A 144,179-nucleotide genomic window follows, 5' to 3' on the forward strand; every position below is an offset into this window, starting at 1 on the left:
CAAGATTCATAATGGGAATATAAAATGTTGCCTTTGTTCTATAATCATATCCTCCACTTTCACTGAAATTGACAGACTGACATAATCCTGATCTAAACTTTGCTTAAAAACTAACAATGATTGACTGAGGGCTTCAATAAGCATTAACAGGTAGCATAACAGAGCACTATATCTGCCCTAGCAATAGAAGCAGATGTATAATATTTGACAGTTGTATGACCAGGTTAAGTGAAGGATAGTATAACATTTCTGATGAGAAAAAAGCAATTAAAATTAAACTTCTGAGAAAAATACACTTTGAAGCAAATATCCTCAAGAAAAATTATCAAGCAATCAGGTTATATTAAAGGGAATAATTTCAAGCCTAGAAATATGTCTCCTGCTAATGTTGTTTGCAATGTTTCCCACCTTTAATGTTTTGGTTCCCAGTGCTGGAGGTTTTGTGATTTTGAGTTGTTGATATACTGTTCTTTTACCAGGGAGCTCATAAAGGAAATTGATGCTTAGTTCTACTGTTTGCCCAAGATCTACAAATATTGTTTCTCTTCATACAAGCTCAGTACATAGATTATGCCCTTGTATTTATTACATTGCAATGCAAATTTGACCCAATGCTCTTGTGTACAAGGTGCTTGGCAACATTTCAATATTTTGGTTTCAGAAAATCTATCCTTTTACAAAGCTTGGTGTCATTTTGAAAGATTGATTGCACTACTTGTTTTGTATGTAAAAAGTGTTAATCATTTTGAAAATATTTAATGTTAGAATTGGAATACTTCATCAAAAATGAATGAGTTGATTACTTTCCAACATGTATTTGAGAAATTTCTCTGTTTAAAAAGTGAGTTTTCTTCTTGTTAATTAGTGGGAATGTACATGAATGGAAAAGCCCACTGTGGCCAATCAGACTAATCCCAAAAGAGTAATATTCCATTAAATCAGCCCCTTCAGAACTTCGAAAGTGTTGCACGAGTTGATTTTCCAGACTGTTGGATATTATTCCTCTTAATACCTCACATATTTTAATTCATTATTTTTAGATGTTACAAAGAAACATAATAAAGTTTCTAATGAACCAGTTGAGTTGGAGTATGGAAAACAGAGCCTCGTTGAGTTTAAGAGGAACACAAGAGCAGGACCCCAGTGAATTTAAAGTGAGTGATAGAACTGGAATCTTGTGTGTCTAAAGGGAGTCTGGGAGTGGGGCCTGAGTGAGTTTGCATGGGAATGACACCCGATTGTGCTTAATGGAAGCATGGAAAAGTGGTCCTTGTGTGCTTAAGGGCAATGTCGGAACAGGGTCCTGGTAATTGTGGGAATGGACCACTTGTGAATTTAAAGTGAGTGGGGCAATGGGGCCTAAAGTCACTGAGTATAGAGACCCAGTTAGCCAGATACTGAATTCTTGCGATATCAGGACAATGGAATAGTGGAATTTTCAGTTTTACTCTATTGTGAAAATTTGAGGTCTTATTTCTATGTCACTGTGAAAATTTGCCCAGATAAACGTAATTTTGCTGCTCTCACTGGAACCCCGAGGTGCCCTGATATGTACTACCCATTGTGTCCAGAGGTTAAATTGTAGATTTTTAAATTAATTTAAAAAAATTTAGACATACAGCATGGTAACAAGCCAATTTGGCCCACGAGTCTGTGTTGCTCATTTTACACCCCATTAACTTACTCCCCAGTATATTTTTGAATGGTGGGAGGAAACCTGAGCCCCCAGAGAAAAACCACACAGACACGGGGAAAACGTTCAAACTCCTTAGAGCCAGCACGGGATTCAAATCCCTATCACGATTGCTGGTGGACCAACCATGCCACCCTTAAATTGAATCTTTGTTTACATCTGAGCCTGAGATTGCTCCTGTTCATTATGAATATTGCGATAGTGTAGATTGTGTAGAGCAGGGGTGTCAAACTCAAATTCACGGAGGGCCAAAATTATAAACTTGGACTAAGTCGTGGGCCAAACTAAATATTTATTAAAAATTTTCAAAAACATCTGCATGTTTTCTCTTCTTTCAACATATGTAATGTTAAACTTTTTCTTATTAAAATAAATGTTTAATAATAGTTTTGGTTAAACTCTTTCCAGAAGAAGCATTAACAAATGAGAAATAAAATATTCAATAAATAATATTTCTCGATAGCTTTTAAGCTCCTTTTAAATGTATTTTTTTCACAAGCCAACAAGTCAAAAAAATAACAACTTGCTTCAATGACAAACAGATTTGTCTTTTAAAATGATGAACATATAGTTTGCCTCCCACCTGTCTTGAAAGGTCCTGTTTTCTGTCTTTAGTTTGGCCATTTTTCGTAAGGGGTTTATTACATGTGAGTTAGGCGACAGGTCGCAGGCGCTAATGAAAGTAAACAGAGGAGGTGGGGGCGATTAGCAGGCTGACGGGCCGGCGCCAACGCATTTGCAAAGCATTCTGGGATTTGTAGTATTAGCTGTGCATGCGCTATGCTGGCGCAGCAATACATATTTGATATGATCTTGTGGGCCAAATATAATTATATCACGGGCCAAATTTGAGTTTGACATGTGTGGTGTAGAGAGTGAATTTCCCCAGGGATTCTTCTGTCCATCTGATGTAATTTTAGTTGAATCATCACACTGCTCTCAAAAATTTCTGCAGTGTCAAGCACCAGTCTTCTAACTTTACCACTGCTCATCTGCTAAAATTAGGGCTGTGGAACATGAGAGCTTCTTGGCAAATATATTTTCTATTCTTCCACTGGGTTTTTAATACTTCAAAGTCATTTTTGAGTCCTGCTTTTTCCAGCTTCTCTCTTCACTTCAATGTGTAGATACTTTTCATATGGAAGATAATCAAATAAATTCAGGCCAGAATATGCAACCTTGGAAACGTTGTTATTCTTTTTGCTTCGGCTTTACTATGAGAGATCCTGTCTGATGTCCAGCTACCACAACAATCATCCATCTATGTCGACAGGCTCTCTCTCCTGAGCCATATCTTTCAGAAGAATATCATGGATTTTGTACTCCCACTGCTTATTATTTTGTCCTAATCTCATTGTTTTGCATTGGTACCTGTTAAGTGACATCTTCCATTTGTGTCTCAGGTCCCTAATCTATCCAGGTTCTTTTTATGTTTGGTCAGGTGATTGCATACTTGTTCAGTATCATCTGAAATCATTAAGATTTGGTGTCTGTTTGTATTTTCAAATTATTTATACATGCTGTGAATAGCACTGGCCCCAAAACCAATTCCCGTGGCATCCAAATTGCTGCCTTGTTAAATGTCAATGAAGTTATATTTGTATGTCTGATTTAATTCCTCCTCTACAACTAATTTTTGATTTCGTTCAGAGTTACACAGACTTGTGCTGTGGTCAGTTTCCTCTGTTGGGTATTTCTGAATATTGAGAGTTGTTTTTGTTCAGAAATTCATCCCCTGTTAGTAGAACTAAATGCTACATACTTGCGTCAGTGCATTGTACAAATTACCTGCAAAGAAAAGAATTCTGAAGAAAGAATAACATATATCGGATGTATTAAATGCTGTTGAATTTCCGGGCCACTGCTTTTGTTCGTCTCCAGCTCTCCATACTGTAATGTACTTAAGGATTCAGTGCAAAGCTTTGCAAAATTATAGTAACGATGTTTATTCCAGGATTTACAAAGAACATGCATTTAATTATCCCTCTAAAAGAGGAGGCTCAGCATTTAGCAAACAATTAGGCAATGGCAGGAAGAGGAACATAATAGGATTCTTAATATCAATATTTAGATCATATTAATACATTCCTGAAGCAGCCACATTCAATTGGAATGTCCATTGGTCATAAAATTCCAATTAGAGCTCAAGGTCAAAAATACTCTCCACCTAAAGGTTCTTCTGGGAAGCGATTTGCATTTGTAATGAAGAAGCCTATAGGTGAAATGAAATTATAACATAGAAAATCTGATTCAGTTTGCATTAGGGAGAAGCAGCATCATGCAATTGAACATCCCAATATGCAAGGGCTGCCTTGTGCTGTTGAGTAAGAGAGCTTTTCAATAAAGGAGAGAACAGCTGGGGGCAATCGACATGACATCAAATAAGCAAATAATGAATATCTTTGGTTGCACAGGAATTCATTAAACTACAAATCTGAGACAATGTGTCTCAAACTATTTCTTACAACAAACCTTAAGATGACTTTTGAATTTTCTCGTCATTCATCAGGTTATTAAATTCTATAAGTCATGCTCATCTGTTTTCATTGGACCATGTTTTTAATAATAATGAATGAAGAAATATTATCAACATTTATAGCTTGGTATGTTCTTGTACTGCAGGCAATAAAGCAACTAAGGATAATAAAACTGAAATCACAAAAGCAATTAAAGTAATCTTTAAACAAATATATTAATGTATTTGTGTAGGATTTTAATCATTAGAATGACCTTAACAACCATCTTTGCCTCTTTGTTTCTCTCTTCTCCTCTGGTTTAAGACTTGTCTCTGTGAATGAATGTTTGCTCGCCTTGCCGTAATATCTTTTGTTTTGGTTTCACATCAACATTCTACTGCCTTGTATGATCAGACAAAAACAAATTATAATTAACTGTTGCAAAAGTTGATACATTGATATAAACATCAATTATACATTAGTGCATCAGTTTATACAAAATATGTACTATTTAATACAAGGTTATTGGTTGAATCATTAAATGCTTTTTACATGTTATGTGTGTGAGAATAGGGAATATGTTCTCTTATTTTTGTCTGTGTGCCCGATATTTGCAGATGGTGGGAAACCAGGTGGATTAGAGCACACAAATATGAAGGAAACATCCTGAATTTTCTTCCATTCAGATGATAGGAGGAAATGGTGAATCTTACTTTACAGGTGTGAACTCTTGTCCGTCCAATTTTCTGACATCAGTTGCAGCTAGGTAATCCCTCCACCAGGATGCAGGCCACAGGAATCTACCATGGTTGATTCTGAGTTGTAAAGAGATGTATCAAATATTGGGCCAGATGGGAATGTTAGAATTAGCAATGCAAATACCTCTTACAACCACTTAGGTATTTGAATTTTAATCAAATGCAGGCTGCTCATTAAGATCCTAAACAGGAGCATGTCAAGCTGTGAATGGTTATTTTTCATAATTAAAAAAACCTCTGGTGCTGGGATTATTGATGGATTTGTTCAATATTAAAGTGCTAAAGATTTAGAAAATAAAATAATAGACAAATTAAAAAGATGATTTGGGGTGAAAATGTAATTCTACAATAAAATTCTATTCTTGGTGCTGAAATACCTTTTGTATTGTGTTAATGACATACCAATAACCATTCCCTGGGTATACTGTTCAAAGAACTGATTACCCTTTGCAGAGCCTAACCTCAGAAAGGCAAGAAATTTTAAAATAAAACCAAAGAAATTGCAAAGGCTGGAAATTATTAAACAAAAGCAGAACATTCACCTCATTTTACTCTTGTGAAAATAAAAGTCAACCCATTGTTTGTCAGGTCACAAGGAAAAAATATTCAAATGTTAAGGTGTGTTGAAGGAAAGAAAAGAGATGGAAGGAACCAGCAAATATTATTGCCAAAGGGAATGACACATTTTTAAGGGAAAGCTTGGGGGAGTTCTCAGTGGTGGTCTGGTCAATATTAATCCCTTGACCAAGATTACTGTAAATATTACACAGATTGTTGTCTACATCTGAAGCAATCACTTATGATTGAGGATGCTTTATTTCAGTCTAGTTTTATTAGTTCTTGTCTGACTAATAAGGACAACGTGGCAACTGCATACTCTTTTTCAGGGGTAGAAGTTGGTGGAGTACTGAAATTGTGTGCTCCTTCTTCCCCAGTCAAAGTGCTCTTGATTTATGGCCTCAAGTTTCTCAATACCATCCCAAATGCTCCTTCTCCACTGCCATTGGCCAGGGATAACTAGGCATCAGAATTTCAAAGATGCTCCTTGAAACCTAAGCCTGCCAACTCATTTTTTTTCCTCCTAACAGAGGAGGAATAACTAGGGATAACTAGGCATCAGAATTTCAAAGATGCTCCTTGAAACCTAAGCCTGCCAACTCATTTTTTTTCCTCCTAACAGAGCACTGATTTTTAAAAATTTAGATATACTGCATGGTAATAGGCCCTTTCAGCCCATGAGCCTGTTGCACCCTGTACGTTTTGAATGGTGGGAGGAAACTGGAGCATCCAGAGGAAACCCACACAGACATGGGGAGAACGTACAAACTCCTGACTGACAGTGTGGGATTCGAACCCCCATCCTGGTTGTTGGTGCTGTAGCAGCATTGTGCTAGCTGCACAAGGTAACCGCGCCGCCCAGTTGGTGGCTTGGAGTTGGGCATGCCCAACTTAATTGACTGAATGTAATTAGGGTCTCAATATTGGGGATATTAACATTTTCCTTAACTGACCAAAGCTTGAATTGATGCATTGAAGGCAGTGATGATCATCTTTTTTTGAGATTTGACTCCTTAACCATGGGATGAGGTTTACATTTCCCAAGGTCTCGTTGTGAACTTTGTCAAAAGTCTATATGGTGCACCAGGAAGAGATTGGAAGAAACCCTTTATCATGGGGATGTTGAGAATAAGGCCCATCCTCTAGTATGCTTCAGTGAAAGAATTGATGACAGCTTGGATCTGCATATGCAGATGCATGCAGTTCAGCTACTGTTTAGGAACAAGGTTTACGTGTCCTTGGTTCTAGAATGTTGTTGCTGTATGTTGACCAGCTTTACATTAGCTCTGAAGATTAGCTCCACTACCATGGAAAGTTTGTTGGAGGTGAGATGCAACATTGAAGCAAGATAGACTGAAAAGTATATTGGGATAAAAATGCAACTCGATATGACACAGGTCTTTACTGAAAATGTCTCTTTTGCAGACTCATGTGATAGTATCAGAGATTTATGCCAAGGATAAGATTGAAACAATTTTCTGACTGCAGCTGAATTCGATGAAATGTTTTATAGTTCTTTCTAATTGATGGAATCAAAGCATTTGGTGAGGTTTGGAAAGGCCACATACAATCACTGGAACTGCTTCCAGCATTTTTCTTGGAATTGTTATGCAGTGAAGGACATGTCATGTCACCGTGGATTTACTTGTTGGGGTGCTTTGCTATCAATATTTCAGCCTGCTGCTCTTCAGAATGCAGTAGTGGTACTGCTTTAAAATATTTCAGCGCCTTGATACATTTTGGCATTTGGGAAAGTTATAATGAAAATTCTTTCCTGGACAACTATGGAGTCTGGGTAAGAACTTATTTTGATGATGGTCATATCCTTCTTTTGCTTTTCATTCCTTTCATTTCAGGCATACCTTTTATACAAATGGCAGTATGGATTGGAAACTGATCCCAATAGGTCATTCCAACATGTGAGCTTGGGGAGATTGTTTGGCCACAGAGATAGGGAAGCATCACAGCTCATGTATACTCTCCGGTAGGGAGGTGGAGGTGGTGTGAGGGTGAGTAGAACGAACTGAAAAGGTACTCTGTATAACTTATTCATTTCATTAGCTTATTGTGTAAACCTGTTGTGCACTTAGACTGGAAAATCAATATATGAGACATTATAACTACCATTCTATTTCAATTTATAATTTCAATAACCTTTGAAAAATTGTCCTTTTCAATCTATACTTTTTTAAATAATGGGCATCATTCTTGTTTCTGATCAGTACCCTCCTACCATAACAACTCTTAAACTTTCCAGAGGAATTTACGCAGCGATGGATTAAGATCATGCATTGATGGAATATGCTTGCATTTAAAGAAAAGACTTTTCTCTCTATGCCATGTAATTCTTTGCTTTAAACTTGATGGCTCTGAAGGTCCAGAGCACTGATTCTTTAAACTGGTTCTAAAAGACATATCCTATGATTTTTATTCTTATCCCATGCACCTTGATCTTGTCACAATTTTTTCCATTGTCGACCCTTAATTTACCCCTTGGAATTCATCAGTGACTTGGTGCCCAAAAGTAATTTACTATATTGTTGTGTGAAATGTTGAGAGATTTTGACATCCTAGAGCAAATGGATGTGTAGTTATTTATTTTGTGTCAGTGATTTCCACTGGAGACATATGTATGTGAGCAGCAGATGAGGAACTGGTGAACGAGCCAGCTCACACTTGGATGATGAATGCCAGCAGCCGTGAAATTGCTGCTCAGCAAGTTCCAGGGCTTTGGCTGAGGGGAAGAGAAGAAAAATAAGCAATTAATGGTGCGCGGCACCTTTCACGTGGTTCTCAGATCTACCCACGAAGAGATCTTGTATGCTAAATGTATCTCTTAATTATACTTCAGAAAGCATTAATTAAGGAGTCGGTTTCAGAATAATTTGTAAAGCTTTTAGTCAAGTGTAGAGTTGGCTTGATATCAGAGTTGAAGTTAAGATTTAAGGATGTTATTTAAGAGTTTGGATTACCCTTTCAAATCCGTTCCTATCAGAGCCAGACTACTAGTGTATCAAGTTATTTAGCAGAACTAAAGATACTGCCTGCTGTACTCAACTGTCATCAACCTGCAGTTAACAAGGCTCAAAAACAAATGTAATTTCATTTGAAACATATTTTACTCAACATATACGTGACTCTCTTTGAAATACTTCAAACATAAAGGCTTGAGAGCAATGCTTTTAGAGCTCTATCGATAACCTTTGTATTTTGAATAGAAGTTTTATTTTCTCAGAATCACTCTTACCGTAGCAGTAAAAACACAATGCTGGAGAAACTCAGCAGGTTAAACATCGTTCTTTATATAGCAAAGATAAAGGTACATATCCAACATTTCAGGCTTGAGCCCTTCATCAAGGAATGAGCAAATGTTGTCAGGTACCTGAATAAAATGGTGGGGAGAGGGGCAAGGAAGGAGCACAGACCCATAGGCAAGAGGTAATAGGTGGATAATGGAGGGAGGGCACAACATTGAACAGGGTGTGATGCACTGTGGTGCAGCAAACAAGCACAAAACTCCAGAAGGTGGTACTACAGGCTTTGATCAGCTTAAAGTTGAACACCAAGTCTCTGTAGCCTCTGGTTCCATGTGCCTGACTGATTTAGGAAGGGGCTGGCTCGAGTCTTTATATGGGCTGGTGATTGACAGCCAGCATGGTGGAGCCAGCCTCCCAGTTTGCCTATCTGCAGATGCAGTGGTTGCCCCCTGCAGTAGGCTGGTCGGGGTGTGGCCAGTGTAGTGGTTGTATCACCACACGGGGAAGGGGGCTGTCTCTGTGAATGGAGAGGGAAGGGGGTGGAGAGCTGGAGGAAAGGAGACAGAGGGATAGGGGAGAATGAGGAGTGGTCTAGCAGAAATTGGAGAAGTCGATGTTAATGCTATTAATTTGGAGGGTGCCCAGACAGAATATTAGGTGTTGCTCCTCCAATTTGCAGGTGACTTTGGTTTGGCAGTGCGTAAGGCCAAGGATAGACATGTCAGCATGGGAAACTGAATCTACCTATGATGAGCTCATCACTTGGCTGCTAACTTCACCCCGAAGTCAAATTACCTTGGTCCATCTCCAGAGTTAATCCCTCCTTTCTTGATTTTTCTGATTCCATCTTGGTAGATAAACTTTACACACACAATTTTTTACAAACCTACCAATTCCTACAAATACCTTGATGACACACTTCTTCTTATCCAGCCCCCTGTAAGGATCCTATGCCTTTCTCTCAATTCCACCGTCTCCATCGAATCTGCTCCCAAGATTACGTCTTTCAGACTAGATCATCAGAGATATACTCCTTCAAAAAAAACATGGCTTCCCCTCTACCACCATCAACTCAGCCCTTCCCAGTATCTCCTCCATTTCCTGCACATACCCCCACCCCCCCCTCGTCCCTGGACATACAAAAAGGACTCACCTACTGCCACACTAGCCTCCACATCCAACATATTATCCTCCACAATTTCTGTCACCTACAACATGATCCCACCACCAGACCTATCTTCCCCTCCCCTCTCTGCCTTCCGCAGTGACCAGTCTCTCTGTGATTCCCTCATGCACTCATCCCTTCCTACTAAATTGCCACCACCGTGACCACAGGAAGTGACACATTTGCCCCACACCACTAATCGGAGCTCCAAACAGCCCTTTCAAGCAAAGCAACACTTCACTTGTGAATCTGTGGAGTCATCTACTGCTTCCAGTGCTCCCATGGTGGCCTTTTCTACATCAGAGAGGCTCAACACAGACTGAGAGATCGCTTTGCTGAGCACCTTCACTCTGTCTGTATCAATTACAGGGATCTCCAGGTGGCCAACCATTTCAATTCTGGGTCCCATTTCCACGCCAGCATGTCTGTCCACGCTCTGCCAAACCAAGGTCACCTGTAAATTGGAGGAGCAACACCTAATATTCCTTCTTGGCACTCTCCCACTAGATGGCATTAACATCGACTTCTCTGATTTCTGCCCGACCCCACTCTCCTTTCTACCTCTCTTCTCGATTCTGTTTCCTTTCCTTCAGAGCTCCCCCCTTCCCTCGCCATTCACAGAGCCATCTCCCTTCCCCCTGTTTTCTGTTGTGCCCTCCTTCTCTTATCCACCTATTACCTCATGCCTTTGGGCCAGTACTCCTCCCCTGCCCCTCCTCCTCACCATTTTATTCAGCCTCCTACCTACATTTTGCTCATAACTTGATGAAGGGCTCAAGCTCAAAATATTAGTTATGAATCTTTATTTTTGCTATATAAAGAATGCTGTTTGACCTACTGAGATCCTCCAGCCTTGGATTTTTTTACTTCAATCACTGCGTCTACAGTCTTTTGTGTTTTACTCATTAACCATACCACACCGTTCAACTTAATTCCTCCATAGACCAGTCTATGGCACTTTTGGAAGAATGGATGCATGTTTAACACTACCTCATCAGAGACTGCCAATCTCTTCTCTTTCTGGGCCAATTTCTTCAGAGTAGGCTAGAGTAAGGCACGATCCCACTAAGTAACAGAATTTGTGGTTGGGAAGCATCAATGGTGCACAATGAGAACAGCAGAAATGGGATAATGAATGTTGACATCCTGATGAAAGGAGATGGCAAGCTCACTCTCCGTGAAACCATTATTGCTCAAGTAGGGTCATGCATGTGGTAGTGCGCTGAAGGATGGCTTGCTCCAGCTCTCTTGAACGTGGACTAGTGATATCTATTGCACGGCAAACACTTGTGCTGCTACTGCAGATGTTGAACTCTGGTTTTAAAAAAAATGCTTCAGCAGTGTCTCTTGGGGGTGGGGGGTGGTACGGTGGATGAGGAAGGAATTGTCAACACTTTGGATAGAGACATATTGAATTTGGATGAGACTGGAAGAAGGACTGGTATAAAGAGAAAGAGAGGTGTGAGAAAGGGTAAGGGATGATGGGCAAAAGAGGCCAAGTAGTCGGGGGAGGGGAGGGGTTGAGTTGGGAGACAGTGGGACACAAAAGTCATAAGTGTGGGAATCTAGTAAGTAAGGGTGACAATGAGAACCATTGAGGGTGAGGCAAAGGACTGATGGAAAAAGATGGGTTGATGATCCGATGGACAAAGTGTATGGGTAGGTGGATGGATAAGGAAGGGAATGGGTTGAACCTGGATGATCTGGGTGCTGGAGGTGAGTGTGGGACAAATGGAAGGACTGGAGGTTGATCAGAAAGGCTGAGAGCGAGGACCAAGGTAACCTCGATGTGGTAAATGTAATGGGTTGAATATGACAAACAGTGCACAGGTGCTCACTAAATCAGTTGCCTCGTATGTGCTTACTTTGCTTATGTAGACAAGGCCACACCTGGAGTACCGAATGCAGTAGATGAAGTGGGAAGAGGTGCATGTGGTTCGATACACCAGTGGTCACCTCTTGCATACTTGAACTCCTTGTAAATCAGCATAGTTTGGGGCTGGATACATTGTGCCCCTTGACATTTGCTCCCAAGAAACACGGCTGATTCCAGGACAAACCATGCTCTGGAGTGGCACCTATTTACCTCCCCACACATTAAATTTCACCTCCATCAGTGCACAGGAGCTGCACCATTTACAAAGGGCACTGGAGCTACTTGCTCAGCCTACTCTGTCAGCATGCCTCAAACCCACAACCTCTTCTACCAAAATAGAAAAATCACCATCCTTCACTGTTCTGTCATCACCATGGTCACAATATCTTCTTCCTGCTACTTCAGATAGAAAAAGGTTCAGTGTCCAGAAGTTGGAGAACAGTTTTGAACAGCTTGTGAACCAACCACAATACCCTAACGATAAAATACTCCAGGACTGTTTTAAGATCTGCCTGCACTATTGAAACTTTAGTTTCTTTTGCAACTGTGAGTATTTATTTGTCTATTCTTTTATATTTATTATTTTGTCTCATGGTGCCTTGTGGTTATGCAATTTATGTATCTTGCTGCTAGTCAGAATTTCTATGCACCTTTACATTGTATGTGACAATTTGCTCTAATATCATATCTTCATCATTGATTCTAAATGATGTAAATACCTATGCAAAAGCATGGCGATTCTTCACCAACAAAATGGAGCAGAACAAAATGGCTCATCACTTGCTCAGAGGGCAATTGGAATAACAAAATGATGGCCTAACTGGCTACACCAGGATCTTGTGAATGAATTTTAAAAACTCAACACCTTCAAACTATTTTGACTGCAAACATTTTCCTTCAGCTTGCCTTCTAATCTCCTTCTCCAAGTTTTGATGGGGCTTAGGCTTTAATTTTCCTTTTATTCAGTAAATGAAACCAACATAGCCTTTGGTAATTTTTTCTGACCTTCTGAAGCAAAGTGTTCACATCCCAGCACTCTTGTGTTGTGTTTATTGTTCAAACAGCACTTGACACATATGATATCAAAATTTCAATGGTTAGTTGAGATTTAGAACTCAAAGCTGTCTGCATACAATAGATGCTTTCAAAATCTGTCACAACATGGTGTTCCAAGATATGCTCCTAGTTTTACTTAATATTAAGTCAATTGAATATATTATTACCAAAATAAGACACCCAAGTGAAAGATTCGTCAAGTTAGTCAGATCACTGTAATTGTGCAGGATTAATATTTCCAAACATTTGGGATAATAGTTTCATATTTCTTAAATTGCACTTTTCAGCACAGGAATTTGCAATAAATAAAACCGAAAGTAATAAAGAAATCTGCATGGAAATGGGACTTGCTGGTAGGATGTCTTGATATTAATGACATGGATCTATATACTAAGCAAACAAATGTGATCTCTGCATTGTCTGCAACAGGGTTCAAAATGTTTATGGTAGATACAACATTGAAAAAGATTGACAGTAGTACTCTGCTTCAGCAGGTACCAGTGTCCTGCTAATATCTTGGGTTAGCACAAAAACAAGCCCTTTAGCCAATTGTATTGGTGCTGACAGCCAAGCACCCATTCATTCTAATCCTATTTTACTCACCTCCTAATTCTCCACTGGATTCTATAACTCACCCACACACAAGACCAATTAACCTAACAACCCACTTGTCTTTTGGATGTGGGAATGAACTGAAACACCCCTGAGGAAACCCATGCAGTCACACAGACAGCACCCGAGATTAAAACCGAACCTGGGTTGTTGAAGCTATGAAGCAGTAGCTCTACTAGCATTTTTGTTTGCAATTCTCTTTTTCTTGGTTAATTGGTTAATTAAGCATGCCTCAATAATATTTACTAATCAACAGCCACAAGTTTAAATAAAAAGAAACAGTTTTTGCTATTTTGGTATCCCAGATTTTTCTGTTATCTTTTGTAGAACAAGTTTTATCCAATGCAATTAAAATCTTTTAATTTAATTAAAAATGCAATTACCCAGAATGCTGATGAAACACTTTTAATCTTCACTGATGGTTTGGGAAATGAATTGGTCTCATCTTTCAGAGACTAATAGCAATGATGTTGGTGAATTCAGTGAAATTAGTTAATAAACTTAACAATTCTGGCACTTGGGGAAATGCTTTCTGAATTCTGATACATGCATAATACTTTCCTCAAACTCAAGAGAATGTAGGAATTCTACAGCCTTATCCAATATTGCTTTACTGTATTAATATTGAACTGCATAAATTATGGGTACCTAATTTTCAATTTACAAATATTTATGCTGAAAGTAGCTAATATTATCATATTAAATATGTCATACCCACACTCCTGTTCAGCTCCGAATCATGGGTCCTTTACCGGCATCACCTACGGCTCCTAGAACGCTTCCACCAGCGTTGTCTCCGCTCCATCTCAACATTCATTGGAGCAACTTCATCTCCAACCTCGAAGTACTCGAGATGGCAGAGGCCGACAGCATCGAATCCACGCTGCTGAAGATCCAACTGTGCTGGGTAGGTCACGTCTCCAGAATGGAGGACCATTGCCTTCCCAAGATCGTGTTCTATGGCGAGCTCTCCACTGCCACCGAGACAGAGGTGCACCAAAGAAGAGGTACAAAGACTGCTTAAAGAAAGCTCTTGGTGCCTGCCACATTGACCATCGCCAGTGGGCTGATATCGCCTCAAACCGTGCATCTTGGCACCTCACAGTTCAGCAGGCAGCAACCTCCTTGAAGAAGACCGCAGAGCCCACCTCACTGTCAAAAGACAAAGGAGGAAAAATCCAACACCCAACCCCAACCAACCAATTTTCCCTTGCAACCGCTGCACCCATGTCTGCCTGTCCCGCATTGGACTTGTCAGCAACAAACGAGCCTGCAGCTGACGTGGACATTTACCCCCTCCATAAATCTTCGTCTGCAAAGCCAAGCCAAAGAAATATGAGCAAAATGAAATATCTGAAGCAAATGACTTTAGGCAAGTACAGGTCGAGTCTCCCTTATCTGAAATGCTTGGGACCAGAGGTTTTATGGTTACTGTTTTTTTTGGATTTTGGAACAATGGAATGAAGCTGCACAGTAGCATCAGCAGAAAACCTGTATCAGCGATCAAACAACGGCAGGCTTTTTGATATATCGCCACACGTGGGAAATTCACATTAAATAATGTTTAGTACTTACAGGTACACGATCCTTTATCCAGACATCTAAAATCCGGCAAGTGGGGACCGGCAGTCGGGGGAGGTGGCCAAGGGACTGGTGGTTGGCCGAAACTGCCGGGCAGTTGGTGGAGGCGGCCGAGGGACTGCAGTTGGGGGAGGCGGCCAAGGGACCACGGTTGGGGCAGACAGCCAGGTGGCCAAGGGACTAATGGCCAGGGGAGGCTGCCGGGCAGCTGAGGGACTGGCAGTCGGAAGAGATGTCAGGGGGCCGAGGGACCAGCAGTTGGGGGAGACAGCCGAGGGACTAGAAGGGTGTGGGGATGTATATAGCAGCACAATTCAGGTGGGCTTTCCGAAATCCAGAAAAATCCGAAATTCGGTACACACTGTCACCAAGGTTCTGGATAAAGGATCGTGTACCTGTACCAAAAAAACGATCTCTGCTTACTAAAGACCCTCCCATCACCTCCCCACCGCCGCCAACAGCGGACCTCAACACCTCCCCACTGCCGCCGCCACTGGTCCGCGACTACAGTCTCTGCTTCTGCATGGGAGCCCAAGGTGACTTCTTCAATGTTGACAGTATTGCACCCGATGTTGAGAATGGAGTTGCCATTGCCGAATCCGGCTGCAGCCGATGCTGAAGACTTGGACCCAGCTCCATTTGGCATCTTTCTGGCCAGAAGCAAAGATTTCACTTTTTCAAAAACTGTTAGGGGCCCAGCTCCATTTGGCATCTTTCTGGCTAGAAGCAAAGATTTCACTTTTTCAAAAACTGTTATTGTAATCAAAGTGGCGCCAACAGAGTGTCAGAGCCCAACATGGGCATGTCAGGTGTTTAATTTTTTTCCACTTGCAGCGTGATGTCAGTACTAAAAAAAATTTGCTTTTTTGATCTTTTCGGTTTTTGGGTTTCTGATAAGGGGTACTTGACCTGGACTGTATCTTGAAATTAGCAGCTGAGAATCCCTTTGGTGGCCACTCAGAGGCCTTCCTCTAAAATTTCTACTGATACTTACTGAAAAATGGGAGTATGAAATGACAGTGAGAAAAATCTATTATTTGGCCCCCATCTGGACCCCTTTCTGTTTCCACTGGAGGCCAGTTTGGAATCTAAATCTATGATGGACCTTTTTTTCCCTATTACCCCATTTTCATGTCCATTTCGGGCATTGAGAAAATGAAAATCACTTCCACGAAATATCCATTCTTTAATTTTCTTTATAGTTCCTCATTTTCAGCTGAATTATCAACAATTTCAATATTATAATCCACTTAGTATTATAAATATTATTGGAAACTAAGGCCAGATAATATTCATTATATTTTGTATCAATGCAATAAAATTAAGTAAGAATCCTGGACTTTTTCTGCAAGCTTATCACTTAACTAATGGTATGTCTATCAACTGTCAGTGTAATTAATTATTGATTATATGTTGGCTGATTGCACATTCATTTAAAATGTGTCAAGATCACATTGTAGAAGAATAATGAAAGTTAATAATTAAATATAAATTGGTTATTTTTGTTCTAATTTTAAATATATTAGATTTCAAAGCATTAAGTGGATTATCAACATTTTGTAAGTATATCAATATCACAATTCAGATATCAGTATGTTTGTATAACTATTTAACAATCAGAAATTAAACTAGCTATCATTTGCATAGAATTGAATTGGGTGTCTTGGAAACAATATTGAACAGATCATGATTGAACACAGCAACAATTACATGGTCAGCAATATTCCATAGACAGCAGTGAACTGAATAAGCAATTAATCAATGTTCAGTGATGTTTAGGGAGGAATGTTGGCACATGCACAAAGACACTTCTTCGTTCCTATTCAAGACATCTTTAAATGGTTGAAGAAGCCTTGAATATTGTATTTCCAGAACAAAAACGATAACAAAATGCATTTTCTTGTTCCAAAGCTGCTGCTTCAGCAGAAATCCCCTTACTATCTCTTTGTTATTACAAGGAGGGTTTCAATTGTGAACATCACTGAACGGACTATTCGTCAGACATTGTGGGGTAGATTTTCACCTCCCTTGACTTGTTGATACTGTAATTGGTGAAAACCTCTTCCCCCTTTACATAGTCTCTGCTTTACAGGCCACTGATTTGTCTTGAATGAACATGAGGGATATACGTAATCCATCCATAGTTAGACAATGAAGAAAAGATGTCATCCCCTATGCTCAGTGGAATTTAATGTAATCTCATCCAATATGAATGCAATTTTTCCATTGTTCATTAAAATTAGGATGGTAAAATTAGTTTTCATTTTTCTGTATGCTAAACATTTTTTTTCTAAGACTCCTGCACATCAGACCATTTTCTTAACATGGAGACATGTGATCTATTGCATGACTGCTATCTTTGGAACAATTCATTCACTAACTTGGAGGCAGGTAGCTGTAATCTGCAATGATATCCATCGGGATGTTCTTGGCCTTCAATTAGAATGTGCCATGACAGCACGGATATGTTTGGAATAACTGAAGGGTATCTTTGCACAACAAATCTGCTCTACAGTTGGAAACTGTTCACTCTACTTATAATGCTTGTGTTTATCATTGGGAACCTGCTGGAAAAAAATTCTGCACCAGGAAGGGGACGAGTCAGCATAAAGGAGGGAGATTGAAAACTTGGCTGAATGGTGCACTAACAACAACCTTGCACTCAATGTCAACAAAACTTCAGCCCTTCTCACCTGTGCCAAATAATTTTTCTGCTTAGTCCTACCTGTACCCGCTCCTTAGTCCTCTATACTTTTCCAACCCATGTCCCTGCGCAAAATTTTTCTTAAATATTAAAATTGAGCCTGCATTCACCACTTCAGCTGACAACACATTCCACACTCCCATCACTCTCTGTGTGAAGGTGTTCCCTCTCATGTTCCCACTAACCTTTTTCCCTTTCACCCTTAACCCATGTCCTCTGGTTTGTATCTCACCTACCCTATGGAAAAAAGCCTACCTCTATTTACTCTGCCTATCCCCCTCATAATTTTAAAAACCTCTATCAAATCTCCCCTCTTTCTACACTCCAGTGAATAAAGTCCTAGCCTGTTTAACCTTTCCCAGTAACTCAATTCCTGAAATCTGGAAAACATCCCAGTAAATCTTCACTGTAATTTTTCTATCTTATTGATATCTTTCCGGTAGTTAGGTATGTTACGGAGTCCAGAGGACTCCAAAAACCAACAGTATAGATATGCACCATAACACAGGGTCACTTAAACAAAAGTAGTTTTTAATTATATTTGAACGAGAAAACAGAATTGAACTTTAACTTATTACTTAACCTACCTAACTACTTAATTCCCCCCCCCACCCTAATACTAAGCGCAGGTGTGTGTAATGTATATTTAAGATTAGAAAAGTTCTTTGGATCACAATCTAATCTCACTGGTTTTAGGCAATTCTTGTGCTGTGCACAGAAGTTAGCATTAACGAAGTTCACCAGTCTTTGGTGCTTAACAGGCAAATGGTTACCACTCAGAAGGGTTCTTGTTGGTTTTCAGAGAGAGATTCCTTTTCCAGGTCATCCGCAACTGATTCCTCCTCAATCAGTCTTGCTGACAAAACTTGCCCCCTTCAGGGTTCTCCAGATGATCCTCTTTCTTTCAGGTCACCTTTCAGATCGCCCATCTTCTCCTTCGACCAGGCAGCTTTCCAAAGTTTGCCAGCTTGTCTCTCTGGAATTAATTTGTATGTCTCTCCTCTCTGTTTCACACCCTCCCTCTCTGAGGGCAAAACTCTTCTCCTTTCTGCCTGTAAAGATCACATGCTTTCCCAGGCAAGCTGCTGTCAATACTTTGTTATCTCCTGCAAAAAGCATTCTGCAAAGGTCCTGCAAATATCCTGTGTTTTAAAATGTGTGTCTGCAAGCTGCTCTAACAGTTCCTCCCAAACCACCTCTAAATACTTTCACAGGTGACAAAACTGCACACAATACTCCAAATTTGGCCTCACCAATGTCTTATACAACTTTACCATAATATCCCAACTCCTATACTCAATACTTTGATTTATGAAGGCCAGTATACCGAAAGCTCTCTTTACAACCCTATCTACCTATGATGCCATTTTCAGGAATTATATACCTGTATTCCCAGATCCCTCTGTTCTAACGCACTCCTCAGTGCTCTATCATTTATCATGTATGTAATTTCTTGGCTTGTCCTTCCAAAATGAAGCAGCCTACACTTGTCTGCATTAAATTCCATCTGCTATTTTTCAGCTCATTTTTCCAGCTGGTCCAGATCCTTCCTCGCTATCCACAATGCCTCCAATCTCAGTGTCATCCACAAACTTGCTGATTCAATTTACCACATTATCATCCAGGTCATTGATATAGATGACAAACAACAATGGTCCCAGCATTAATCCCTGAGGCACACCACTAGTCTCTGGCTTCTCCTGTCCAGCCATTGTCGAATCCAGTTCACTACTTCACTATGAATACTTAGCATCTGGACCTGCCTGACTAACCTCGATGTGGGACCTTGTCAAAGATCTTACTAAAGTCCACGTAGACAACATCCACAGCCTTTTCTTCGTCAACTTTCCTGGTAACCACCTGGAAAATGAGATCATTTAACCATCAATAAGTCCTCTTTGCTTTAAAGATAGATACCTTACTTTGGTAGGTCAAATTAATTATTTCTTCTGAAACAGAATATTCACTATTTAGAACTATTCCATTTCAATCCTCATACTTACATTATTGAAATCGGGTTTTGAGATGGCATGATTTGGTGAGTTTTCAGGTTTGTGAGTATTTTGATGGAGCATAAGCAATAGAGGAAAACACAGGGAATGTGTTCCCATTCCAGGAATAGCCTCCCATATGTTTAAAAAGAGGCAAACTGTACAGGTTCTTCAACACATCACACTTGAGTAATTCGATGCATCCAAATGTAGGGTAACTTAATGGCATAGCTAATTCCCTCAGAGCACCACTGAACTGGATTTGATCCTGACCACCTACACTGCCGTGTGGAGTTTGCATATTCTCCTTGTGGTGTCTGGGTTTCCTGCAACTGCATTAGTTCCTTTCCACAGCCCAAAGACATAAAGGTTGGTAGGTTAATGAGTCCCTGATTGAGTTTGTTGTTGAGGCATCTGATGGTGGAGGGGAAGCAGCTGTTCCTGCCTGAACCTGGTGGCGCAAGTCTTGTGGCACCTATACCTCTTTCCTGATGGTAGCAGCAATAACGGAGCATGTGCTGGGTGGTATGGGTCTTTGATGATAGCTGCTGCCTTCTGATGGCAGCATTCACTGTAGACTTGTTGCTGCGATAGGTTAACTGGAATGGATCCATGCCACTGCTCAGACAGGAGCCGAAATGTTCTAAACACTTCATTACTATTGATATGTGCTACTGGTCGATAGTTGTTAAGACAGGTTACTGCACTCTTCTTGGGCACTGGTATGATGGATGCCTGTTAGAAACAGATGGGTACCATGCCCTGCTGGAGTGAGATATTGAAGATATCCGTGAATACCTTGGTAAGTTGATCAGCATTGATCTTTAGTACTCAGCCAGGTCCTCCATCTTCAGATTCACTCTCCTGAAGGCTAACAAGGTAAGTATGCACATTTTGGCTCTTACATGTCTTGTATCCCTGTTATAGTTTGTCAAATACCACATTTGATTAAAAAGTTTGCTTTAAAACTTCTGTACACTACGCGTGGGGGAAAAATTCCGCCTAACACCATTTTGAGAAACAACCACTGCTTGGGTTCCAATTTTGGTCATAAGAAGGGGAGTACCTGTATGACTATTTACTTTGTCGTGATTTTATAAACCTCTATGTCCTCTCAGTCTCCTGTTCATGGTACATCACTATTATAATTATGTCATTGTAATTCAGCCTGAGTAACCTCTGAAGACTGGCCTACATGTCATTGATTGTTCATGCTTGTGCAATTTAACTTGAAAGCTAATGAAGTGATGTGGTCAGGCACTTGGCAGCAACATCTGTGGTAATATGCCACGTGCTGGGCTTTGGAAGATATTACTTTCCCCACAAGTTCTTTGTTCATATAACAAGAAGTTCCTACAATGCTGAGTTAGGAGCTAGCAGAGCAGGAGGTGGGTAACTGGTAATACACATGCCTAATTGCAACTATATTTGTGATATCTTTAATCCCCAAACTCATTCTCTGGCAGTTCAAAATTTCAAAGCCAATTTACTCTTCATCTTAATTTGTCTTCTCCTTTTCCATGCATTAAATTGTGCAAAAATCTGTAATTAGGTGATTATTAAAACAAATCCATTATTTTGAAATGTTTGTAAGCCATTTTATCTGTTGGATTTGTATTTTGTCCCGTGAGCTCCTGGTCCTAAAAATTCATCATCCTTCAAAAAATACGATCATAAACAACACATCAAAAACTCTTAATGACACACATTTCTTTTATGAACATTTTGAGATGTGCTACTTCTATCAGAATTTTAGCAGTTATGACATTAGGTATCAAAGAGTGCTAAAAGTCTGTTAACACTGAAGATGCCCATTCATTAAAGAAAAACGGTACTTGTCATGAAACACAACTATATAAAGGGACTAGTTACTGTGAGAAAAAAAATCAGTAAGAAGTATTTGATTTGTAGTCTTCCTTTGGGGGGCAGTTGATCGAGTAACAATATGCACTTCTTGTGAAGCTGCACAATTCTGACAATATTTAAACATAAAATTTATTAGTGAAAGCAAAGATGAAGTATAGCATGTAAAATGTGATGACCATTAGAAATAACCAAAGTGATGGCAGTTAAAAATAAAAATGTACAGTAATGTTATAACATCTCAAGATCATTCAAGTGATGAATGCATCTTTCAAAAAATCCTCTCCTATTAAATCAGATTACCCACTTTTCATTTCTTTTCACATTCCAGGACAATGGTGCTGATTTAGTTGTTAAGCTTGACTTGTCAACATGCCTGGCATATCTGAATTGGACAAACAGAAGGTATCTGGACTTCACTCAAGTAGCTGAAGGGTAAAACAAATCTGGGAGGCATGACCGATTGATTGCCCAATGGCAATGATCCAGAGGGGTTCATGTTCACAAAAGAAAGAGGTTTCAAAACTGGAGCCAGTGAGCACGCTGTGATCCAGACACACTCACTAACTTTGCTTGCATTTGGTCAAGGTCCAAAGGCACTATGACACCTGAAGAATTTGCAGTTCCAGGAACTGAAAGATAAAATAAATGAAAACACCAACATAATTAAAACTGGTATTTAAAATAAAGAAGAGGTTTGAAGGAGTTACAAACTGTTTTAAAGTAGGTTTTGAGTAAATGATTTGCTATAATTTGTGGGTTGAACGTATGGTTTGGCGTTAAATGTTTTTAATACCTTGTGGAAGATGATTAACCAGAAACATTGGTCCTGTGTTTTCATTTGAGAAAATGAAGTAATTATGTTACCTTACTTCATTACCAGGTAACTACAAAATACAAAATAGCAGGCTTTCCATACAAGTCTAAACTTTTTCCTTTCTGGCATACACATTTCCAGGAAGAGTGACTGCATTTTGATGGGAAATGATGGACATTTAAACTCAAGAATCAAGATTTTTTATTGTCATGTAATAAAACAGAAAATGTAATATTAGAAGAAATTTCCTTTAGTCTGCTGTAAGGCAGACAAAGAGTTGTCATTAGCGCATTGCCCAGTGCCCCTTACAACAAGAGCAAAAGAAGCAAAAGTGAATCCCTTCAGAGTCACTGAGCATCTGTGGATTTGCATCCTCTGCAGCCTAACAGACCCCTGATAGATTGTCGGCAAACTGTTGGCGTAGTGGTTAGTGCAATACGCCAGCAATCAGGGTTCAAAACCTGCACTGTCTGTAAGGAGTTTGTACTTTCTCCCTGTGTTGTGTGTGTTTTCCCCGGGTACTCCGGTTTTCTCCCACTGTTCAAAATGTACTGGGGGTGTTGGTTAGTTGGATGTAAATTGTACGGCACGGACTCAAGGGCTGAAATGCTGTAAATATAAAAATAAATCCAAGCCTGTGATAAAATCAGGAAGCCTTCAGTGCCCGCGGCCCTTTTTGACTCTCTCGAATCCGGGTTCCTGATACCTGGTTCCCTTGAGCCAGTCTCCAGCAGCCTGCAGCCTGTGTGGGTCTTTTGACCACAAGTCACCCACAGCCCATAGCCTGGGTTGGTCCTTCAGTCACTGAGCCCCTCACTGGTCTAATGCCATGATCTCATCCAGACACTCATATCTATTTAAGGCCTTATTTCTCCAGTCTTTATACTCCACAAGACTTTCCAAGAACCTGTACTGCAATGTCAAACTTGGGGGCATCATTCTTTGTTCGACATCGAGGAATGGGAAAAATTCAAAGTGAGCAAAATAAGTGCATTTAATGCAAAGGGTGACTTAACGAATGGGGCACATCAATATTTAGTAAAGTAATGAATTAGTGTTTGGTGCCTAGATATGAAGTAGAGTATAATTTTTCTCTTCTGTAATTTAGAAGATTAATTAAACCATTTGGATTGTTTGGTGGTGATGTTAAAGCCATCTTTGCTTAACGAGTTTCTGCCTCCACTAAAATAGTAGAGAGAGCAATTTCAAATGTATGCCTTAGGTCTTTTTAGGTGTTTAGTGACCTATGGCATAATTCCAGGGTTATATAGTCTAGGCTGGACCTTTATTTTCATTTTGTTTCCACAGTGTTCCTTATGAGCCTGTAAAAGTAATAGGCAATTATTGCACCAGTATCATCTACAGCTATATTTATTTAAATTAACTTTGTGAAAGAGCTGAGATAAGCGAACAGGATTACAGTTCATTTACCTTTAAAACTATCCAAAGAAATAGCCAAAAATTGTGCCTATGTCAATCAGAAAAGAATGCTAAAAAAATAAGATTGACCACTTTTACAGGAAGGGAAAGCTTCTTTGAAAAGATCTGTGATCACTATGATCCATTTCCAGGTTCCGATGGCGATGCATCTTCAAGTGAAGTGTCTTTGTTCTGGATACACACTACTGATAAGGAGCCTGACAGTATAATTTGCTGGGAACAGACATCGCTCCCAAAGGACCTAATCCAATTATTTCTACAATTAGTGAAAGTAGGATATTTAGTCTTGTGTCCACAAAACAAGCAGCCATTCTTTCAGCTGTAAAACAATGCATAAAGATGGGATTTGCAGAATTGAAAATTTTATGAGGTAAGGCATATTATGAAATTGCCATCCTACATTAAGTTAAAGTATTTCATTAGTTCTGAAACAGAAAGCTGGAAGAATTTCCTCCTAACAAACTAGAAAAAATAGCTTGAGGGGATATTCACAGATTTATAGGTATGAATTTAGTTGCAAATAATCATAGCAACTTGGAAATTAACCTGTCATCCATACTAAGGTCTAGTCAAGGTTCTGAACACAATTACTCCTTCAATTGAAAATGTGGTCCTTGTATATTGCACTAGCATTGTTTTCGGAGTTCTCTTCCAGTTAAATGATCTTGTTGCAGATTGAAACTCTACCCTCAGAATTTATGACCTAATGTTAAATTTTAAAAATATGCTTGCAGCCCAGAGAAAGAATGAAATAAACTTCCTCCACAACGCTCTCAGGCTGTTTGTTGGCCATTTCCTTATGTCTCCTGTTTGTCTGTCTGCTTCTGTGTGTGGCTCTGACACATTATTTCCCGTAGACCTGATTCTCTTCTCCTTTCTGGTTGCCTGCCAGTGCCATGACAAAGCCTGAACCCATCCGAGGGAGATCATTGTTCCATTTTCATGCAGCAGTCAAGCTATGGGCATTAAACCAGCATTCCAAGGCAGCTTGCCTGTTCGTGAGAACAGGTAAAAAGCAATCCCAGTGGAAGGTCTTTCGAACCCACAAACATTTAAAGCAACCTGCTTTTCTGCAGTATCTTCTAGCCCAGTCAAGATAACTGATTCGGCTGCATCATGTCATGACAAAGGTGCGGAGTATACAGATTTTTATTTGCAAAATAATCCTTATAATAAAAATGTATATGCAGAGCAAGGCTTTTTCACATTCACCTTTTCATATTTGTTTGTACATTCTGTTATAATTTTTTTTTAATTTGGAAATTCAGTACAGTAACAGCTCCTTCCACCCTACGAGCCCGAGCTGCCCAAATACACTCACGTGACCAATTCAATTACTAACCCCATACGTCTTTGGGACGTGGGAAGAAATCAACGCAGAGACGGGGAGAATGTACAAACAGTGCTGGATTCGAACCTGGGTCGCTGACACTGTAACAGCGTTGTGCTAACTATTACACTAAGCACACCTTGTACCATTGATTGTTTCAAGCACCATTGCTCCAAATGCGTCCCCACCCCTCTCCAAGGGGTTACACCCCCTTCTATAGTGAACAGTTCTCTCAGTTGTGACTCAGCATCACAAAGTGCAATGAATTCATGGGGCTTTAATTTGTTTCTTTCAAATAGGCTGGTGTTGGAAAGAGCTGCTGCTCTGTGACCCATTTCAAGGCCCATCTGATGACAAGAGTATACATGTAAACAAATGAAAATTGGCTACCGTCTCAGTCAGGCACACACTGAAAACCAACACAAATGTCCAATAGTCTCTGACCTTTTTTGCCCTAGACTGCTCTGCTTTATTTTAACATGCATAACATACCCCACATGTGCCTTTGCATTAAATGATCTGAGGAGATTTGAATGAATCCATACAATATAAATATAGTTCGGTTTAGTTAGACAATCTCCTCTATGTTTATCGAAAGCCCTCCAGCACAATAATGCCTTTCCAATCCCTCCTTAAAATTTGACATTAAATGTGTAGATTTTAACTCTTAGATAGAATATAGTTAACCATTGATATTTCATAGATTTTACAAGCTTTGCACAAGATCACTTGTATTGAGATGTATCAACATTCAGTGAGACTGTGGTGCTCTTTGTCTGGAATACTCTTGCCTCACTTACTTAATCAGAAATAGGGTTTTCATTCCACACCATACCAACGTGAAGAAAGACATAACATGAACAAGAAAATGTCATGTTTCCACTTTTGTAGAGATGGAGATGGTAAAAGCTGCTTTCAATGCTTTTTTTTTAAAGTAGTCATGCTGTCTGTAAAATAATATGTTCAGGACTAAAATAGCCATTGATTCAGCTTTGTGCTTTCCTCATTGAAAGCAAGGGAAAAGTAAATGATAAGCAATTCATTAGTGTCTTTTGGTAATCAATAAACACCTCATAGACAGTGTATCAGAAAAGCTTTGATTCTTTGCATTAAATGATCTGAGGAGATTTGAATGAATTTATACAATATAAATATAGTTCGGTATAGTTAGACAATCACTGGCAGGCGAGCTCTCCACTGGCCACCGAGACAGAGGTGCACCAAAGAAGAGGTACAAGGACTGCCTAAATAAATCTCTTGGTGCCTGCCACATTGAGCACCGTCAATGGGCTGGTATCGCCTCCAGCCGTGCATCTTGGCGCCTCACAGTTCGACGGGCAGCAACCTCCTTTGGAGAAGACCGCAGAGCCCACCTCACTGACAAAAGACAAAGGAGGAAAAACCCAACACCCAACCCCAACCAACCAATTTTCCCTTGCAGCCGCTGCAACCGTGTCTGGCTGTCCCGCATCGGACTTGTCAGCCACAAACGAGCCTGCAGCTGACGTGGACATTACCCCTCCATAAATCTTTGTCCACGAAGCCAAGCCAAAGAAAAGAAGAATAAAGATAAAGACTCTTACCAGGCAGGGATAGAGTGATACTTTGGGAGAGTGGCCCCAGCAGTGAGCGTCATTTCTTGGTGAAAAGAGACCTGGAAGTTCCATATGTCAGGCTTTATATCCCTCTGCTGGTCAGTGGGAACAGCCCAGGTGATTAACGGGGCCAGTGGTGACCTGTGAGATCTTTAAAAAAGGCCAATTACACGCTGATTGCTCAGCATGGGTGGTCTTGACCTTAATTGACTGATGTGGCGACTTCCAACCAGATTCCTGCTGGAAAGATCACATGATTCTCCACATTCCAAATTCTGACCAGATTCCAGCCGGAGAAGTCACGGGACCCTCCATAATCCACAGTACAAGGTGTTTCAGGGTTTTGTGTTGAGGCAGTGAGATGGCAACTGCTGTAGACCTGTTGCTGTGGAAGGCAAATTGGAATGGATCCATGTCAGCAGTCAGGCAGGAGCTAATATGCTTCAACACCAGCTTCTCAAAGCACTTCATCAGTGTGTGTGTGTGTGTGTGTGTGTGTGTGTGTGTGTGTGTGTGTGTGTGTGTGTGTGTGTGTGTGTGTGTGTGTGTGTGTGTGTGTGTGTGTGTGTGTGTGTGTGTGTGTGTGAGTGCCACTGATTGATAGTCTTTTAGGCAGGTTCCCACACTCTTCTTGGGCACGATTGAAACTTGTTTGAAGAAGGTAGATACCACGCTTTGTCTGAGATACTGCAGATATCTGTGAATACAATAGCCATTGGTCAGCACAAGTTTTCAGTACTCACCTTGGTACTCCATTCCGTCTGGATGGTTTCCTTGGATTCACTCGCCTGAAGGCAGTCTGCATGATATCCTCAGCTACTGACAGGAGATCATCAGGGGATGTGGTGGTGCATGGTGGTCAAATCGGGGAGCTCATCTGGAAGTGAAGCTTTACTGTCTCCTATTGCACCAGGTTTGGTTTTGTAGCAGGTTAGATCATTTAGGTCCTGCCACAGCTGCTGGGTACCCTTTGTTGTTTCCATTCTCATCCAGAATCTCCACTTTGCCTGGAGATTCAATATCTTAAATTTTTTAATGAATGGCCAGCAATTGGTCATGTTAAATGTCGATTTCATATATCGAGGATGGTTTTGTAACTTTCCTTGGGTTCTGTTTTTCCTTGATTCTTATCATTGCTCATGGTTTCTATTTCTGAAAAAAAAATCAATTGTTTATATCTTTGTGACCTCTCTCACTCAATATCTTGGTTATCATATTTTCTTTCAATTTTTTACCTATTAAACATAAACAATTCTGATATAAATGTTTTCTACTTTCAGTGAAAACAGCACAAGGCCTGAAGCTTCTTATTATTGGATCAGGTAAAGCAATTCTATAAAATTATTACCAGCAAAAGAGTAACTAAGGAGAGATTAGGTCCCCTAAAGGATCAGTGTGCGCAGCTACAGGAAATGGGCAAGGTCTTATATGAATATTTCTCATTTCTATTTACCATGGAGAAGGTAGTGAGAACTATGGGAAATAAGTGGCAATGTCATGGAAGATACCTACATTACAAAAGATAGGTGCTTAAAGTAAATGGTTATATGGTTATATGGTTAAAGTAGATTAAGGTGGATAAATCCCAAGGGTCAGATTTAGTGGATCACATAACATTGTGGGAAGCTGGGGAAGGAACTGCTGAATCCTAGTAGATATACTTGCATCAGCTTTAACAAGGAGCCTGAAGACAAGAGGGTGGCTAAGTTGTGTCTTTATTTAAGAAGGGTTGCAAGAATCAGCCAGGGGATACAGGCTGGTGCAGCTAATATCAGTATGGGAAAGTTACAGGAGGGGACTCCGAGGGATAGGACCTACCAGCATTTGTAAAGGCAAGAACTGATGAAGAATAATCAACGTGGCTTTATGCATGGGAAATCGTGTCACAAATTTGATTGATTTTTTAAAAACAGGGTGGTAGTTGTGGACTCTATGGATTTTAGCAAGACTTTTGAGAAAATTTCACATGGTTGCCTCCTCCAGAAGCTTAGATCACATGGCATCCAGGGTGAGCTAACAAAATAGATTCAAAATTGTCTTGGTGGAAGGAGTCAGAGGTGAAAGTTGAAGGCTGGTTTTTCAGATTGGAAGCCTGTGGCCACCATATGCCAAAGCATACAGCTTGTGCAGTGTTGTTCATTATCTATGAGCTGCCAGAGGAAGCTGTAGAGGCGGGTGTGTAGATCAGAAAGGTTAGGAGGTTTTCAGATGACGTGCTATTGTACTTGACAAACCATCTGAGTCTTTGCCCAAATTACAGGCCACCTGGAAGAATACAGTATAATCCCTGGATATAAAGTAAATTGGGGAAAAAATGAGATTATGCCCTTAACTAATTTGGACTATGAGAGAGATGAAAATAGAAAGTTCATGTCCTTTGAACAACTGAAGGATAAATACGATTTGCCTGATGGACCCTTTCACTATTTTCTCCAGTTAAGATCTTTCCTGAGGGAAAAATTGGACCCCACAGTGACCCTACCTGAAGGGAACGAATTGAAGGGTTACTTAGACTGGGAGGTGCTCCCAAATTTATATCCAAATTATACTTTGTACTTCAAAATAAAAGCCAAAACCCGGGCCTGCAAAGATCGAGGGAGAAGTAGGAGTTGGACTTGGGAATAGTAAGAGTGTTGGTCAGATTTATGCAGGGAGAGCACGACATCGGTGATCAATGCCAGATTAAGATTGGTACAATACAATTTCTTACACCAGTTGTATCTCACACCACAAGGATATCAGAAATGTGCTCCAGGTGTGGGTTAAAAATTGGTACTTTTATACACTCTACATAGACCTGCACGAAGGCAAAGCCGTTTCGGCTTGAATAATCCAATATATTAACTAGGATAACAGGAGCAGACTTCTTGCTGGGCCTGGACTTGTATTTATTGGGAAACTTGGTGGACGTGGGCAGAAAATTAACAAAATTCCAAATTAAATTTGTAGATATTGCCCAGCCAGTAGCAAAAAAAATGTATTGCAATCACCTGGAAGTCCAACCTCCCCCTGCTCATCACTTGATGGTCCACGGAGATGCACAACTGTGTGTCCATGAAGAAGATAACTTATAATTTAAGAAATAAATAAGACACTTTTGCTAAAATATGGCAAATTTATCAAGAGTATCAAGTGCCCAGTTATAATGATAGATCGAAAAATCTGACAAAACATGAAAGGATAACAGCAGTGAAGCACCTCAAAGAGTGGAAGTGGATTAGAAATATGGACGGTACGCTGAACTTTTCTTTCCTTTACTATTTTCCGTCTCTTTTTTTTTGTTATCTTTTGATATGGGGAGGGAGGAGGGAGGGGAATTGCAAGTAAATTGTTATTATATTTGAACCTCAGAAGTGAATTGAACTAAAAGAATGTGTAAATATGTTAAAAATGACTGTGTTTTCAAACATGATACTATGTTTTGAAAAACAGAAAAATAAAATTTTCAAAATAAAGAAAGGGTTACTGACCACACACGGGCAAATGTGACTGGGTCAGGTCCGCAACTTGCTTGGTGTGGACAAGTTGGGAAGAGTGACCTGTTTCTCTGTGTATAGCTCTACGACTCTGTGTTGAACTGAGTTGCCTTACTAATGAATTCCCCAAATTTAACATCAGCTCTTCATTTATTATTAAATATTCACAGGGTGTTTCCAAGTACCTGATTAGACATTGAAAATAGCTCTGCTTTGATCAGATATTTGAAATGAATGGTGAATACTTCCATCCACATCCTTATCCTATTTCTTCTGTAGTGAAGCTACTTTCTATCTATCTGGTAAAGACCAAGGCCCATCTGAATAATTGATCTTATCATAGCTCTGTGAAAGTGGCTACATGATTGAGCATCAGGAGCTTTGATTAAGTGAAACGAGTTAATCCTCATCTAGCTTTCACAGTCTGTTCTCCATTTGACCTGCTGAATGATCGGAAACATGGAAAACCTCACCAAAGCAGGAAATCCAATCGGAGAGACAGACCGTCTCAGAGTCAGTCCCAGAGCATTTTAACTAAAAGCTTCAGGTATTAGATCAACTCCAAGGTCTCAAGTTTAGTTGTCAGTACTGTTGGTTCAAACTTTTGTTCAGATCTATCTGTATTGTGCCACCATTGCTTTTAAAAGATCATTACATGAAAATAATGTGCAATATAATTTTACAAACATTATACAGTGTTGCATTCTGGAAAGACACAACATTTTTACTTGAAGAGATAGATTGTACTTCGTGATAACTTACAGAAACTGTATTATCATACTTAACAGAGGTGTTTGCAAATAGCACATCTCTGAAACAAGTCATACAAATTCAGGCCAAAATATTTGTTTTCTTGTTACTTGCACAATTTCAATGCAATGTGGTGTAGGGCATGAGCAATACAGGCCCCAACCACAAATGGGAATGAAAGGGATATTGTGGTCATACAACCATTATACTGGCTGCACTCCTACCAGCCTACTGCAGGGGTAACCACTGTACCTGCAGGTAGGCAACCTGCAAGGTTAGCCCCACCTGCCGATTGTCAATCAAGCAGGTCTCAAGTCTCAAGCCAACCCCTTCAGAGTACAGTCAGACACGTGGAGCTGGCAAAGAGTTTAAGCTAATTTAAAGCTTGTCGTACAGTCTGTGGACTTTGCGTCAGAATCATTCACACAGCAGTGCTCACAGATATTAAAAAAACCAAATGGAAATTAGCATGAAAAGAAAGGGAACATGCTGGATACACTCATAATGTCAGGCAGCAAAACATTAGTAGCTCAGGTTGATCACCTTTCATCACCTTTGAATTTAATTTATTTTTTTTTAATTTAGAGATCCAGCATGATAACAGGCCTTTCCATTCCACTATCCTGCACTGTCTAATACATCATGTGACCAATTAACCTACAAACCCTATACATCTTTAAAACATGGGAGGAAACTGGAGCACCCAGCAATGGATCTACAGAGAGTGCGGGTTGCTGGGACTGTTATCGTGTTGCTCTAATTGCAATGCTCACTGTACCATCCAAACATTTCAATGATGTTGCGAAAGCAACAAGGATTAGCGAGATCTCCGAGCATAATCATCCTCGGCTTCAGGATAGTTACCACTAAATTTTATTATCAACCTGAGACAAGATTACAGTTTAATGTCGAATCTGAAGGGCCATTCATCATGAGTGTCTTGATGTTGACATCTTTAGATGTCATGCTGCTTTTCTGAGGTACGGCTTGGGTCCACAGTCTTCTGATGCAGACTGATACATTGTTCTCCCAAAAGAGACACAGCTGATGATCTATTCGCTTGCTGATGTATTCGCATGAGATGTAAAGATAAGCAGAATATAAGCATGTAAATGGAAGCATAAGGTCACAAAGAATTATTATTAAATTAAACACAAAATGGATTTCAATATAAGCAAATGTAAATGTATTTCTTTGGATTAAAACATAATGCATTTTCTAAATGGTAAAAAGTTTGCAGCTGTGGAGGATACCTGGACTCCTGGGGTTAAACTAAAAAGAAATATTTCACAAGGTGCGTTTTATAATGGGATGATTTGTGACGAGTGTGACGAATGCTTTGCATTCTCTACAGCAAATGCAATTTGATTCCAAACACATTATTAATTTTAAATTGAGATTGATAGATTTTTGTTAAGAAAGTATATCGGCTACAGAATAATATTGATCGGTTGGTAAGATGGGCAGTGAAATGACAGATAGTATTTAATCCTGAAAGATGAAAGATGTTACATTTTGGGAGGATTAATAAGACGAGGGTATACACAATGAATGGTAGGACCATATGAAATACAAGGACACAGAAAGACCTTGGTGAAGATGGCCAAATGTTCCTAAAGGCAGCAGCGCAAATAGTTAAGGTTAACAAGGCTCACAGGATACTTGAAGACACTAAAAGACTACAGATACTAGAAGCTGTTCCAAAAAAGTAAACTGCTGGATAAACTCAGTTGGTTGAGCAGTATCTTTGAAGGCAAACAGATGGTGGATATTTCGGAAGGTAGCCAGAGGGAGGGATTAGGCAGAAGGTGGTTTGTGATGGCTGGAAACATACAAAAATATAATGGGAAAAAAAATGAGGTTGAAAGCAAAAATATATCAACAATTATTTGAATGATGGAGCAGACTCGATAGGCCAAATGGCCTAATTGTGCTCCAATCTTTGGTGATCTTATGGTGCCATTCATGACCCTGCATGTATACCCTCACCAACATCCAGGAAGTTAAACAGTCTTTGCAGGTGGGGCAGAGGTTCACATGCACCTTCTCCAATCTGGTCTATTGCAGCTGGTGTTGGCAATATGGCCTTCTTTATATTGCATAGAGCAGGCAATGTTTTGCACTGTACCTGTTCTATATCTACAACAGCCACCCCTTCCGGTTCCCTCGTGGACCTGCCCTTGGATTTCTCCACCATCACTGTGAGGCCAAATGCAAATCAGAACCATAGCACCTCGTATTGCTCTCGAATAGCTTACAACCAACTGGTATGAATGTTGAATTGCCCAATTACAGGGTCACTCTCCCTTTGTCTTTCCTATCCCTCAACATCTTATTACCAATATTTTGCTACACTTCCCTCTGAGTTCCAACATTCCATCAACCCCATACCTATCCACCTGACTTTCATTACCCTTGGCCCTTTGGCTCCCTTTTCCTATCCCCTCTGCCTCTTGGTTCTAGCTGACCATCATCCTTCCCTCTTCCATTTTCACCTACTGGTGAGGCTGCACCTGGAATAATGTGTGCAGTTCTCCATACTTGAGGAAGGATATACTGGCCTTGGAGGCAGTCCAGAAGAGGTTCACCAGGTTGATTCTGGAGATGAGGGGGTTGACTTATGAGGAGAGACTAAATCATCTGGGATTATACTCACTCAAATTTAGAAGAATGAGAGGAGATCTTGTAGAAACATATAAAACTATGAAAGGGATAGATAAGATAGAGGCAAGAAAATTGTTTTCACTGGTAAGTGAGACTATAACTAGGGGACACAGCCTCAAGATTCAGGAGAATAGATTTAAGACAGAGATAAGAAAAACTGTTTTTCCCCAGAGAGCAGTGAATCTGTGGAAATCTCTGCCTATGGAAACGGTTGTGGCTACTTCACTAAACATGTTTAAGGTTCAGTTAGAAAGATTTTTACATAAAGGAATTAAGGGATATGGGGAAAAGGCAGGTAGGTGGAGTTGAGTCAATGATCAGATCAGCCATGATCTTATTGAATGGCAGAGCAGACTCGACGGTCAGGATAGCCTACTACTGCTCCTGTTTCTTATGTTCTTATATGTTCTTATGCTGGGGCATAGAAGTGTGAGGATGTTATAGTGGATTTATAAAACATTAGTCAGGCCACAGCCAGAGTTCTGGGTATAGTTCTGACTGCCACACTGTAGGAAGGACATGATGGCACAAGAGAAGGTGCAGAGGAGATTTACCAGGATGTTGCTTGGAAAGATTGTTCAGCTACAAGGAAAGATTAGATAGGCCTGGGTGTATCGGTAGCAGAAGCCTGAATGATCTCTAAATGAATAAAGGACAAAAACACAATGAATTAAAGTAATAATACAGACCTGTGCATCAAAACACATGTCCTATCTCAAGGGAGGTTGGGACTGTGGTAAGTATCAGGAGCTCTGATGGGCAGGCAGCTGGGGCCTAGGGGTGAGTCCATGATCGAGATGTCAGGAGCTCTGATTGGCAGGTGGCTGGGGCCGAAGCATGAGCCCACGTTGGAGGTGCCAAGAGCTCCAGCCTGCGGGCAACTGGGGCCAAAGTGAGAAATTAGGGTCAACTTTTACATGAAATATATGGAAAATTCCAGACTTTCTGGCCAAAAATAGGGGGTCAGTTTTTTACATGGTATTGATATTTACGCAAGTATATATGGTTGTCAGCATATTAATGCATCTCAACATAGCCAGATGCAATGGGAACACACTTGAAGTTAGGGGGAAGTTATTCTTTCCTTTTTATATATATGTATAATTGGATTTTTTAAAATAAAAGTATATACTATTTAGAATATGAATTATGGATATGATTTACATTTTATATATGTTAGTGATATATGGAATATCTGTAACTGTCCACACTGTCTTAATGAATTGTATCCTTTTTGTAAAAGTTCTTTATTAAAATCAATAAAAATATTTTAAAAAGGAGTTACCTCTATCTTAATTGGAGCTAGTTAATAATTACCCCTAACATGAATCTCTCTTGTGGGGATTATTGAATCAATACATGGGTTCCATAATTCTGTGTCTTGTTACAAAATAAATTCCCTTCAATCCATGGAAATTCTCCCCATATATCCTGATGGGTGTCAATTTTAGTTTCAAACTGGGTTTTAAGGATTTGAAAGGATTCCTCTAAATGATGCCATTTCTTTTATTCAGGCATTCCCTGCTTTATCCCATACATTGAAGAAGGGCTAATGCCCAAAACATTGATAACATATCTTTATCTACTATGTGAGACTGGCTGAGATCCTTTACCATTTCTGTGTTTTTACTACAATCACAGCGTCACTTTCGTGTTCACTCTAACTGAGGCTTGCGGTTTTCCACTTCCCATAAGTGTAATCCCTTAATGTGGTGCAATAAACTCACAAGATGACATCTCTTACATAGCAATAGATTTACATAGTTGCATTACTGGTCTTCAATAACTATTCCTCTCAAAAGAAGTTTACATTATTGTGATTTTCTGTGAACTGGTTTTGGAAGAAGTCATGTATCCTTTCCTGAATGCTTTACAACCATTCATCATAATTATTGAAACAAATTTATTATAGAATGTTACATAAAATGTTATTCTTTTGTAACATATCATGAAACAAACAAAAAATGTGGCTTACTTTCACAATATCTGTGATATTATGTTATTAAATTTGCTAAGACATCTGTGCATATGGTGCCAAATTTGCAGTAATTAATTTATACTGATTCTCCTGAGAGCAGTTAGAGAATATGAACTGAAATTAAAGTTAGATTCATCTTAAGGCAAAATAACTAAATGACGTTGGCTCTGATGAAAGTAAAGAACAGTACTCCTGAGTACCCTCTTCCTTGCCTCTGAGATTGTGAACTCCTTGGTTTTGGAGTGGGGGTAGAGAAGGGTGGGTTAAAGTGTTTTCCATTAACCCTGGAGATTAGCTCCACTCCAGCAAGAGGTTTATTAGAAAGGAGGCCTAACAAAAAGTGTCAAAACCATGATGCAGTTTTTCTTGATGGTGGTCTGTCTTGAGATTGTTTCTGTTGAGGCCCATTTGCATAGGACCACAACTTTCATGCCATCTGGAAGAAAATGTAAGATGAAGATGTATTTTCACAATGTATTTTCTGTTCATTTCTTCTTGGTTCTTCATGATTAATGAGGTCAAAGATTCTCGTGAGATTGATAAAGCTCATGTATAACAACCGGTGATAATTCTTGCATTTTGGTTGGAGCTGTCAAACAGTGCAGATCATGTCCACTGTCCTTCACTGGAATCCACATGGCAACTTCTGTGGTAACAAACCTTTAGCCACAGTGAACAGGTGGTTAAAGTTAAAGTTAGAGGGTCCTAAAGTTAGAGGGTCAAAGATCCTTTGCTGCAGCAGCTGGCAGGAAGATGCCTCTGTTATTCTGGTCAGATATATCTCCTTTCTTGTAGATTATGGCATCTCTGAGGTCAGATGCATATACTCCTCTTCCCAAATCTGGGAGGTGCACTTGTGGATTTAATTTCCTCTCTTCCAAATTGTAGCTGCTTATACAGGATACCATCTTCACCCAAGGCATAGTTAATATTTAGTCGGGATATGGTCATTTCAACTTCTCGTTAGTCCGATGGGCCAGGACAAGTTTTGATATCTCCCTGCCAATACTTTGGAGCATTAAATACAGATCAGAGCTTTATTTTAATCTATCAAAATCATCATGAATGTTATCCACCTTTATTTATAGAAAACACTGAGCCTTGTGATTTGACCTTGTGAATTTATGCGCAACAATTCAGCTGTTCCATGACACGTCCTAAAATATTACAGCTCAGAATGCATCCAATCCTATTCAATTGTATAATAGGAATGGCTCTGGTAGTTATATCCTTTGTGAAGAAATGTCAATCTGACTGGTTCATACACTTTATATAAGATTGCAAATGCCTACAAGTGAATGAGGCATTAGAGAATACACAAATGACAATGTAGCTGTCTCATGATGAAGACTGAGAATGTCAAGGGGGGACTAGTCATATGATATTTATTGAGGGCATGCACTTACCTGTACCTGAATGTGTCCAGAATGTAGTGCCCTTATCACTCGCCGAATGGATTGCTCCACAGCGGGTCACAAATTCCTTGTGCTTAATGCTGTGTTAAGGAATACTCATTCCTTTAACTAGTGTGTCAGGTTGAACTGTTTGGAACTGTAACAGATCATTTCACATGTAACCCTATACTACAGGTGATACCACAGGATACATCCGAACAATGAAAAGCTTATCCTTCATCAATATAATATTCCAGGCTTTTTTCAGGATGGGAATTCATTCTTAATTCCAGTTAAGCATTCTGAATATAACAAGATTTTTAATCAAAGATAATCGATTATAACTACTTCACGGTGTAGAATGGCTTTAAATCTTATTGATTTGTGGTTGACTTGGCTTTTGCATGTATTAAAAAGTAAATCACCACCATTTTGAAAGTCCTCTTAGAAAGGGATGAATGATTATCTCTATGGGGCCATCTCTGCCTAAAATAGAATTCAGTGAAGGATTAAGTTACAGAGACATAGAATTAGAATGAGATTTTACCTGATGATTTGTTACAAAGGCACAATAAGGTATAATACTTAAAAAAAATATAATTTGAACATTGCACTATGTAGAATTAAAATTCACTGTTAGAGTTTATAACATTGAAACGATATTCAAGTGATTTGTTTTTTTTTGTGTGGCAGGTAATGAATTAAGGCTGTTTCCAAAATTTGATTTATACAGTACACAGTATAGGTGGTGATTTCTTTCACAAAAAAATGATCTTGAAAATCATTTTACTCTGGGGCCAGGGTAGTGTTGAATGAGAAATTATACACACACTGTTAGTTTAATTTTTTTCCAACAACTGAAAGAATGGAGAATGTCAGCATCTCTGTTCAGCACGTTTAATGCTTTCCTTATTTCAAAGGATTTTAGGATTGAGTTACCTTTACCTATTGCATTCTGAAGCAAAGAGCATTGCATGGTTCAATAGGAAAAGCCACAGGCTGAAGTCATCCGGACAATTTGAACTGAATTGTTGAGTGTGTTACCGTTCATGACAGCAAACAATAAGAAAAGTTGTAAAAATATCTTGGGGGGCTTCAACTTTGGGGATTGGAATGTCCTTCCCATTGAGAATTGCATATAGACAATTTCAGAGGGGAGGTTTGTATAAGCAGTAGCAGGCTTGAACAATAGCTCATTAGAGTTAAACTGGTTTGCCTGCGGGTGCTGTGATCATAGTGTGATACACAAAACTGGAGAAACTTAGTAAGTCGCACAACATCCATAGAAAGTAAAGGATAAATGATATTTTGGGCCAGAGCCCTTCTTCAAGGTATAAGCAAAAAGCAAGGTGGTGCAAACTGGTTGGGTGAGGTGAGGAGAGGAGAGGACAGAGGAAGAGACGGGAGGAGAAGTACAGGCTAACAAGTAAGCGGTCCTAGGTGGATATAGGTGGGAGGGTAGAAGAGAAAAAAGCTGAGAAGTGATCGGGGGAGGGTGTAGCTCTCTGAATGGAGAGGGAAGGGAAGTAATGGGAAGAGAAGAGCTGGAAGAAAGAAAACAGTGGGATAGAGAAATACAGGGACTCCAAGGAGGGCTTTAATGGAAACTGGAGAATTTGATCTTAATGCTGACTGGTTGGAGAGAGCCCAATCAGGATATTAAGTGTTGTCCCTCCAATTTGCAGGTCGCCACGATATGGCAGTTCACGAGGCCATGGATAGACATGGTGGTTTGGAAATGGTGTGTGGAATTAACATGATTGGGTGGCTAATTGTTATTGCAGTAGACAGAGTGAAGGTGTTCGATGAAACCATCTCCCAGATTGTGTCCAATTTCTCTGCTGTAGAGGAGGTCACAGAGGGAGCACCAGATGCAGTAGATGACCTCTGCAGATTCACAAGTGAAGTGTTGCTTTACTTGGAAGGACTGTGTAGGGACCCAAATTGTGGCAAGGGAGGAGGTGTGGGCACAAGAGTAATATTTCTTTCAATTACCAAGGAGGTAATTAGTGGGAAGGGATGAGGAAGTCCCAGAGGGAATGGTCCTAAAGAAAGTGGAGAGGGGAGGGGAGGGGAAGATGTAGGTGGCAAAATTGTGGAGGATAATATGTTGGATACAGAGGCTGGTGGGGTGGTACAAGTGGAATCTTATCCTTGTTGTGTCTTGGAGTGAAGGGAGATAGTGTGGGAAATAGAGGACATACGGGTAAGGGCTGAATTGATAGAAGTAGTAGGGAAGCCATATTCTTTGAAGAAGGATGACATATCAGTTGGTATGGAATGGAAACCCTCATCCTGGGAGCAGATGTGATGGAGGTGGGTACCCATAGTGGATTAATAGCTCTTCTGGGTAACTACTGCAGAGAGAGAGAGAGAGAGAGAGAGAAGAGAGAGTTAGGACTCAAAGCTGGATTGCTGTACAACAGATAGCAAGGAACAATTACCTGTTTGCTCATTGTCAGAACTTCAAATCTTTGATCCTGCACTTTGAAGGCAAATTGCAAAGGAGCATTTTTGACCTTGTTTTGTCCTTGTCAAACAAGTTGCTTCATTATTATGGGGAAACAACATGTAAATACCTAGTACTGTGTTAATGAAGTGGATTATTTGCTATGTTAAAACAAACCAGCTTAACAAATGACCTGGTTTCAATTTATCAGCCATTCTCTTAGCTCATCTTTGCAAAGATTATAGATTTATTAAGATGTTAGTAGATGGCATGCAGAACTTTGTAGCTGTATACCACTTGAGAAGATTACTTACAGTTTACAAAAAAAATGATGTATTTTGGAAAATATGGTGGCCTTATTTACAAATTGTGGGTTTGACTGTTTAATGGACTCTCTGAAGACTCATTTCTTGGTAACCTCCAATATTAGACCTTATGATATAAATTCCCTTGGCATTCTCTGGTCCTTCTTTTTCTATTTTCTTTTATTTTTTCTTTCTAGGGGTTTGGGGGAAGGGGAGGTGTGGGGGGGGGGGGGGTGTGGTGGCTTTATATGCCACAAGTATAAACTTTTGAAATAACTTTTGAATTAAATTTAATGTAATTCTTATTGAGGTTTAAAATTTGTACATAAAATATTACAAAAAAATGTTAGTGTAGAACATAAATATTCAGGTTAGACAATTTATTCTTTCTTTTAAAAATATTTTTATTGAGTTTAACATAATAATCCTATATGCATGTTCTTTTTTTCTGGGTATCCATCCCATAAGATGATGATGGTTCCTTTCAGTCATGTTGTGGGGTTTGATAGGATACCCCACTCCTCAGAAAGGAACAGCATGTGCATGAATGGATTTAGGTGAGTAGGGTTTTGCACAGGTCTAGATCCATCCCCTTGGCATCCCGTCCCAGATCCAGCAGCATGGTGAGGTCCCACTGTTTCCTTTCTTTTGCAGTGAATGGCCAGGCCAAGCTTTGATGCAAGGGATGCCCTTTCCGGGCTTCATGGCGTGTGTTTGCTAGATGGCCATTGACCCTACGAGAGGGTTTGTCTGCCCTTTGATGGGTCTTGTTTTTCATCCTGCATGATGTCTAGCCACCCTCCAAACCAGGTAAGCCTGGTGGGGGAGCTGGTTTAGACGCCGACCATCCAACCATGCGACAGGTAGTACTGGGTTACATGGTACCAGTAGCACTCAGACAATTGAACCATGTTCTACTAATATAACAAAGGAATATCATAGCAAATACATATCATATAATTAATATAAATACAATTTACAAGGAATTTCATCCATAATTGTTAATTGTGAAAATAATTATGAATATAAACTATTTGATTTACATTATACCAACCCTCATCATACCTTGGAATAATATCTAAGTAACTGTTATGATCTAGGACTATCATAATTAAACCACATATGAACAACCTATCTAAAAAAAACTAAAAGTAATACTAATCTAACTCCTTCTAATCAATGTTACTTAAATAGGACCAAAAAAACCCCGACAATGGATCAAGTAGCGACCCTCATAGGACAAAGAGAGCATCGCAGGAGCATCTAAATTACCTAAAAATGCCAATTGTGATAGTATACTATGAATGGGCCCCATAACTTTTCAAACTGAAACTTTCTATCTTTAATATTGTATCTAATTTTCTCTAAACTTAGATAGGACATTACATCATGTAACCATTGTGCATGAGTCATGTGAGAGTTCATCTTACCCTTTCATTAAAACTGCTCACCTGGCTATCAATGGGCAAAAAGCTAAAACTTTCTCTTGAGGTACCGACAAAAGTTTATCCAGTTGGTGGGAAAAACCAAACAAGGCAATTAAAGACACGGGTCTATTTTAACCCTGATAAAGGTTGAAGGTTGATAAAAATCTTTCTAATTTGAGACACTCCCAAAACAAATGAATCAATAAGGCTTCAAAAATTATATTATTAAGTAAAGGCATTTTCTTAAAGAAATGCCCCTCAAACTGCTTGCATGACTAACTTGTGTTATTGTACCAGAGGGAAGTCTGATTCATGAACTAGACAAAATGCATTCATTATATCCACAGGGTATTAGCTGTGATGAAGAGGTTTCCAGAGGAGGTAGCAAAGATTCATTTCTTTCATGCAATTTCAAGAAAGTGTTAAATAATTTCTTGAAAAATGAGGTAATATGACATGGAAGGTAAAACCAAATTATATTGGGGTGATAACTAATGGATCTGAGGCCTCCTGAGGTTTTCTGATTGCCTGTGAGGGTTGAAGGGGAATTTCTGCCAGATTACTTCAGAATTGACCGCAGGTCTCAGGTTCTCCCAGGAGGTGAAAGATAGCTATGGAAGGTGCATTGGATGAAATGAACCAAATTATTCAGTCAAGCATCTATTGAGCTGAGTTCATTTCTTATCCTGGATGCACAAACATATCAAATGAACTTGCCTGATAGTTTTCTCAATCCATTCTGATTATATGGATCATTCTTTCATTTTAATCTGATATAGTACTTAATAAATAATGCAATAGTTTATCAACTTGCCATCTCAGTGTGTGTTATTGCAGGTAAACAGTTAACACAGAAAATGTGTATTAGCCATTTCTACCATGGATGGCCAATCTACAATATCAAGGCCTTTATACAGAGAAAACCCACTTAATTGGCATGTGAACATTCCATCTTTAAAAGCAGCTCAGGTTGTTCACACTAACCCAAGAAATACCAGGCCAGTGCAACCTTTTACATAAGCAAGTTGGCATCCCAGAGCAAAAGAAGGTGGGACTGTAGCAGTGTCGGCATCCTGTGTGATGTATAACATAAACGACCTCATGGCTGCTAGTTCAAGTTTGAATCTCCTGCTGGTAAGTCGCATGCATTCAACATCATCAATGTATCACAGCTTTTGACTGCCTTGGTAACCCTTTTAGACAGAAGCTGTTGTGAAATGTATCAGACATGAGATGAAAATGACCCCTCATCCCACCTTCATTGCATTTATACTGGTAGGTGAAGCAGTTGAAAGGTAGTTAATTCCTGGCATTTAACAGCTGTGAAAAAGGGGCTTCAGTTTCACACATTGAATGGGGTAGGGGGACATCATATCATTAATAGAAACAATTCATGTTGAGGGACACAAATAAGGTATGGAGAATAATAAAACTGTGAGCTTTAGGAATGCTTGGCATTATAATAGGTGGAGAAATACAGACAAGTGAGAGGTGAGCATATTCTTGTGTTCAAAAAGGACTTAACAATTATGCAGAGAGTCTTTTTGGGGTATTGGAAAAGTCCTTAATTAGCTAACAAGGGATGATTAAAGAACCTGTTGACTGATCTTGAACTTAGAGGTGCTAGTCTTCAGAATTCTGTACCTTTTGCCTAAAGGTAGCAGCGAGAAGAAGTTGTGGCAAGGGTGATTGTGACCTTTTATTATCTTGGCTGGCTTCTTAAGGTAGTGCCTCCCATTGATGTATTCAGTGGATGGGAAGTCAGAGTCAGTGTGGACTTGGTGATGTTATTAACTTTCTGTTTTCCTGGTCAGTTAAATTCTCAAACCAGGCTGTGATGTAACTGGTTAGTATACCTTCTTCGGCGTACCTGAGGTGGTTTGATAAGAGTACCCAATGACATGCCAAATCTTTAGAAAGTCGAGGCATTGGTGTGCTTTCTTCATAGTTGCTTCGAGGTGCAGGCTTCTGGAACTTTTAACCACTCTACCTCTATCCCATCCATATGAAGAGATGTGTGATCCCTCAGATTCTCCTTCCTAAGGTTCACAATGAACTCCTTGGTTTTATTGATGTTGACAGCAAGATTGTTGTTCTGGCACCACCTGACCAGATTCTCGATCTTCCTACTGTATTCTTACTCATCATTTCCAGTAATTGGTTCAGCAACTGTGATGCATTTTGGTGATTGTAGAGCTCGTCAAAAGAACCAAAGACTTGTTGATCCGAACCAAGGCTTTTATTAGCAAAAGACAGGAGCTCTTCACAGGTGGCCGACCAGTCCGGAATGATACGACCTGGCTAGGGACACAACCCTTTAAGGCCCAGACAGTAGGCGTGGCTAAGCTCTCAGCCAATCGCTGTAAGCCCAGTCATTACACTCGAGATACTGTAACTATATACACTATATACATTGGTGATAGGTCTGGACTATCACATGCAGTATGGTTGCCTTCATTGATCAAATCACCAAGTTTAAAAGTTGGGAAGTTTTAGTGTAGCTGTATAAATCTTTGATTAGGCCACATTTCCAGAGTTTTGTGTAGTTCTGGTTTACATGCCATAGGTAGGGTGTAGATGCTTTGGAGAGAATGCGGAGAGATTCAACCAGGATGTGGCTTGGGTTGGAATGTATTAGGTTGCTTTCTGTGGAGTGTTGGATCCTGAGGGATGTCCTGATAGAAGTATGCACAATTATGTAGAATAGATAGGGTAGACAGGGTCTTTATCTCTGGATGGAAAGCAGATACAATAGGAACATTTAAAAGACATTTAGACAGGTGCATGAACAGGAAGGGAATAGAGGAATAATAAAGGTGAATGTAGAGAATCTTGCCCAGAGAAAGTGAATAGGTAACCAGAAGGCATGAGTTTAAGTGAAGGTGGGGGGTGGGGGGGGGGGCGCGGTGGGGGAGGAATTTAACTGGAACCTAAAGGCTAATAAGAGGATGGTGGGTATGAAATTGACTTCTTAGAGGAGGTTTTTGAAGTAGGCATAATTGTAATGAATTTTAAAAATTGGACCAATACATGGATAGGATGGGTTTAGCGAGATATGGGCCAAAGTTTGATTTACATCTTATCATAGATATTCTCTCTGTTCTACTCTTTCCATCATTGTTACTTAAAATACACTTGAGTTCTCACTCCACAGAAAGCAACCTAATACATTCCAACCCAAGCCACATCCTGATTGAATCTCTCTGCATTCTCTCCAAAGCATCTACACCCTACCTATGGCATGTAAACCAGAACTACACAAAAGATCCTTTGCCCAGAATGTTGAATTTGTGCCTCTCCAAATGATGCGGCCTGACCAGCTGAGTTCTAACAACATTTTCCATTTTTGTTTTGGATTTACAACACCTGAAATGTATTGCTCCAATTAATAACCTAAATGGATCTGTTTAATTGGCAAGACACATCAAGATAAATTTCCAGCCTTTCATCCTCGCTAGCATTTTCTGCGCTTCAAACAAATACAGTAGCATATTAAATACCAGCTTTGATTTGAGCTTAAACTCATAAAGTGCATTTTGATTCAGGGTAGGTGACTTTAAACTGATCTAAACTTTGTGATATGAGAGATAATTGAACCAAAATTCTTACTTGCTGCTGCCATACAGGTATGTAAGATACATAAAAAACAATACATCAAATTACCACAAAAAGAGATGATAAATATAATAGGAGAGATGAATAAATATTCACAATTGCAATTTTGATTTTAAAAAAATGCTATGTAACATTTTCTTCCATTCATCTATATAGGAAGTTTAGGAATTCTGAAGCTTAAGACTAGACATCAGCTTAAAATTTGAATAAATTGTTCATGCTCAATAATGGAACCTACGATGTTTGAATACTCTAATTTCTTTAAGTTATTTGTGAAACTCATCTTCCTAAAGTTCTCCTAAAATCCACATAGTTCATTGTTTCAAAGCTCCAATGCATATATTGCTTCTAATTATAGAGTCAAGGATAGCAAAGATTAAGTTACAAGGTTATAATCTAATTGAAAGGTTTAGATGATCTCACAAACCATGAAGGTGAAACTTCAGCAATTTATGAATGTCATTTGAACCTAAAGAGATTAAAACCTGAACTCACCCTCTGTTGCCTGTAATTTTGTGAAGGATTTTGATATGCTTTCATTGGAAATATTTATTTTTTTGCGGATAGACAACAGACTCGCCAAGGCAAATAGCGCCTTTGGAAGACTACACAAAAGAGTCTGGAAAAACAACCAACTGAAAAACCTCACAAAGATAAGCGTATACAGAGCCGTTGTCATACCCACACTCCTGTTCGGCTCCGAATCATGGGTCCTCTACCAGCACCACCTACGGCTCCTAGAACGCTTTCACCAGCGTTGTCTCCGCTCCATCCTCAACATCCATTGGAGCGCTCACACCCCTAACGTCGAGGTACTCGAGATAGCAGAGGTCGACAGCATCGAGTCCACGCTGCTGAAGATCCAGCTGCGCTGGATGGGTCACGTCTCCAGAATGGAGGATCATCGCCTTCCCAAGATCGTATTATATGGCGAGCTCTCCACTGGCCACCGTGACAGAGGTGCACCAAAGAAAAGGTACAAGGACTGCCTAAAGAAATCTCTTGGTGCCTGCCACATTGACCACCGCCAGTGGGCTGATAACGCCTCAAACCGTGCATCTTGGCGCCTCACAGTTTGGCGGGCAGCAGCCTCCTTTGAAGAAGACCGCAGAGCCCACCTCACTGACAAAAGGCAAAGGAGGAAAAACCCAACACCCAACCCCAACCAACCAATTTTCCCTTGCAACCGCTGCAATCGTGTCTGCCTGTCCCGCATCGGACTGGTCAGCCACAAACGAGCCTGCAGCTGACGTGGACTTTTTACCCCCTCCATAAATCTTCGTCCGCGAAGCCAAGCCAAAGAAAGAACAAAGATGTATTCAAGAAATAATGAACAGTTGATTAAGATAAAGTTTATTTTAGCTATATTATGATCTTTGATGGAGAAAATAGTATATTTACACTGGAGTGCATTTCATTTTTTCTCCTGTGTAATATATTGCCAATTAATTAAGCTGTGTTGCCCATTCAGAGCCAGCTCTTCAGCGCTTGACGTCCTGCTTTGCGGAAACTGCCAAAATGTTTGGCCTGGAAGTCAGCCTGAAGAAAACTGAGGTCCTCCATCAGCCAGCTCCCCACCATGATTACCAGCCCCCCCACATCTCCATCGGGCACACAAAACTCAAAACGGTCAACCAGTTTACCTATCTCGGCTGCACCATTTCATCAGATGCAAGGATCGACAATGAGATAGACAACAGACTCGCCAAGGCAAATAGCGCCTTTGGAAGACTACACAAAAGAGTCTGGAAAAACAACCAACTGAAAAACCTCACAAAGATAAGCGTATACAGAGCCGTTGTCATACCCACACTCCTGTTCGGCTCCGAATCATGGGTCCTCTACCGGCACCACCTACGGCTCCTAGAACGCTTCCACCAGCGTTGTCTCCGCTCCATCCTCAACATCCATTGGAGCGCTTACACCCCTAACGTCGAAGTACTCGAGATGGCAGAGGTCGACAGCATCGAGTCCACGCTACTGAAGATCCAGCTGCGCTGGATGGGTCACGTCTCCAGAATGGAGGACCATCGCCTTCCCAAGATCGTGTTATATGGCGAGCTCTCCACTGGCCACCGTGACAGAGGTGCACCAAAGAAAAGGTACAAGGACTGCCTAAAGAAATCTCTTGGTGCCTGCCACATTGACCACCGCCAGTGGGCTGATAACGCCTCAAACCGTGCATCTTGGCGCCTCACAGTTTGGCGGGCAGCAACCTCCTTTGAAGAAGACCGCAGAGCCCACCTCACTGACAAAAGGCAAAGGAGGAAAAACCCAACACCCAACCCCAACCAACCAATTTTCACCTGCAACCGCTGCAATCGTGTCTGCCTGTCCCGCATCGGATTTGTCAGCCACAAACGAGCCTGCAGCTGACGTGGACTTTTTACCCCCTCCATAAATCTTCGTCCGCGAAGCCAAGCCAAAGAAGAAGAAGAAAGAAGAATTAAGCTGTATATTTAATTGTTTGTTGGTTTTCGTGCAGTTGGATAATCATGTTGAGGAACTTTGGGGGACATCCGATGCGCTCTAGTATTTGTCAAAGCCCTTTCCTGCTCACAGCTTACAGCAATGAGCTCTCTGAACCCTTCTCCATTAACAATGGCATGAAGCAAGGCTGTGTTCTCGCACCAACCCTCTTTTCAATCTTCTTCAGCATGATGCTGAACCAAGCCATGAAAGACCCCAACAATGAAGACGCTGTTTACATCCGGTACCGCACGGATGGCAGTCTCTTCAATCTGAGGCGCCTGCAAGCTCACACCAAGACACAAGAGAAACTTGTCCGTGAACTGCTCTTTGCAGACGATGCCTCTTTAGTTGCCCATTCAGAGCCAGCTCTTCAGCGCTTGACGTCCTGCTTTGCGGAAACTGCCAAAATGTTTGGCCTGGAAGTCAGCCTGAAGAAAACTGAGGTCCTCCATCAGCCAGATCCCCACCATGACTACCAGCCCCCCCCACATCTCCATCGGGCACACAAAACTCAAAATGGTCAACCAGTTTACCTATCTCGGCTGCACCATTTCATCAGATGCAAGGATCGACAATGAGATAGACAACAGACTCGCCAAGGCAAATAGCGCCTTTGGAAGACTACACAAAAGAGTCTGGAAAAACAACCAACTGAAAAACCTCACAAAGATAAGCGTATACAGAGCCGTTGTCATACCCACACTCCTGTTCGGCTCCGAATCATGGGTCCTCTACCGGCATCACCTATGGCTCCTAGAACGCTTCCACCAGCATTGTCTCCGCTCCATCCTCAACATCCATTGGAGCGCTTTCATCCCTAACGTCGAAGTACTCGAGATGGCAGAGGTTGACAGCATCGAGTCCACGCTGCTGAAGATCCAGCTGCGCTGGATGGGTCACGTCTCCAGAATGGAGGACCATCGCCTTCCCAAGATCGTGTTATATGGCAAGCTCTCCACTGGCCACTGTGACAGAGGTGCACCAAAGAAAAGGTACAAGGACTGCCTAAAGAAATCTCTTGGTGCTTGCCACATTTACCACCGCCAGTGGGCTGATATCGCCTCAAACCGTGCATCTTGGCGCCTCACAGTTTGGCGGGCAGCAACCTCCTTTGAAGAAGACCGCAGAGCCCACCTCACTGACAAAAGGCAAAGGAGGAAAAACCCAACACCCAACCCCAACCAACCAATTTTCCCTTGCAACCGCTGCAATCGTGTCTGCCTGTCCCGCATCGGACTTGTCAGCCACAAACGAGCCTGCAGCTGACGTGGACTTTTACCCCCTCCATAAATCTTCGTCCGCGAAGCCAAGCCAAAGAAGAAGATATTTAATTGTTTAAACATGCTACTATCTTTGTGGCTTTCAGGTATTCACAAGCATTGGTCAGTGGTCATCTTTGAAAATTACTTTGGCAATACCCTAATATTTTTTTAGAAAGAATGTTTTAGTACTAAGATTAGTAATGTAACCAACAATGTAATAAAAATGTCGGCGCTGCTGAATCTGCTGTAACGGCAGCGCTGCCGCTGGTGCGTACGCGCAGGGAACAAGGAGCGGAGATACGGCACTCCCATGGGGTCTGACCACCCAATCAACTGCTATCAGCTCCACACAGGCTTTGAATGGTCTGTTAAAGGAACTGAAAGTAATTTTATTTAAAATCCCGCAAACATGGAGGCTGTCCCAAAGATGGAGGTGCCTCTGATCGGCAGCAGCCACAAGGGGTTGCACGCTTCAGGGGAGCAGAGACCTGGAGCAGGACCAAAAACAGGGAGATCATCCCCCATCTGAAAAGGAAAAGCAGAGGAAACAACCCACGGGATGGTGACCATGGCGTGGACCAGTGAGGGTGTACTGCAGCTGAAAGACTAATGCATGTAATGGGCTGCTGGCGACTCGAGGTGAGGAACCCACGGAGGCTGTGGGCTGCTGGAGACTGGCTCAAAACTGGATGAAGGGGAACCAGGTATTGGAACTGGGATGCGAGGGGGTGCCGAAGGTGCTGAAGGGTTTCTGACCATGTCAGAGGTTTGTATCCCAAGCTTGGGTCGCCAGTGGTTTGGACTGGACTCTGTGTGGCTGGGGGTTCCTCTCTTGCTTCTTTTTCTCTGACTGTAAGAGGCATTTCAAGCAATTTCTGCTGATGGCAAATCTGTCTGCCTTACAGCAGGCAAAAGCAATTTCATGTAATATGACACTCTTTTATTGCAATCAACTGAATCTTGAATTTTGAATCTTGAACAATACAGTTGGACAGGTTGAAACACAGCATACCAAACATTTATTGAATGCTCAACCAAGTGTCTTCACCGTACCTGAAATAGGAAAGAATTGCTGAAGTTTCCCTGTTAGACGGTGTCACATTTATTATCTTCAGAAATAAAGATGAAAGTTGAATCTTTGATTACTTTTTTTCCTACCTTAGCCCAGAACCCTGGTGACCCGGATTGGGTGGGGTGTGGGTTTTGAATCCTGCCCGTAATCTCCAGTGTGCTGGACAACACCCCACAACAAGCATTACCCGACCTATCAACTTGGGGGACAGGTAGTTCAGTGCTTGTGCTGCTGTTGGGTTATATTGTACTTGTCAGGACTCATGGGACGGTGGGGGGTGGGGGGGGGGGGCACCTAAACTCTTTCTTATTATTCCAGCATACTGGCCCCTAAGTCACTTGGTTTACATACGGCAGGAACACCATCTATTAAATAATCTGGGGCAGCATCATGGATAACAAAATAACTGTGTCCCCCTAACGTAATCCACACAGGCGCTAATTTGCTAACCAGCAGGCAACAGTTATTTATTATGTGAGTATGGAATATAAGGGCTATGATTGATTCATATAACTTGTCTTTGTGATATTTTATTATCCATGTAGTACTTTTCTTTCTTTGGCTTGGCTTCGCGGACGAAGATATATGGAGGGGTAAATGTCCACGTCAGCTGCAGCCTCGTTTGTGGCTGACAAGTCCGATGCGGGACAGGCAGACACGGTTGCAGTGGTTGCAAGGGAAAATTGGTTGGTTGGGGTTGGGTGTTGGGTTTTTCCTCCTTTGTCTTTTGTCAGTGATGTGGGCTCTGCGGTCTTCTTCAAAAGAGGTTGCTGCCCGCCGAACTGTGAGGCGCCAAGATGCACGGTTTGAGGCGATATCAGCCCACTGGCGGTGGTCAATGGGGCAGGCACCAAGAGATTTCTTTAGGCAGTCCTTGTACCTCTTCTTTGGTGCACCTCTGACACGATGGCCAGTGGAGGGCTCGCCATATAACACGATCTTGGGGAGGCGATGGTCCTCCACTCTGGAGACGTGACCTACCCAGCGCAGTTGGATCAACATTATACATCGTAGTGTAGTCATACTAGTCACTCAATCAAGGCACACGCCTCGCGGAAGTACCACATTCACCCAATCAGCAGCGGCGTCTCGGTCCCATCTATCAATTCGGGCTTTGACAGTCCCAATGCTACCTGTCAATTAATGCCAGTGTTTGTAAATCATGTATGAGTCTGAGGTCTGCTTTCTGCTTACCCCGGTTGGGGGGGGAGGGCGGAGGTGAATGATCGGGGGGGGGGGGGGGGCCTTAGTGGTTTAGCTTAGGGGCCTGGATGGTAATTAATTCATCACCGAATAGAGGGGAGCAGATGGACGATGTTTACTTGGATTTCCAGAAGGCCTTCAAAAAGTGCTGCATAAGAGACAAGATAGGGATACATAGAGTTGGGAATTATGTATTGGCATGTTTAGAGGATTGATTAACCAATAGAAAACAGAGAGTTGTGATACGAAGGTGTTTATCTGGTTGGCATTCAGAGGTAAGTGAGGTGCCACAGGGGCTGGTGCTGGGCCCACAACTGTTCACACTATGCCCAACAATCTGGAAGATGGGATGGAGTGTAGTGTATCTAAGTTTGTTGATAACACTAAATTGAGTGAAAAGCAAATTTTGCAGAGGATATGGAGAGTCTGCAGAGAGATATAGATAGGTTAACTGAGTGGGCAAAGGCTGGCAGATGGAGCACAGTGTTGGTAAATGTGAGGTTATCCAGTTTGGAACGAAAATGGAAAATCAGATAATTATTTAAATGGCGAGCAATTGTTGCAGGTTACCCTGCAGAAGAGCTTAGGAGTTCTTGTGCATGAATTGCAAAAGGTTGATTTGCAGGTGCACCAGGTCATCAAGAAGGCAAATGGAATATTGGTCTTCAGACTGGAAGTATCCCATTTAGGAGCAGGGAGGTTTTGCTGAAGCGTACAAGGTACTGGTGAAGTTGTATCTGGAGGATACAACTTCTTGAGGAAGGGTGCACTAGCTTTGGAGGTGGTGTAGAGGAGGATAACCAAGCTGATTTCACAGATGAAGGGGTTAACCTATGAGGAAAATTGAGTAATCAGGGGCTATACTAACTGGAATTTAGAAGAATGAGTGTGGATCTTATAAAAATGTTTGAAATTATGAAAGGCATAGATAAGATAGAAGTAGCTAAGTTGTTCCCATTGGTAGGGAGACTAGAACTTGGGGACATAGCCTCTAGAATCAGAGTACTAGATTTAGGATGGAGATGAGGAGGAACTGCTTTTCCCAGAGAGTGATGGATCTGTAGAATTCACTTCCCATTGAAGAAGTGGAGCCTACCTCAGTAGGTATATTTAAGACAGATTTTTACATAGTCGGGTAATTAAGGAATATGGGGAAATGGCAAGTAGGTGGATATGAGCTTATCATCAGAACAGCCGTGATCTCTTTGAATGGCGGAGCAGGCTGGATGGGCTGGATGGCCTACTCCTGCTCCTATTTCTTATGCTCATGTTCTTCTGAATAGAGAAGAGATGCAGGTCTTAAAAAGCCAAGATATTACACCAGTAATTGTTCCCATGTCTGGTAACACGTAGAGGCTGCTTATGGGGTATCTGGATTTCAGGTACAAGATAAGAATCTATTTAAGGACCTCACTCTACAATTGGGAAGTTGGTTATTTGGATCCAGATATTGCTCAATCCAACTATTAAATGGGAAATACCAAAAAAAGCTTGTACAGAAAGTTATTTTATCTAATTAATATCTTATTTGGACAAGTTACATTGAGAGACAGATCATTTACAATTTGCTTACACTTTTGTTGTTGCCATCATTATTCTAGGGGAAATAAATGGGAGGATTGGGGGTTGATGTTAGGAGATCTGTGATGAGACCAGTTGCTTTTCCCTAGATTATATTGTGAATATTTCTAGTAATTTCAAAGGAGGATGTTAAAGTAAATCGACCTGAGTGAAATATATCTATTATTTAGTAGCATTTTAAAATGGGTCTGCTGAGCTGAAAGCCCTGCAAAAGATCATAGTCACATTCCAGTACATCACAGGCAAGATTCTCCCTATCACTGAGAACTTCTACATGGTCTGCACCCAAGATGACGGTGCCTATTAATTGGCAGCAGCCACAAGGGGCTGAAGAACTCCGGGGAAGTGGAGGACTGCAGCAGGGCACCAGAGGATGGGACCCTTGCGGACAGTGAGCACAGCGACGAACCAGTGAGAGGTCTCTGTGCCTGAGGGACCAGTGCATGTGGTGGGCTGCTGGCAACCTGATGTGGACTGCTGGTGACTCGAGGCGAGGAACATGTGGAAACTGTGGGCTTCTGGAGACTGCTGTTGGGACACTCGTGACAGGTTGTGGACTGCTGGAGACTGGCTCAAAGTGGGTGGAGGGGGTACCAAGGTATCAGAACTGGGAGGTGAGGAGGTGGCGAGGGTGCTGGAAGGTCCTTGACCATGTCGGAAGTTCAGATCTGGAGCTCGGGTTACCAGTGATTTGGACTGGACTCTGTGTGGCTGCGGGGGCTGCGGAAGAGCTGTAGGTAAATCTACGGACACTTGGGGACTCTGGGGGTACTTTCTTTTGCTTCTTTCTCTGACTGTAAGTCTGTAAGAGGCACTTAGGCAATTCCTACTGGTGGAGAATTTGTCTGCCTTGCAGCAGGCAAGAAGAAATTTCATGTAATATGACTCTGTTTTATTACTATGACAATAAATTGAATCTTGAATCTTGGAACCCAAGACATGCTCTGTTCTCACTGCTGCCATGAGGAATGAAATGCTGCAAGTTTTGTACCTCCAGGTTCAGGAATAGCTGCTTCCCTTAACAACAGCAACTTATTTAAGGACTCTTACTTGCTCATTATTTTTACTGAATATTTATTTTCTGTATTTGCACAGTCAGTTAACATTTTTTTATTTTGTATGTACCGGTATTTCTTTTTTCTTTTTTTAAAATTTTTTTAAATTTTTCACACTATGAACCATACTGACCAAAATAAATACAGATATTTTTCTCTTGAATATACACAGTGTCATTTTCTCCCCTTTTTCCCCTCTCCCTTCCCTCCCTCCCTCACTCCCCCCTCCCTCACCCCCCCCCTATTCATTCAACGTTCAATCTATATGATACATTAAACCCGTTAAACAACGTCGTCACTTAATAAAAATAAACAAGAAATTTGTGTCTTCTACTTTTACATACTGAGTCAGTTCATTTCGTTGTCTTCTCCTTCTGTCATTTTAGGTGGTGAAGGTCTGTGGTAGGATTTCTCTATTGTGTTCCATGTACGGTTCCCATATTTGTTCGAATACTGTGATATTATTTCTTAAATTATATGGTTTTTTTTTCCATTGGAATACATTTATTCATTTCTATGTACCATTGCTGTATTCTCAGTTTATCTTCTAATTTCCAGGTTGACATAATACATTTTTTTGCTGCAGCTAAGGCTATCATAATAAATCTTTTTTGTGCTCCATCCAAATCGAGTCCAAGTTCTTTACTTCTTATCTTACTTAGAAGAAAGATCTCTAGATTTTTTTTGGTATGTTGCTTTTTGTGATTTGATTTAATACCTGATTTAGATCTTCCCAAAATTTTTCCACTTTTTCACATGCCCAAATTGCATGTAATGTTGTTCCCGTTTTCTTCTTACAACGAAAACATCTGTCTGATACTGTTGGGTCCCATTTATTTAACTTTTGGGGTGTGATGTATAGCCTGTGTAACCAATTATATTGTATCATGCGTAACCTCATGTTTATTGTATTTCTCATAGTTCCGGAGCATAGCTTTTCCAATTTTTCATTTTTTTATCTTTATGTTTAGATCTTTTTCCCACAAATACGTAATGCATATTTCTTTTTTCTTGAGAACAGTTTACCCACAGGAAAAAGACTCTTTGGGTTATATGTGATGTCATGTATGTTTTCTGACTATAAATTGGAACTTAGAACTTTAAAAGTACATACTCTCCGAAGAAGTGATATTTTCCACTGTATTGCCGATATTATTTAAAGTAAGATATATAGTAGGCTGGCAAGATTCATACGAAGCCTGTTCACCAAAATAGAAATTCATTGAAAACAGATTTAAAATTAATATATATTGTGCAAAAATTAACGGTCAATTTTATACAACTTTGAAAGTATAGTGAATATTGCCAATCCACTTGAAATGAAAATCAATTTCCAGTTAGCCTGTAGAAAATTCTATGTTAGGTCATTCTAGCAATATTAGTTACAACAGAAATGGCTCTGCAAGTCAGTCCTCATTCAGGATAATGCTAATCCCGTGTCATCTTTGTAAGGTCTCAGGAAATCTGCAATGTGTTCTGTGGCACTTCTGCTATATTCCTGAGCACGTATTTTAGAAGGAGACTGCATTACATTAATAAGTGTTCAGCTAGTTAAAAAAAGGGTGGGATTTAAACATTAGACAGACAACACCAAATTGTATTGTGTTGAGGTTTTTGTTTAACTAATCTAAATAGAGAGCAGTATCAGCCCCAGTACTACGAGAGTTGCCTTGTGATATTTGTTTTCAATTTTCTGATTGACTCCATTATACTTGAGACATTTTTCAAGCATTAATTTCACATTATTCACACCATAACAGGTAGCTTTAAGCCTAACTTGTACACTAGCTCTGCCCTGGGAAAACTAAACTCTCCTATTGTAAATCAGTCAGACCCACTGCTTCATGCAGCTTTATATCAGTTTAATTAACTTGAGTGTTAGAAATCACACCCTGATTTATAGTTTGCAAACTAATGGATAGTTTAAGAAAATCATTATCAGTGGCTCAACTATTGAGAAGTATTTTTAACTCCAGTGTTTTGTCAGCACCAAAAGCCTCCACATCTATGACAAGTTTGGGTACTTTTAATAGATGCCTTGTGTTGATCCATTGTTTAACAGACAAATTGCACATTATTCAGCAGATTTCAGATTGATTTGGTTATAGTGCAGACATAACGTCACATTCAGTACAATTCTGATGATCCAAAATGGTCGGGACTAGGTCCATTTCAGATAAACGATTTTTTTGCAGCAGTAAATCACTTGTATCAGTGTTTAAACAACAAGGTAAGGATTTTTAAGCTTAAAATGGTGTTTAATTTTCTCCAAAAAAAAAATTGCTGGCCACCGCCGATCACCAACGCTCCTCCATGGAGGGTCCCGCTCCTGTCCGGAAGCTTGAGGTCTGCTGCTGCCGGATTCAGGAGCCTGGGGATCCCGCTGCCGCCGGGACCCCGAGGTCTGCTGCTGCCGGCAATGGGAGCCCGAAGTCCACTGCAGCCAATGCTGGGAGCCTGAGGTCTGCAGCTGCCGGCACCGGGAGCCTGAGTCCGCTGCTGCCAGTGGCTGGAGCCCGATGTCCCTGGTCACTTCGGCTCCAAAAAAAAATTTGGATAAATGAGGAGTTCTGACTTGCTTTGGACAACTGAGGATTTTGGAGAATCCGATTTTGAATATTCTTTTTTTCTGCGGATGAAGCAGAATTACTACTTATTAGTAATGCAAAAAAAAAAACACTGCACAAAGTGTATACCTGTGAACAAATAAAGAACTGGAAACAGATAACAAATGTAAACAAATTGACTGTGCAAAACAGAGAGAACAAAAAAAAATTTACGTGAGCGTCCTTAAATGAGTTCCTGGTTGAGTCTGTTGTTGAGGAGTCTGATGATTGAGGGGTAGCAGCTGTTCCAATACCTGGTGGTTCGAGTCTTGTGGCACTTATACCTCTTTCCGGATGGCAGCAGTGAGAACAGAACGTGTGCTGGGTGTTGTGGTTCCTTGATGATTGCTGCTGCCTGTACTTGTTCTCGATAGTGGGGGGGGAGGGTTTTGCCTGTGATGTCCTGGGCTACCTTTTGCAGGGCTTTATGCTCAGGGGTATTGGTGTCCCCATTGTGATGCAGCCAGTCAGCACACTTTTCACCACACATCTGTAGAAATTTGCCAGTTTTTCCAATGTCATACCAAATCTCTGCAAATTCCAGAGTTAGAGGCGCTGACATGCTTTCTTCACAATACCAGGAAAGATCCTCTGAGATAATGACTTCCAAGAACCTAAATGTGCTCACTCTCTCCACCTCTGATCCCCCAATGATTGTATACCTCTGTCTTTCCCTTCCTGAAGTCAACAATCATCTCCTTCGTTTCCGTGACTCTGAGTGTGAGGTTGTTGTTGGTGCACCATTCAGCCAAGTTTTCAATCTCTCTCCTGTATACTGACTCATCACCTTTCTTTATACAGCCCACTATTGTAATATTGTTGGCAAATTTGTAGATGGTGTTATTATTGAACTGAGCCACACAGTCGTAGGTGTGAAGTGAGTAGAGCAGAGGCGAAGAACACAGCTCTGTGATTGTAGAGGAAATGTTCCTACCAATTCTCACTGTGGGCTGGAGGTGAGGAAATCCATGATCCAATTACACAGTGGGGTGTTGAATCCCAGATCTTGGAGTTTGCTGGTCAGTTTTGAGAGGACGATGGTGTTAAATGCTGAAATGTAGATGATAAAGAGCATCTCAGTGAATGCATTTTTACTGTCTAGGTGTTCCAGGAATTTGTGAAGAGCCAGTGAGATGACATCTGCTGTTGATCTGTTGGAAGAAGAGATGGAAATGGAGTTCCTGGAATCGTTATTGACAGAACCTTGCAAAATTAGGCATTTTCAAGATGTTTCACATTTTTTTGATATATCTGAAGTTTATAGAATTCAGTGTTGCAAAGAAACAAATATTTCTGAGTGATTCAGAATACTTCCATATATCAAATAAAGTAGTTTATATTAAAAGTATAAACTTTGAAGACAGCTTTAGAACTAAAAATCTTAAAACCTGGTTCCCTTGAGCCAATCTCCAGCAACCTGCAGCCTGTGTGGGTCCTTCAGCTGCTGAGCCCCTTGCTGGTCCACTGCCATGGGCACCTTACAATGGGGTCATCTCCTCTGCTTCTCCTCCTTAATGGGGTGTGGGTGTACTGTCCATTTCTGGTGTCCTGCGCCGGTCCACTGCTCCCCCGGAGTCTCGAACCCTCTTGGTACATTGCCCAGCCCAAGTGCCATCATCTTGGGCACAGACTCAGTGGTGTCAGAATTTATTTTAAGAAAACATTAGCTCCTTTAACTGGCCATTTAAAACCTGTATGGAGCCATTGGCATAAGGACCGGGTGGAAAGATCCTGCAGAACAGCACCTGTCTCCACTCCCCACTCTCCTAGGTCTGCACCAGTTGCAGCTCTGCTGTTACAGCAGGTCCAGAAACACTTGCATTTTGTTTCATCATCCATCCATCATGTAAGCTTTGATGGATATCTTGTGCAGTACTGGTCATTTTAAATTGTTAATACGGGTGGCACGGATGGCACAACGTCTTTACAGTGATAGCGATTGGTACCAAATTGAGGTTCGAATCCCCCACTGTCTGCAAGGAGTTTGTACGTTCTCCCCATATCTGCATGGGCTTTCTCTGGGGGCTCTGGTTTCCTTCCACTGTTCAAAAAACATACCTGGGGTGTAGGCTAATGGGGTGTAAACTGGGTGGCACAGACTCATGGGCCAAAATGGCCTGTTACAGTGCTTTATGTCTAAATTTTTTTTTTTAATTGCTCTCTGGTTAATGATGGCAAGGCTGCATCTATTGTATATCTTTCCTGGGAGTGAGAAAGCAATGGTTCCTCCTCTCTTTAACCTTTGTGACTTCTTCTTGCATAACCTTCATATTTTTCTGCAGTGATTAGAATTTGTAAGTTAGCTCTTGTCAAATGTTGTGCCGTGCCAGTAATGGACGGTGCGCCTTTTCACCACCTGTAGTCCTGGGGGAATAATCCCTGCCCACTTTGCCGTGTCAGTGGGTTCAGGCATCATCCTTCCCCTCCCCTGTGCCACCTGAAGCTGCTCAGTCATCTTGCCTTGTCTCCTTATGTAGTGCTGCCAAGGTGTTCTGAATTCTGAAGGAGGTGCTCCAAAAACTCAAATGTTTTCATTGTCATGGTGGGATGGTGCAGAGGGCAATTTGACATCCTTTGTCTGCTGAACTTGCTAGGGTTTCACAGCCTTTGATGCTCCGAAGGCAAGGTTCTAATCAGGGTGGGGTGAGTTCCTCACTTGGCATGCTGCTCGTGCGCTAATTTCCTTTTTTTTTGTTTTCTCATTACCGGCTGCACAAGAAGGTTTGAAATTGGATCCTTATGGGATGGAGGGTATCTCAAATGGATGCTATTCCAGTTGTTCTCTACTTTCTGCACTGAGCGTGTGCAAATGGAAAAAGCTAACCTCTGTTAGATTTGATTGAACAGCAACCATTCAGAGCTATAATCAATCTGGGAGAGGGCTTCTGCTTGTATTGTTATAGAAAGGGTGCCAACAGAGAAAATTCGAAACTCTGTGGGCTTTGCGGCGACAATGCTCCCGTAATGCTCTGAGGTAGGGAAATCATGGCCAGTTATGCATCTGTGGCCAATACAAAAACCAGCACCCTCAGTTTCTTTAAACAGTCTATCAGATTTTTGACCCTCCCCTTGGTCCACTAATCATAGACAGATCCAGCACCACGAAAGGATGGTCTGCAATTTTTTTTGCAATAGGATTACTGTGAATATCTATCTTGCATTTATTGTCTTTTTAATTAAAGTAAGTCAATGATTATAATTTTTTTTTACAAGTACTAAAGGGACAATCCTCTTCCCCCTACTTTGTACATAATGTCTAGGACCCTCACAAATTTTACATCTATTTGGAATCCTGCATTCAAATAATCAGTTGAAGGAATCTTCCACTCTGGACTTTTTATTTTACTCCAATATTAATCCAATTCCTCTCATGCCACAGCTGTCAAAGGGTTAAAATGAAAAGTAAACTGGGAACACAATTCAATCCAGGGTCCATTCCCAAGGGTACCTGCTGTTACTCCAGTTCACTGCTATTGCTGGCCTTCAGCTGGCCTCATTGTTACTATGGCTCAATTCCAGAAGGAGATGCAAGAAACAAATAATAATGATATATTTTATTAAATTTGACCAGGCCTTGGAATATCAGCCTCAACAGAATTTCTTCGTCTTATGCTACCACAATTTTAAGTGGAATTCTGATGGAAATACTGCAAATTCTTTTCTTGTGTATTTTAAATTAAATTTAAATTTCTGAGAGACACTATCTTGGAGGACTGTTCCAGGACCCAGCATACTAATGTCATCGTGAAGAAAGAGTGCTCATGCTTCCTCAGGTCTTTGTGGAGGTTCGGTCTGATATTGAAAACCATGGCAAACTTCTACAGATGTGTAGTCCAAAATGTGGTGATTGGCTGCATCACTGCCTAGTATGAGGGCACCAATACCTCCTAGTGGAAAGCCCTGCAATAAGTAGTGTTCACAGCCCAGTATGTCACAGTCAAACTCTCTCCACCTTTGAGAAAATCTCCATGGAACACTGAGGTTGGAGAGCAACAGCAATCATCAAGGATCCACACCATCTAGGACATGCTCTATTATCACTGTTGCCATCAGAAAAGAGGTGTAGGTGCCAAGACTCACACCACCAAATTCAGAAACATTTGCTACCCCTCTACCATCGGTCTCTTAAACCACAAACTCAACCAGAGACTCATTTAATAACTCTTACTTGGCACATTATTTATTTCAGAATATTTATATTTTTCTGTGTTGCACAGTCAGTTTGTTTACATTTCTTTCTTTATTTACATTTTTCTGTTGTACACATTTTTTCTTGAGTACTGCTTTTTTGCACTTCCAATAAGTAGAACTTATGCTTGACCTGCAGCAACAAGAATCTCAGGGTTATATGTGATGACATGAATGTTTTCTAACAGTAAATTTGAACTTTTTAATGATTGGTATGGTAACTGGATGGAGTTTCACATTTCTTCCAGAGAAAATTGGCTTCGGGAACATGATCACCCTCCTGACCTTGATCCCTGCTTCCTAATCAGATCTTTGCCCTGCAGAGTTTGAGATATTGTAATCAGTAGATTGCTATCCACTGACCACAATGTCTCAGTCCTGACCATGGTCTCCCTCTCCCAACCATAATTCCCTTTGCTTCCAACGATATATTCACCAGCTGAGATCCACCCCAGCTACTCGCTGCCAATTGTGTCAGCTTGTTGACAATGTCATAAATTATCTCTGCAGCAGTTCCTGCCCTCTTGTCTAATCTCCCATTTCCATCCCCTCTCACATATTTAATACCTATGTGTGCTGATTTATAACAAACTGTAACAAATACATTAGAATAAAAACAGAAATATAACTGCATCCAGAGAAAAATAGTGAACCGAGACAATAAAATGAATCAATCAATGACTGAGCAGAACAGAAAAATAGACATTGTTACCAAGCTGAGAGAACTACCATGACCTGGCTAAAAGCTTTAAAAAGATGTCACAAGCCTCGAGTAGCTGATGGCTGAGTAAAGGTCATGACATGAACAAACAAAAGGTTACAGCCAGCTTTCCAAGTGCAATTCGAGGTATGGTGACAAGTTGACGTGTTAAAGGTGGTGCATGAGGTTCAGTTTTCAGGCGATAAGAGTTGAAACTCCAGCCTGCCCATACTCCTTCTCTTGGTAACAGATGACTGGTCACTCTGTGACCCTGGTGTGATTCAATGGGATGCAATGTGCTCCGTCGCATTTCAATGAAGTGAGGGTACCAAACTAATTTGTGCTCCAAGGTTCACCACCCTGAGATTTTTATTTGTTCCCATTGATTTACGTCTCCTGCGTATTACTGCCACTGAGTGTCACTGCCTTCAAGTATCGCTGCCTTGCAGTATCACTGCCCCTGAGTATTACTGCCCCTGAATATCACTGACCCTGTGTATCACTGCCCTTGCATTATCACTGTCCCTGAGTATCACTGCCCTTGCATTATCACTGCCCCTGAGAATCACTGCCCCTGAGAATCACTGCCCCTGAGAATCACTGCCCCTGAGTATCACTGCCCCCAAATATCACTGGCCCCTGAGTATCACTGCCCCCTGAGTATCACTGGCTCCTGAGTATCACTGCCCCCGAGTATCACTGCCCCCATGTATTACTGCCCCCCAAATATCACTGCTCCTGAGTATCACTTCACCTGAATCTCACTGTCCCTGAGCGTCACTGCCCCCAAGTATCACTGGCCCCTGAGTATCACTGCCCCCGAGTATCACTGTCCCCTGAGTATCACTGCCCCAAGGAAAGGAACTGCTCGTACTAACCATGCGAGACTCTCATCCGTAAATCTCTCTCTCGAGACATTCTATTGCTCCTGTGTTTTGTCAGGTTAAACGGGCGAGTGCAGCAGTATACACACACGCAGTACTTGGTCTGCAACTGTTCAGGCCAAGGTACCTACAGCACAAGTGAGACCTAACTTGTTCTTTTTTAATCGTCTCTGAGATTATGTTTTTCACTTTATGCACAGAGATATTCCGCTTTGGATCGGGCCCTGTCAGTAGCTGTGAGGGTGACAAACGTACTGAACTGTTATGGATCCAAATGCTCCAAGTTAGCGTCTGATAACATTAGCTTCCTTAGGCATTCAGCAGTTCATTGTGAACTAAACAGTTCTTTCAGACATTCTTCGGAGTCGTACAGAACTTCATGGATGCAGAAATGGATGGTGAGAGAGTAGAGAGTTAGTGAATCAGGTGACAGGAAGGGCAGAAATAGATCAAAATCTTCTCATTGGAATCCCATAAGTGTAGATGCCACTGATATAATCCACACAGCTATAAAGGCCATGACTGATAGCTCCATCAAGTTCATGAAAAAGAAGGGATTTCATACCCTCAATGTCTAGATAGTGAGTGATGTGAGCCACTTCATTATGCTCGTCAGTGCAGGCTATCTGGGGAATAGGCCTGATGTATTTATTCACGGACAATCCAGGATATCTGTATTGCACAGCCCTACCCATGTGACAGTGACTGATAGAGGGCCAAGGCCATTCTTTTGGAAGACAGGTGGAGCCCCAATACAGTTTCAATGAGGCCTTTGGCATTACTGAGGCTCTGTCAGCGTGAACAGTGTAATTCTCAGGAGCTGTTTCTGTGTTTGATCAAAGGAAGCCCTCCACAGACTGGTCTCTGCAGAAAGAGGTGAGGAGGGGAAAGTGTGACTGGCGGTGGGATCCTGTGGCAACTGGTAGGGTGAAAGGTGAGGTCCGCGGGATACGCAGGAGACTGCTGCTTCTTGAATGTGAAGCTAATCTGATGCAGGAGCATCAATGGGAGTAAAAAAAAAAGGTCAATGTTTTGAGCTGAAAATCTTTATCGAGACTGGGAATGTGGGGAAGAGAAATTTGAATAGTGGAGAAGATGAGAGGGGTTGGACAGGGACCTGTGTGGGATTGGTGAACCAGGTAGATGTGAAACATGATGGTCAGAGGTTTTGCTTTCATCTTAAGAAACTGCATCGTGTGATTAACTTAGCAAAGTGACATGTAGCTTAGTTTACAGTGCCAAAATAACTGAACAAGTCTAAGTGAGTTTACATTATATCCCACACTGCAATTACATGAAGAATCTAATATATCACACGCCATAATCTATTCATAATGGATGAATTGAATAGATGAAATAATTCCATTTTCTTGCCAGTTCTGCATCAAAACCCTCTTGGTGCATACCCTTTTCAATGCAATGGAGGTATTTTGTAGCAATTTCTGCCCAGTTACAGAAAAAATAATGCCATGCTCTAATCTGGCTCACTGGGATCAAATGTCACCAGAACAATTCAGTGGCTATTGATGAAAAGAGGGAATGAGAGACCAGCTATGATTAAAAAAATATTAGAGTCGTTGACAGAGCAATGTCAGTCAAGAAAAGCAACAAAACTCTGTGGAGTGATGCATAGGTTAAGAAAAGGAACACATCTGTTTTCCCAGTAATCATTAACACTTTTGAATTTGCTTCTACTCTTATAGGTCTGTCACCAAACTCTGCATTATCCCTCTTCAGAAATAATCTTCTTGTTAGATCCTTGTGAAAAGGTAAAACAGAGTTAGGTCATGCCTCTAAAGAGTGAGTAATTCAACAGGGTGGAAGCAATAGGAACTAATTTACATGGAAGCTGAATGAAGGGGCGTAAGAGGTTGAACTTATCTAGATGCTAAAAGAATTGTTGAGATAAGAATGCCTGTTCTTAATGAGACAAGATAATGGTAGATACTGTTTCGATTTACCCTAAAGACTCCAGATTAACACAAATCTCTGAGTGTCTTTATTACTGCCAAGAGTTTGAGGGGCTTGCAACAGAGGGTGGAAATGCTAAGCAGTCTGGAACCATCTGTCACCCCCCATGGAGGTGAAAATATGCATGATTGAGTGACACCTGCTCGTCAAGTGCAGCCTGCTGGGAAATTGTTTCTTGATTCACAGAGCCTCGAACCATATTACCCACATGTGAATCAGATGCATGGAGCACTCTTAAACCATTCTTATCTCAAATATTCAAAAAGTAGAACGATTGCTAGTTGTTGGTGCACTTACAGCCATAACAATATTTGGTAACTATCTTGAAAATTGCTGCTATTCATGTGCAAAGAATCCCTACAATGAAAGGGGCAGAAATAATGACTCAACACAAGGCAACACAAACAGGCTGGTTCCATATGTGTATACTGTTTATTTCTTTACTTTCATTCCTTCTATTAAATTAGTTAAGCATTGGGCATTTCGCCATGGATCTGAGATGCATGGATTTACATATTCTATCTATTTCAGTACTTTTTTTTCCCAATGCCATACATTAATATTTAAACTTTTGCAACTTGAATATATTCAACATAATGCAGAGTGAATGTCTTTTATTGGTTAACATGATATTTGTATCATGATTAATTTAAATAAGACTTGTAAGTTCATACATTTTTGTTATCCAGAGTTTTGCATTAAGTTTATATTCTGCCATTGATTGTAAATAAACAAAAGAAATAGCGTGAGGGTCCAGACTGAGGAGCTTGGCTAAACCACACATTAATTATTCTCAATGCACTGTGGTATGATTGCTGTTTTGTTTTGAATCATTCAACCAATCCTTTTGGGTCTTTAATTCATGAAAATAAGAAATTTAAAACCCAATAATTTATATCTGAAAAGTGTTATTGTGAGAATAAAACATATAGTGGGCACATTTTCTCAGTAACTTTTCACAATTCATCACATAAGAATTTCAGACAAAAATAAATCCTTTCCTTTTTGCTCTAACCTTTGTGCGGAGAAAATCAATAAATAATTAGCATTTTCTAATCAATACTTAATGTCACGGTGTATGATCTACATTCCAGCTATGGCACTCTGTTGTCAGGAAAAACATGACAAAGACTAACAAGCCAGCAAGACTCAAGTGCCAGGGGGTTTGTCCCTGGTTTGGAACTTAGGTTACAGAGTCCACTCTAGCTAAATAACCTGCAGCTGGCTATCTGAGGATGGGAGGATAGGCAAGGGAGCATGGCCATGAATTTTAATGAAAAGCAGAAACAAATGAGTCAGAGATGCACGCAATTAGTGGGATGGTGTGTCTAAATGAGGGACATGATCAGCTCTTGACTCTCAGCATGGTACGAGTCCATTCTCCAAAGACCTTAATGAGAGAGATGCATTGTACCAGTTCAGTGCTTAGAACAGAGTGATGCCACAATAGGGGAAAAGGAACTGGTTAAACAAACACTTGTGATCCAAATAATTTTCCAAATATCTGCAAAGAATTGCAATTCTCCAAGGTGCTCACCATCATTTTTTTTGTTTTATACAGTGCAGATAATAACTTGTGTCTAGTTGGTTGTTACAATAAAGAAAATATGCTTCATAACCTGACTACTTGATGAAACCTTTATGTCTCATTCCAAATTTCATTTATCTTGTATATTGAAATACAATTTATAATTTTTTTGCCAACAGCAAGATTATATCTTATTAATGCAAATATTATGCAGCCATTAATAACAAATGGATACATCAAATATCTACTAAATAATCACAGTTATCTCAAATATTGGCTGTGATAACCTGCAATTAATGTTTTCAACTTTAATAATGCATGTTCTATATAAATAGAGAAGGTTAGGCATCCAGTGTAACAAAATGATATGATAAGAGTTTTCAAGGAAAAAGAAACAAACTGGATCAATCACATTCTATTTGTTCTGTATATTGAATATTTTATTTGTGGATTGATCAGAACCTAAGCCCAGTTATGCCAATTGATGTTGATGCATCATGTGGAACAAGATATTGTTGGGAGATATTAATATACTTGCAATGTTCTGATGAAGGTACAACCTTGAGATTAAGGTTTAAGTAGTTAGTTAGGGCTGCATTTGTTTGCCAGATAAGGTCTTAGACCAACACCTGCATATTGTGCCCCAGCATCTTGGTTATTCTGTCAGGTCAGGCACAGGTCAGTCACAGTAACAAAGAAATATACTGACTTAGAAACACAAGCAGAGCTTTGTTTCCTAGGCTGCATTTTTTTAAAGGTTGGCAGAGTGTGGCCAGAAATGGCAGCTATCTCCTAGCATTAAAAGGATGGAAAGTAATCTTCAAACACCCTCAGCAGGTGCAGTAGACTGCCTGAGTGCTTTTAAAGTGTAGCTTCACACTGAGCTGGAGTTATACTGTCTCTATTTCCAACTCACATTGCTCACTTTAATGAGCACCAGAGGTTGCCAGCTCATCTGGCTATCCTGCCACTTTCAACTTGCACAGACATGTCAGTGGAATATAACTACACCTTTGGAACTTCCAGAGTTCAGAGAATCGATCACAGTCTGGGACATTCTCACACATGGTCTATCTGTTCTACATTAGACCATTTTACTGCTTCCAAGTGTCTTAAGGAAGGCACTTTGTTCACATATGATGGTGTTCTCTGTCTATATGAGCTCATCAGTTAAATAGAAAAATTATTAATATACATTTCCATTATGGATAATGCATTCACCATATGAATAAGTTTCATAATTGGAAAAAGGGCATCCCTACCAAATAATATATTACCTCATTTTACAGCAAAGTTGCATAAACAATATTATCAAATCTTGAGTGATCATTAATCTACATTTAAAAAAAGGTTCTTGTTCCTCATTTGTTTATTTCTCTCTTTAATATATTTTCCATAATTCTTTTCCACAAATATTGTTTTTCATCAACATCCATTTACACTTGAGGGCCTCAAATGACCCCAGACTATTAATGTTTTATAAGTGACCCAGTAACAGAAAATAGGTCAGTAAGCTTCAGATCTAAATCGGGTGCCTTTAGAAACAAAAAAAATAAATAATTATGAGCACTTTAGGGACGGTGATAAAAGGCAAGATCATATTGAAATGGCACTGATTGGAAGTAATTATAAAGACCTCTTATTTTCTAGGGATCGCTAATTGTATCAGAACCCAGTTGCTTCTGGGTTTTTTTTTTGTGTTTGCAGATTTCCAAATGGAGGGAGCCCACCTGCTTCTTTCAAGACAAGCCAGTGACAGGAAATTCCTGCTTTTCCAGTTCAGCCAGAACTTGATGTAGCGATGGATCCTAGTTTACCTCGTGAAATCAGAGCAACGTGGCTCCAGATGGAAATGAACTTCTTATTTATTGTAAAAATACCAAATTGCTAGATACTCAGTGGGTCTTGTAGCCTCCATACGAGGTAAAGCTTATATAATCAACCTGCTCAAAACAATGGTTATATAGTATTACCTCCTATGGATACTGCAAGACCTGCTGAGTTCCTCCAGCATTTTGGGGATTTTACTACTATTACACAGTGTCTACAGACTTTTGTGCTTCACTCCTTCTTGGTTATTGTGTTACTTTTGACATCTGTGATTGACTTTCCATTTGGGCAGAAATGTGTAAAGTAATTTAAAATTGTCACCTTTAGCTGGAGAAGCATGTGTCCCTGATTATGGGGGTGAGTGAGATTTTGAAAGTCCATTATGTTATCATGCTTAATTTTTTGATGAAAATTGATAGGGTGTTCCTTGTCCTTTCTGCACACACTCCTCTCCCCTTCCCTGTCCATGCAACATGCAAGAGGGATCTTAATTTTTAAATTTTATTTTAAATTTAGGCTTGCAGTACGGTAACAGGCCTTTCTGGCCCACGAGCCCATGCATTCCAAATACCCCAATTGATCTACAATCCCTGTATGTTTTTAAGGATAGATGGAAACTGAAGCACACAGAAAAAATTTGCGCGAACTCGGGTAAAACATATAAACTTCTTACAGACAGCGCTGGATTCAAACCAGATTGTTGGCACTGTTAACACCATTGCAAGAACTGTGACACTAAATGTGCCACCACATCGAAGTCTAAAATTTACTCCCAACCACACACCCAGACCCCAATAAAACTCATGTTATCTGCAATTCAAGCAACCAACAAAAAAATGGTAGAAAATAAACAGGTAAAAAATATGGAAGTTTAAAATTCCGTGCAATACGCGATCTCAAGCAACTGAAAAATTCACTTATCTAACATCTACCAATCCCCACAGGTGCCGGATACCAGGAGTTTTACTGTAGTTGTCTGCGTGATGCCAGCAGATGCCAAAACACACCTTTAATGGTATATGTGTTTGTTTCTTGAATAGAAACAGCATCGAAGTACTCGAGATGGCAGAGGTCGACAGCATCGAGTCCACGCTGCTGAAGATCCAGCTACGCTGGATGGGTCACGTCTCCAGAATGGAGGACCATCGCCTTCCCAAGATCGTGTTATATGGCGAGCTCTCCACTGGCCACCGTGACAGAGGTGCACCAAAGAAAAGGTACAAGGATTGCCTAAAGAAATCTCTTGGTGCCTGCCACATTGACCACCGCCAGTGGGCTGATAACGCCTCAAACCGTGCATCTTGGCGCCTCACAGTTTGGCGGGCAGCAACCTCCTTTGAAGAAGACCGCAGAGCCCACCTCACTGACAAAAGGCAAAGGAGGAAAAACCCAACACCCAACCCCAACCAACCAATTTTCCCCTGCAACCGCTGCAACCGTGTCTGCCTGTCCCGCATCGGACTTGTCAGCCACAAACGAGCCTGCAGCTGACGTGGACTTTTTACCCCCTCCATAAATCTTCGTCCGCGAAGCCAAGCCAAAGAAGAAAGAAGAAGAAACAGGCATTCTTTTGTAGAGCCTGATAACAGAATGGTAGAGCTTGGATTTTCAAAATCTGTACATGTGTGCAGCTTTGTCTAATTTAAAATTACATACATTAAGATTGCCTAATCGTTTGTTTTTTTGAATAAAGTATTATTTTTTTCTAACAGGCAGTAGCATTGGTTTGATTGATGAATGCTAGCACACACAAGTACTGGGTCTAAAATTGAAAATAAATCCCATTTTATTATTAGAAACAAATCTAGCGAGCAGAAAGCATATGTTATGCTTTGGACCCCACGCTGCTTGTCAGAGAGATCGGGTCTCACACTAATCAGCAACTTCAAACAATACCCAGTAACCACCTGGGACAAAGACTTTACCATTAGTCCTGACTTAAAGCCCTCTGATGTCAGCAGACAGCCCAGAGGCACTGGCCAACAAATTGTCACAAAGGAGGAAGAGAGCAGCAACAATCAATGACTTTCACATTAAATCTCAAATTTTTTTTTCAAACTCTGCTGCAGGATGAGCTCATCTTTTAGTGTCTAATCAGAAGGTTTCATTCAATATTTGAGGATGTTAAAAAGTTTCATGCCTGACTTACTTGGGATATTTGTAAGATAAAACACACAGGAGATGGAAAGTCTTATATTACTTCAATTCTTTCTTTAGGGCTGATGAAAACCTCTTGCAATGCTAATGCATGATCTTGTCTGGGACATTGCTGCTTGACCAATGGAAGCATATTGATTCTTGTTGGTGGGTGAAACTATATTTGCAATGCTTATTATTATTGACGTGAAATATAAAGAGGGATTTTGCAAGGTTTTGCCAATTATGGAGCAATAATGGCCAAAGCTAATGACATCATTTTAATTATTCCTTGATTTAGACATTGTAAAATGTACCACATATTAAAGAACAATGAATGAAAGTGTTTGCTGAATCCACTCACCCTTTTATAAAGGTTATGAATATGCTAACATGTCATACTGGTGTTGTTTTACAGTGGCTTGCCTATTTGCGTATTTAAAGCCATTTCATTTAAGTGCTGAGTGTTCATCTTTGTTCTAACTGGCAAAGATGTTTTATTATAACAGTAGAATTAAGAACTATAAATTTTAAAGAAGGCTTGTAATTCTTTGTGCTCAAGTCATCAATTTTCCATCCAGTTAAGAAAATGCTTTTTAATGTTATGATTAATTATTGATCAAAGTGGCCCACATTGAATTCACATGTTTATTGACTTAAAGGGCACATAAAGTTTCTTGTAATAGAGTCTGTATCTCTCCAAGCAGCAGTAGCATTCAGGTCACTATTATCGAGGCAAGAGTGAAATTTCAGAATGTATGTATGAGTCAAAATTATCTATATAAGTCCATCATAGCAAATTTGCATTGAGAGACATCTTTTTTTTGTAATATTATAACAGTTTAATACATCTTTTTTGATTGAATACTTGCCTTATGTTCCCACGGTATTGCACTTTTTAACCATTAAACTTTTATTTTAAACATATCTGGGAATAACTAGGACAAGACTTTGGAATGGGGAGTCTCAGAAGAATGTGTTGGCAAATTCCAAGAATGGAAGTACTGTTTAGCCATGTGATCTTCAATAACCTACAGAGCATAATACAAGCTCTTTCATAATGGTGTTGGGTTTGGGTGGAGACTTAATAACATGTAGGAATTTGGGTAAAGTTTGGAGCATGTGGCTCAAACATACAGTTTTGAGGAGGCAGGAGGAGATTTAACTAAATGGAGAGAGTTTAGAGAGTGTGAAATACCCAAGACTGGTGCCAGACTATTTTGTGCCCCAGCCCGAGCTGAGCACAGGGAGAGGGGTGCTGATCGAGCTGAGCTGGGGGGAGATGTGGGAGCTGACCGGGCTGAGCCGGGTCGGGGGGAGGGGGAGGGTTTCTGACTGGGTTGAGTGGTGGATGACGTTTGACATGTGCCATACCACTTCCTCCCTCCGCCTTACCAGACTAACGTGCGTGCTTATAGCGTGTGAGTCAGAACCACATCATTCATGACGCAGAGGGGCCGGAGCTGTTGGAATCTCTCTTCAACAGTGTCCCTCTGAGGTCTGTGCCCCAAGCGGCTGCCTAGTTGGCCTAATGATAGCCCAGGCCCTTGAAATACCTACCATAAATATGAAGGGACAGAAACAGAAATGCAAAATGGAAGCTGCAGGCAAGACTTCAGAGGGGGATGACACAATATCAAAGAGGGATGATGTAAGGGAACAATAGAAAATGAGCCTCTGGAACGCAGCAAGTGTTAGGTGAAGGGATCCAATCCAACCTGCAACTGATACAGCTCAGGATGAGTTGGAATTGTATAGCATGGCGAAAAGTGAACTGGAGAAACTGAGTGCGAGGCATGGAGATCCAGGAAGGAATAGAGATTATAATACTAATGATTAACTGGGTATAAGGCTTTGAAGCTCAGTTCAGTATAGATTCACATGGCCCTGCAATCTGTTGTAATCAGTTCCTGTATTAGTGAATGGTTAAGGAAGGAGATGGAAATTGTTACTGCAATGGAGAAATGAAAGATAATCAGGAAGGTTATTTTTGCCATTGCTGAGCTGTAGAAAGCTGCTGCCCATGCTCCATTGAATGTCAGACAGACTGTACAAGATCTGTAGTACAATTGCAGAAAGGTTGTCATAACGTGGTTAAATTCCAATGTGTTTGTAAGAGCCACAATGGGTTCTGCAGAAGTAATGAGGGTTTAAGAGCAGGTTTTAAAATAATTATTCTAAAATTAAATAGATTTTGTAAATGTAGATGTTTTACAGGGAGAGTGCTGTGTATAAATATTCTTTGTCAGGCTTTAATTAATAGGAGCAGTGCTTTTATTTGTGATCGTGTGCTGAGATTGATTTGAAAGCATTGTGTCACATCTCTCCCAAACACTTTTAGTTAATCAAGTTCATAAAACATTCATAATCCATGGCAATAGCTACAGCTATTATTTTGATCCGCAGACTTGCTACTTAATTGAATGATAACACTTAGCAAATGCCTAAATGTTGTTGATGTGAGCAACAAAGGCATTGAGAAGTAGCTAACATCTTAGTATTTTAATCAGTTGTTGGGATTCTGGTGGATTCAAATAAACTAATTTGAAATTGATTTAGTCAAATCAAACTCTGGGATTTTCCCTCCCTCTTCAGGAGAAACTTCCAAATTTCTATGTAGCAAAATGGTCTCTTAAAGTTGCAACATTTTCTCTGATGGAGGAGTCCATAACAAAGAGAGGTGACTAAAGTATAGCAGGCTCTTCAGGTCAGAGCAGTAGAAGGCTGTATTCCTCCACAGATAACTCACAGTTTTAACCATGAAGAACGCTTGGCTCACTGGCAGCCATCCAATGACAACTCCAGGATGGGAATGAATGGCTTTGCAGATGGGGACATGGGATTAGAAAAGTAAACATAAGGGAAATGGATCCCTCTCTAGGTTACATCCAAAAAAAATGTTGCTATGCTTGAAATGCATCTGAAATTCACTATAAACACATGTGGTATTGTCTATAGTCTTATCCTGTTTGAAATGCATCATGCATACATTACAATGTTATGTGAACCCTAGCTGTGAGATTGGATTTCAAGCAATTTACTACTCAGCTCCTTGTGTTTACCTTAGATCATGTGGCACCTGCCTTAGTTATACAAGAGAGCTGCTTGCAAGAAATTAACCTATTATTTTAGAGAAGGTAGATGGTGCTTCAGTCCTGGTTGTGCATGGCTCAGTATTAGTCATTCAGCTCTCAGGGGAATATAGTAGGCAGATCATGCTGGATTTCTTCAAGCTACCATTGCATTAAATATTACATGAAGTATAATTAACCCATTGTTGGCTTTCAAGTCTTTCCATTCTCCAGAGCCACAGTAATGGGACATGCTTTATTCTGTTGTTTAAATTCATAAATGATGGACAACAGGGATTACTAGTTTATGAAAAATAAATAATTGAGCGATGCCAGGTCACATAATTCACAAGTGCCGTTGGCAAGAGCAAGTTACATCCTTGATTGGTACCAACTGTTTCATATTTCATAAAACATTGATCACATTTATATTCTTTGCTTTTGTGTTTTTGCCTCTTTCTGCAAAGTATCCTTAGCATTTAAGAAATGAAAGAGAGTTGTAATCTTAATATTAGAAACATTACATAGGTATTTTTGCTGACAGGAGATCGACTATTTGATATGTGGTGGTTTGTGATGAAACTCACTTCATCAAAACTGCAGAAGAATTTTAAATAGTGCTTGCAGACATGTGTCTGATCCATTATGCAGCCTCCTACATATTCAATAGTTTATACATTCAACTTTCAGCTAACAGAATAACATTCTTCTGTTGAATGATTGTTTATTTATTTTTTGCTAAGTGTGACCTTAAATGATCTTGTAATGTATATTTTAGCTGGTGAAGATTTCAGTATTGTGAAGGGTAAGAAAAGCTCAACTTCCTGGTTTTATGAGTTAAGGATGTATTCATTTGTTGAATGCTGAACTTAAACATTCTGCAAAAACGAGCTCCAATCATAAAATGGAGGGAAACAAAAAAGTCTCCAGATGTTGTGATTGTGGTAAAAACACCGAAACGCTGGAGGAACTCAGCCAGTCTCGTAGTGTCCATAGAAGGTAAAGATGTATAACGGATGTTTTAGGACTGAGCCCTTCTTCAAGGTAAGAGTGAAAAGCAGGCAGGCGCCTGAATTAAAAGGCTGGCGAGAAGGAAAGAAAGATCAGGGGGATGAGCACAAACCAACAGACAAAGGGAGATAATTGGACATTGATAGGAGGCCAGGAGAGGAAAGTTAAGAATTGACCAGGGGAAGGGGTGGCTCTGTGAATGCAGAGCTGGAGAAAATGAGACACAGCTAGAGGAAAAGTGAAATAGGGATAGAAGGATGATAGAAGCCAGATCAATAGCACTGTGATTAGCTCTAGGCCTCACAAGGGAAGAGTGAAGTCAGGCAGAGCAAATAGTCATAGGAGACTCCATAGTCAGGAGAACATGTAGGAGATTCTGTCGCCACAAAAGAAGCTCCAAGATAGTGTTTGCCTCCAGGGTGCTCGAGTCCAGGATGTCTCTGAGCAGAATATTCATAAGGGGGAGACCCTAGTAATGATCTTCCAAGAATCGATAGATTCTGGCATGGTTCCATAGGACTGGAAAATTGCAAAGCTCACTCTGCTAATTAAAAGGGGAGGAGGCAGCAGAAAGGAAATGATAGACCTGTTGGAGTTGGTTGTCAAGGATGTGTTTACAGAGTACCTGGAGGTACATTGCAAGATAGGCCAAATTCACCATGATTTCCTTAAAGGATAATCTTGCCTGACTTACCTACTGCACTTTTTTGAGGAAAGCACAAACAGGATAGATAAAGGACATGCAGTGGACGTTGTATATTTGGAATTTCAAAAGGCCTTTGACAAGGTGCTGCACATGAGACTCCTTCACAAAATAAGAATGCATGGAATTACAGAAAAGATGCTAGCATGGGCAGAGCATTGGCTGATCACCAGGAAGCAGAGAGTAGGAATAAAGGGATCCTATTCTGGTTGGCTGCCGGTTACCAGTGGTGTACCGCAGGGGTCTGTGTTTGGGCCACTTGTTTTTATGTTGTATGTTAATTATTTGGATTGCAGAATAAATGGCTTTGTGGCTAAGTTTTCAGATGATGCAAAGATGGACGGGGGGATAAGTAGTGAAGAAGAAACGGAGAGGCAGCAGAGAGACTTAGGTACATTAGGAGAATAGTCAAAGAAGTGGCAAATTAAGTACAATGTTGGAACCTGTACGGTCATGCACTTTGGTAGAAGGAATAAAAGGCCAGACTATTATTTGGATGGGGAGAAAATTCAGAATGTCCAAATGGACTTGGGAGTCCTTGTGCAGGATACCCTAAAAGTTAAAAGTAGAGTCGGTGGTGATGAATGAGAATGCAATGTTAGCATCGATATCTAGAAGAATAGGATAAGAGAGCAGAGATGTGATGTTGAGGCTTTTGTAACTCTCTGGTGAAACCTCACATGGAGTTTTGGGCTCCTTATTTCAGGAAGGAAGTGCTGGCATTGAGAGAGTTCAGAGATGATTTGCAGGAATGATTCCTGGAATGAAGTGATTAGCATATGAGGAACGTTTGACGCCTCTTTGACTGTACTCCTTGGTGTTCAGAAGAATGAGGGGATACCTCATGGAAGAATTTTGAATGCTGAAGGGCCTGGACAGAGGAGATGGAGCAAATTTGTTTCCCCTAGTAGAGGAGTCAAGGACAAGGGGGCACAACTTCAGGATGGAAGGATGTTCATTTAAAACAGAGATGCAGAGGAATTTCTTTAGGTGGAGAATGGTGAACCTCTGGAATTTACTGCCATGGGTAACTGTGGAGGCCGGGCTGTTGGGTGTATTTAAGTCAGAGATTGATAGGTATATGAACAGACAGAGTATGAAAAGTTATGGAAAGAAGGCAGGGAAGTGGGCTGACTGGGAGAATGGATGAGCTCATGATGTAATGGCAGAGTGGAATCGACAGGCCAAATAGCCTGCCTTCACCAATATCTTATGGTCATATGGCCTTATGGTGGGGTGGTGCTAATGGAAACTGGAGAAGTCGACGTGAATGCCATCCTGTTGGAAAGGGTCCAGATGGAATAAGAGGTGTGGTTCCTCCAATTTGTGGGTGGTCTCAGTCTCTCAGTGCATGAGACCATGGATGGACGTATTGGTATGGGAATGGGGTGGGGAATTGAAGTGGGTCATTACTGGGAAACCCCACTATAGTGGCGGACAGAATTGAGGTGAAGAGCTCAGGCCCAAGACATCAGTTATATATCTTTACCTCCTATGGCCACTGTGAGACCTGCTGAGTTCTTCCATTGTTTCTGTGTTTTTACTCCAATCATAAAATCATTATTTGTCTTTTAATGAGATTGGGTTTAAAACTCTTGATGTTCAACAATATTCTTAAATAGTACATTTCATTCAAAACTAAGATTGGGAAATTGGGTATCATTATTCCTTTTACCATTATTATAGGCTACTGTTAATAGATCCACCAATTAAACCACATTTTGAAAAATCAAACCGCATTGCTCTCATTTCAGTAATTTTACTGGTGAGGACAACTTTTGTTGAAGAGGAATATCAATCTTTTCAGAGCTACTCTCCAGGGTCCCAAGGTCTGCTCCTTTTCTCTCAATCCACCTAAGCCTTGTCACTCATTTTCTTTGCCCTTGAAGTGAGTATCTAAATCTTCCTGCTGTGGATTTCATCAACTTTCTCGAGAGAGTAATGCTCAGAGTTTCTAGAATAACCTGTTCTTGGTTGGTTCCCAAGGCACCAAAGAACAGGACTGAACCCAACCCAAATGCAAAGTTCATGTCCATGAGAAAGAATTTCTGGAGGAGCTCAGCTCTCCTCAGGCACCATCCACGGGTAGAAATTGTCAGTGAATGTTTTGATTCAGTGGCTTTCATCAGGACTAGAATAATGAATAAGATAAAAATGTGATAGACAAATATAAAGGGGAAAAGAAGCTGGGGTGGGTCCAAACATGATATAGTATTAGAGCAGAACATATAAGAGAGAGGTAGAGGGAGAGACCACCAGTGGAAAATAAAGATCAGGAGTAAGTAAAGAGCTCATGAAAAATTGAACCAGATTGGGGGGGGGTTGCACAAAATTAGAAAAGTTTCTTCACACACTGTCTGATCTCTCCCTCAGCATCTTTCCCCCCTTCCTACATATATTTCACCTTTTTATCTTTCCCTTCATCTTAATCTCGATAAAGGGTCCCAACCCAAAAGTTGACTGACTATTTCTACCCATGGATGCTATCTGTCCTGCTGAGTGCCTCCAGCAGTTCTTTGTTTGCATGAGATTCCAGTGTCTGCAGCTTTTGTGTTTCTCCATATACTGTAGCAGATGGTGGGAGTGATTGTAGTTAGTTTTATGTGTAAGAGAAGATCACAGACTGAACAAGTGATTTGCACAGCTTGATGATTCCCCCTAATTGTTGTGGCTCAGGATGGGAAGTGGGGGGTGGGGGGGTGAGAAGAGAAGGAATGTGGAAATGAGTTAATACACAAAAGTTAATCCACAAAAGTGGATAAACTTGGTAGTTTCAAGTTCAAGTTCAAATTTAGATTTCATACAAGCATCACATGCAATCCTGACAATCTTTTTTCCAGTGAGGCAGGCAGTTAATGATAGCATAAACTGTCCTCAAGAGAAAGATGTGTAAACAAAAGAGAGAAATGTAAACAAAGAAAGAAATGCAAGCAAACACTGCAATACAGAAAAATAATGAATAAAATAAGAGTCCTTAAATGAGTCTCTGATTCAGTCGGTTGTTTAGGAATGATGGTGGAAGGGTAGTAACTCTTCCTAAACTTGGTGGCACCTGCACTTCTTTTCTGATGGCAGCAGCAAGAACAGAGATGTCCTTGGTGGTATGGATCCTTGATTATTGCTGGAGCTCTCTGATGGCAATGTTCCATGTAGATTTTCTCGATGGTGGGGAAAATTTGGCCTGTGATGTAGTGGGCTGTGTCCATTATCCTTTGTGGGGCTTTCTGCTCAGAGGTATTGGTGCCCCTATGACAGGCCAGGATGCAGCCAGTCAGCATACTTTCCACTACACATCTGTAGATGTTGGCCAAGGTTACCTATGTCTTACTGAACCTCTGCAAACTCCTAAGAAAGTAGAGGTGTTGAAGTGCTTTCTTCACAATGGCTTCAGTATGTGGAGTCCACGAAAGGTCCTCTGAGATAGCGACTCCCAGGAATTTAAATATGCTCACCCTCTCCACCGCTGATTCCCCAGTGATCGCTGGGTCATCCCCCTGTGTTTTTCCTCTTCCTAAAGTCTACAATCAGCTCCTTGGTTATATTGATGTTGAGTGCGAGGTTGTTGATGGTGCACCATTCAGCCAAGTTTCCAGCCTCCCTCCTGTATGCTGATTCATTGTCCTTTTTTCAGCCCATTACCTCACTGACAAAAGGCAAAGGAGGAAAAACCCAACACCCAACCCCAACCAACCAATTTTCCCCTGCAACCGCTGCAACCGTGTCTGCCTGTCCCGCATCGGACTTGTCAGCCACAAACGAGCCTGCAGCTGACGTGGACATTTACCCCCTCCATGAATCTTCGTCCGCGAAGCCAAGCCAAAGAGAAAGAGACATCATTAGCAAAGATGTAAATAATGTTGTTGTTGTACTGAGTCATGCAGTCAAACGTGTAAAGCGAATAGAGCAGGGGTCAAAGTACACAGCCCTGTGGTGCTCCGGTGCTGATGGAGATTGTGAAGGAGGTACTTCCTCTATGGCCGCAGGAGGCGCCACACTTGTGCCCATGCCTCCTCCCTCACCACCATTTGGGGTCCCAAACAGTCCTTCCAAGTGCAGCAACACTTCACCTGTGTATCCACAGGAGTCATCTACTACATCCAGTATTCCTGTGGTGACCTTCTCTACATCAGAGAGATGGGGCACAGACTGGGAAATGGCTTTCCAACCCCTTCGCTATGTCTGCATCAGTGACAGGGATCTCCCAGTGGCCAACCATTTCAATTCTGCATCCCACTCCCGACTGACATGTTTATCCATGACCTCATGTACTGTCAAACCAAGACCACCTGTAAATTAGAGCAGCAACACCTAATTTTCCATCTTGGCATGCTGTAACATTGACCTCCAGTTTCTACTAGATCATTCCCAGTTCTTCCTCTTTTCCCCATCCCTCTGTCTTCTTTCCTCCTGCTCTCTACCCCTTCCCTCTCCATTCATAGAGCTTTCTCCCCATCTCCCCCCTTTCACTGTTGTGCCCTCCCCGTCCTTATCCACCCATTACCTTCTCCCTGTGAGACTGACTATGCTCTTCCCCCTGCTCTTCCACGCCCCCCACCCCCACCCCCCTCTGTTTTTTTTGGGGGGGCACTGTTATATGTGGATTGTGGCCTCTGTGTCTGGAAGATGGTGGACTGCAGGTGGTCATATGACCTCCCTGTTTGAAACTTACTTGGAGATTCCATCACCTGGCAATGAAGGTTGGACTTCAACCACCCATTAGGGCACATCTTACCATTGGCTCCATCTAAATGACTCCATGTCATAATTGGCCAGAAGGTCGTCTCAGATCAGGTATAAAACATCGATGCATGCCACATTTCTCTCTCTTTGTCTCTTGGTCCACGTCCCAGATGTCATTCCATGCCAGGTTGCTACTATGGACATTGGTGCAGGAGTTGGGTGTGCGTTCTACTTAAATTGAAACTACACTTAAGTTGAGATGTAGTACTACGATAGACCTGTGCTTGCAGAGAGCAGAAACCCTGTTGATACAGGGAATTGGGACTGTATTTGAAAGCCCCTGTCTGTGAAGTGTGTATGCGTGCGGGAGCATGTAGAAGATAGGTGGCCACTGGTATCAAGCTTAAACCTGGGTCTGATGTGAATGTCTGCATAGTTGTTGAGTAATTAAGTATCATTTGACATATTCCCCTGTTTGTCTCCCATGTGTGTAATTAAGTTACCTTTGATTGCAACACTTTTGTCCAGACTCGTCTCTCTGTGAACCCACCGAACCTGATACTCTTCTAAACACAGAGGCTCCTGCTTACATTTTGCTTATATCTTGATGAAGGGCTCAAGTCCAAAATGTTGGTTATGTTATCTTTGCTATATAAAGTACTCTGTTTGACTTGCTGGGTTTCTCCAGCATTGTATTTTTACCCATATGCGGGAGTAGGATTATGTTTTCTTCCCTGTTGTCAGGCTTACTCCTGTTGACTGATAGGAGATAAGAATGATATTGCCAGAAGTTACACACCTTGGACTCTCTTGCTCCCCTTCAAGCTATTGCGCTGGAATCTTTTACATTTACCTGAGTGCAGCTAGACTTGTGGTTTAATATCCCATGACAAATACAGCTGTGGTCCACACACCTTGTGTGCTCCATTGTGTGGAACATTTGAGCTCACGTCCTTAAAGGTGAGATTGGAACCCATAACCTTCATACTGAAAGATGTCACCAATGGTGCCATTCATTGCAACTTAAAATAAAAATCCATCTCTTTAAGGCTCAATGTGCACAAACATTTGCTTTACAGCTCCTGTGAAAGGATAGCACATGTCCATTTTAAAAAATAAGAAATCGTTCAAATTTACTCTGCATTTTGGGTGGATGGGGATGAGTGGCTTTCATTTCACAAATTGCCACCAGCATGGTAATGTGATGTTCATATGTCCCGATGCAGCATAAATGAGGTCTTGAAAGATTCACTGGGGTACATTCCGACCTGTGTCAGTGGTTGAGAGTAGATTACAGACTGATATTTTATATTTCAGAATTCCCAGATCACTCAGACAGTAACAATAGGAAAACTCAAAATCATAAAGCCCATGAATTTCCAATCATTAGTTTCATGAGATTAGAGGCAGCACATTTAGTGTCATGGTTAACGCAATGTTATTACAGCACCAGCCCCTGGGTTCGATCCCGCCGCTCTCTGTTAGGTATTTGTACTTTCTCCCGAGCTTATATGGGCCTCCTCTGGGTGTCACGGTTTCCTCCCATGTTCCAAAGGATGTACAGGGTTGGAAGGCTTTATGGTCACGTGAATGAATTTAGCCAGCACAGGTTCATGGGTCAGAAGGGCCTGTTACTGTGCTGTGTCTCTAAATTAAGTAAAATACATTAATATATAGCTGGCAAGTCATAAAGTCAAGTCCAGGATAATATTCTTCAAGTTTGAGTTGGCTGTAAGGTTCACTGGCTAATCCAGAAAGGAAATCCAGCCATGGGACGAAATGTTTGTTTATGATCCACAGTACATTCCTCCCCCTCTACTTAATTTATTCAGCCTTGGTTCCATGATCTTCTGTTCCATTTTTCCTCTGTTGTTTATCAGTCTTTCATTAAAATATGTCTGCACGTTCTGTTTATGAACCAAGTAATTTTCAATGAGCAGCATGTGTGCTGTGGTGTAGTGATTGGGAAGGGGTGGAGTTGCAAAGACTCTACTCAAGTACAAACTTCATTAGTTGAATTTGGAAGAGAAGAACAAGCTCTGATTCAGCATCATTTAAACAGGACAGGAAAATGCACGGAGCAGGACAGGTTCTATCAGTTGCTCTATCAACTTTAATATCTTTAATGGTCAGGGTAGTTTGTGGAAAGGACGAGACCATGTTGTAAGAAGTGAAGGTTGGTAGGATATGAGTATCCTGTGAGGGTTTGGCAAAGATTAACTTTGGAAACCTTTTCTAGATCCTTGCAGAAATAATTCTGTTTATCTTATTTACTTTTTATATGTATCTATTTGCCATAGAACAGATCAGTACTTGTTAAAACTAGCTCCAGCCTTCAACAGCAATAAAGATCCTAATTCCATCACGGGATCCTGATCGGCATATAAAAGGGACCATATCTGAGACAGAAACCATTTTAGATGAAGGCTGAAGTCCATTTTTAAAATAAATATAAACAAAAAATACTGGAAACAGTCAGAATTCCAGAATTCGCAATATTTTGCTTTATGCCTTCTTTTAATTCATCGAGCCTTTGAGATGACCAAACCCATTTTGTGGCAGATACGGCCCTAATAGCACCAAGTAAGGTGGTGGGAAGTGATAGTGCCATTTCGAAGTGCACAGCCTTGAAGATGAATTGACATTGTGGTGAATGTGAATTGATACAAATGATTGATTACCTAATATTTCACTGAACAGATAGATTAAAATTTATTTCCAAAAACATTATTTTTTGGACATTTTGAAACAACTTTATCCATCTTTGAAACATTGGTGAAATTAGTGCTACTGGTAAGATGAATTTTCTTTTCCACCAATAAAGTTATCATTGTAATGGAAAGCACTTTGCCCATTTAAATAAGAATTCTGAACCTTCAACAAACATTAGCAATAAAGCTAAACTCTGCAAGGTGAAGTGGCTGGGAATATTGAGGAAGGCAGGTGACAATATCCATAGAAAAAGTCATGGAGGGTCATAGACCTTAGTGTGAAATTCTTTTCATATCTAGAAAATAGGCAGTAACAGCTGAGTAGAGATTTGTAGAATTTATATTTCCCATCAAAGAAACATCCAAACAATAAAGATAACCATTCATCATGTTATCATGATCTATGTGCTACTGAAATGTGAATTTATCTATATCTCATTTGGCTGGTCAATGTAGTGAATCATCCAAAATCATTCAATATTGATGAGTGAATGCAAGGAGAAACAAAATTCCAAGATCCTTACAAATTCCATGTAATTTTCTGATACAGGTGATTTAATTTAATGCTGCGCCAGTGGCCTGGGTTCAAATCCGGAACTGTCTGTAAAGAGTTTATGCATTCTCCCCGTGTCTGTGTGTGTTTCCTCTGGGTGCTCCGTTTTCCTCCCACCATTCCAAGCATACGGGGGATGGAAATTAATTGGGGTATTTGGGCGGCACAGGCTCAGGGGCCGGTTAAGGCCTGTTACTGTGCTGTATTTTTAAATCTTAAAAATGAATATGAATTTAAATTTAGAGTGGAAATACCATGCTAATGAAGAATGTTATGCACATGTAATTTTTTAACATGCCTATTGTGTTTATTGGTACCAATATCAAGTGCAGGGTTGTTTAATGTATGCAATGGGAAGTGAGCTAGGAAAGTTTTATCATTGCATTCTGCTTCTACAATTTAAGGCAAGCATCCAAAAGAAAATTCAGACAGTTTCAAGAAACGACGAATGTAGATGTGGCGGTCATCCATACTTTCAAGGTCATTTAAACCTACAACAAAATACTCTTTTGATTCTTCAATAATTATCACAACATTCAAGATTCATTTTGTTCTTCGGTGAATTTTCCTGCAACCATAAAGACCTTTCTGTTGTCAGGTTTACTCCTTTTTTTTTCAGGCCAGGTTTAATCGACACCTCTTACACTCTGGTGCTATGGTATAATCTCATCAAAGTGATCACCCTTTTCTTATTTCTAAGGTCTCCCCAATGGCCCACTGGACATTCCCCTGAGGATAACCTCTCCCTGATCAATAGTGCTCTCTCTCCTCTCTTACTTACCTCCAATTATGCATGCCAGAATATTTTCTGCCATTTTAGTATAAAAAAGGGTCATTATTAGGGTAACCGTCCTGTGGCATCCTGCTTCATATGCAGGACTTGTAACAAATTTCAGGGTCCAGAAGATGTACATTTACATTCGCCCTCTTGATGTGTGAGGGAGAAGGTCTAAATTGCAACAAATCATACTTGCTTGTTACATGAAGGAGCGGCTGGTCCTTTCTTTGTAAACTTATCCAACTGTGCAAATTAGTTGTTGTGGATGAGCTGATGGATGTGGGAAATATAAACCCAAGCATACACCCTCATTTATCTGGTTTGTCAGCATCTGTCCAACAAATATCTCCCATCTACTCCTAGCAGTCATACTTGAAAGACTAGCGGGTCCATTTAATCTCATGCTTTCTGATTTGCTGATATTGCTTCAGAATTATAGCATTTGCTCTTTTTTTCACTGTTTATGCATTATGGAAATTAATACCTGCGCTGGATCTTCTTCGGTTTGTGGTTTAATATGACTATGAAGATGGAAAGCTATAGGCTGAAAATTCAGCTGCTTTCATCGATAATAAAATATCATAAAATATCATAAAATCACCCAGCAGCAGTGGTATTTGCATTTTGAACCAATCTATATAATTTGACCTATTTATTCATTTTATTATTGGAACTTACTTGTAAATGCTTCCATTATTTTCAGGCAGTGAAAACTAAATTTATTGGCCTGATCTTTATATTGTTTAAACAAATGGATTTTAGTTCATTTATATTGTGTGGCCATTCCCTTCCCAATTCAGTGCACCCATGTGATACATTTGAGTAGCCAAATTTACTCACATCCTTTGTGTCCTTCATATTTTTTCCAATTCCCATAGTCTGGCTAACATGTTAGTGGATTTCAGCTGCTGTTAATTTGAACCTCTGCTTTGAATTCTAATGCTTCTGAGTTCATTATTTGTAATTTTGAAAAACCAGTCTTTGTAGTGGGATGAAAGCCCTATCTTAATAATGCATGAATGTATCTTTTTGAAAAAAAATGCATTCACTTAGTCAATTCTGGGCTGTAGAATATTGTTCTACAATCAAACGTACAGAAATACAATGAGCTAACAATAATGTATTTAATGACTGTACTCTGGATGAACAATACAACTCTAAATTGCAGCAGAGCATATAAAGAACTAGGTAGAATTACTATCTATAACAAGCCATCCATTGGCTGGTGTTACATCCTTGGAGCAAAAGGATAAAAGACTGCGCCAAACAACAAAGCCCAAAAGACTTTCAGAACAGGCAGCAAACCAGCTAAAATAAATAATGGAGACTGGCCATTTTGTGACCACTGCCAGAATGTAAAAGGAACATTTTAAATTAGATCCCAGAGAGCCTTGAAGATGTCAGGATTCTGTGGCCTCATAAGACAGCAAATTTTATTTATAAGATGTGAAATTTCTTTCCCGAATCCATTTAATTTCAAGAATACAAATTGCCTTTATTCAGCGAAAAGTCAAGAGATTTTTCTAAAAAAAAGTACCCTAAGCTAGACAAATACTGACAGCATTTCCACTGAACATTTAGCCTTTGGTTATGGCTTGTTGAATACATTTTACTTTATTGCTCTGCACTGATCTGAGCCTTGGGCTCAGCACGTAGCTTTTGGAGATTGAGAAATACTTACAGACTTTGACCATGAGAATCTCCATTAAAAAATAACGTGAGCACTTCATTTGAACCAAAGAATAAAGATTATTGCTTCCAAAAGTGTGGAGAGGTGTAATATCTCATTCAGGTTATACCTGGATTGCCAACAGAATTATTTTCTAAGAATATGAAAAACTGTGTTAGTCCATTCTCCATTGGATGGGCCTAGATTCTTTCCTGTCCAAAATATGAACAAACATTGAATATACATGATGCTCCAAAAATGCGATGATGTACCATCAAAAGGCTGAGTAGTGGAACAATCAGGCTTTTAATAGCTAAAGACCGGAACACTATTGAACAACCATCCACCTCCTGGACTGATCCGAGCAAAAGTAAATGGGTGGCATGCAAGGGGCTATAGGTAGGATCACTCTTGGGAGGTGTGTCGAGTCGATAGCAGCCCTCAGGAATGAGGTTGGAAACTCCAGTTCAGAGGTTTCTGATGATGCAGACTTCACCATGCATGGTGGGGAAGATGCGCCACCTCCATTATTAATGCTGGGCTTCGATGTGCCCTTGAATCCACGGCCTCAGGGTTCTGAGTACTATTCTGAATGCTCCTTCTCCACATTGAGCTGCCAGCCCAGCTAGTCAAGGAGTTGGTTAGGTAGACACATATTTTTGATGGATCTTGAGAACATCCTTGAACACTTTTCCTCCAGCCATCCGCTGATACCTTGATGTGACAAATACTGCCTGTCCTAGGGAATTGGAGATTCTCGTGGCTTGGGAGGAAATTTAGATATATTCTATTTACCAGACCAGGTATATTATATATATTCACCAATTTAATTTATGCCTGTTAATGGCCTGAATCATCCATCCTTTCAAAATAGTTATCTATGCTGCAGACAATTGAAAACAAAATGGTCTGATATATTCAAGGGGCTAAGTATCTGAGGCGCAGTCATCCAGGCATCTGGTAGAACCAACTAACTTTGACAGGAAGCTATAGCAAGCCCTGAAGAATGACAGATCACAACAACTTGCCAGATAGAGGCTTGCCAATGTCCACACTGACTGCAGGCTTCAAGGTGGCTTCAGCGTGACAGCCACCAGATCCAGACAGGACACCAATGACTTGTCTAGTGGACACAAGGACCAACAAAGATATGTCCGCACTATTGTTTCGGCACATCTGTATTTTTGCGCTCATTGCAAGTGTGAACATTTATCTATCCCTATTATACTTATTATTTTTCCTGTGTGGTAATTTAATTTACACTTAATTTTTGTTACTTCTGTAGCTGCAGCAAGCAGGAATTTAAATGCATCTGTACATAATGTTTATGTGCATGCCAATAAACTATCATTCTCCTTCTCACTGGCTCCCTTGGCTAACACCTAATTTAGATAATCTGTTCATTTATGCTCTTGTTGATGTGAGAATCAACTATACAAAATGTATCTGTCATGCTACCTTAAGTATTGACTACATATGAAGAATACTTAAATGGTTATAAAACATTTTACTTTGTTCTGAAAACTGAACTATATAAATGCAAGTTTTTACATTCAATTAGTGAATTCACAGAATCAACTTTAACTTCAAGCTTGGTCATGCTGCCATGGCGATGGATGGGTGAATGTTTGCTTGTGTGTGTATATGAATATTCATAAAATTCATAAAAAGTGTACTTTATTTGGCTTGATTACTTCAGAACCATTAACTTGGACCTACAACAGCTGTAGAAAAATTCAAATGTCAGCTCCACAGTGATCCCTATTTCCACTGAATTGAATGGCAATTGGATATAAACAGAATCACAACTGATGGCAGTTCAAGGTAGCAGCTGGAGACATCCTGCAGCAATCATGTTTAAGGAATATTGAAGATAAATAAACTGCTTTGAAATTGTGACTCACCTATAAAGAGAACATCTTTATAATTGTATATGCAGGGCCCATAGGTGGTATGTACTATCAGAGTGGAGGCAGGGAAGGACATCTGTTCACCCCAAGTTACTGCACTTTGACCCGCTGGCCTTCAAGTTGAAGCAGACTCAGAGATGACGCAGTGTCTGTTTTCCTGAGTTGCTGTGTGCATTAGAAAATAAACAGGTAGAGCTATGAACATTATTGAAGGACATTACTTTTAATTAAACTGCAGTATTTACATATAAAAACGTCAAGAGTTACATCAAATGATGCAAACTTGTTCTTAAAGATATCATAACTGGACAATGTTGCCTCCCCATGAAAAAAATAAACATGTCTAATCAATTCAATCATTTACACATATAACTTAAGCAAAATGAATTTATTTCAATTAATTTTTAAGTTAACTAATTATAATGCTACGATCTTCTGGTCTCTGTGCAGTTGATTTCTTTCAAACAGAAACTCCAGCCACTAGTAAATCTAGGGGATCATTTGGTCAAGGAGGTCATTTGGTCTTGCACCATGATCTGCAACTGTTGCCCCAACCTAACTGGATTCATGACTTTGAATATATTGTATTACAGGCTCTGAATCACTTGTTCATGTTCTGGCCATGAAATATTGGGCTGACATTAACAAGTCCATGCTTAAGGGGATCATGAGAGTTTTAGAATCATCCAAGTTAGCATGAAAGTCCTCTCGTTCATCCCATAGTCCTGTAGATAGCTAGAGCATTGTAGATATGAAGCTCCTTCCCACAACTTTACCAGACTCAACTTACCGTATATTTTGGTGTATAAGTCAAACCAGTATATAACTAAACACCCCCCCCCCCACCCCTTTATCAGCCTTATTTTAAGGGTTTTATGGTATATCCAGAAAATAAGATGACACCAATTTTCTGGCTCCCTAGTTGCCCCGTTGATCGGCGTACAAGTCAACCCCGAAAGCCCACAATGCCTGAGATGGGTCACTGACCAGCATATACATCGACTCCCATGGATCACGTGGATTGAACTGCTGGGCGTTGGCTGGAGGTGATTGCTATCATGGAAGGTCCATCGATACAACGCAGCACGTGACAAAAATGTGAAGTGAGGTTTAAGTTGAAAGTGTTAGAAATGGCCTAGACTATTTGATGGGCATCATAAGTTGGTAAGAGATTGGAGGAAGAGACTTTAGAAACATTCCAAAAAGGCAATGCTCTTTGAGAAAAGCAATCACTTGTTGGCCAGAGTTGGAAAATCACATTGCAGAATGGGTACATGAACAGAGGCAAGATTGCTACATAATCACCCGAAATAAAATAAGAATATTGGCACTGCAGTGGGCACCCAGACTTCAGTGATTATTTTGAGGTTACGGTTGGCTGGTGCAATCGTTTCATGAACAGGAAAAATCTGGTATTACAACAAAAAACAAAAATTGCACAGTAACTACTAAAAGATCTTGATCATAAAGTGATAAGTTTTCACCAGGTTAATCTTAAAATGCAAAATTAAACCGAAAATGAAATTCCATGCAGGTACTTTTGTACATTTTCATGAAAAAGGATGGAAGGATGAAAACGGTGTAAAACTATGGATAGACAATATGTGGAACAGACAGTTTACGCGAAGAATGGAGTTTGCTGATCTGGGATATGTTTTGTAGCCACTTAACTGAGAGCACTAAAAGTAGATTAGCACTACATAATAATTACATTGCGATTATCCCAGGTAATTTGATGTCTATATTGCAACCTCTCGATGTCTGCTAGAACAAGTCATCTAAAGACCAAGTGCGGGAGAAATGGTACACATGGATGTCAAGTGCGGAAAAGTCATTTTCAAAAGGTAGGGCAATGTATGCTGCATCACTTGATATCTATGTAACTTCATGCTCAAGGCATGGGACAAAATTAAAGTAGAGGCTGTGACAAAATAATTTAAAAAGTGCAGCATCTCTTGTGCAATTGATAGCACGGAAGATGATTTATTGTGGGACACTGATGACGAAGCTGAAACCCCCTCATCAGATACAGACTGGGTCCCATATGACAACTGTTTAAACAGTGAGAGTATGGATGTGTTTGCTGCCGTCTTTGCTTCAGAGTGATTTTGAAAGGTCCAAATGTACTGTTGTTTTCAGTAAATGAGAGCAATTTTGAAGGGTGGAAATTGTTTTGTTGTTTTCAATAAAAATCTCAATGAAAATCTGTCACAGTCACTTTTTTTCCCGGTGTTTCAAGGGTAGACTTGTATGCCAGATCAACGAGGATTGGATTTTGAGCTGAATTTAGCGTCTCAGAAGTATATCCAGCATAGAAGTCGACCCCCATTTTTTGAGAGATTTTTTTGGGTTTCACGACTCTACTTGTACACCAAAACATATGGTATATATTAAATTTTAATTTAAACATGCAGCATGGTAACAGGCCCTTCCGGCCCATGAGCCCCTGCTGCCCAATTACACTCAATTGACCTACAACCCCCGTACATTTTGAAGGGTGAGAGGACAGGTAAAACTTACAAATTCCTCACAGACAGTGCCAGATTCGAACCTGGGTCGCTAGCGCTGTAACATCGTTGCGCTAACTGATACGCTGACTGTGCACTTTATGCTGAGCTTATTAATTCTCATCTTAGTCGTGGACATATGTAGGACACAGGTGTTTTCCTGAAATGTATATGAACTGGTTATTTCATGTTATTGGCAGATTATCCCTCTGAACTGCATTTTACCAACATTTGTGAATAGATCTGTAGCTCTAAAATCATTGTCACTTTTGCAAATACCCTTAAATTATTTTATCATTCCTCATCATTCAGTCCCGCTATCCCACAGCTGTTCTAGTAGGCCTCTTCTGGATACTTGCAATAGCTTCACTCTCCAACCATTTTCCAAAAGACAACATCAACGATTTATCAAATGACAGAGATACCTCATTATGTTGTATTGGTATTGACCTTGTGTTAGAAACAATAACAACACATCTCTATACCATCATCTGGATTTGTTCTATAAAAATAACAAACCATCTTTGATCCAAACTGCCTTTGAAGAGTTTTCAAACTGCAAGTTGCAAAATCCACTAAGCTGTTCCTTGGAGCATGCTGAAGTACGAAGTGGCCTTTTCACTGTGTGAAACATTCATATTTTAAGTTAGTTCAACAAAAAAAGAAAGTGATAAAATGGGATTTTACCTTTTAACAACAGCACGGTTTAATGCCTGATATTAACAATTAATGCAACACTAAATGAATGATATTTAATACAAGAGGCAACATAAATCACAGTAATTGCAGTATAATTGGATTGATAGATGAAATGTTTCTGTTCTGGAAGAAGAAACAATCAATGGAAGCAACCATGGAATACAGAATGTCATTCTAACATCTATCAAGGATTAGAAGCTCAGAAATGATAACCTCCGTAACATAAAACAATTTATGAATTATTCTATAGTCGAAGTAACAGAGCAATGAGTCTGACATTGTTATATTTTCTGTTCTATAAGAAAGCACTGAAGCTCAGAGGTTAAGCAGGGTGTGCATTATTTATTTATTTTCTAATTTTTCAGAGATTTGGACACCCCTGTGAATTGTATTTTCCTCGTGCCTTTTGTGAAATGCTTTGGATTAGAATTCCTGAACTTCTTTTATGTTCTCTAGGTCTGATAGGGTTATTTTTATTGAGCTGTATCTCGCACCCTATCACTTTAACTGTAAATATCAAATCAGAATATATGTAATTGTGCCTCCCTTCTAACTTAATCACAACTCCTGGGCAACAAGTCCATAGTTCGATGAGTTTGGCTCAGAATGCATCTTTACAAAAAAGATGCAGCCTTAATACTGGTTCATGTTTTTTTTGTTTCAACCTGCCTTCTTTCAGGGGCCTATTGACATCGCAAGCAAACCTAAAATGAGACTTTCTACAGCTTCATCCAATGATAAGAGCACAAAAAAAATAAAAGTCAACAAACAAGATGAGAACTTCTGGAAAGTTGTGATGTCAGTTCAACTACATGGTTTTGCATGCCACTTTAATGTGTTTATCTTCTGGAGGGAGAATGAAGTCAGCCAACAACATGTTAACAGAGTCTGACCATTAAAATTGACGTAGCCTTCCATTGTTTCACTAAGAGCTATCTACGTTTTGGGATTTTCCCCTGTTAAAATTAAAAAGTCCTCTCTGGAAGCAAACTCCTTAACCCTGTATGCCACTGAGAGTTAGGTTACAGAGTAAGAAGGGAGGAATAGACAAATCCTTGAGGGACTCCTAACCTGCTAATTGGAAAAGGAGACCATTACAGGATAAACACTGTCTGTGGTTAAACAGATATGAGTTAAAAGGTTTAAAAGGAATGGAAAGATTCTCAAAATTAATGGGACACAATAAGGCCTTTCATTTTATTTGTTTAAAATGTTAATTTAGAGATACAGCATGCTAACAGGCCCTTCCGGCTAACGAGCCATGCAGCCCAAATGCACCAAATAACCTACAAACCCCATACATTTTTAGAGGGTGAGAGGAAACCGGAGCCCCTGGAGGAAACCAACACAGACACAGGGAAAGGCTAAAAACATCTTGCAGACAGCACCGGATGCGAATCTGGGCCGCAGTGCTATAACAATGTCGAGCTAATCGCCACACGAACTGTGCTGCAAAATGATGATCCATATTGTTCTTTCAAGTCAAAATTGGATTTATTTTAATTTCAATTCCCAGGTTTTGGTTAACATCCGTGTAGGTTAGTTCTTTATTAATGGTCATTCAGGTGGTTCTTAAAAGCATAGGTTTCTGCCCCCCAGCACACTTTCAGGCAGTGAATTCAAGATCCCCATTAGTTATCAAGTGAAAAATAAAATATCCTCAACTCCTACTAATGTTTAGTTGAAAAGGCAAATGAGGCTACAAACAGAAGACTAGAACATAGAACAATACAACACAGGATACGCCCTTCAGCCCTTGTTGTTGTGCCAATCCATATATCCCTTCCTTAAAATATACTAAACCTCCCTACCCCATTACCCTCTATTTTTCTTTCATCCATGTGTCTGTCTAGAGTCTCTTAATGCCCCCAATGTTTCAGCTTTCACCACCATCCCTGGCAATGCAGTCCAGGAACCCACAATGCTCTGTGTAAAAAAACTTACCCCTGATGTCCCTCCATGAACTTTGTACATATGCCCTGTGGTGTTTGCTGATCTTGCCACAGGAAACCCTATCTATGCCTCTCATAATCTTGTAGACCTCTATCAAGTCTCCTCTCATCCTTCTATTCTACAAAGAGAAAAGTCCCAGTTCTGCTAACCTTGCCTCATAAGATTTGTTTTTCAATCCAGAAACTATCCTGGTAAATCTCTGCACCCTCTCCATAGCTTCCATATCCTTCCTATAATGAGGTGACCAGAACTGAAAACAATACTCTGTGTGGTCTTACCAAAAAATTGTGGAGTTGCATCTTGACCTCTCTACTCCTGAACTCAATCCCCCTATTAATGAATTCCAGTTTCCCATAGGCTTTTCTAACTATCCTATCAACCTGAGTGGCGATCTTGAGGGATGTATGGATTTGAACCTGAAAGTCCCTCTGTTCCTCCACACTCTAAAGTTACTGACAATTAACCTTGTACTCAGCCTTCTAGTTTGTCCTTCCAAAATGCATCACGTCACACTCAGCTGGATTGAAATCCATCTGCCATTTTTCAGCCCAACACTGCTTCCCGTTTATATCCTCTGGTAACCTTCAACAACCTCCATCCACAACTCATCCAACTTTCATGTCATCCACAAACTTACTGACCCATCTATCCACCTCTTCATCCAGGTCATTTATAAAAATTCACAAAGAGTAGGGGTCCCAGAATATATCCCTGCGGCACTCCTCTAATCACTGACCTCCGGGCAGAATACTTTCCTTCCTTTATTACTCTTTGCTTTCTTCCTACAAGCCAATTTTTTTATCCATACAGCTAATTTTCGACTGATCCCACTGCATCATGACTTTCTGAATGAGTCTCTCATGGCGTACCTTGTCAAATGCCTTGCTAATATCCACGTAGACCACATCAGTAGTGGGCAAAATGATGGAATCCATTATTAAGGATGTAATAACGGAGCATATGACTAGCAGAGAAGGGATCGGACAGAGTCAACATGGATTTACAAAAGGTAAATTGTGCTTGACAAATCTATTGGAATTCTTTGAGATCGTGACAGGTAAAATAGATGGGGGAGAACCAGTGGTTGTGGTGTACCTGGATTTCCAAAAGGCCTTCAATAAGGTTCCACATAAATGACTGGCATGCAAAATCAAGGCTCATGGGATTGGGGGCAAGGTATTGATATGGATTGAGAACTGGCTGGCAGATAGAGAGTTGAGATAAACGGCTCATTTTCTGAGTGGCAGGTGGTAACCAGTGGGGTGCCACAGGGATCTGTACTGGGACCCCAGCTGTTCACAATTTACATTAATGATTTAGATGAGGGGATTGGATGTAATATCTCCAAATTTGCAGACGACACTAAGCTAGGAAGGGTTGTGTGAACTGAAGAGGGGGTCAGGAAGCTCCAGTGTGATTTGGATAAATTGGGGGACTGGGCAGATACATGGCAAATGCACTACAATGTGGATAAATATGAGGTTATCCACTTTGGTAATACAAACTGGAGGGCAAACTACTATTTGAATGCAATAGATTGGGAGATGGGGAAGTGCAGAGAGATCTAGGGGTTCTTGTGCACCAGTCACTGAAGGCGAGCATGTAGGTACAGTAGGCGGTTAAAAAGGCAAATGGTATGTTGGCCATATCAAGAGGATTTGAGTATAGGAATAAGGATACCTTACTGCAGTTGTACAGAGCCTTGGTGAGACCACACCTGGAGTATTGTGTGGAGTTTTGGTCGCCTTATCTGAGGAAGGATGTTCTTGCAATGGAGGGAGTGCAAAGGCCAGCACACAGGCCTGTTCAATTTCGACCTCACTGTGATCAAGATCCTTTTCTCTTGTGAATACTGATGCAAGGAATTCATTTAGGACTCCCCAACCTCCTTTATCCTTTAGCAGCCCCACCTTCATTCTCGTCATCCTTTTGTTCTTCACATATGCATAGAACGCCTTGGGGTTCTCCTTAATCCTACATGCCAAGGCCTTCTTGTGCCACCTTCGAGATCTTCTTTCTTAAGCTCCTTCCTGGCTACCAAATACTTTTCATGAGCCCTTCCTGTTTCCTGCTTCCTATATCTAATATATACTTCCTTCTTCTTCTTGACTTGCTGCCTGACCTGTTTCATCAGCCACAGTTCCCTTTTCCTACCTTCTTTTCCTGTTAGATTGGATGAATCTTGTGTGATTCAGGATGAAGGACAGGTTCAATATTTCCAAAGTTGCTTGGATTTTTGCATTATCTTGGAAAAAGCCTCGTAAGAGGAATCCCAAAAGATTGTAATGTAAATTCCAAAAGATCATGTTACTGCCAATAAATTCTCAAAGCTACAAAGGAACCAACAGCAGGATCCCCACACATTCTCTCCCTTCAATACTCATTTTTTTAAAAAACTGGAATAATCTTTACATTATAGGCCAAATTTTAGGAACATCATTACTTGAAATAATAAGAAACCAGGAGACATAATGTCTAAACATTACAAGCCAGTGAAAATATTAGAGACGTATTAGTTTAAATAAGATCCCAAATAGAATTATATCAAGCTCATGAGTTACCAGGTAATTAATGAATTCTCTCACCATCTGCACACAATCCAAGAGAAACACGAAAGTTATTAGATGCCACATAGAAATGCTTGATAAACTCGGCTGGTCTCACAGCAACCATAGGAGGTAAAGATATATAACCGACCTTTAGGGTCTCAGCCCTTCTTCGGGCCTACCTTGAAAAAGAGCCCAGATCTGAAGCATTGGTAATATGGAGCCTTCTATGGAGCTACAAGATCTGCTGAGTTCCTCCAGCATTTCTGCTGTTCTGAACACAATCTAAGGGCCCTGCAAACAGGGGGAAGCCAAACAACAGCGGTGAAGCTGGTTTCTCATGCTGAGAGAGATGGCGGAATTTACTCTGGAGGTGTAATGGTTCATTTGGGGTCTTAGTAATTCACCTATGCCTCTGGGAGGAGGAAGTCCCTATCTCCCCAAAACATGCATTGCCAACCCCCTTTCTTGCACTTCTGGCTCTGATTGTGCCAAAGACCCTTAAAACATAGAGAAACAGCATCCCCCCTGCAGAGAGTACTGGGAGGAGGGAATGAAAAGCTGGACTCCCTCAACAAATTAAAATCCAGGTTGGCCTTCTTGCTTCTGCAGTTTTTAATGAGGCCTTGGAGGACAAATCTCGTCCAGACAGATTCAAAATGTCCATCATTTCCATCAGGGATCTTGAATTATGTAGAGGCTAAGTTCAGTTTTCCTTATTAGAGCTGTTTACTTATGTATTTATTGAATAAGCTCAATCCTCTGAGTTAGCAGCTTGTGGTTTCAAGTTCCCCTCCAGAGACATGAACACTGGATCCAGACCAGCACTCTATTGGAGCACACAGGGTCGGCCGTACCAGAGCACACGTCATGTGTCAGGAGACATTAAAGTAAGGTCCTGTTTTTCTTCTCAAATAGATACAAAAGTTCCCAGTATTTCAGAGAAGAGCACACAGTTATCCCAAGGGCAAACATTTATCCTTCAGTTGACAACCAGCTGTTTGTATAGAGTTTGCCATGTGCAAATTGGCTGCTTTGTTTCCTACCTTACAACAGGAAGCACATTTTAAAAGTAGTTTGTTGTTGTAGAGACTCCCTGATGATGTGAAATTCAAATCTTTCTTTCTCTTTTAAACAGGCTTGCACCCTGTTTTGAGCCTTCAAGTACTTTGCTGTTCTCAGAGATTTACCAGACTGAGGCCTGCTTAGTACATGGGTGGGGATCACCTTCCACTTGTGTGAAAAAGAGAAATGCCTAATAATGAATCACATGTTGCCAGATCTAAGGTACCACGATGGCCACTGTTGTCTCAGGATTGAGTGAATCAGTTTCAGGTCACTTATCTTTGTATTTTAATTTGAAAATGTCACATCCAATGAGGATGGTATTTCATAAATTGTAAGTGCTGGATAGAGATAACATGAAGATGTTTCCAGCAATGGGAGGGTCCAGGACCGGAGAGCCCAGCCTCAGAATAAAAGAACAGAGAAGAGGAGAAGAGCCTTCAGTCAGAGAGTGGTGAATCTGTGGTGTGCATTGCCACAGATGGTTGCGGAGGCCAAGTCATTGTGTGGATTTAAAGTGGAGGTTTAAAGGTTTTCAATGAGTAAAGGTGTCAAAGGTTACAGAGAGAGGTAAGAAAACGTGGTTGAAAGGTAAAATACGTCAGCAGACTTGCTGGACTAAATGGGCTAAATCTGCTCCTATGTCTTTTGGTCATAGGGTCTAAAAATTCATTTATTTGTTATAGCTACAAAATATTTACATATTCAATTGTTGCCCAACAGTCCTGAGGTAAAACAAATAACAAGACACTTAAGTAAAACAACAAAAGACTGCAATGCTGGAATCTGGAACAAAAACAAAGTGTTGGAGGAGCCCAATGGTGCAGGCAGCATCATCAATGGAGGGAAAGGGACCTTAATAATCTTTCCAGGTGGAAAATCTCCTGATATGGTGTGCGAGTAACAACCTGAGTCACAATGTGGACAATATGAAGGAGATGACTGTGGACACTAGGAAGATCAAGAACGACCATCCTCCACTGCGCATCAACAACTCTGTAGCAGAGAGAAAGGGAAAGCACCAAGTTCCTTGGAGTTCACTTAACTAGAGACCTATCGTGGACACTCAACATCTCCTTGCTTGTCAGGAAGGCACAACAGTGACTGCACTTCCTGAGAAGACTGAAGCGGGCAAGGCTACCAGCTACCATTATCCCAGCTTTCCACAGGAACTCTATCGAGAGTGTCCTACTGGACCACAAAAGTGGCAGAGAGGATCAATGGAGACTTCCTCCCCCTCCCCTCCCCATCCCCTCCCCATCCCCTCATCGACATGATCTACCGGGATCATTGTCTGAAGAGGGTGTGCAAAATCGTTGATGCGCACAACATCTTTTAGCTGCTCCCATCGGGAAAGAAATACAGGGGTATCTCTAGCGCCACCAGGCTGAGGACCAGTTTCTTCCCACGGGCAGTGAGAATGCTGAACAACCAAAGAAACTGCTCATACTAACTATCCGAGACTCATTTGTACAAAATCATATTTTTTTATTTATTTATGTGTATATATGAATACCTGTCCTGCACATACTGTAAATTGTTTGTCTGTATGTGTGTGTTACATCTGACTGTATGTCTGGGCGTTTTGCACCAAGGACCAGAGAACGATGTTTTATCGGGTTGTACTTGTACAATCAGATGACAATAAACTTTACTTTGCTGCACACCTGCTCAATGGATCAGGAGCTCCCAGATACATGCAATTTTAATTCCTCATTCCCCTACTGACCTGTCTATCCTTAGCCTACTCTATTGCCAGGGTAAGGGAAAATCCAAACTGGAGGAACAACACCTCATATTCCACCTGGAGAGTCTGCAACCCATTGGCAGTACATTGAATTCTCCGATTTCAAGTCACTGCACACCCACAATTCTTTATGATCCATCTAGAATGTCCCTTCTTTCTGAACCCTCTCCAGCCCTTGTTACTCAGATTTGCTTTCCTCCCTTATTGGGTTCCATCTGCTCATTACTCACACACTTGCCCCGTTGGTTTCCCGATCGTCTCCCACTTCTGTTTCTATCTGCTCATTTTCCTCCCTCATCTGGTTCCATTCATCACCTTCTTTTCATTTTGGATTTAATTATCTTCAGTCCTTCATTGTCTCCACATTACCTCCCAATCTCTATCACTATCTCCCTCATTTTGCTCCATCTGCCCCTCAATCCATTCTCACCTGGATCTGCCTTTAGCTCACCAGGCACTGCCTCTCCCCTGCCCCTCACCTTTGTAAACTGGCGATCTCCCCTTTACATGCTCAGTCTTGATGCAGGATCTTGACCTCCCCTTTCCTCCAATGGATGCCGCCTGTCCCACTGGGTTCCTCCAGCAGGTTGTTTTTTTTTTGCACTTAACTTCAATATATCAATTGATGTGCCATTGGTTTTGGGTAGGCTCCATGAATATCTGAGAAATGGTGAAAGAAAATTTCAGTTCAAATGTTGTTCATGTGTCCTTGGGTGCAGGTTCTTGCACACTGAAACTGGATCTCATTTTATCAGCATTTTCTTTTCCTTATACAGTCCTTTGGGCTTGAAGATGATGCACTTCTCTTAGGTTGTGTGTGTACTGAGGTGGCCAATGAGGACCTGTCCATAGATGAAGTAGCTGGTGGCTGACAGGATGGGTATGTAGGCCACTTGTTCCAAGGTCAAAGTTCATATTTATTGTCAAAGTACATCACTTACAACACTGAGATTCTTTTTACTTGCAGACCAGGCAGAATTTCTACTTATAGGTAGAAAAGATAGATATATAAAAGAGAGAAATGCAAATAAAGAAACAAATGTAAACTGACTGTGCAATACAGAAAAAAAACATTAGATACTAAATCATGTGAAAAGTAAGAGCCCTTAAATGAGTCTCTGATTGACTTTGTTGTTTAGGACTAGTAGCAACTGTTCCTGAACCTGGTGCAAATCTTGTGACACTTATACCTCTTTTCTGATGGCAGTAGGGAGAACAATGCATGTCCTGGGTGGTGTGGATCCTTGATGATTGCTGCTGCTTTCAGATGGCAGTGTTCCATGCTGATTTTCATTTAAGCAGGTTACCACACTCTGCTTGGGCACGGGTACGACTAAGGCCTGTTTGAAATGGTTGGGTAGCCCACCTTGTTGGAATGAAATGTTGAAGATATTTGTGAATACATTGGCAAGTTGCTCAGCAGAAATTTTCAGTACTCGGCCTGGTACTCAATCTGGACTGGATGCTTTCCTTGGTTTCTTTCTCCTGAAGGCAGCCCGTACGTCATCCTCGAATGCTGCCAGTAGAAAATCATCATGAGATCTGGAGATGCACAGTGGTTTCTCCTTGTTCTGCTGGTTCAAACAGGCATAGAGGCATTGAGTTCATCTAGGAGTGAAGCTTTGCAGACTCTTATTGCACCAGATTTGTTTTGCAGCAGGTTATGTCATTAAGGTCCTACCACAGGTATCAGATATCTTTTGTTGTTTTCATTCTCGTCCGGAATCTCCACTTCAATTGGGGGATGGCTTTTATGGGTCATAATTGCTCCTTGTATAGTGTTCTGGATCTCCGGACTTAAATGTCTGTGATCTGGCTCTCAGCAGGTTCCAGACAGATTTCATTGTTCATCCAGGGCTATTGGTTGGAGAAAAGACTGAATGATTTGATGGGGACACACTTGTCTACAACTGTTTTGATAGAGTCTGTGATAGTCCTAGTGCAATCATTCAGATCCTCAGCTGAGTTCTTGACACACCCAATCCACTGACTTGAGGCAGTCCTGTAACTGTTCTTCAGACTCCCGCGACCATCTTCTGGCTGTCCTGATTTCTCGAGCCCCTCTTTTTAGGCTCTGTCTGTATGAAGGCAGAAGGAGTACAGCCAGGTGATCAGATTTGCCAAAATACGGTTTTGTGAAAGAATGGTCGGCCTTCTTTATCTTGGTGTAATAGGTGCTGCAACCTTTGGTTTAGCAGGTTACGTGCTGGTGATAATTGGGCAGGGTTTTCTTGAGAAAGGCCTAGTTAAGGTCACCGACTATGATTTTTATTGCTTCAGGGTGGGCCATCTCATGCTTACTGACCACATCATGCAGCTCTGCAAGTTCCTGTTTGCAATCAGCATCGGGAGGGATAGAAACTCCTTGTGAGTTTGCATTCCTTTTGTTGCTTACAGATGGTTTTTACATTCTCCTGATGCATAGACTCATGGTTCTCAATGCTATTGCGAATGCTCCTTCTCCAGTTTGACCAGTCGTGGCCCAGAAGTTAGTGGAAATTATGCCTTTCTTCAAGGAGGCTTTGAGTCCATCCTTACACATGTAAAATGCAGTGAACTAGCTTGTGTTCATGTTTGTTTTGCTTCACTGGCAGGTACCATCCTAAACATTGAAGGTCACTAAAGATCTGTCCATGATGCCAGTAAATAGTTAATACATGCTTTAATCATTGGGAGTTATCAAGTGATGATGGGACTCTGATTACTGGGAAAGCACAATGAAAATCCCCAGCAATGAATAGGTTCAAGGTAGCTTACTACTTACCTTCTCAAAGACAATAGGCACTTTTAAGCTGCAGCACCTGGGTAGCCTTTCTGGGACCCAAATGCGATTAGTGAGGCATAGGTGCTTCCAGCATCTTTTAAGCTGCAGGCGGATCGACCCATAAAATCTCCAGCCTGGCAATTTAAGGGGGATCCCGCTCCTGCGATAACGTGTTGGAAGTACTGCTAGAAGTGACGAACCGAAGTCCAAATGGCGAATGGTAATGGGAATGATCGTCAGATGCTGGCTAAGCAACTCTGCTGGGCTGCAGTACAGCAGGCAACTGTTGTGACCACCACTGTCAGGCAAATGCTGCAGTTGTTGGAGGAGGAGCAGGATGCGCACTTGTGCATTTGTGGACTGTGCATTTCAGAAGATGCCACCTGGTGATGTCCACATGCAAGAGCTGATGTCACCGGAACAACCGGGTTGGTCATTTTTGTTTTCAAGCTGCCAGTGGACATGATCTAGTTAGGTTTAACTGGGTTCCCTGACTACCTCTGAGGTAGGTCAGTGACCCAGTTAGATTTAGACCACGCTGACTGGCTCGGACCCTTTCAAGCTGCTGCGTGAGTGGGGCACTAACTGGGCAATTTGTTAACCCCATTTTACGTGGCAGCTTGAAAGGGCCTAGTGAAGGGTGTGTGATAATTGCCTACAGGCTGTAAATATTTTTTTTTCAAATGAAGTGCAGGCTTATGGGCACGGTGCCAAAAAGTACATTTTTAAAATTTTTAAAAAATTTTTCACACTATGAACCATATTGACCAAAATACACATAAACATTTCCCTCATAAAAAAAAAATACAATTTAAAGCAATTTGTTCCAAGCTGATATAATCTATCTTGTAGTAATTGTGAGTTACATAATGTCATACTTAACTTTAATACATTTTTAGAATTTTAATTCTGAGATATTACCATTCTCCAGCCTACAAGTGATTTCTGGGCTTGCTTATTTGATTATTATTCTTACACACAGTATCAGATGACATCATGTTTCTGATTTTGGATCATTGACTTGGTGGAAAGTGCAGACAATGCACAAAGTTGGGATTGGACTCAGCTGGGATGCCAGCCGTGTTTAAGTGACCTTTGACCACGCTTGACTGAGCTCACAGGTGTGGAGCAGCATTCAGAAAGGGTTAATAACCAGTTCCTGTGAAACTGAACTGAGCAAGTGGCAGGACATCCACGAGAAGAATGGAGAATCTTTGAAGAAATATCTTTAAGTATCTATGTATGACATTATTAAAATGTCAGGAATGAGAAGAGTTGTGCCATTCCATGAAGCTTGGTGTTCTGGTACCCTTACTGCTATCACAGCACCCACTGAGTGTTTAACAGCACAGCAGTTTCACATGTACTACCCTGTCTGGCAGACCATTCCAAACATTTATCATAAATATAAGTTATAGCTCTCAAGAGTACAGGGTTAGTGAGATTTAGTTGATTTATTCATAGAGGGAGTTGTCAGCTTCCATCATTTCTGAGATACTTTGCTCAATAGACCAAAATTCAATGTGTTGTTATGTCATTCATTATAACAGCAGCATGCAAAATTGACAAGACTCTGTTTCTCATTCAGTTAACTAGAAATGCAAAGCCTGTCCTGAATGGTTTCAAATAACTTTATTAGAGATTATGAAGTTAATACTTCAATAAACACATGTCACAAAATGTCTGAAAATAGAATTGAAATGAGTTTTGCTTCCACTAGGTGAATGATGTTGATTGGGTTGAGTTCACAAGCGAACCAAAAACTCATCTGAGACACAGCAGTACTGTTAAATCTTTGGAGAAAAGTCAACGCTTGATTGAATCGAACATTTGAATAATGACTGTACATCCTCAGGAAATACTGTATGTCTCTTCGCTTTTAATTCAAAATTCTCTCATTTGGCTAACAGAAATTGCAGACCAAATGGACTAATCGATAGTACTGTTTGTTGAATTGGATCAAAACTGAGGTTTTGTTTAAGGTAAATTCCAATAGGTCAATTTATTTTGAGGAGAGAAATATTTGAATTTGTTCTGACAAAGGCAGTAAAACCTGATTTGCCACTTATGCTAATTCTATGCTTTTCGAACATGAGCAGATTTCATTACTCAAGGTCCTCTCTGGCAGATAGACCTTTCCAAACAAGCTGACTTAAATTGGCTCTCAAAAGATTAGTGCTTCAAAGTCCTTATACAGCAGACTAAAGTCCAGTGTCTTTGTCTCAAAAAAAAGAGGTGTGCCCACTTATAGCCAAAAATACAACTGGCAAATCTATACCTAATGCAAGCAAGGATTTTAAAAAAATCTATCTTGTTCTCAAATAACATGCTGCATAAAAAAAAAATTCAAAAGCAACTGATTCAAAGCAGTAAAAATAGACACAAAGCAAAAGCCATTGAAAAACTCATTTTTGGTACCACAATTCAGCTTCTACAGAATATTATTAGCCAATATATTCAGCACAGAGCATGAACAGGAAACACCATATTGATAACAAGCATAGATTTCCAGTTTCTCATCTGAAAGATACTCCAAAAATCTATTCTCAGCAGATGAAGGCACTCAACACAAAGTGCTGTCCTTATCAGTTCACTCCAAATCCATATAATACATCAAATTATTTTGTTCCTGAAACCACAGGTCTAATAATATTCAACTATATATCTCCGATAGTTCATGGTTCATAATGTCAATTCATGTGTGAATATTTTTAGTGTGAGTTTTCATGACCACAGAATTGGGAAGTCTAATAACATATGATGCTCTGAGGCAACTGATCATGTTGTCAATCCTTGCTGAAAATCAGACTTCAGTTATACAGTTAATGCCATATGCCAAACTTTAACTAGAATTCAGCATTTAGACATGCGCGCACGCACACACACACACACACACACACACACACACACACACACACACACACACACACACACACACACACACACACACACACACACACACACACACACACACACACACACACAATGGAACAACACAGTGGTGTTGAAGAGCACCACAGTAGCAGAGGTGGTAGGCCTACAGACTCATTTTCAATCCTGACCATGTGGTGGCCATGTTAATTGTTCCTGGTGTGTTATCAATGGGAAAGTTGATGGGTATGTGAGAAGAATAACAATCGGATTAGTATAAATGGGTGGACGGTGGGTTTGGTGGGTCTCCTTCTGTGCTGAGCGACTCCAATCAGTCTACAATGCACAGACTTTGGTTACTTAAAGAGATTGTCAGTTAATTGCAGGTCAATGAGTGATTAATTTTGATGAAATGTTGGATAGTTGAAGCTTTGTGATGATTCCAGACCTGGTTATAATTTGTGATCTACCAATAGACAGCGTGATGAAATAGAATTCGTCTCTATTTCAAAGCTTCAGTGAAAATCCAATGTATGGATGCTTTCGTTATATAACATAACATAACATAACAATTTACAGCACGGAAACAGGCCATTAGGCCCTTCTAGTCCGCACCGAACCAAACACCCCTCTCTAGTCCCACCTCCCTGCACAATGCCCATAACCCTCCATCTTCTTCTCATCCATATACCTGTCCAACCTTTTCTTAAATAATACAATTGACTCCGCCGCCACTATTTCTCCCGGAAGATCATTCCACACAGCTACCACTCTCTGAGTAAAGAAGTTCCCCCTCATGTTACCTCTAAACTTCTGCCCCTTAATTCTTAACTCATGTCCTCTTGTTTTAAACCTTCCTCCTCTTAACGGAAATAGTCTATCCACATCCATTCTGTCTATCCCTTTCATAATCTTAAATACTTCTATCAAATCCCCTCTCAACCTTCTACGCTCCAAAGAATAAAGACCTAATCTGTCCAATCTCTCCCTATACTCTAGATGCTTAAACCCAGGTAACATTCTGGTAAATCTTCTCTGGACTCTCTGCACTCTGTTTATATTCACTAAGAACTGCAACATCAGAAGGAGAATGAGGAGATGGTGCACAGAGCAAGGCAACTTTTTCATTAAGTATGTCCCAGCAGGGGGCCCAATCAACAGACGAGTCAGACTTGGCTGATGGCACTGACCCAGCTGCTCCGGATGACTCGGGGGCAGTCACCCCTCCGCCTGACATGTGCTCCACCTCTCGACTGTCTCACCCTGTGGTGAGCTCCACACTCTTGGCTCGACCCCAATCAGATTCAGAATCATAGGCACACTCCTTCCTCTTGTCTGTGTGACCATCAGAGCACAGCTGAGCTCTGTTCCTGGGCTGGGTGATACTCCTGTCCAGTCCTGGATCAGCATGGCTCTTGGGTGTCAGCAGCTTCCTGGGAGCTTGGGGTCACTGCTGGAACACACAGAAAGTCCGGCAGCTGCAGTGTTGTGGCAATGCAGGGAAGGATTCTCATTCATTGGTGGGTGGGCGGCACCCAAATGTTTGTTTATGTATGTGATAATAAAGGAACCTTGAATCTTAAAAAAAAAGTATGTCCCAGCAGAAATATGTCCCATGCTGCTCTCCCAAATACAGCTGCACAGTCCAAAATGGTTAATGGTTTCCCCAGGCTGGGAAAGGGAACATCAGCAAAATTTTAAATTTTGTATCGCTCTATTGCAAGAGGCAATTCAGGCCAGAGCAGACAATTCATCTCATTCTCCCTCAGGAGTATGAACACACATTGAAAAGGAGAGAGAAAATATCTCCCTTTAGGTTGACTCATGTCACATGGAGGACCATATGGGAACTGTATGATGCGCTTCAACTGGAAAGGCTTACACTTCCTCAGTGATCAGGTGGTGCATGGCCATGCATGGTTGCAGATGGTGCATGGCCATGCATGGTTGCAGATGGTGCATGGCCATGCAAGGCTGTAGCTGGTGCTAATCCCTCACAATCTGGACTCTGTGGTGACTATGCAGTCATTACTGCGTGCTGGCTGAAATCATGTTGGAGAGTAAGGAACCGGCACAGACTAAACTGGATAGAATTGATGCAGGTTAATCAGACCCTGCTTCTCCAATTTAACCCTCCCCCTAATTTTTTTCCATGGTGACATCAATTAGAGAGAGATTGTTGTGGTCACTTCTGCGACAATCAGTACTAATGAAAATAAAAAGGCATTTTCTGTAATGATGAGTGAAGACATAATACACTGGCCAAGATATTAGCCTGTGAAGTTTGCAAAATTGCACTGCACAAGACCCCAGCATCTGCAAACTTCCTTGATTACCTTCATTCAGCTGCTCCACTGCGGTCTCTTCAAGGGATGCCTACCTGAAGAGGTTCTCCTCTCTTCGAAGGGAGATCTGTGCGAGCCTTTCTCACTGCTCCTCCTTTGATACCCCAACTGCTCTTCAGCTCTATGACCATGTGATCTTCCACACTCGAGATCCACCTGCTAGCCTATGCTCCTTCCCCCTCCCCCTCCCCCCACCCCCCACATATTCGTCTGACTGATTTTTGGCACTCATGAAGAAGGGCTCAGGCCCAAGGCATGACTGCTGTTTGCTTTTTATGGACACTGCATATTTCTTCAGCACTTTTGTGTCGCGTACTAGTCCCCAGCATCTGCAGATTTCTTGTTTACTTCCATGTGACAAAATCCCCTCCCGTAAGTGACATAATCGTGCCCTTGTCCCAATTGATCTTATATCCGGAAACATCCCCATAATCTTCCAAAGTAGAGCACAGTTTGGATGGGTTTATTGGGTCCGTTAAACACATCAGTATATCCTCGGAAAATAAGATGATCTTATATTATTCCTGGCCTACTTGAAACATCTTAATGTCTGGAACTTGATGAATGGCCTCAGCCAATGGCTCCATCGCCAGTATGAACAGAGCTGGAGATAGTAGGCATCGCTGTCTACTTGATCTTGTTACTGGGAAGGCTGAAGAAATTTGCCTTTTACTCACAACTTTCGCCTTGGGCGCATGGTATAGCGCCCTTATCCAATTAATAAAAGTTGGCCCTAATCCTAATTTTTCAGCACTTTAAATAAAAAGTTCCACTTTTCTTTTCAGCATTGAGCACCACGTTTCTCATTTGCTGGTTTGCGGCAGATGTATTATAGTAGTCTGCCAACATTATCTGCTGCCTGCTTTTTTTTTAACAAAGCCCATGATCTTTATTGATTATTTCTGGCAAATACTTCATCAATCTATTTGCCAGGGCTTTGGCTATTATCTTACAGTTCATGTTTAATAGTGAGATAGGACTATAAGAAGACGGCTTTAATGGGTCCTTATCTTTTTTCAAGATCATTGCTGTTGGAAAAGATTCCTGATCTATCACCTCCATATAAAGATTTGAATTCCTTGTAGAACTCAGGTGGAACCCTATCCTTCCCCAGAAACCTGTTGGTTTGCAGCAAATTCAATGCACTCTTCTGTGAAGCGACAGCCTAAACTTTCCTGCCCTCCCAGATCCAAGTTCGACAACTCACCAATTTTATCTGACCTCCCTACCAATTCTGATTTATATAAACCTTCATAGAATTTCTGGAAGGTGTCATTGATTTCCTTTGGTTTGTAAGAGATCCTGCCATCCCCCATTTGTATTGCATTGATCATTCTTGAGGCCTGTTCTGTTCTCAACTGCCATGCCAGGACCTTGTGGGCCCTTTTCCCTGAATCATAATATTTTTGCTTAGACCATAATAAGGTCTTTTCGATGCTGTACATTTTAAGCATGTTATATTTCAGCTTCTTGTTTGTTAAAACCCTATACTGATCTTCTGAGTCCAATTTTTGGAAGTTCTTTTCTAACCCAGTGATTTCTTATTCCAATCCAACGTCCCTCTTTTATTCTTTCTTTATTGTTTTAGTATATCCAGTTATTTTACCCATCAAATATGTTTTGCGGGCATCCCATAAAAGGAATTTATCTGGAGCGGAGGTACAGTTGGCCTCACTACAAAACTCCGGCTTACTTAGCAGCAATGCATTAAGACGCCACGCTTATCCAGCATCCCAATCTTGACTACTAAAGGTGAATGATCTGAGAGAAGTCTCGTCGTATACTCAGCCTCCATGATCCTACCATCTATATGGGCTGAAACCAGGAAAAAAATTATTCTAGAGTAGGAATCATGTTGCCTTGAGTAGAAGGAATAGTCCCTCTCCCTCGGATACTTCCGCCTCCACATGTCTATCAAATTCAGCTCTTTCATACCATCAACAGCAGCACGTCCCGCCTTTGTTTTTGCTATTTTATTTGTTGAATTGTCCAAAATAGGGTCCAAAGAAAAGTTAAAATATCAACCCAATTAGAATATTCTCTTTTCCTTCCACCAATCTCAGGAAAATGTCCTGCATAAATTTTTCATTGCCCATATTGGGGGCTTATAAATTCATTAGGGTTCAGGATTCTGAGCATATTTGACAGTGCACCACTATAAATCTACCTGTTTTATCTGTAATCACATCCTGCACTCTCACTGGAACACTTTTCCCAATCAGAATTGTCACCCCCACCCCCCCTTGCCTTCGAACTGAATGAGAAGGATAATACCTGGCCCACCCATCCACTTTTTTTAAACTTTTGGTCCTCTTGTTCCATTAAATGGGTTTCTTGGAGAAAGGCCAGGTCCAGTCCATTTTCTGAATGTGTGCAAAGACTCTTTTGATTTTTACGTTCAGACCATTAACGTAGAAGCTTGCAAATTTTATACTTTTAGCCATTGGCCCAGGGGTTGTCGTAGTTATATTTATTTTGTACTTCTACCACCCTGAGTCCCCTCCTCATCCAGCCCTTTACCATCCGCCATCCACCCCTGACCACTTGAATCATGCCAGATCCTGGGAAAAAAAAGTCAAAAACTAAAATAACTAATCAAAAGAGATGAAAAAGAAAAACATATACACAAACTAAGGTAACACATTTAGTTAATCCCAAACAATTTTCCCAATGTGGTCCTAACTCTTCTTTTTACCCCCTACCCCCTTTGGCAAATCAGTAATAAATTTCCTTTCCCATCCCCTCCCTCCTGCCCCATCCCCCCAATGGTACCACTTTCAGTGTGGCTGGGTGTCTCAACACACATTTGTACCCCTTTTGCTTTATCAGCCTTTTGCTCAAACACCTTCCTGGCCTTCAAAAGTGCTGCACTAATATCCGGGTAAAAGAAAGCCTTATTCGCCTCTATTTCCATGGGACACCCTCTTTTATTTTGCACCAACGGTTGCCCACAATATTTTTTGCCTGTCCTGATAACATAATAGTTTCACCAGGACAGAGCATGGTTTCTGCCCAGGTTCTGGTCTTGGGAGGAAGGATCTATGTGCCCTCTCTGTTTCTACCCTTTCCCCTAATGTGCCTTTGCCCAGCACCTCAGGAATCCAGCTCTGAAAAAATATCACTGGGTTTTGTCCTTCACTCCCCTCCTTTTAGCCCCACTATTTTAACGTTATTTTTCCTGCTACAATTTTTGAGGGCATCCTCCATACACGGTCCCTCTCCTTCATCAGTGTGTCTAATTTATTCCCCATACTATGTATGGTATCTTCATTTATCCCCCCTCTTTCTTCTACTTCTGACATCCTTCCCATCAGTCTGAGAGGGTACCCTGCATTTTGCCTAATTTTCCTCCCATGTCCTGAGCCCTTTTGTCCATTGTCTCTGAGAGTCTGTCCTCCATGAGACCCAATGCCTCCATCACATCTCGTAGGGAGAGCTCCGAGCCCCCCTGCATGCTTTGCCTTGATAAGGGTTTTTAAGCCTCGTGGCCCCACAGAACCTTCCTCCATCGCTGTCTGGGTCCTCCTCACAGCTCCTGGACCTGTTACTCCCACTGCTGGCACTCGCCACCTCCTCCGATCCATCACTGGACTAGCCACTGCAGCTCGTTCCCATGCCTGACCCGATGCTACCTGTTTCTTCACAGCCTGCCACACCGCGTGGTATGGCACTGGACCTGCTGCTGGAACCGAGGTTTGTCACGTCATTCACCCCGATGTTGGAGCCGATGTCGATTCGTCTCAAGTTTTTAGATTTTTGGCCCAGTCTGCTCTCCACGCTTCCTGGCTTCTCCGTCCCACGACCACTACAGACGTCAGCTTCACCGTGGGCATCACGAGGATGTCCGACCTGGCGTTCTCGCTGTGGAAGGTGGGTTCCAAGCTTCTCCCTCTCCCCAAGGGCTCCTGTAGGGCTTTCAGCTGCTACTTGCCGGTTTGCAGCACTGTCTTCTCTTGGGTTCCATCTTCTTTGCTCGGTGGGCTGCTTCGACTCCTTCATTGGGCCTCGAAGCGGCCCCGCCATTTTCCTCACCATGAGGCACCTCAAGCCGGGTCTCTTGTTTCAGTACAAATTCCTTCATGTTTTTAATTGAAAGTTTGCCTTGTGTAATCCATGTGGCACCAGGTTTGTGGTCCACTGAAGTTACCAATAGCAGGCCCACAAACAAATTGCCACAAACTGTCTGACTGAAATGCCTTTAAAGATGTCAGCTGGCTTCAAGCCATCTTTTCCCAGGAAATTAAAAAAAAATGAGTATAATTGAACTCTGTGCAGAACCTACAGTGAAACCTCGTTAGAACGTGATTCGTTAATCCGCGGAATCGCTTATAGCACAGGTGTCTGTGGACCCTAAACATTGATTTAAGGATGCCAGGCTAACAGTGGCCACAAACAGTAGCCACAAACTCAAAAATGGACTCTTATGAGTCATTTGCAAGATGTGTATGTTAATACAGGTATGTGGAGTTTAAAGGTCTTATTATAGGGTTTGAGTCACAGTTTTCTATTTTTCTGCTTCCTAAATCATGACGTATATGCATCTGTTCTGCGACTTGGCCGTAACGCGGTATGAAATCTTGGACCCCAACTACCATGTTCTAACGAGGTTTTACTGTATTTTAATATCCATATTACCATCAGCCCTTCTCCGCACTAGCCCTGAAAGGTATGAGTGGTGTAACAAACCATAGAAAGGACCAACATAAATAACGCCACAGGGGAAAACACTCAAAGGACTGCTAAATCGAGAAAGTCGAGTTGTAACTCAGAAAATCCTGACCAGAAATGTTGACTGATCATTTCTACCCATGGATACTGCCCGATCCACTGAGTTCCTGAAACAGCTCATTGCTTGCTCGAGATTGCAGCATTGGCAGATTTTGTACTTCTCTACTGCTTACTCTCACCTTGTTGATAATCATGGAAACACAACTCTCACAAGAAGCTAATGACATTTAAATCTCACTGGCATTTGAATGTCATGCGGGATCAAAGAAAGATGAACACAGGCTTCTAACCGCATCCTGCAAACAATCTCTGCATCAATAACAGGATGATAAAGCCTACGACAAATCAATCTCCCAGCATTACACTGTCCTTCTAGTTCCATGGTGAGCTGACTGGAGAATGTTTCCTTCGTGTGGAGGTATTGCATGGCGTGACAATGTTTTGAAGAACTCCACTGCTGTCCTGGCATATTACAACTCTCTAACCAGTCAGCTGTAAGCCAGGCATGCTCCTCAGCAGCAGGAGTTTGAGGAGTGAGGATAACCTTTCTTAAAAATTTGTCATTGTTCCAATTTCATTGCAGTTCAGGGAGCAACAATTAGATTTTTCAGTTCTTTGCCACAGATGCAACCAGGAACACAGATGAAGTCGCATCCAAAGTAATCAACTTCCAATTTCCATATTTATCAATCGCCAAAAAATGTTTGCCAAATTATATAACTCATTAATCTTCAGTTCCTGGAGTTGTTAAGCACATTCTTCACCAAGAGCTAAAGACCATGGTTTAATTTTGCGTTTATTTGACACATTTCATCTCACACAGTGAGAAGGGCTCTTCTGCATGTAGATGAACAGTCTAATAGTTTAACAAATTTGTCACGCATACAATTGTATAAAGTAATAAAACAGAGAATAGAATAATAATGAGAAAAGATTCATTGTACTAAGCTTGGGCACCATGACAACATTGTTTTGGGGTTCATTTAGGGGCCTGAGGACTATGGGGAAGAAATTGTTTTGAAGTCTGATGGGGTGAGAGTTTGCCTGGGGTGCGAGGGTCCTTCAGTACATTGGCTGCATTTCCTCTGCAGCAGATGTCAGTGACGTCCATGAATGAATGGGAGGGAGGCTTGTGTAATGTTCTGAGGATCTTCTTTCATCCTTGAGCAGAGCTTCTCCATATGACTCTGTGATATATCCAGCACTGACGTGCTTCCTTCATGATGCCATTGTGTGTTGGGTCCAGGAAAGATCTTCTGAAATAGTGATTCCCAAGAACTTAAATTTGCTCTGTCTCCACCTCTAATTTCCCCCATTGATCACTGGATTGCATATCTCTGGTTGTCCCTTCCTGAAGGTAACAATCAGCTCCTTGATTTTGGTGGCATTGAGTGCAAAGTTAATGAATTTGTAGATGGCGTTGTTATTGACTATATTGAGCCATATAGTCGTAGTAGGTGAGTGTGAGTTGGAGGGGAGGGGAAGGGCGAAAAATGTCTCCCGCTTTATTCTGGTTGATTATCAACTTTGAAGCATCAACATTTATGATACCTATAAATTGACCAGCATTAAGAAAATTCACCAGATGCACAGATATTATTTGAATTATGTAGCTATAATTGGTATGAGTAGTTTTCTTTATCAGTAAGAGCATTGTGATTCAGTAATATGATTCAGCATTCTTATTTTTTAAAGCTGCTCTTCTCAAAAACATGCAAATACATTGGAGGAACATAAACCTCATGCATCTCATTGATACCTATAATTATATCTTCATTTGATTTGAAACAGCAGACTCTCCTCCAGGTGTAATGGCAGCAGATCCCGGTCCAGTGGGAGCTCTATCCTGTTGAAAATCCATCTACTGATTAGACTAAATTACCTTTAGCATTTCATCACTGACACATCATTCCTGTGGAAACTGACATATGGATTATGGTCATGCATCACAGCTTGAAGTACTGTCAAAGGTTCTTCATTCAGATAATCTATTTTGCCATGTTTAGTATTTATGTCTGACATGAGATTTCAGATTTATTGTCAGAGTACATACATGACATCACATACAACCCTGAGATTCTTTCTTTTCCTGTGGGACCGGCAGAATTGCCACTAATCGGCAGAACAGAAAAAACTGTACATGATGTACATATATAAACACATAAACAACCAGCTGGCATTAGCATTGACTTCTCTTGTTTCTGTTAGCAAACACCCCCCCCGCCCCATCCACCCCATCTCTTTTTTTCCCTATTCCTATGTTTCCTTTTCTCTACCTCTTTCTCTCAGCCTCTCTCTCTTCTTTCCCTGTCTCCTTTCCTCCAGCTCTAAATTCACAGAGTCATCTCCCTCCCTGACCAATTCTCACTTTCCTCTCCTGTCTGCCAATCCATGTTCCATTATCAGCCTTTGCCTGTTGGCCTGTGCTCCTCCCCCTGCCCTTTCTTCCCTTCTTCCCCAGCCATTTTATTCAGGCTCCGGCCTGGCTTTTTGCTTACACCTTGATGAAGGCCTCAGGTCCAAAATGTTGGTTGTATATCTTTACTACCAATGGACACTGCAAGACCTGCTAAGTTCCTCCGGCACCATTGTAGTTGACTACAATCACAGCATCTGCAGACTTTTTATGTCTCACTCCAGGTTTAATATCAACAGAGATCGGTTGAACAAACTTAGATTTTCTTGAGAGTGTCGAAGTCGACAAAATTATGGAGTAGCACTGATAGTGTAGATTGGCAAAACCTTTACCCCAGGACAGTAATATCAGATGCTAGAGGGTATAGGTCTAAGGTGAGATGTGGAAAGTTTAAAGGAGATGTGTGAGGCAGATTTTATAACACAGAAAGTGGTGATTTGGAAGTGCAGCTGTGTTGCGTGGGATGGGGTTTCGAAGCACGTGCAATTTTGACAGTTAACCAAACTTACAGGGGAATTGGAGGTATATGGATCATGTGCAGGCAGATGGGATTAGTTTAGTTTGGCATCATGTTCAGCACATAATGGGCTGAAGGGCTTCTTTCTTCTACATTTATGTTCTACGTTCTATTTGAACTGCCACCACAAGGTCTTCATTATCCACTTGAGCATGCTTCATCCTGAAAACAGCACAATTCTCTTTCAATGGTGCACTAAAGCGTCAGCCTTGATATGGTCCTTAAGTGTCAGAGGCAGCTTGAATCCACAATCTTTGGATACATGAGCAATAATGGAGGAGAGTCCAAAAGTTTAAACAGGCAGCTTTCAGCTTTCTTTGCTTTGATATAATGAACAGCTTTAGTGAACTAATATTCTACTGTTCATTGATGTATGCAAGTAAAAGACATCTACAAATTTATTCCTTGTTCTGCCTCGCAAAATAGGTTTGCTTTATACCTCGGCTTTAAATGGCCCCTTTAGAGCTTTCCCACCATGATTATTGTCAGCTTGAGAAATATGTTTAGTCAAAGTCACAGAAAAAGATCAGACAGTGAGCTTAAAAGACACCAATCTGTGGTACCAGTGTTATGTTTGAGCAGCGTACACGCAATGACCTTCATATCAGGAAGTTGATGTAAATGCCTCACAAATATTCTCCTACATATTTCAAACACAAAGATCTTTGTTCAATAGTTTTGTGATATCAGAAGCTATCATGGCAGACTCAAAATCATTACAAACTTGAGTCAGAGCAGTATCACAGGTCATATAAGGAATCATGAGGTTGTACTTCTGGAAAACTTGATTGGTTCGTCAGGTACTTTAGATGTATGATTACAAGTTCATCCATTCATGCATGAAATTACACATAAGTGGTGTGCATATTAATTAATCAAATGCCTATAACATTCTTAAATTATCTGAGGATCTCTAATAAATATTTTTGGACATGACCTGTCTTTTTTCTTCTTGGCTTGGCTTCGCGGACGAAGATTTATGGAGGGGGTAAATGTCCACGTCAGCTGCAGGCTCGTTTGTGGCTGACAAGTCCGATGCGGGACAGGCAGACACGTTTGCAGCGGTTGCAGGGGAAAATTTGTTGGTTGGGGTTGGGTGTTGGGTTTTTCCTCCTTTGTCTTTTGTCAGTGAGGTGGGCTCTGCGGTCTTCTTCAAAGGAGGTTGCTGCCCGCCGAACTGTGAGGCGCCAAGATGCACGGTTTGAGGCGAGATCAGCCCACTGGCGGTGGTCAATGTGGCAGGCACCAAGAGATTTCTTTAGGCATTCCTTGTACCTCTTCTTTGGTGCACCTCTGACATGATGGCCAGTGGAGAGCTCGCCATAGAACACGATCTTGGGAAGGCGATGGTCCTCCATTCTGGAGACGTGACCTACCCAGTGCAGCTGGATCTTCAACAGCGTGGATTCGATGCTGTCGACCTCTGCCATCTCGAGTACTTCGATGTTAGGGATGAAGTCGCTCCAATGAATGTTGAGGATGGAGCGGAGACAACGCTAGTGGTAGCGTTCTAGGAGCCGTAGGTGATGCTGGTAGAGGACCTATGATTCGGAGCCGAACAGGAGTGTGGGTATGACAACGGTTCTGTACACGCTGATCTTTGTGTTTTTCAGTTGGTTGTTTTTCCAGACTCTTTTGTGTAGTCTTCCAAAAGTGCTATTTGCCTTGGCGAGTCTGTACAAAATGTTTAAATGTTGCTGCCAGAACAAAATAAAGGCCAATGATGGACGTTGCCACCTATGAGTGAATGACTCAGCTGTATTAGAAGAAGAGTGGACTCACAGTTAAATGCAAATGTCCCAAAGTCCCCCTCTGAGTTGAATGTCATGAAATGAGTGTCTTTGTATGGTAGAGACAAATCAGCATGGCTAGCGTAGCAGTAAGTGCATCACTGTTTCAGTGCCAGTGATCCTGGATCGAATCTGTTGCTGTCTGTAAGGAGTTTGTACGTTCTCCCCATGTCTGGGTGGATTTCCTCTGGGTGCTTGTTTCCTCCCACCCTTCAAAACCTATGGGGTTGTAGGTTAATTGGGTGGCATGGGGTCGTGGGCTGGAAGGGCCTATTATATGATGCTGTATATATGTCTTAATTTACTTATCACAGAAAGTTAAGTCTTGTCATTACAAAAATTAATACCTTTATTGCACTGAGATAAGTTATTAATTCCAATTAGCCTCTAATATTGCAAATTAACTGTCACAAGTGGTCCAGTTCCCTCAATTTTATTTTTTTTTATTACCAATGGGAAAAAGAGCTTTATTTTTAATTTGATTTCTGTCTCTTTTTTTTAAATCACTTTTCCTTACTTTTTATAGATCTTTGCACTTAATTTGATTGATTATTTCTCAATCTGTCAATCTGACGGTTGAGTGGCTTTCCTGGAGCCCTAGAGCTCGAGAAGCCCTTGCTACTGTGATCAACTCCCACTCTCAGCAGTTTTGTGGGCAAAAATGCTTTAATCTGAAAGTGCCGACACCATTACGTGCCCTGAGCCTATTTGCTATATTCCTTCTTATACACTGATTATGTCTTACAGAAAAGTCTTGAGCTCTCTGCGTGGATCCTTCTTCAGAAGTAAAGGTTTTGAATTAAGGCTGTGCAGAATGAGCTGCCTTATTTGAGGGGTGGGGAGGGGGAGGGAGATCAGAACAACACTCTGCTGAACTGATATCTGTTGAGGTTATTTGCATCTATTGACGTGGTAATTATGATTCTTCCAATTGCCTTCCCCAGCTGGTTATATGATTGACGTAAAACATTTCCTCAGTTCTTCAAAGCTTGCCAATCATGCATTGGAAATGAGCTGTACAGCAAACTACATAGATTAGCTATATAACATAGGAGGGCTTCTTTATAATGTGTTGTAGCTGCTGAGCATTGATAACCCTCAGAAACAGGGCCATGTGGAAACTTGTTCATGATTAGAGGTGTGTCACTGATGAGGTTTAAGTGTGAGAATAATTAGCATTCCACATTCTTCAAGAAGTTTAAGTCTGTGAAGCAAATGTATATACTGTTAATGCTGGAAATCAGAAAATGCTGGAAACACTCCGCACGTCAGGCAGTCTCTGCGGAGAAACACAGAAACTATTCAGGCCAATGACCTTAAATTAGATCTGTTGCAGTTGATAATTAAAAGCCACAAGTAAACGTGGTTTCCTACTCAAGATCCAAACAGGAGATGTTTGGCTCATTTACAACAGAAGGGAAGGTGAAGTCATTTCTACTTCCTTCCTCACAGTCTCCACAACTTAACCTCTTATAGATCTTCCTCAAGTCAAACTAAACAGGTCAGCTTTTTAAATATACACCTTGGTCTTTAATGATTTCACTAAGTCCAATACCTGTACATCTCAAACAGAGGAAATCAAGCCAGAGATGAGAAATAATCTATCTCACACATGCGCACACAAACTCTTCCCGGACCCTCAGCTGACTGTCCCTCCTGGCTACCTCCCCAACTTTTATTAGTTGATCAAGAGGCAGTCAGGGTTGTTCTGGTTGGAATGTTCACCAAGCCCTAATTCTGCTCCAAAGTCACTCAGTCCCCCAATGGGAATTGGTGTCGCCTGTTGCATTAAAAAATGCATTAACCTTGATGGAAACTAGATTGCACTTTTGATGAAGGTGTAAAATCCATTACACAAATGCAAATAATGAATCAAATAACACAGCCAATCAAACTACCTTGCAAATATGCTATTAATTATTAATTAGAAGGTAACATAGTGGAAAGAACACGTTTAATTAACATAGTCTTTTCAAATCTAAAATACCCCAATTATTTAAAATAAAAATGCTCCTGTGATTTGTATATACTGTAATTTGTTTTCTTCATCTGTTGGGTACTGATTTTCTCTGATTTTAACTCTAATACTTAGTTGTCTGTGAAGAAAATAAATAGAAACTATTCAATTTACTCAAAAGGATGGAGACAAAGTGCTTTCCTCAGTGAAGCGTGACAATAGTTATTATATTTATTGCCAGCATTACCAATATAACAGCAATGATAATGATTTTTTTTGTATTTTGACCGCAGAAAGTCATCAATAATTTCCTTCAGGTCCTTTGCCCAAGTTGAGCAGTCACCCACCCTCTCACTCCACTCCACTCCCCTCTCTACTGAACGGCAGCCCAGACAGGGGTCGATCCGAGGGTTTGAAAACTGTTTGATTGCTAAAGGGTTGTTGTGGCTAGCCGATGCTATCACTCATCTGCAAAATCTTTGCTTTTGCTGTGCAGAGACCTCAGCTGGAGATGATTCACCATCAGTGGGGCTATAGAAATTACAGGTGGCAGCTAATATAAAACATTTGCTGCTTTATTGTCTAGATTAAATTCATTTTTGCCATGATTCAAGTAAAAAATGAAATGGAATAATCTTTTTTTTATTGCTGGGAACCTTATCTGCCAAGATGGAAGAGTTCATGTATAGCATTGAGAGCAGCGTAAGTCACAGTCATAAGGGTTTCAAGGGAGCTGAAGATAAAAAGTGTAGATTAGTTTCATACTTGCCAGCCTAATATTTCAATGGAAGTGGCCATGGATTGTGGCTAGGCAATTGTTCCTGCATTATATTTAAAGAGGCAGAGTGAAAATGATTGCTTGCAGGTTCCGGTTATTTGCTTTTGTGCTTGAAAGCATATGGAAGCTATTTTGAGTGGAAAACTGTGGATAATTATTGTGAGGTCCGCTGTGGCATATGTGCATCCTGCTGGCTGTGTGACAGACTTTACAAGATGGGTACTGCTTGGCAAATTAGAATTGTTCATAGCTTCGTAGAGGGCAAATGAGCAAACTGCACATACATTGTCAACTAAACAAGATTCAAGATGTCAGGAAATAAGCATTCAAGAAAGTGAAGAAATTAATCAGGAACTCCAAAGTGTTTATGCACAGTAATCTTGATTTGTATTTATGTAAAGCTGCATATTCCTCTTTACATATTCATTCAACTTTTGATTTTGTATGCTCAACTTACTCTTCGATTGCCAGCTCCTCCAGGGGATTTAATTCTTAGTAAGGCCTGAAATCATTCAATACAAAGCTGTCCCTGTCCATCTGTCAGTGTAACACTTCCTTATTAAAGGGACACTTGCATCTGTTTTTTTTTGTCTGACAGGATGCTTAGTGAAGAGAGGATAGTAATGTGATTGATGATATCATACACTGCTGTATTATTGATCATTCTTGATACTTATAAATTAGTGCAGCCTTGGAAATGGAAATTGACAATATGCAGAATACTTTGCAAGGGTTTGTGTACCAGTATTTTTTTCATATTATATGTCAGCCATGCTTCAGTTGGTTGCACACTTACCTTTGAGTCGGAAGGTTGTAGATTCAAGCTCCTCGATAGTGAATTAAGCACGTAACTGAGACTGACATGACAGAATTAAAGTGAGAGAACACTGCACTGTTGATTGGGAGGTCTTTCAGACCAGATTTTAAAACGTTTGTCCTTTCATTTGGACTTAAAAAATCCTAGTATGGTATTTCAGAGGAGAGGAGTGAGATAATGACTTGAATAATTATACCGTACCTACCACAGATTTAACATGACTGAATTACTCTTTTTTGTAGGTAAACCCTGTGACATGTGGCTCTGCTCTGCTGGTTGGCACCAGATTTTGTTCGAAGTGTTTCTGGGAGCTGTAGCTCGCATTACGTCACCTTCCATCCCGTAGTTTACACTCTATTGATATTTTCTTCACAATACAGAAAAATGAGTTTCCAGTTGCATTATCTTGACACTAACACAAGATGCAGTTTCGCCAGTCTGGCGTTGAGAAAAAAAATTCCAAAACTCTCTTGTAAAGTCTCTTGATTTATTCTGTGAATCCAAGTCGATTCTAGCTCCGATATTCTTTGATGATTAACCTTATATATATATTTGACTTTAAGATTGGTGGCAGAAATGAGTGTGTGGGGTGAGCACGAGTGTGTGTGTGTAGAAATGTGTGCAGTTAGGGTGGAGATGATGTGGGGGTCTTGCATGTTAAGTGATGCCTGATCTAATTTTCTCATGACGGTTACTACCCCAGGAAATTTGTGCCAGTGAGCAAAGCATGTTCAAAATCAAATATCATGCATAAAATCTTGCAAATAAATTTATTTCTTGGCTCAGGTAGTTAAAGGACAAGGATTTTCACATTTCAATCTAATTAATAATGAATTTATCTTTATCACTTTTGTTACAACCATATAAACATTAAAGAGAAACTCAACCGATGCAAATGTTGAATCTTGAGCAGAGAATTCAGTGCCGGATTAACTACCTCATGGGGCCCTAGGCTGAGCTTTAGTGAGGCTCCCCCTGACCTTGCCCCCCTGCCCCACCCTTAGTTGAATAGAACAAAGTGATATCAGGTTACATTAAATAACATATTAAGGTTCTTCAAAGTGGCCAATATCGACTGGGGTTGACAGGACTATCCAAGGGGTCAAAAAATGCCAGGGATCGAAAGGGGGTCAATAAACACCAGGTGGGAGGTCAACTGAACTTTTGGGATCAAACAAATTGTAGAGCCCAATATTCCTGCTCCCACCCAGGAGCCTAACGTCCCCGCTCCTGTTCGGGAGCCCAAGGTCTCCACTTCTGCTGGCCCCTCTCCCTTCTGCACCCCTAGGCTCAAGCCTACTCAGCCTAATGGCTAATCTGGCCCTGAGAAAAATCACTGGAGGAACTCAGCAGATCAGACAGCAGTCAGCGGTAGAAATGGTCAGTCAATCTTATGAGTCAGGACTATAAAAATTTGAAAAGGTTTCATACCTGAAACATTGACTGACCATTTCTACCTGTGGATAGTGTATGGCCTGCTGAGTTCCTCCAGCAATTCTTTGTCTACATCTAAACCCTGAAACTGAATTATTAACAGAAAATGTTGGAAATGTTCATAGGCTCAGGATACATCTGTGGGAAGGGAAACAGAGCTAACATTTCAGATTGAAAACCCTTCTAAAGACATTTGATGCCATCCATATCAAAATTGATGATTGGCTTGAAGTACTTGCCTGGCACTCTATTCACCACTCTTAGCTTTCACTGCCCCATTACTACTGGTACCCCATGACTGCTGAGTTACCATCCACAAAATGTGCAGTTCATAAAAAAATACTTCAATCTACCATGAAGGAGGACAAAGGCAATAAATACAGCTGAACACTAGCATCTACCTATCATTTTCCTTGATGATAGGTCTTCTAAATCTTAGAATGTCCTATCTAAGAACACTTCACTGCAGCTCAAGAAGGTGGCTTACAATGCACCTTCTCAAGGCCACTAGGGATGGACAATAAATTCTGGCTTTAGCAGCAATGTCAAATTATACAGGCTTTATCACAGTTCCTACCTCAAATCAGCTGACATCAGACATCATAGGCTTCTTGCATTGATCTATTTTAAGACTTTGCGGTACCAGGTTAATTGGAATAAGAATTGCACGAAATAATAAACCTTTAAGTACTAAATCCTCCAATTCTATGGAGTAACAGCTAAAATTGCTAACCCTATTTTCAAGCACAAATAAAAAGACAATTTAAGTATTAAATGCAATCTTATCATCTGTCCACTAACAGAGATTATTAGTCTCCAACCTCTTTCTGGCCTTCTGGTTGAGACTTCGCTTGTGGTGAAAAATTAATTTTGTTGTCCACTGCTACATCAGTATCATTTTCATCTAATCCACAAAACTAATAGGCATTAGAAAGAAGCATTAAACCACACAAATGAAAAATTTAGCAAAGGAACTGAAAAATGAAAGTAATCTAATCAGTGTAAAAGCTTTCAACTGAAAACCCATTGTACAAAGATTAAGTTTGTCTTACTTCTCTTTATAAAACTTGTTCAATTTAAGCTAAATTGTAAGGTTTAGACCCTATTCAACACAGCAAGATTAAGATTTATCAGATCCTCAAAATCTTACAAAATTAACTGTTGTCACTCAAATGCTACTTTTTCTTTCTTTTCATTTAATTTTTATGTAAAGTGATTTTAGATTGTGTAAGGCTTTTTGAAAAATACTATCATCCAAAGCCTTTTATTAGTTCTTGGGTTCTGCTATTCCACATGCTTGCATTTTATTGAGAATCCTTTGCTCAAAGCTTCGGCAGATTTTCGGCAGATTTCCAGCCAGACTTGGTGCGAATTTCTGGCTAGTTCTCAGAACGTTTATAGACTCCAGGCAACACAAGGAAATGAGAAACTCATTGTTTCAAGTTCAAATTTGTTGTCGGATTATATCTGTTACAGTAAGAAAGGATAATTTTACGAGCAGTCCAGCAAGTCAATTCTAATATGCATACAGAATTACAAGTCAAGTTGTTTATTGCCATTTAATTGCACAAGTACAACCAACGAAGCAGCTTTCTCTGGTCCTCAGGGCAAGACACGTTGACACACAGCCAGACTAAACACACATACAGACAATACATATGCAGGATGAGTTTTCACATACATGTGAATAAATATATAAATAAAGTTTTGAAAGTATGAGAGTCTCGGATGGTTAGTGTGAGCAGTTCCTTTGGTCGTTCAGCAATCTAAATGACTGTGGGAAGAAGCAGCCTAGTGGTGCTAACTCTGATACTCCTATATCTCTTTCCCAATGGGAGCAGCTGAAAGATACAAGGAGGTTAGATGGAGGGGAGGGAGGTTTGTGTGATGTTTTGAGCTCAATTCCCCACCTTCTGATCTTGAGGGTAATGCTGAGTTGCATGGAGCTGGGGTTCTTTTGATGGCACACCAGTGTAAGTTGCTAATGGACATGGGAGAAATGCCAAACTTTCTTCACCTTCTCAGGAAGTAGAGGCATTAGTGTACTTTCTTGGCCAGGTCAAGTCACTGAAAATGTTCTCCCAATAATTTCTCCATTTCAGAGCCAGTGGGCGGCATGGCTAGTGTAGCAGTTAGCACAATGCTGTTACAGAAACAGTGATTGGGACTGGGGTTCAAATCCTCTGCTGTCTGTAAGGAGTTGGTACCTTCTCCTCGTGTCTACACGCATTTTCCTTGGGGGCTCCAGTTTCCTCCCATCATTCAAAATTTACCGGGGATTGTAGTTTAATTTGGTGGCATGGGCTTGTAGGCGAAAATAGCCTGTTACTGTGCTTTATGCTATATTTTAAAAAATGTGGACAAGAGCATGGATTCTACCCCCACCCTCAAAGTCTATGATTAGCTCCTTTGCTTTCCTATCATTGAAAGTGAGATTGTTATTTTGACACCGGGTCACAAGGCTCTCCCTTCCTGTATACAGTTTACAGTGGATTACTTCCCAGTGAAACACATTGGCCCACCTTGTTGTCACTGGGTCTGATAAATATTACGGGAGACTTTATAAAATAACTCATCTATGATTCAATGCTGAGCTTGATAATGATCAATTTTGCTGTTAAGATGAACTTCTTGCCTTTATAATTAGTTTATAAATCATTCATTACAATATTAGCCCAATATTTTTCATGAGTGAAGAATTAAAAATTCTTAATTGTTAAATAGAGAGCAACCCTTGCTTCATTACAGTTTTAATAATTAACATTTTAATCTGAAATAAACAATAATGATATAATTTTTGTTCTAGAAATTTTAGTCTTATCTAACGTAGCTTGGTTAGAGGTAAACAATAGGCTTAGCCATGTAATTCCAGTGGAACAAGTTTCATTGCAGATACGCAGGGATAGTTCTCCATTGTAAACTAAACATTCCATTCTGCAATATTATCCAACAAATCAGAATATGAAGTTCGGAATCCAAAATCAATGATTTTTGAATTTGTGTTAAGAGGGAGGCCTACAAACAAAAATTGTATTCAAAAAGCATAAACCACAAGATTATCAAGCAGAAAGATGCAAATTGTGCTTTGCCGACCATTTTTGGATACACAATAACAAACCTTTAGCACTTCATCTGATATGTAACTCAAACCACAATTTGTTTTAGTTCTTACAGGCACCTGCAAGAAGCAAATGAGCACTAATGATATAGTGCTGAGACCTTTCAGTAAATTCTTCCCCACCTTTATGTCATATCACTCTCAAGATTCCAATTTTAACACAAGTCGAGTGAGAGCATTGGAGTCCCAGGATGAACAGCAAATTCCCCAGCCTTACCCGCAGGACACCAGGGCTATCTAACCATCTGGGCTTTAAATGGGTTTGATTCCACATTCCATATTGACCAGCAAACTTCCAATGGTGTCATACTGGGCAACTACTGATTCCCCATTTCTTCACACCTCCCAGCTGGGGATTTCTGCTACATCTGAATCCAAATCACTGTTTGCTTACCACTCCCTCCATACGTAGCTCACAAAAATTGATGGATTGGTCATCTAAATTAAAAAGAAAAAGATTCCTGGGCACACATTATCATGATTAAATACCTTTGACCGAAAACTATTTACCATTCTGTTGACATTACCTGACCCATTCAGTATTTCCAACATTTTCATTATTTTTTCATTTATGTTATTTTTTTGTACTTTAGATTTACAACATAAAATCACATTTTTTTTGCATTAAAATTAATTGTATCTGAAAGGAAGAACAAAATCTACCTTCTACCTACCCATTTATGTATTTTAACGAAAAGGAGAGGTTACTTAACCTTCTTACAAACAATAATTTGATAAGTTAAAATATTATAACGAAGATGCTTGATTTAATGTGGCTGCAATATATTTACACAGATATCCCGTGTCTCTGGAAACCCATTGTCAAGGAAGTATGAGCATGTAATGAACTGTTGTGAGACTGCTGTCTATGAGTGAGAGAGTTCAGGATTGTTTTTCTCTAGGCCCAACAATTAATCCAACAAGTTCTTTCTCACCCTCTGCTCATTAAATATCTGTTTTCTCTGACCATCTTTCTGCATTCTGTTCCCAATTTGTATTCCCTAGACATCCTGTGCAATCACTTTATCCCAGCCAAACCCACCCCCCAAACAGTATTATTCCCCCAACCTTTGACAGACTGCCATAACATTACTGTGAATGGGGTCTAACAATCCATAATACGAGATCGTACCTCCACAGAAAGCTTCTGCACAGGAATCAAACCCAATTGACCTCTGAAAATCATGGGAAGGAACATAAAGGAATGACAGGATATTCAGAGAACTGAGCTGGCTTTCCCACCCTCTGATAAAGCACCCTCATTTTCTGACATAAAAACTCCTCTGGACTAAAATATAGGCCAGTTTTAATCCTAATTTCATATTCCTCAACTTTGAATATGGTGTCTCTGCCCCCTCCTTCCCCCGTTCTGGGTTGTTATTTACCCCTACCACCCTGCACACAACATCTTTCACCTACCCCTGTCAGGGAAGAGATATAGGAGTGTATCAGGTTGAATAACAGTGAGAATGCTAAATGACCAAAGGAACTGCTCACACTAACCATCTGAGATTTTCATATTTACAGAACATTTATTTATTTCTATATATGAACGCTTGTCCTGCATATATATTGTTTGTCTGATTATGTGTTATGTCTGGCTGTGTGTCTTCATGTTTTAAACAGAGGACCGGAGAATTCTCTTTTAGTCAGGTTGTACTTGTGCAATCAGATGACATAAACTTGACTTGTTATGTCTCCTAGTTTCCTTCTCTTTCCCCACTCCCATCCTGTTCTGCTTATTTATTACTCTCTCACCTCCTTCCTCTGAATCTATATTTTTTGCTTCCCCACTCTTTCCCTGTAGACTGACTAGGAGCAGGGATGGGGAGTAACTATGATTTGCTTTGAAACTAGTGGAAATAAAAGTTTAGTAGTTTCTATATAGTGTTATATTTAAGCAATCATTTATAAATACACCTCCAAATTTCAAAGTTAATCAATATATCAAAGCAATCCATAGAGTATCAACTCTACATAACAGTACATGGTATATACTGCAAGTATATGCCTGAAAATATGAATTAGCCCCTTCAGTATGCTTCACTATTTATTAAGATCATAGCTGATCTGATTGCAAAACCCATGCATTATTTTTTGGCCAATCTAACCTTTCTTTATCACTAATCTATCTTAGAAGTATCTGAAGACTTTGCTTTCATTGAATCTTGAGGAAGGGGGTTCCAAAGACATGATCCTCTGAGATGGGAGATATTTCCTCACCTTGGTCTGTAATGGGCAATTCTTTATTTATAAGTCATGATCCCTGTTTTTAGATACATCCTCAAGAGGGATCATCTTGCAGTATCCACCGTATCAAGACCACTCAGGACTGAACAAGTACGACATGTAAAAATTGTAGGGGCTCTGGCAGAAATATTTAAAACATCCTTAGCCATGGGTATGGTGCCAGAGGATGGGAGGGTAGTTCATGTCATTCCATTGATTAAAAAAGGCTCCAAAAGTAATCCTGGAAATTATAGGCCAGTGAGACTGACGTCAGTAGTAGGTAAATTATTGGAAGGTATTCTAAGAGATCAGATATACAATTATTTGGATAGCCAGGGACTGATTAGCAATAGTTAATATTGCTTTGTGCATGGTAGGTCATATTTAACCAATCTTAGAGTTTTTTTGAGGTTACAACCAGGAAAGCTGATGAAAGAAAAGATATGGATGTTGTCTATATGGACTTTAGTAAGGCCTTTGACAAGGTCCCACGTGAGTTTAGTCAGGAAACTTCAGATGTTAGATATTCATGATGCAGTAGTGAACTGGATTCAACAATGGCTAGACAGGAGAAGCCAGAGAGTAGTGGAGGAAGATTGCTTCTCAGACTGAAGGCCTGTTACTGGTGGTGTGCCTCAGGGTCAGTACTGGGACCATTGTTGTTTTTCATTTATATCAATGATCTGGATGATAATGTGGTAAATTGGATTAGCAAGTTCACAGATGACACTAAGCTTGGAGGTGTTGTGGACAGCAAATGTGGTTTTCAAAGCTTGCAGAGGAATCTAGACCAACTGGAAAAATGGGCTGAATAATGGAAGATGGAACCTAATGCAGACAAGAGTGAGGTGTTGCATTTTGGAAGGAAAAATCAAGAAAGGATATACATGGTAAATGGAAGGGCACTGAGGAGTGCTGGGAGGGATCTGGAATACAGATGCACAATTCCCTGAAAGTGGCATCACAGGTGGATAGGGTTGTAAAGAGAGCTTTTGGCATATTGGGGCTTCATAAATCAAACTAGTGAGTACAGGAGTTAGGATGCTATGATAAATTTGTGTAAGACATTGGTGAGGTCACATTTACAGTATTGTGTGGAGTTTTGGTCATCTAACTACAGGAAATACATCAATAAGATAGAAAGAGTTCAGAAAAAAATTACTAGGATGTTGCCCAGACTTCAGAAACTGAGTTACAGCAAAAGGTTGAACAGGCTAGGACTTTATTCCATGGAGCATAGAAGAATGAGGGGGGATTTGATAGAGGTATTTAAAATTTATGAAACAGAAAGACAGAATAAATGTAGATAGGCTTTTTCCACTGAAGGTAGGTGAGATACAAACCAGAGGAAATGAGTAAGGGTGAAAGGGGAAAAGTTTAGGGGAACTTCTTCACACAGAGAGTGGTGGGAGCATGGAACCAGCTGAAGTGGTGAATGCGGGCTCAATTTTAACATTTAAGATGAATTTGGACAGGTGCATGGTGGGAGAGGTATGGAGGGCTATGGACTGGGTGCAGGTCAGTGGGACTAGGCAAAATAAATGGTTTGGCACAGACTAGAAAGGCCAAAGGAGCCTGTTTCTGTGTTGTAATGTTCTATGTCACTCCTCATTCTTCACAATTCTAGCAAATACAAGTCTGATTGTTCAAACCTTGCCTCTAAAGACAACCTGCTCATTGGCCTATAAACTTTAAAGTGTGAGGACCACTGCCTTTGTCACACTATTCCTTACAAATGAGGATAACCTATTTATGCCTACTTTGTTCCCATTTAATCTCCATCAGAAATCTCTTTATCGACTACAGTTTGGCATTGAACATCATTTCCTCAAATTGATCAGCAAACTTCAAGACCTGGGACTGAACACCCTATTGCATAACTGAATTCTTGATTACCCCACTTCTAGGCGATAATCAGTGAGGATTGGCAAGAACAGTTCATCCACAATCTCCTTCAGTACCAGAGCACCATTTAAAGACTCTTACTTTCACACTATTGTTTCTTTTTGCATTGCAAGTTAGTTTGTTTACTTTTTTATTTGTTTACTTACATATGTTGTGAAGTTTTTTTTTGCACTAGTAATAAGTGGTAATTCTGCCTGGCCCACAGGAAAAAGAATCTCAGAGTTGCATGTGATGTCATGTATGTACAATACATCTAAATCTGAAATCTATACCAATGTTACCTCCCATAAGGAGATATTATTTTTATTCACATCTCCACTATGAATAATTTTCCAAATATTTTTTGTTAGGCCATCAAAACTATGCTCTATCTTTTACAGTGAACTTTTTCAGGCGAATCTAATCTTTCTAAAACCATCAGAACACTTTTTGAATCACTTAAATAGAAGTTCCAAAATTCAAAAGGTTAAAGCTTTACTGAGAAAATCCCTGAATAATTTCTCATACAGCTGAGCTGAACACCCTCTGGCATTTCCATGGACATTACCAGTTGTTGGGAATCAATGGATTTGTGTTCATTGTAAGTAACCTCAGGATTATTTGGGGGACCATCGAGAAATATTAGATTCAGCAGGCTTGCAGACTGAACTCTGAGTATCTCAATTACTTTGAATATTGCCAAACAGACACAAGTTGCAGGTGTCATGAAATCTTAAACACCAAGTTTTCTTTGATTTCCTTGTATGCTGCACTGAAATATTCATCTCCAGACAGTCATCTTACAGTGATAAATACTGCACCACCGTAACAAAGTATGAATGGCAAGCCTGCTTTTCAATAGTCTAGATTATGCTACTGTCAGGCATCAGTTCAAATGACTTTTAGTTATCTGAGCAGCCAATTGATTTAAAGAATTCTCACACAAGGCAAACCAGGAAATCAAGTGCTTTAACTCTAGGATTTAACAGCTGGAACATACTGCAATACAGAGCCTTACAGTCCTATCCAAATAGCACTGTGTACAGTCCCCTTTGGCCTTATTTGTCCATGTTGAACACATTGGCATTCTGGGCTTATATTCGAATTCATTTCTATCCACATATCCGTCCAAATGTCTTTTAAACATTGTAATTGTACCTGCTTCCATAGATTCCTCTAGGAGCTCATTCCAGGTACAGTCCACCCTCAGAGTGAAAAGGTTCAAAGGTTCCTTTTATTGTCATATATTAAAAATGTAATATACATGATATATTACATTTTGTCTGCCGAAAGGCAAACAAGGAATCACCCCCTAACAATAGGAGAAAGAAGCAAAAGAGTCCTTTCGGAGTCACACAGTGTCTGTGGATTCATCTCCAGCACCCTCCGCAGCCACCAAGATTCCAGTTCGAACCATCAGCAAGCTGAACTCTAGATCCAAACCTCTGATACGATCATGAAGCCTTCAATGCCCTAAACCCTTTGGGAGCTGTACTTGCCTTCAGCTCCCATTTGAATTCCAGTTCTGATACCTGGTTCCCATGAATCAGTCTCCAGCAGCTTACAGCCTATGTGAGTCCTTCCACCAGAAGACCAACTGCCCACAGCCTATGTGGGTCCTACAGCTGCTGAGCCCCTCGGTGGTCCTCTACTGTGGTTACCATCCTGAGGGGTCATGTCTTATTCTTCTCCTTCTGAATGGGGGATTTTCCCCCCATTTCTGGTACCCAGTACCAGTCCACAGCTCTCCCAGAATCTGCTAACCATCGTGGTATGCTGTGCAGCACAGACAGAACCATCTTGGGCACAGACTCCATGGTTGCAGGATTTTAAAAAACACCGTTGACTCCTTTAATAGTTAGTCGGTATTAGGAGTGGGTAGAGCAGAGCAGAGTTTCTGCTCCCTGATTTCTCTTCCTTGTCCCTATTAAATCTCTCCATTTTCATCTTAAATCCACCCACTCTTGGGATCATTTAAACTGGGGACAAGACTGTGAGACTTTGATTCCCTCTATCATTGCCTATGCTTTGCTGAACCCAGCCAAATGTTAAACTGTGTGGTCTTTTCATGCTGTAGTTTTCATCTGGGTGACTGTACCAGTTATATGATGTACACATATTCAAACATTTCACTTGAAAGTTTTGCTGCCCAAAATAAGCCTGTGGCATAAAAGACAATTGTGTCATCACTTTAATGAGCAGAGCTGTTCAGTTGGTGATCGTGACTTCAGTTCTTGTAGATGTTACCACAGAATCTCTGATCCTTCACGGTGAAGCAATCTCCTCCAAAGCACAGCACTGGGTAAAGTCATCGTACAACCTGATAATTTGTTATCTGTTTGGAAGAGGGTAAGATTGAGCTGAACAGGGCCTCACAGCAATCTGCCTTGCACTTGCTTCCTCTATTTCTCATCCCTGTCCTTCCATTCCTCATTCTCTATTATTATTCTGCAGAGAAAAGAATGCAATTGAAAATCCAAGAAGGTACTCAATCAGAGTTTATTGTCATGAATAGTTCATGAAATTTGTTGTTTTGCAGCAGCGTTACGGGTAGAAATATTGCTAAAATTTTTATTTAAAAATGCATAAATTAGTGCAAAAGGGAAAGTGAGGGATTGGCTGTGGTTCATTGTCCATTCAACTCTTCCTTCTGTAGGTGTGAAGAAAAGTTTCCCAGAGGTTTTAAAAAATGTCCAGCTTATTTCAAACTCCAAGTAAACAGAAGTCCAATGTTTTTTGGCAATACTTCAACAACTGAAGCATCTGAAGTGAAACATCCCATCTCTCATCAGCTAACATCAGGCTGGCTGCTTTATTAACGCTGTGGGAGCACAAACCAAAAATTGGAAACTTCACAGCTCTTACTTCTTGTTGTAACACAGTACTCAGCAACGTGGTGGTTGACTCTAGGAAGCCTCGGTTGATATTGGATACATTGCCATGTGAATCCTGCTCTCGAATCCGTTGGTGAAATTGGCTGCGAGAAAGTCAACAGAAATAAAAAGTAAATTCCGGACCAATAAGTATCTTGCCAAAGATTAAAATAAATACACCTGGATATTATCAACTTATCTCAATAATAATACAATTTGCTATGTCCACTCTTTTAATAGATTTTCTGTTTGGATACCCACTGAATGTGCATTTTATGATGCTAAGAGAAGCCAATATCCTGTTCGTCTGAAAATCTTCTATCTCAGTTAATATCAAAGATTACATAGTGAAAATTTCAGGTTCAGATTCAAGTTTATTTGTCATCTGTTTGTACCAGTACAAGCTGACAAAACAGTGTACTCTGATCTGTGGTGCACAATGGTAAAAATGTGCATTCAAAAAGGCACCTACAGACAAATGATGCCATGTCTACACTACATATTTAAAATAAATATTCTTAATAGTTAGAGTTATGGAGAGTTGTTTTTAAGGAGTCATTCAGCAGTCTCACTGCCCATGGGAACTGAATCCGTTCAACTGTAAATTTACATTATTGAATGTTTTGTTTTGGTCTCCTTATTGATCAAACCTGTCCTTTGCTCGTGACCTTTGAAATGAATGTTTAACCCTTTCTATACTTTGTTAGCAAATTCTCTGCAATGGCAGCCCAGTATAACAAGGTGACCATGCAATGAGGTGTTCAGATGCAAACCCAACTCCGTCAGAGGATGATGCAGGAAGTGTGAAATGAAAGTGTTAGAAGGTGGGTTAATAAGCAGAACCAACATTGGTAAGGGATGCACATGGAATATAAACTAGTGGAAGGTGGAAATGAAGCTACATGAGAATTATCATTGTTTAATATTTCTAGCAGAGGTTACAATGTTACACTGGAGATGAGAAATCCATCTGATTGCTTCTTTAATTGAAAGGTGACATAGATAAGGACAATTGTATTTATATGGCATTATTCCAAAACAGTTTACAGCCAAGGGCAAACATTGAAGTGCAATAATAAATGAAGCTGGCAATTTGCTCAAAGCAAAGCCACACCAACATCTTGCATGATGTCTGCAGTGATAACAATAAATTCATTTGTAATGATGTTAACTGAAATGTAAACACTGGTCAGGATGGCAGACAGAATTTCACTGCACTTTGCTGAAAGATCTTTTATGTTCATTTTAGTAGGCAGACAGGACTGATTTAAAATCTTATATATAAGGGAACTGAAAATAATTTAGAGTAAGCAAGTTTACAAAAGGAAAGATTTTTTTTAATTAAAATATCCCAGCAAAGGCTTCAGCTATGAAGATATCATTTTGCATATCAAGCCTAATCTAGATTAGATCAGCCTGGGAACATGACAATTTAAGCTCTAATTATAATGCACTGATATGAGTTATGAAGTCCTTGAGTATTTAACTGGCTGACATGATATTCCTCAGATATTATCAACAGTAACCCATGGCTTAACCTTTTCTTTTTCTAATTATAAATTTTTCCTATGAAGCAGTTGAGGTTATAAATATGTGGTGCCAAAAGTGCACGTCAAAAAGACCGAGTGCTGAGTGTCTTGTCCCAGTAGTACACCTTGATAACATTTTCAGCCATGTCTGTGAGAACTGTTGAAGGATATTAGGGGTTCGCCTGAAGCTGTAGTGCAGATATAGTCAAACGACATCTCCCACTGGGTGATGGCAGCTGAAAGTAACTTATAATGATAATGATTAATTTCTTCAGCACTCAATTTGCTTTAATATTTTCTTCCTTTTCAGTGTGCATAGAGATCATTTTGTTCTTACAGTGAACCCAGCATGACAGTTTAATTGGCTCAGACAAGCTTATGTCTGAAATGCATCTGTAATATTAATATACTATTGACCAGAGCAATGAATTACGCAAACTAAGTGAATGACTGAACAGAATCCATGCGGTTAGTTTGGAAATGTAGAAAGCCATTGGCAGTAATCAAAAAGGTTATTTTATCACTGATGCAGAGTATTTGCATGGGGATTCTTAAAGGGCCGGAGATTTTTTTGTGATTTGTTTTTAAAGATGTGTTGACCTAATGTCATCATATAATAATTTCACATGGAATAGAGTGGGCCTTTCAGCCCACTATCTCGCTGCTCACAATAAAGTTCCCATCCATATTAATCTCAATTATCTGTTGCCTTCTATGCCCTTACTGAGTCAAGTGCTCATTTGACGATTTCTTTAATGTTGTGGGATCACCTGTCTCCAACACCATTCAGGCAATACCAACCTCCCTTTGTCAAATCCCCACTAAACCCCTTAGCTCTTTCTCTAAAATGTACCCTTTGGTTATAGACACCTCGTGGCATATTGCTTTGATGTCATCTAATTTAAAAAAAATTATGGCTATCTTTGGCTTGGCTTCGCGGACGAAGATTTATGGAGGGGTAAATGTCCACGTCAGCTGCAGGCTCGTTGGTGGCTGACAAGTCCGATGTGGGACAGGCAGACACGGTTGCAGCGGTTGCAGCGGAAAATGGGTGGGTTGGGGTTGGGTGTTGGGTTTTTCCTCCTTTGTCTTTTGTCAGTGAGGTGGGCTCTGCGGTCTTCTTCAAAGGAGGTCGTTGCCCGCCGAACCGTGAGGCGCCAAGATGCACGGTTGGAGGCGATATCAGCCCACTGGCGGTGGTCAATGTGGCAGGCACCAAGAGATTTCTTTAGGCAGTCCTTGTACCTCTTCTTTGGTGCACCTCTGACACGATGGCCAGTGGAGAGCTCGCCATATAACACGATCTTGGGAAGGCGATGGTCCTCCATTCTGGAGACGTGACCCACCCAGCGCAGCTGGATCTTCAGCAGCGTGGACTCGATGCTGTCGACCTCTGCCATCTCGAGTACTTCGACGTTAGGGATGAAAGCGCTCCAATGGATGTTGAGGATGGAGCGGAGACAACGCTGGTGGAAGCGTTCTAGGAGCCGTAGGTGATGCCGGTAGAGGACCCATGATTCGGAGCCGAACAGGAGAGTGGGTATGACCACGGCTCTGTATACGCTTATCTTTGTGAGGTTTTTCAGTTGGTTGTTTTTCCAGACTCTTTTGTGTAGTAATTTGGCCCCAAAGGCTCAGGCAACATGTATTATCCTCAGAAAGAAAGACTTTGTGAACACATCGTTAATAACCTAACAACATTGACACATTTTCTATCTTAAAAGGTTCTAGTATTTATCAGAGATCACAAACTCAAAACTTGCTGTTCAGCTTTGCAAGCAAATAATGTCTGATGTTGTATGATTCCCACTGGCATTGTTTTCGAACAAAGTATTCCCATAAAATGCATGTACTTGATTGGGCAGTTGTGTTCATTTCCAAATTATTACTGTGGTGATCCACACATGTATTAGTTAAATGCTGTTTTAGATTTTTAATTGACTAGTTCAATGTGCTGATTTTTTAAAGGGTGTAAATACACTTGGTTGCTACCTCAATTCAAGTCATGCAGATGCAACATTTCAGGGACTGGACAAAAGAAAGATCAGTCATGCATACCAATATATGCTATAGCCTCATTAGATCAATCTCCTTTTCTTCTCTTTGGGAGACACAAGCTCTCTATGTTGTAATGAGGCATGTTCGGAAGTGTGGATTTTTTAACGTTGAATATAACATAACATGCACATGTCTGCAGTCACAGCCTGCTCAATTTATTACAGCTGGGATAATGTTATACCTAAGAGACTTATAATGCGGGTTGCTTCTAGGTGTCGGTATAATGTGAGGTTAGTCATTTTCACATAATTTTATTCCATGGGTTTTAGAGGTAATTTCACTGTTCAGTAAAGTCAAAGCTATTATGCAATCACTGATCTGGAACACATCCAAAAAATGTACGAAGTAATTCCACTTTCCCAGAAACAGATCTCTGTCACAGTAAATTATTGGAGTTCTTTCACTCACGCAGGCTTGGGCAAAGGTGCTCTCTCTGACCCTCACTTCGCTCCTCCCATTAGTGATCTTTTACCCAGATTAAAGGTGGCTGGTTGTGCAAATACATCTGTAATATACATCACTGTCCATTAGATCCAATTTGCAACAGCTTCTCTGACAGTTCCCCACAATCCTTTAATCAATCAGCATATAAAATCCAATGTAACTGAGGTCCCTATGGAGTTCACTCAGTCTTTTGTTTCCTCAAGTGGTGCACTTACTGCACCTGGTGGTCTTCCACCCAAGGTACTGACCAAACCTACTGGAGTGGGTTATTGGAAGGGAGCACAAAGGGAACACTGATCCATTGTTTGACATAAATGCAAGAATTGCAGGGAATTACTGTCACTTGAAATTTTCTCTTCACACCATTTTGACTTGGAACAATAGGATAGAGCTAGAGGTAGGAGAGTGTGGCAGGGGTTTGTGACACTGGAAAAGTTTTTATAATTTAAAAGTGTGGTATGGTCAGCACAAACCCTGATCTATCTAGCCTCAGGACAGGATCCAGGCAGCAGAGTCTCACCTGAGCTGAAGTGAATGAAGGGGAAGGAATTTGTTAGAACAGTGGGTCTAAAGCTCTTTGCACCCATGTATTTCTTGACTTAGTACAGACCACGATAACAAGCCCACAGACCACCAGAGGGGGAAGAGCAAGGTTGCTGGTGAACATGAGAATCTTTCCAGACCACCAGCTGCATTTTTGTTTTGGTGGGAAAATTTTGAGGATTTAATTTTGCCGTAAATGTATAATCTTGTTCTACATGTTGTTTGATTATTCTCCCAGTGGTGTTTGTCTTTGCTGCATCTATGCACCACAGATGAAGAAATATTTGAGTTTAAAAGTGACATAAAAATGGTTTTAATGATATGCTCTACGCAATTGAACCAAGTTGGAATTAAGGCAGACGATAGAGATGGTCGAACCCTGTCTTGGTGACGGTGAGAATAAAGACTTAGAAGTTCAGTCTAGAGTTCAAGCAAGTAGAAGGAAGGGGGTGAGGGGGAGGGAGTATTTTCCTGCTAACTGTACATGGTTACTGTTATTCCACCTTCACCTACCCAAGTAACAAATCACTATTGAACATTAGTGCAATTCAGAGTTTAATGATTATTTACAAGAGACCAGATTGTTGACTTTCTTTTGACCTCCATCAATATTGTAAGCTACAGAATACAATTTAAGGAAGAAATTTGCTCAAAAGCACACTGTTGCTCTCATTGCTTCCCATAGTTGTTCGGCTTTGGGGTTACAATCTGGCTTCTGACTTTCTCATTAAAGTGTGATACAAACAAACATGGTGGAAACATTCATGTCATTCAGATCCTTGGTGAATCCCAACCCAACAAAGTAATTCTACTGAATCTTTAAATTTAATCCATGGCAATCATTTTCAACCATCACATTTTGATGGAAGAAGCTACCTCATCTCCAGCACCTTGAAGTGAGTAACAAGAAAATTGATACTTGACCAATACCATGATGAAGGGCTCAAGCCAGAAACATTGGCTATGTACAGTATCTTTATGTATCTTTGATACATAAAGTACACTGTTTGACTTGTTGATTTTCTCCAGCATTGTGTTTTTACTTCAACCATGGTGTCTGTAGACTTTCGTGTTCTACCAATTAAACTGTCATCTGATGTGACCAAATGACCTTAACAAAATCTGAATATGACAAGGCAGAGATAGTAAAGAAAATGTGCACTTTAAGTTTAACCTTAGCTTTCTACGAATCTCTTTTCCTCTATTATACCTTATTTTTGTTCATCCCTGCATCACTGGAGCCTTAGATGCCAAGGCCCCAAGACCCTCCCTTAACATTTCCTAAACTCTTCCTGTGAGACACTCCTTGAAACATTCCTCCATATACACACACACACACACACACACACACACACACACACACACACACACACACACACACACACACACACACACACACACACACACACACACACACACACACATATCTATACATATATCAGCTGTAATATCTCCTTCTCTAAAACAAGCGCTTTGCCATATTAAAGGTACTGGATATTGTATAAATAATCAAATAAATTATTGATGGTGGGTCTTATTTCATGAGTTGGTGAATGCAAAACTATGGTCTCTGATGAAACAGGATCCTCACAGAAATCACTTAACAAAAGCATCTGGCAAAGTAAATATAGAATTAAAAGCAATAGCAGCAGAGGAAATTGCTGAAAATATTGGCGTCCTTTAAATAATAGGAACATTAGTTGTGGAAGGGGAAACAGAGAAAAGTTATTGTGTTTCCAAAGGCAACTTTTTGACCACATTGTGCTTAATTCCTATAAACTGACCTTCACATAGAGGAAATGCCCGACAAGCCGATTCTATTAATAGTTCTGTTTTCTTGATTTCTAAGCAATAAATAGTGGGAATTTTGATGATCAGGATCAGTCATGTTGCCTGTTCAAAACGAATACATTCCAATAATACAATTTATTGTTTAAAATTGGTGGAGGGGAGAAAGGTGTTAGGATTCACCAAGTGATTAAAATAAGTTCATAAGCAATGCTATAAAAGGATAATAAAATCTGAATCTCATTTGTTCCACTTCAGTTTCTTCATATGCATAAAGCTCCATAAAACAGCATCTGTGTTCAAATAATGAGCTGAAAAGACACTGCACAGTTGCTAATTCGATTTACATTCTTAAGCTCATTGTACCATATACTTCCATTCACTAGATATCTGGGCCCAATATAATCCTTCAGAAGTAAAAGGGAATTAAAAATCGGAGCTATTTAGTCACCTTAATGAGATTGACAGCACACCAAGCTGTCAAGTCTGCACTGATATTCAATCACCATATACAGTACCTAGATTGTTGCTGTCTTTCTAATTTATTACAATTCACTGGAATAAAAACTTATTTAGCTACGATTCTGATGAAAGTCCTATGTAACTCGTATACATTTTTTGACAAGCCAGATATAAAACATAGAGATAACTCCCACAGAATGAACAATTGTAATAGGTACTGCAAGTGTAGGAAAAAATGGACTGCCATGGCAATATGTTAGGGGGTCATTAATTCTGGCATCATTTTCACTGGAGAACAGGGAGTATTCTGGAGGTGGAGTGGCTAGAGTTCCATCTGTACCTTTTTTTCAACAAAGGTAAACCATATGAGGAGAGAGCTAGTGAGAAACAATCACACAAATGCTTTAAACCTATCTTAGTGTAGTGTGGGCTACTTCCTGCCATTCTCTAACTGTGGTGCTGTTTTGGTTCTACCTGTACATTGCAATTTTTTAGTACTTTACAACTTTAAAAATATTTGATTGTGTCACTGTAGAGCTCGTCGAAAGAACCAAAGACTTGTTGATCCTAACCAAGGCTTTTATTAGCAAAAGACAGGAGCTCTTCACAGGTGGCCGACCAGTCCGGAATGATCCGACCTGGCTAGGGACACAACCCTTTAAGGCCCAGACAATAGGTGTGGCTTAGCTCTCAGCCAATCGCTGTAAGCACAGTCTAGATACAGTGACTATATACACTATGTACATTGGTGATAGATCTGCCACACAGAAAATCGTGTTACTGTTTGATATTTTGGACCAAAATATGGGATACTCGGAGTATCCCTTTGAGTGGACATTCTATGATTCTGTTAGAGTCCTGTGATATGCCTGCAGTGCAATAATGTCATTTCAGAATCTTGAGAAGTCAATAGGTAGATAGTGCAAACAAACTATTAATTCTTTTGATGCACCCTAATGCAATTGCAAAAAAACATTACAGGTATCTAGATACCAGATCAGTTCAATGAATATATGCATGGGCCTTTAGATAGCAGAGCACTTCAGTGGATATTAGTGTGGACTTTTAAATACCAGACCAGTTCAATGAATTTTAGTGTAAAAACTGTTGGAGGAACTCGGGTAACACAGCATCCAGAAAAAGTAAAAGGCCGATAATTTCATGGTTTGTCCCAATTGTTCCTCTTAAAGGAACCACATTAACATTCTTCTGAGACCTTGGATGTGGGGCTCCAGCAATCTCCTCACTTGCCTCTCACAATAACTTGGGATAGATCCTATTAGGTACTTTGGTCTTATCAACCCAAATGTTCTTCTCTATTCCTTCTTAATGCCCGAAAATATCAGCATATTGCTCCCTGGCCTCAACATCATTTGTGCCAATCTCCTTGGTGAATACCAATTAATGTGAAGTACTCATTCCTGGAATATATTCTCTCCTTTATCCTTGAGTTGTCCTACCATTTACTTAGCTACCATCTTGTTTTTTAATATGCGCATAAAATGCCTTGGTATTCTCCTCAATCTGATTTGAAAAGGACTTTTCAGGACTTGTTTTAGCTCTCCTACCTATGTTCTGCTTCCTTTATACATGTGAAGGGCCCTGTTAAATTTCAGCTTAAACATTACATGTTTCCTATTTTCTAACTACTATTGCAATGTTGCACATCATCCAAGATTCTCAAACCCTACTAATCTTGGCTGACTACTTTACAGGAACATATCAGTTCTGAATTCTTACCAGCTGGCCTTGAAATGACTCATCTGTCTGATGTAGATTTATCCAATAGCAACTGCTCTCTATCTATCTAAGTATGTTTGGTACAGCAGTGGGGCAAGGTTTAAACTAATTTGGCAGGGGTATGGGAACCAGAGTGATAGGGGAAAGGGTAGGGAAGATAAAGTAATGGCCAGGAAAAGTAAAATAGGAAAAGTAATGTTGGGAGGAGAAAGTAAAAAATCAGATGGTGCAGTGAGTTTTCGGGTCATTGATAGTGTTAAGAAAATTACAAAGAAAAATAGTGGGCAGAAAAATCAAAAGAAAAGGTTACAGAAGTCATTAGATATTAAAAGGACAAAGAGCATAAGGACACTTTATCTGAATGCCCGCAGTATTAGAAATAAGGTTAGTGAACTTGAGGCGCAAATCGGTACCCATGCCTATGATTTGGTAGCCATCACGGAAACATGGCTACAAGGTGACCCTAAATGGGAATTAAACTTTCAAGGGTATCAGGTGGTGCAAAGAGATAGACAGGATGGTAAGGGAGGTGAAAGATGAGCTCCAGGCAGTAGTGAGGAATGATATAAGATCTAAAGATCTAAAGAGCATAATGTTGAGTCCATTTGGGTAGAGATAAAGAATAACAAAGGGAAAAAATTATTGGTGGGTGTTATCTATCGCCCACCAAATAACAATAGTTTAGTGGCACAGGAAATAATTAGAGAGATAAGTGAGGCATGTAATAATGATACGGCAGTAGTCATGGGGGGAGACTTTAACTTCCACATAGATTGGGAAAATCAAGTTGGTCGTGGGAGTCTGGAAGAGGACTTCATAGAATGCATCCGCGATAGCTTTCTTGAGCAGCATGTTAAGGAACCCACAAGAGAAAATGCTCTCCTGGATCTAGTGTTGTGCAATGAGATAGGTAGAGTAAATGATGTAATAGTCAGAGACCATCTGGGAAATAGCGATCATAGTATGATTGAATTTCTCATTCAGATGGAAGGGGAAATAGTTAGATCTAAAACTAATATATTATGCTTAAACAGGGGTGACTACCATAGGATGAGGGAAGAATTGGGCAGAGTGGACTTGGAACACAGGCTAATTGATGAAACAGTTGAGGAACTGTTTATAAAAAAGGTTGATGAAGGGAAAGCTGTGGATGTTGTCTATTTAGACTTTAGTAAAGCTTTTGACAAAGTTCCCCACAGGAGGTTAGGAAAAAAGGTGGAGGCATTAGGTATAAATGAGGAGGCAATGGTTGGATGGGAGGTGTCAGAGAGTAGTGGTAGAAAAATGTTTGTCCAATTGGAGGCCAGTGACTAGTGGAGTTCCTCAGGGATCGGTTCTCGGTCCACTATTGTTTGTTATATATATTAACGATCTGGAAGTAGGGGTGGAGAATTGGATAAGCAAGTTTGCGGATGATACAAAGATTGGTGGTGTTGTGGTCAATGAGGAAGATTACAGTAGATTAAAAGGTGATTTAGGAAGGCTGGAGGTGTGGGCTGAGAAATGGCAGATGGAATTTAATACAGATAAGTGTGAGGTGTTACATTTTGGAAAGGCAAATCTAAATAGGTCATATGCATTAAATGGTAGGCTATTGAGATGTGCAGAGCAACAAAGGGATTTAGGAATTGTGGTAAATAGTACCCTCAAGGCTGATACTCAGGTAGATGGTGTGGTGAAGAAGGCATTTGGAATGTTGGCCTTCATAAATCGGAGTATTGAATTCAAGAGCAGGGAGGTTATGATGAAATTGTACAAGGCACTGGTGAGGCCAAATTTGGAGTACTGTGTACAGTTTTGGTCACCAAATTATAGGAAAGATATAAACAAAATAGAGAGAGTGCAGAGAAGGTTCACGAGAATGTTGAGAGGATTTCAAGGTTTGAGTTACAGGGAAAGGTTGTGAAGACTGGGGCTTTTTTCTCTGGAGCGTAGAAGATTGAGAGGGGACTTGATAGAGGTGTTTAAGATTTTAAAAGGGACAGACAGAGTAAACGTGGATAGGCTTTTTCAATTAAGAGTGGGGGAGATTCAAACTAGAGGGGATGGTTTAAGGTTGAAGGGGGAAAATTATAAGGGGAACATGAGGGGAAATTTCTTTTCGCAAAGGGTGGTGGGGATGTGGAAATAGCTTCCGACAGACGTGGTCGAGGCGGGATCATTGGTTACATTTAAGGAAAGACTAGATAGTTACATGGAGAGGAGAGGACTGGAGGGGTATGGACCGGGTGCTGGTCAGTGGGACTAGGAGGGTGGGGATTTGTTACGGCATGGACTAGTAGGGCCGAACTGGCCTGTTCTGTGCTGTAAGTGGTTATATGGTTATATGGTTATATGGTTAACAGTGGAAGATTTTCAAAGAAATATTTTATAATGCTCAACAAAAATATATTCCGGTCAGGAAAAAGGGCAGCAAGGGAGGGAAATATCAACTGTGGTTAACAAAGGAAATAAAGGAGAGTATAAAATTGAAGGCGCAGGTGTACAAAGCTGCAAAGAGCAGTGGGAAACAGGAAGATTGGGAAAACTTTAAGAGACAACAAGGGGTTACAAAGCGGGTAATAAGAAATGGGAAAAAGGATTATGAAAGTAAATTGGCACAAAATATAAAAACAGAAAGCAAAAAATTTTATAAATATATAAAACAGAAGAGGGTGGCCAGAGTTAACATAGGACCCTTGGAGGATGAGAAAGGAAAACTGGTAGCAAAAAATGAGGAAATGTCCGAGGCATTAAACAAATATTTTGTGTCAGTCTTCACGGTGGAAGACATGTCCAGCATGCCCAAGTGCGGAGTTAAGGATGCGAATGTTGGGGAGGGCCTTGATAAAATAGTTGTTACAAAGGAAGTAGTGATGTAGAAACTAATGGGACTAAAGCCAGACAAATCACCTGGTCCTGATGATATGCATCCAAGGGTTCTGAAAGAAATGGCAGAAGTTATAGTTGATGCATTGGTGATCATATACCAAAATTCCTTGGATTCTGGGCAGGTCCCGGAAGACTGGAAGACAGCAAATGTCACGCCACTTTTTAAGAAGGGATGTAGGCAGAAGACTGGAAATTATTGGCCAATTAGCTTGACGTCTGTAGTTGGAAAAATGCTTGAAGCCGTCATTAAAGATGAAATAGTGAAACTTTTGGAACGTAAGGGTTCAATCAGGCAGATGCATCATGGTTTTTGAAAGGGAAGATCTTGTTTGACAAACTTCTTAGGATTCTTTGAGGATATAATGGGTGCGGTGGATAGAGGGGAACAGGTTGATGTTGTATATTTGGATTTCCAGAAAGCATTTGATAAGGTGCCACACAAGAGACTTATCAGTAAGTTACAGTAAAGTGGAGTCTGGGGAAGTACATTGGCCTGGATTGAAAGTTGGTTGTCTGACAGGAGGCAGAGAGTCGGGATAAATGGGAGTTTTTCAGGTTGGCAGAGAGTGGTAAGTGGGGTGTCGCAGGGGTCAATGTTAGGCCCACAACTGTTCATCATTTACATTGATGACTTGGAGGAGGGGACAAAATGTGGTGTCGCCAAGTTTGCAGATGACACCAAATTGAGTGGAAGAGCAAATTGTAATGAGGATGTGGAGAGTCTGCAGAGGGATATAGTTAAGCTGGATGAGTGGGCAAAGGTCTGGCAGTGTGAGGTTATCCAGTTTGGCAAGAAAAATAAAAGAGCTGAATATTATTTAAAGGGTGAAAAGCTACAGCATGCTGTTGTGCAGAGGGACTTGGGAGTGCTTGTGCATGAATCGCAAAAAGTTAGGTTGCAGGTGCAGCAGGTTATTAAGAAGGCAAATGGAATGTTGGCCTCCATCGCAAGAGGAATTGAATTTAGGAGTAGGGAGGTAATATTGCAACTGTATAAGGTACTGGTGAGACCGCACCTGGAGTACTGTGTCCAGTTCTGGTCTCCATATTTGAGGAAGGATATACTGGCTTTGGAGACGGTCCAGAGGAGGCTTACTAGGTTGATCCCTGGGATGAAGGGGTTGACTTATGATGAAAGATTAAATCGTCTAGGATTGTATTCGCTCGAGTTCAGAAGAATGATAGGAGATCTTATAGCAACATATAGGATTATGAAGGATATGGATAGGATAGATGTAGGAAGGTTTTTTGAGCTGGCTAGGGAAACTAAAATGAGAGGACACAGTCTCAAGATTCGGGGGAGTAGATTTAGGACAGAGATGAGGAAAAATAGTTTTTCCCAGAGAATAGTGAATGTTTGGAATTCTCTAACCAGGGAAGTGGTTGAGGCTGCCTCATTAAACATATTTAAAATTCGGTTAGATAAATTTTTACATGATAGAGGAATTAGGGGATATGGGGAGAAGGCAGGTAGGTGGAGTTAGGTCATAAATTAGATCAGCCATGATCGTATTGAATGGCGGAACAGGCTTGATGGAACATACTTCCTATGTTCCTATGTTCCTATGTATTCTCCCAGGTTCCTGCTTCATCCTATTACATTCCCACAATTTAGCTTTTTCCCCCCTAAGATTCAGTCTTATCTTTATCCATAATTATATGTAAACAAATGGAGTTATGATCACTGTTCTCCATTCAGTCACACTTAAATGCTCATCACCTGGCCAGGTTCATTTCCCAATACAATGACTAGTATGGCCCCTTTCTTGGTTGGACTTATCTTCTTCTTTTTTTTCTTTCTTTGGCTTGGCTTCGCGGACGAAGATTTATGGAGGGGGTAAAAAGTCCACGTCAGCTGCAGGCTCGTTTGTGGCTGACAAGTCCGATGCGGGACAGGCAGACACGATTGCAGCGGTTGCAAGGGAAAATTGGTTGGTTGGGGTTGGGTGTTGGGCTTTTCCTCCTTTGCCTTTTGTCAGTGAGGTGGGCTCTGCAGTCTTCTTCAAAGGAGGTTGCTGCCCGCCAAACTGTGAGGCGCCAAGATGCACGGTTTGAGGCGTTATCAGCCCACTGGCGGTGGTCAATGTGGCAGGCACCAAGAGATTTCTTTAGGCAGTCCTTGTACCTTTTCTTTGGTGCACCTCTGTCACGGTGGCCAGTGGAGAGCTCGCCATATAACACGATCTTGGGAAGGCGATGGTCCTCCATTCTGGAGACGTGACCCATCCAGCGCAGCTGGATCTTCAGTTGGACTTATACGCTGCTTAAAAATAACCCTCCAGGATTTACCTAAAAATTCTTTCCCTTTTGGCATGAAGATAGTTAAAGATGCCCACTTCAACAACCCTGCTTCTTTCTTATCTTTCATTAATCTTCCTACATATCTGTTCCTCTTTCTCCCACAGTCAGGGCGGTAAGAATGACTCATAATGATCTTTAATCTAACTGTAAAAGCTATCATCAGTTCAAACAATTCTCCCATGGTGCTAAAGCTGTGGTAATTGCTTAGTGTGGAATGGGTGATACAAGATTGCTGTGAGAAGGATGGTGGAATCATCAATCCACTGTCCTTTTCTATATTTCAAATATCTGTAAAGAACAGTGCTCTCCTCACTTTACATCTATGACTGTGTGGCACGGTACAAGAACAATACAATCTACAAATTCGTTGACGATACCATAGTAATGGGTTGCATAAAGAAAGGCAATAAGTTAGCAGAGATAAAACTTATTCAGTGTATTCATAAATTTCAACATCTCACTCCGGCAGGGTGAGGTACCCACTTATTTCAAACAGGTGTCAATCATACCTGTGCCCAAGAGTGCAGCAACCAGCCTAAATGAATATCGATCAGTGACACTCACATCAATAGCAATGAAGTGTTTTTGAAGCATATCCAGCTCCTGACTAAGCAGCAACATGGATCCAAGCCAATTTGCTGATTGTAGCAACAGGTCTGAGGGAGATACCATCTCACTGGCTCTACACAAAGCAAAGATGCATACATCAGGATGCTCTTTATCGACTACAGTTCAGTATTTAACACCATCACCCTCTCAACATCCATCAGCAATTTCCAAGATCTGGGAGTTAACACCCCCCCTGTGTAATTGGATCATGGATTTCCTCACCTCCAGACTACAATCAGTGAGAATTGGTAAGAACATCTCCTCCACAATCTCCATCTGTACTGGAGCACCACAGGGCTGCGTTCTTAGCCCACTGCTCTACTCACTTTACATCCATGACTGTGTGGCACGGTACAACAACAATACAATCTACAAATTCGTTGATGATACCACAGTATATAAAGGAGATGAG

The 144,179-nt window shown here is 40.7% G+C and overlaps 1 long non-coding RNA gene across 1 annotated transcript; it reads left to right on the forward strand.

The window, feature by feature from the left end:
- Positions 1-7,129: 7,129 nt before the first annotated feature.
- LOC138752326 (uncharacterized) lies at positions 7,130-68,419 on the forward strand. Its single transcript, XR_011350524.1, has 3 exons — positions 7,130-7,260; positions 28,033-28,074; positions 68,203-68,419. It is a non-coding gene; the product is annotated as an uncharacterized lncRNA (long non-coding RNA).
- The last annotated feature ends 75,760 nt before the right edge of the window (positions 68,420-144,179 follow it).

Source organism: Narcine bancroftii, chromosome 2 (genome assembly GCF_036971445.1).
Source record: "Narcine bancroftii isolate sNarBan1 chromosome 2, sNarBan1.hap1, whole genome shotgun sequence".
Classification (NCBI taxonomy): domain Eukaryota; kingdom Metazoa; phylum Chordata; class Chondrichthyes; order Torpediniformes; family Narcinidae; genus Narcine; species Narcine bancroftii.